At 34.9% G+C, this 123,930-nt stretch overlaps 8 protein-coding genes and 2 pseudogenes across 14 annotated transcripts in view; 8 read left to right on the top strand and 2 right to left on the bottom strand.

Moving 5' to 3' along the window:
- LOC132604582 (serine--glyoxylate aminotransferase) overlaps nucleotides 1-1,482 on the top strand; it is a 5,977-nt gene extending 4,495 nt beyond the window's left edge. The window contains exon 6 of the mRNA XM_060318145.1: nucleotides 1,187-1,482. Within this exon, the coding sequence (XP_060174128.1) occupies nucleotides 1,187-1,324 (138 nt within the window). The 3' untranslated portion in view covers nucleotides 1,325-1,482. The remainder of the gene's footprint in view (nucleotides 1-1,186) is intronic.
- A 1,521-nt stretch (nucleotides 1,483-3,003) lies between these two features.
- On the top strand, nucleotides 3,004-9,262 carry LOC132604583 (GCN5-related N-acetyltransferase 6, chloroplastic-like). Of its 2 annotated transcripts, none has more exons than XM_060318146.1 (9): nucleotides 3,004-3,337; nucleotides 5,740-5,962; nucleotides 6,077-6,129; nucleotides 6,259-6,295; nucleotides 6,831-6,902; nucleotides 7,600-7,704; nucleotides 7,868-8,024; nucleotides 8,120-8,196; nucleotides 8,887-9,262. In XM_060318146.1, the coding sequence occupies exons 1-9, from the start codon at nucleotides 3,222-3,224 to the stop codon at nucleotides 8,950-8,952; spliced, it is 906 nt and encodes a 301-aa protein (XP_060174129.1). In that variant the 5' UTR covers nucleotides 3,004-3,221; the 3' UTR covers nucleotides 8,953-9,262. The 2 variants fall into 2 exon arrangements, with proteins under 2 accessions (XP_060174129.1, XP_060174131.1); XM_060318148.1 differs by lacking the exon at nucleotides 3,004-3,337 and adding an exon at nucleotides 4,116-4,926.
- A 2,489-nt stretch (nucleotides 9,263-11,751) lies between these two features.
- LOC132604577 (uncharacterized) lies at nucleotides 11,752-14,902 on the top strand. Of its 3 annotated transcripts, none has more exons than XM_060318139.1 (2): nucleotides 11,752-11,903; nucleotides 14,196-14,902. In XM_060318139.1, the coding sequence occupies exon 2, from the start codon at nucleotides 14,251-14,253 to the stop codon at nucleotides 14,719-14,721; it is 471 nt and encodes a 156-aa protein (XP_060174122.1). In that variant the 5' UTR covers nucleotides 11,752-11,903; nucleotides 14,196-14,250; the 3' UTR covers nucleotides 14,722-14,902. The 3 variants fall into 3 exon arrangements, with proteins under 3 accessions (XP_060174122.1, XP_060174124.1, XP_060174123.1); XM_060318141.1 differs by having other exon boundaries at nucleotides 11,773-11,903; nucleotides 14,202-14,902; XM_060318140.1 differs by lacking the exon at nucleotides 11,752-11,903 and adding an exon at nucleotides 12,281-14,117.
- A 4,839-nt stretch (nucleotides 14,903-19,741) lies between these two features.
- LOC132604578 (SNF1-related protein kinase regulatory subunit beta-1) lies at nucleotides 19,742-27,644 on the top strand. Its single transcript, XM_060318142.1, has 4 exons — nucleotides 19,742-20,008; nucleotides 25,695-25,873; nucleotides 25,989-26,151; nucleotides 27,051-27,644. The coding sequence occupies exons 1-4, from the start codon at nucleotides 19,823-19,825 to the stop codon at nucleotides 27,369-27,371; spliced, it is 849 nt and encodes a 282-aa protein (XP_060174125.1). The 5' UTR covers nucleotides 19,742-19,822; the 3' UTR covers nucleotides 27,372-27,644.
- A 1,745-nt stretch (nucleotides 27,645-29,389) lies between these two features.
- Nucleotides 29,390-33,663, bottom strand: LOC132604579 (calmodulin). The gene is made up of 2 exons (XM_060318143.1): nucleotides 33,505-33,663; nucleotides 29,390-30,087 (listed from the first exon to the last, which is right to left on the bottom strand). Exons 1-2 carry the CDS (start codon nucleotides 33,578-33,580, stop codon nucleotides 29,714-29,716), a joined length of 450 nt encoding a protein of 149 aa, XP_060174126.1. The 5' UTR covers nucleotides 33,581-33,663; the 3' UTR covers nucleotides 29,390-29,713.
- A 1,506-nt stretch (nucleotides 33,664-35,169) lies between these two features.
- LOC132601988 (uncharacterized) lies at nucleotides 35,170-52,627 on the bottom strand (annotated as a pseudogene).
- On the top strand, nucleotides 47,173-59,479 carry LOC132604584 (U-box domain-containing protein 4-like). Of its 4 annotated transcripts, none has more exons than XM_060318151.1 (7): nucleotides 47,173-47,329; nucleotides 48,537-48,634; nucleotides 53,654-53,983; nucleotides 54,371-54,484; nucleotides 54,626-56,587; nucleotides 56,952-57,055; nucleotides 59,226-59,479. In XM_060318151.1, the coding sequence occupies exons 3-6, from the start codon at nucleotides 53,708-53,710 to the stop codon at nucleotides 57,009-57,011; spliced, it is 2,412 nt and encodes an 803-aa protein (XP_060174134.1). In that variant the 5' UTR covers nucleotides 47,173-47,329; nucleotides 48,537-48,634; nucleotides 53,654-53,707; the 3' UTR covers nucleotides 57,012-57,055; nucleotides 59,226-59,479. The 4 variants fall into 4 exon arrangements, with proteins under 4 accessions (XP_060174134.1, XP_060174133.1, XP_060174132.1 ...); XM_060318150.1 differs by lacking the exon at nucleotides 59,226-59,479 and adding an exon at nucleotides 57,489-57,983; XM_060318149.1 differs by lacking the exon at nucleotides 59,226-59,479 and adding an exon at nucleotides 49,156-49,241 and having other exon boundaries at nucleotides 56,952-57,281.
- A 176-nt stretch (nucleotides 59,480-59,655) lies between these two features.
- On the top strand, nucleotides 59,656-61,575 carry LOC132604586 (receptor-like protein 9DC3; annotated as a pseudogene).
- Nucleotides 61,576-67,755: 6,180 nt separating this feature from the next.
- LOC132604585 (receptor-like protein Cf-9 homolog) lies at nucleotides 67,756-71,526 on the top strand. Its single transcript, XM_060318153.1, has 2 exons — nucleotides 67,756-70,500; nucleotides 71,287-71,526. The coding sequence occupies exon 1, from the start codon at nucleotides 67,847-67,849 to the stop codon at nucleotides 70,481-70,483; it is 2,637 nt and encodes an 878-aa protein (XP_060174136.1). The 5' UTR covers nucleotides 67,756-67,846; the 3' UTR covers nucleotides 70,484-70,500; nucleotides 71,287-71,526.
- A 440-nt stretch (nucleotides 71,527-71,966) lies between these two features.
- LOC132601989 (U-box domain-containing protein 4-like) lies at nucleotides 71,967-120,656 on the top strand. Its single transcript, XM_060315028.1, has 4 exons — nucleotides 71,967-72,073; nucleotides 72,473-72,697; nucleotides 119,702-120,117; nucleotides 120,595-120,656. Exons 1-4 carry the CDS (start codon nucleotides 71,967-71,969, stop codon nucleotides 120,654-120,656), a joined length of 810 nt encoding a protein of 269 aa, XP_060171011.1.
- Nucleotides 120,657-123,930: the final 3,274 nt, after the last annotated feature.

Consider the following 123,930-nt stretch of genomic DNA (forward strand, 5'->3'; position numbering starts at 1 on the left):
TTGATCACACATTTTGTGAAGACTGACAAAATAAAGATTATACAGTGATTCCTCAAGCATGTGTCTGTCACTATGGAACAGAATTGGAATTTCCTTTTAGATTCTAAAAGGAATTCAAGAACAATTTTTTAATATTCAAGATCATTTCTCGAGTACGTGTTAGCCACTATGATAATTGGTGTGGAGATACAGTTCTAGCATACTACCATATGCATAAGTTCTGGCTTGTAGTGTATTAGCCCCAGATATTCAACATCATCAAGCTGAGGGCTATTTCAACTCTATACCAACTAAACTAAAGGCATAAAATCTTCATTTAACAGTTAATTTCTTTTCTTTCTCTTTTGAAATACTTCATAGTTCATCATTACCATTTCACTGTCTTAGAGATTCTGTTCTGATTCACTGTGTAATGACACTTCAAAGTTAAAGCACCTTACATATATATATATGTGTGTGTGTGTGTGTGTGTATATCTCATAAAACTCAGTGTCGATGGTTTTAGGCTCTTCTCTTCTTTTTTCAATTGCTGTACATATATACTCAAAACTTCTATTACCTCTCTCATTAGTCAAGCCTGTTTTTTATGTGCTTTCTTGAATTTACCACTCCATCCTTTCCAATTCACGTGGCACTTTCCATTTTGGGATATTCTGAAATGTTTGACACCATTCTATTTTTATCCTACTTTCAAGAATTTGGCCTCATTAAACAATTACTCTTTAATTTGACGTGATGTTTTCTCTCTTTCAAACTAGTACTCTACTATTCTTGACTATCTTTTCTTTTTCTGGTTTCCCACTCGGTGTCTGTAACCCGCATTGGGGTCCGACTAAATCCGGATTCTTGCATGGAAGTCCCACTTTAGAGGTAAAGCTCCTTAACAAAGGCGACTCCACACCTAAGGCTTGAACCGAAGACCTCTAGTTAAGAAAGGAGTTCTTATCGCTCCACCACAACCGTTGCTTGCTACTATACTCTACTATCATCACTGTTATGTTATACAAGTCAAATTAACAACTAAAATTCCGTATCTAGTCAAACACCGACACACCGAATGAGTACTCATGTTCTGCTAATTTCTCCTCTCCTTTTATTTTTATAGGTTTGGTATATTCCTAACTATAGCATACTTACCTCCTTTTTTTTTTTTTTTTTTTTTTTTTTTTTGTGCGTGTGTGTGTAGTTGCAACTGCTGGGATGTCTTGCTGGAGTTGAAATGGTGCTTAAGGATGTTGGTTATCCAGTGAAGTTTGGTAGTGGAGTTGCAGCTGCTAGTGCCTTTCTGCAAAATTCCACTCCACTTATTCCATCAAGGATCTAATCCAATCGTTATTAAAAGTATACAAAAGCAATGCATGTAAATTATTCTCGTCATGTTACTTTTGTTCACTGTTCAGATACTGGTTGAGAATATTTTTGTAAAATTGAACAATTTCCTTGTTCTTCTTCTGACTATATGTATTTTCTTTTTCTTTGGAATTATTGCCCCTTTTTGGATTTTAAGTTTTAGTTAATATATGAATAGATTGCATCAAATGAAGTGTAACAAAAACTTACAAAATCAAGCTAGTCTAGACAGGATTTAGTTACTTGTTAACACTAACATTTACAATTTCAGACACTATATTATCATTGTATGCTACTCTAACAACTTAAATATCACAATATTACAAAATAAGTCGAAGTATTACATGTCTAACTTGAAAAATATGTTGTGTCAAATTAATTGAAACAAAAAGAACTGTGAAGATAAAGCCAGTAAATTAAGAGTTGCTTGTTCAGAGGTCTCGTATTTGAGCTCTAAGTATGAAATCACCTTTGATAACAAGCGTTTTACTTCCTAAATTGGGACTTCTCAAAGCGAATTCAGATTAATCATAGCCCAAATCGAGTATCGATTACTGAGTGAGAACCAAAAAAAGAGAGAATTGCCCGTCCAGAATGTTAGCTTCAGTTTTCTTTTTTACTTATTATTTAAGAAAGAAAAGAGAAGCAAAAATATAAGGAAGTACCACATTGGTTACTACGAAGGCTAATAGCTTAATGGTATTAATAGTCACAATCTCGAATATTCGTAACGACGAAATTGGAAATTTAGTTATGAATTTTCAAGATTTAATTTATATTTATAAAAAGTAAATTTTGATTTATATTCACATAATTATTCATATATGCATATAATTTTTATGTTATTCAACTGACTACCTTTCCGTCTATATAGTTATGCCAAGAGGTCAATAATAAACCAAAAAAACATGAGCTGTTTTTTTAGTTATTTCGTTAAGAGAAAGAAAGGCTAATGAATAGCAAACGTATCATAAACAAATTATTTTCTTTCAAATCTCACTCTTGAAAAAACATCTTTCAAATACCGAAAACTCTCTGAATTTATTTTAGCCTAACTCTTGTGTAAGTTCAATTGTTATTTTGATCCGTCTCATCAATTCAACTTAGTCATATTCATTAGCTCGATTTTTTCAAATTCACATCATGTAGAATTCATTTAAGTGGAAGCTCTCTCTATTGAGATTTTTCGTTTTCAAGGTGCAAATTCGAGAAATCTAGTTAAAGAGAGAACCATCCATCTAAAATTTTACCCCCTCCGTCCATGTTTACGTATCCATGTTTGACTTGACACACCCCTTAAGATGCAATAAATAGAATGATAAGTTTACTATATCACCCCTAAGTGTTATAAATCGTCTTAATAATTGAAATCAATCAAATATACTTTAACAAATATGCAATCACTAATAATCTCTTGAACTTGTTAACCCAATAATTAATGATAAGGATAAAATAAGTATGAAATGATAAATTATCTCTTGATTTTTCAAACTGAACGAAATAAAAATGGACATTGAGAATAAAAAAAAATTTAAGAAAAGACTACCACTTGGCTGCATTAAAATGTCATTTTGTGGGGCCCAACAAAGATCCTACTTAAATTAGGAAAGTGGATAAAGTTGATATTTTATATTTACCCCATTTCTTCTCTCTTTCCCTATTATGTTTTTCCTATTTTTGGGAAAACAAATGGATAGTACCTACACAAAATAGTACGTTTGACCATCTTTTTTTTATTTTTTTTGCTTCACTTTTTTTCTTCCCCACCGCAATTCTTGATTTTTCCACTTATTTAGGGTCTTAAAGCTAGAAAAAAGTTTGAATTTTTCCCATGTAATTCACCCCCCCCACAAAAAAAAAAAGATAAAAAAATGGAGCTAAGAAGTATATTCTTGCCTCAATTCAAGATTCAACAACCTCAATTCACTTGGTTTTTCTCTAAACAAGACAAACATCAACCCCTTGTTGTTGTCAACATTTTTAGCAGGTAAATATGATGTTTTTGTTTGAAATATGTTCCAAATATAGATTAGATATAGAGTTTGTGATTTACTTAAATAAAGTTGGTTCTTTTATTTGTGATTCTGAATGAAATTGGTACAATGGAGTGGAATAAATATAGAAGATTTATATAGTTTAGGGTCTTAAAGTAAAAAAAGCTTGTATTTTTACCATGTGATTCACCAAGAAAAAGAAGAAAAAAAATGGAGTTGAGAAGTATATTTTTGCCTTAATTCAAGATTCAACAATCTCAATTCACTTGGTTTTTCTCTAAACAAGATAAACATCAACCCCTTGTTGTTGTCAACATTTTTAGCAGGTAAATATGATGTTTTTGTTTGAAATATGTTCCAAATATAGATTAGATATAGAGTTTGTGATTTACTTAAATAAAGTTGGTTCTTTTATTTGTAATTATGAATGAAATTGGCACAATGGAGTGGAATAAATATAAAAGATTTATATAGTTTAGGGTCTTAAGGTAAAAAAAAGTTTGTATTTTTACCATGTGATTCACCAAGAAAAAGAAGGAAAAAAAATGGAGCTGAGAAGTATATTGTTGCCTCAATTCAAGATTCAACAACCTCAATTCACTTGGGTTTTTTCTAAACAAGACAAACATCAACCCCTGTTGTTGTCAACGTTTTTAGCAGGTAATTATGATGTTTTTGTTTGAAATATGTTCCTAATATAGATTAGATATAGAGTTTGTGATTTACTTAAATAAAGTTGGTTCTTTTATTTGTGATTATGTACAATGAGTGGAATAGATACAGGAGATTATATAGCTGACCCCAATTAGTTTGTGATTTACTTAATACCCAAATCAAATTGGTGGATATATATGAGCCTAATGGTTTTTATCATACTTGTTTTTTTTTTTTTTTTTTAAACAAGGTAAACATGAACCCCTTGTTGTCGTCAACATTTTTAGCAGGTAAATATGATGTTTTATTTTGAAATGTGTTCCATATATAGATTAGATATAGATGATTTGTATAGCCATCCTAATTAGTTTGTGATTTAGTTAAATAAAGTTGGTTCTTTTATTTGTGATTATGTAAAATGAGTTGAATATATATATAGAGGATTTATATGGCTGACCCTAATTAGTTTATGATTTACTTAATACCCAAATTAAATTGGTGGATATATATGAGCCTAATGGTTTTTATCACGCTTGGTTTTTTCTAAACAAGGTAAACATGAACCCCTTGTTGTTATCAACATTTTTAGCAGGTAAATATGATGTTTTTGTTTGACATATATTCCAAATAGATTAGATATAGAGGATTTTATATTAGTCCACCCCAATTAGTTTGTGATTTAGTTAGATAAAGTTGGTTCTTTTATTTGTGATTGTGAATGAAATTGGTACAATGGAGTGGAATAAATATAGAAGTTTTATATAATTTAGGGTACTAAGGTAAAAAAAGTTTGTATTTTTCCCATGTGATTCACCAAGAAAAAGAAGAAAAAAATGGAGCTGAGAAGTATATTGTTGCCTCAATTCACTTGTTTTTTCTCTAAACAAGAGAAACATCAACCCCTTGTTGTTGTCAACATTTTTAGCAGGTAAATATGATGTTTTGTTTGACATATGTTCCAAATATAGATTAGATATAGAGGATTTGTATAGCTGACCCTTATTGGACTGGTGTATATATATGAAGCTAGTGGTGTTCTCAAATCTCAATCTTGGTATTCTTTTGAGGGGTTGCACGTAAATAAAGGTGGTTCTTTTATTTGTGATTCTGGACGAAATTGGTGAAGTGGAGTGAAAATGTGCAATAGATATAGAAGATTTATATAGCTGACCTAAACTAGTTTGGAATTTACTCAATACTTAAATTGAATTGGTTAGCTAATGGCTCAAACTTGGTATTCCGTCAAAAGTTATATGTAAAAAGTTGGTTCTTTTATTTGTGATTCTGATAAAATAAGTCCAATGGAGTTGAGTAGCTACATATTGGTATATATAATAGTAACAAACTAGTTTTTGATTTACTTACTACCTAAATCAAATTTGTGGGACATATATGAAGCTAACGGTTTTCTTGAAATTGGTATTTTCTGAAGGGTGGCTTGTGAATAAAGCTGTTCTTTTTCCTGGTTAACCAGATTACAAACAGAGTGGTAGTGAATAAGGCTGGGGCACGGACCATTTGTATGACACGTTATTGAACAATTGTGTATTGGATGTAAAAAAACTCTAAATTTTCATGGGGATAATGTTGTCATCATCAACATGCCAAGAAAAAGAGGCTTAATTTCTAAAGATATCTTTTTCTTCACCATATGAAAGGCAAAAGATCTTTTGAGTTATATTTCTTTTTGGCATCTGAATAATCATCTAACTTCTGCCGATGGTATCCAATTTGCTTCCAGGGAGGCTTTCCCCATTTCATATGATAGGTGGAAAAATATTGAAGTACATTGCAATAATGATCAAAGTATAAGGCACACACCCCTGTCGAAGCAAGACAATGCAAAGTTACCTGAGCTATCCTTTAACCGGCTTCAGCAAACTGATGATGGGCACTCTGGATTGCAAAGGCGGAACTTTGGTCGTTTCATTGCTCGTGAGGCCGTGCTTGATGAAGAATATTGGGTTTGTTTTGCTGCTTCTATGCTCTTCTAAATAAAACTTTTATTGCTCTTCTTTGTTACTTTTCCTAAGAGTATTTCAGATTTTCTTGTTCCTCTGTTTTAATGTTAATGGCAGACAGCAGCCTGGCTGCGGGCAGAAGCTCATTGGGAATCCGTGTCCTATATGAGGTTAGAGTTCGCTCTTATCACATGTCCGTTCTGTGATTAGTACTAGTTAGTTTGAATTGTTATGTGGTAAATATTTTTTGATCCATATTGTTATATGGTGAATATTAATTGTATTTTGGCAAATTTTAGGCATGTTGACGCATACAAAAGGAAGTATGCCGAACAGGTGAGTTGCAGTAAACCAATTTTTTGTTTATTTGCAATTAAAATGATATCTGGTTGAAGTTGACATATGGCCATTAAATATTTAACCCTTTTTTCCTACAACTCATTAGAATAAACATTAAGTAGTTGCTTAGTTGTTTATAAATTGCCTCATCTCATAGGCATGTCTTTGGCTTCAGCGACTTTTGTAATTTTAGAATTTAGACTTAACGAAAGAGGTTAGCAGATCTGTTCCTACTTTGATTAATGTAATATTTAATGCCAACAAACGAATTATCTTTTCTAGGATTGTTAGGATAGCAGTTGTATTTTTAATTTTGAGAAAAGATAATCGATGTGGTCAATGACCTTGCATTTAAATTAGACATGTTGACAATGAGATATATCTGGTATAAATAGTGACAACTTCGTTGTTATATTCTTCTCCCATTAAAATTAACATTAATCATCGTGTGTTGCTGGCATTCTGCTGCTAGTATTCCTTAGCACCACTAATTTTTCTTTGCCTTTCGTTTTATTCCATTATTTGTATGCAGGAGTTTTACGGTTTAAAGAGAAGATGTTCTGGTCAGGACGGAAATTGCTTGAAGTGCTTTTGTTTTGTTGCGGTAGGTACAGTGGCTTCCAGACAATGCTTCTTGTCCTTAATGTTGCTTATGCACAAGTTGCATAAGTATAGTTGCTTTATATTGCATTTTAATTTTTAGAATTGCTTTCATTTTTCCATTGATTTCAAATGCAGTGCTTTGCATCTAGTCCATCAATCTTTTGCCTATTGCCAATATCATAGTTTCTAGAGTCCTCCTTTCCATCAGTAAAAAGTTTCTAGAGTTTTTTCATTCATTTTGAATTTTGATGAGAAGATTCTTACTCCTGCGAGCAATTTCACCACGTTGTGCCAAGTGACCTGATGCTTCTTCCAAGTACTGACATCTTCTTAACAAATTCCTCTGCCCACTGTAAAGAAATGGATCTTGGGCCTAACTCAACCCCAAAAGCTAGCTTATGATGGGAGGATTGCCGTAAGGAGACCATGTATCCTTTAACCCACCGATGTCGAACTCTTAACACCCCACCTCACGCCCAGGGCTGGACATCTAGTGCGTGGCAATTTTTAATATGGTTTCTTTACACCCACAAAAGACAATGTTCAAACTGACTTATTCAAAAGAAAAGACAATGTTCAAAGTTTAATAAGCATACTTTAAAATGTCTGTGATGTACTTAAGATGGTTGTTATGTGATATTTATTCTTTTGAAATTTGATATTTGTCTTGGATATTCCTCAGCCTTCAAATGTTTCAGGTTAAAAAAGAAGAGCCAAATGTTAGAAGAACAGTACTTAAAAGTGTGGTGGGAACTTTGGACCTAAGCATCCGACAATTTGTACAGCGGGAGAGATACCCAGGGGTATCAACTCAACCAAACTCCTCCCCCTTCCCAAACCCCGAAATTCTGCAGCAGGAAAAAAAAAAAAAGACAACCTTGATTTGTATTGTGTTTCCGTTCTATTAAGGTAGACGAAAATGTGTTCTAGGGTTTGCTGAATTCCTTTTCCTCTAATTGTCTCCAGGAAATCAAAAAGTTATCGCCTGTCTTGGCACGTCAAGATCCCTTTGATTCACATAAATATGCTTACATTGCAAATGTTTGTGTTGCAAAGTTTGCTCGACGTCAGGGTATTGCTTCAAATATGATACATTTGGCTGCTGATGTGGTCAACTTAGAAGGTGCCATTTTTCAGCTCTGGTTTATGTTCAGAATTGCCATCCATCTTGATTAATTTCATTGAACTACGTCTAATATTTACTGCACGTACAAGCAGGTTTCAGGCAACTCTTTGTTCACGTTAATGCAGACAACTTACCTGGCCAAGAACTATACAAAAAAACTGGCTTTAAGGTTAGCTTTCACAATCCGTTTTTCCCATGTATTGAGCATCTTATTGCTATTGTTTATTGCATTATATCTGTGTATGTGAATGATTTTGTGATTTCCTCGTTGTCACTTCAAATAATAGATTATGGTTATACTTACTTTGAGCTTTTTTCTTTGTGAACGCATTCTTAATGTTTGAAACCTGTTTATATCCCGCCTCATAATTCTTGATCTGTGCGTTAGATAAATTCATTTGGAGGTGTATTGTGGTTATATCACTTAGCTAACAGTGTTATTCATTCAAGGAGCAAAAAGACTTTAAGTTAATTTATATGAAACGAGCACTTAATAGTGGTATCCTTTCAAGGGACAAAAGTAGTGGAAGATAATCTATATGAAATGAGCCCTTAGTCCCTTACGCTTCTGATAGTGCTACATTACAAAAACCAAGAGTTTAAGTTATGCAGACTAAAAGATATATAGATTTTCCACCGTCAAGTTAAGTTGACCTACAGCAGGAGGTAACTCTTCATAGAAAGTTTGATATCAACCCTGATGTGATAACCTGGTAAATAGAGTAATAACTTGCGATAGCCAGTTAGATTGAAATGATAGTATAACTTGATTTTGCACTGTATGCTCAAATCCTTTTGAAAATGCTTACATCGCTTATCTTAGAGCTGAGTCTTTTCCTTGCTCTGTCATTCCATGCAGATCGTGGAAGCCGCTTCATCGTCTTTATCAAAAGAACAGAGGATTCTAATGTCCTTGGATTTATAAGCTCCATTGCTACTTCACTTCCTGACTATAAAGTGGATGTGGTAGTTTGTACATTTATATGGTTTGAAGCCAATAGCTTGTTGGTTGATGAATGTATCTTTGGGTAGACAGACAACTAGTTAGTTACAGAGATTGTAATATATGTATAAAGAAGTTGTACGATTTGTTTGGACTAGGGAAGTGGATACGTATCGGATACATGTTTATTGAAGTATCCAATACGAGCATATCCGGTTAAAATTTTAGTGTATTTTGGAGAATTTGGACTATGTACTCATCATACTCAATGTCATATATTTTTGGACATGAATATGTCGAAAGACAAATGAAGAATTCAAGTAACAATAGGCTGAGAGATGATGTTTTCTCAAGGAAAAAGATTTTGTTATCCCACCAACTACACCTATTACTAAACTAACTTCTGAATATCCACTTGAACCAGCATAATCATCCGAGTTAACTAAATGAATGGAAATTAGCATGACTTTCCTTCTGTATTAAGTTGTCCTATAAACTCAAATTTCATTGTGAGGATGCCTTGATTTGAGAATTGAATCGTCAGACTAATCGCTTAGACGATAATAGCTTGAATATACTTTCATTGGTAATTGAATAAATATACACGAACTGTATATACTCTTAAATACTTCCTAGCTTTTGACCAAAATCATCCTTTGTAGTTTCACCACAACGTCCACTACATCTTTATGATATCTCACTTAATAGAAATTATCCTTTTTAAGTTTCCCAAAGTGAACCAAAACACCCCTCTGTTAAATATTTCATCTACTTCTTACCAGAATCTTTATGACTCTGGGAAGCTAGAGAAAAGGGTTTGTAATGGTTATACTCCCACCGTTCCACAATAAGTGTCATTTTAGCCAAAAAAATTTTGTTTCATAATAAGTGTCACCTTAAGAAACCAAAACATAAATTGACTAGTTTTTTCCAATTCTACCCTTAGACAATAAAGTAGCATCTAAATGATGATTGGAAAAGCTACATAGTTAATTGGTGTTGTTAGATTCCCAATGTCAAAAGGTTTACTTCTTGTGCATGCTTTAATCAAAAGATAAAAGAAATTTATTTTTATTATATAGGGGTAATTTGGTAAATTTTACATTACATTATTGATTTCTTAATATGCATGTTTTGAGCTAAGATGACACTTATTATGGAATCAGTATTACTTATTCTTGGGTGAAGCTGCTTCTTTTCATTGGAAACACAGAGATGGTGCTATTACCTATGAAGTTGGATTAGAATCATCCACTCCATCCCTCCGTTTCTATCTATTTAACATTCCCAATCTTCAATTGTAGAAATCAGTCCTGAACAAGTATTCAAGATTCAATCTTGAAACAAAAACAAAGATTACAAAATTTATAGGCCAAAAGAAACATAGTTAACCTGATAGAGATACCACGTTTCACTTCTTGAGATTCAATTTAACTAATTTAAAATTAATTTAATATTATAAAATTGAAATCTACATGTTCAAAAACTATACAATAAATTGTATTCTTCTCGGATAGAATAAATACCAGGATCACTTTAAATTTTATGTCGTGTTTTCAAATCAAATTGAATGTCGCTCTTTGACTTGCAAGACTTATAAACCTTCATAATATTTGATTTTTTTTTTGGTCATATATTTATAAAAGCAACTTTATATAAAAGGGATAAGACATCATTACCCCCCTCACCTAGTAGCGTTTTTGCTACAACACATCTTACCTAATTTTTGGTCATATCACTCCCCTAAACTATTTAAAACCGTAATATTTTACCCCCTAAACGCTGACGTGGCAAGGAGAGTGTGTTTCACTCTCTTTGAGAGAGTGAGAAACATAAAAAACGGGAAAACTTAATTTTTTTCTTAAAAATCTGTATTTTCTTAAAATATGAATATAAATCTAGTTTTCCACATTTTAAAAAAATAATTAATTTTTTCAAAATTTTATAAAAAATCAGTTTTTTTTCAAATTTTGACAAGAAAAACACATTTTCCGGATTTTATTTGAAAAATAAAAGTGTCCTAAGAAAATGAAATCATGAAAATCAAGATCTTTTAAGACATTTAAAAAAAAAATAATCAAGCTTTTCATATTTTTAACAAATCCATTTTTCCATATTTTTTAAAAAAATTCATGTTTTCAGTTTTGTTTTTTTTAAAAAAAATAAAAACATATGGGTTTTAAAAAAAATCAAATTTTCAATTTTTTTTTTTTAAAAAGGGTTTTAAATTTTTTTTTTAAAGAAAATTCAGTTTTTTAATTCGCGTTTTCAGTTTTTTTTTTTTTTAAAACGGGTTTTAAAAATAAATTTTTTAAAAGAAAAATCAGTTTTTTAATTCGCGTTTTCAGTTTTTTATTTTTAAAACGGTATTTCAAAATAAAATTTTTAAAAGAAAAATAAGTTTTTTATTCTTTTATTCTTAAAAATTGACACGTAAGCTGAATTTTTTTTTTTAAAAAGAAAATAAATAAATGCACATGTGACAAAGAGAGTGTATGTCACTCTCCCATATGAGAGTGAGCATCAGCGTTTAGGGGGTAAAATATTACGGTTTTAAATAGTTTAGGGGGGTAATAGGACCAAAAATTAGGTAAGGTGTGTCGTAGCAAAAACGCTACTAGATGAGGAGGGTAATGATGTCTTATCCCTTATATAAAATGTTAAACATCTAAACATTATCTTAAAATAAATAATTTATTTTCTAGTTTCACTCTGAAAAAAGCTCTAATTGACAATCAATTCTGGGGACCAATACACATATAACTAAAACAACTACAAGGGCTTATTGTTCCAAACTACATAAAGAAGAAACCAAAGTGCAATTTGTCCCAAATATTTTCAGTTTCCCTCTCATATAAAACCCCTTTCTCTTATCCCCTAGTTGCAGTCTTCACTACTTCTTTATATACTTTTTTCAGGCAAAAGTATTTCAGGTATGGGTTTTTAGTCTTTATACTTCATTTGAATTTTGAAGTCAGTTGGTGTGGAATATTGCTTTAATCTTTAATTTTGTTAAAGTACATATGATTTTGTATTAATTTGGACTTAGTATAAATATATATAGACTATAGAGTGCTTTTAAGTAGAGATTGAGCTTATAGGTGAACAATTTTCTCTTTGCATTTCTAAAAAGATAACTGTGTTTGAGTTCTTGAACTTAGATTTATAGTTGAACAAAGTGGCTATTCTGTGGTTGTGGCATGACTTGTCATCATTTACAGTATATATATATATATATATATATATATATATATATTTGAAATTATGTAGTTGTTCGAAGGCATTATCTGACCTTTTCTCGTCGTGTTCTCTCTTGAGCCGAGGGTCTTTCGGAAACAGCCTCCCTATCTTCCGAGGTAGGGGTAAGGTCTGCGTACACTTTACCCTCCCCAGACCCCACATTATGGGATTTCACTGGGTATGTTGTTATTGTTGTTGTAGTTGTTCGAAGGCAATGAGTGTGCCATAATTATAGGAATGTTCCTAGTTGTGAAATGTGTTGATGATGGCTCGATTTCCTTTTGAGCTTAAACATTAAATTTGATGTATGCTATTTAAGTTGTGGGATAACAGAATATTTGAAGTCAGTGGGTGCGGAATATCACTCTAATCATTTATTCTTTGAAAGTATATGATTTTGTATTAATTTGGACTTAGTATAAATATATATGTGGGATAGGTAGAGATTGAGCTTATAGGTGGATAGTGTTCTCTTTGCATTTCAAAAAAAGATGGTATTTTTACATCTTGAACCTGGGAATTTTAGGTCAACAAAGTTGTGGTTAAGACTTGTCATAGCTTATTATAAGTATACATTTGGAATGGCCTTTGGAAATTATATAGTTGAGTCGAAGACAACGAGTGAGCCATATTTATACAATGCTCCTAGTTGTGAGGTGTTGGTGATGGCTCGATTTTCGTTTGATTATTGTTAAAACATTAAATTTGATGTTGTCACTTAAGCAGGTTCTACATTGAGAATGAAATGGACCCCAATAAAGTGAAATATAGAGGATTTATATAGTCGACTCCAACTAGATTGGGATTGAGGCGTAGTTGGTTGATTGATTGATATCTCTCTGAGATTAATCTTCTGTTTTTTTTTGGGATTTGGCTCAATGTTAAGTGTATTCTTCTTAATATTTAATGAGTTGCTATGCAATTCAATGTCTTTCACTTGTTGAAAGCTCGTGTCTTTTGAGGTCTGACTAGTCTTGTTTCAATTCTAGCAATGAAAATCTTATCTCTATGTGTCCTTTTCTGTTGGCACGGATAATATATGTGTGTCCTTTTCTGTTGGCACGGATAATATATGCCAGTGCTACATTAAAGTTCTTTGCTGATTCCTTGTGACTCGAAACACATTAACTTTCCCTCTCATATTGTGACTCGATACAGATTAACTTTCTTTACTTAACTGGCCAATGAGCCTAAGTGTGCTCACCTTTAGTGGCTCAAATTTCACAGGTTCCACCTTAATTTGCAACGACGTACAAATGAAGTTTTCATCTTTCATAGGTTGAATACAACATAGGCATGTTTTGTTTTGGGGAAACAAGGCATAGTTCTATGTCCCTAGTCGGCCTAGTGGAGGAAAATGGTCCAGAGGGGGATATTGAGTAGAATAGTAATCTTAGAAATGCAGTATGTTAAATGGTTATTATCTTCAATATGGTCAGGCTAATTATATCAATTTTGTGGCCATTTTCAAAAAGGAAGCTTAAAACAGTATTATAACTATTCATGTTTTGCCTGCAAGATAACCACACAAGAAATTTTCTTTTAGCATTTATAATTGATTGAATTCATTTTCACCACCACTTCCTCTCTGCAAGTGGCCTCTTTTTTATTTATGAGTCAAGCGGAAAATAGCTTTGAGGTGTGACATCTTATGATCTCGTGACTTTATTGACTGGTTTACTGGAAGTAGCGCTTTCTGTAGTTTATTAAAATATTTTTTAGAACAACTTATTCATTTGTGTATGTACATTAGAGGGTGAAACAATGAGGCACTCTCTTGAGGTACGAGTTGTTTGAGGGAGTTAATCATATATAAATTATTAAAGATGTGCTCGAAATCTTACTTCATATTGCTGCCTACAGAGTTGTTGTCAGACGTTTGTTTTGGCTGGTTCACTAAGTTCAATGTATGCTACATTTTGCAATTCGCTCTAGCTTTTATAACTGTATCACTAGCCCCTTTCTATTAATTTTCTTTCTTCCAGTTGCAGAAACTTAATCTGAAATCAGAGAGGAATAGAGGGAAAGGATAAAAAGGTAATGGCTAAACCTCCACAACCACTTCAAAATGGGAAGGAGGAGATGAAAGAGATTGATACTGCGACCGCCAACAACGTCAATGAGAGTAGCAAAAAGAAGGCAACGAGAAAGTTGCCAAGCCCGAAAGAGCTAGTATCACACTATGAATCACAAGGCATGGACTCCCTAGAAGCTTCCTTTAAGGTTATTGACGATCTCCAGGGTGCTCTCTTCAGGGTGATCAGCTCTTCTCGAATTGACAAGAATCGTAATAATAATAGGAATATGTCATCTGATACCTCCAGAAAACTTGACGTTATCAATGCTCGCCTGCTTAGTCTTGATATGAAAGTTGACTCCAAGCCAGGCTACCCTCAAACACTTGCTATTGGGGTGGCTGCTGGTGCTTTTCTTCAAGTGCTCCCTCGTGTTGCAGATTCGGTTGGCCAAATTTGGAATACTGTTAGAAGTGCTACTAACTCAAAACAGTGATAGGTCATAAATCTTGTTGGTTAGCATGTTTGCTTGTAGTCATGGTTCTTTTACTTTTGAAGTAGAGTTTTGTTGAACTTATGATATGCCAAAAAACAGAAAATTGTTAGTGTCATGAATCTTTAGCATGTATCACATTTTTTGGCTGTTAATGCCAACTACTAGTTCCATTCTCATTCTATTCTCGGGTTATTTGAGTATACCCTTAAGGTACAGTTGCTCCAGTTTGTAGGTCTGGTAGCTCAAGATCTCTGGTCTTTATCTGGACCGATGAAAAAAAAAAAAAAAGGATCACTTTAGGAACTGAGATAGATTAGAAGGTTACCTCAACAGAGGAGAGGGAAAGCTGCTTAGATAGGGCGATAGCCCGGTTTTGATTTAATATCATTTCCTGTCTATGCATTTATCAACTGTTTTACTGAGCAAAGGGCATAGTGGTAGGTGTCTTTTTTTTTTTTTTTTTTTTTTTTTTTTTTTTTTTTGCAGATATGTGCCTTTGTAGTTACATGTTCAAATAGGTTTATCACTGCCTTTGTATAATTCAGAAGCAAGAAGAGACATTCTTGTCAAGATAGTGATGGAAAGAGCTACAGGCTGGGGCGGATGCATAGTGTAAGTTATGGGTTCATTCGAACTCAATAACTTGGCCTTTGATCTATATATGTTAAAAATTTATTAAATAAGAGATTTGATTCAGAACCCAGTAAATCAAATAAGTTGTGGTAGAATCTCGAACTCAAAACGATAAAGTTCAAATTTTAGATCAATCTGTACGGAAAGAACTACTCCCTTTTGAGGAAGTTGTTTTATTGTTAGCAAGTGTTTGTTCTTTTTTCTCAAAAATAAGTTAGTTTTAGGAAGTTTTTAATGTCCTGGATTGCGTTTGATTTTTAATGCTTAATATATGTAGAATGATGTATGGAATCTAAACGCCATCATTAAGTGCTTGATAGCCTAAATCACATTTATGATTGAGCTTCTTGACCTTAATTTTTCATTGTTGGGGCAAATTTTAAGTAGGGTTGGGCGTTTGGTTCTTTGGTTCGGCTATTTTGATTTCGGTTTTTTGAAGGTGAACACCGAACACCGAACCCAACTAGTTCGGTTTGGTTCTTTCGGTTTCAGTTTTTTGAAGTTCGGTTTAGTTTCGATTTTTTCAATTCGGTTTTTTGATATGATATTAGAAGCGATTTCATTTACATTAATTCATATTCTCAAAAGCAATAAAACATAGAACTGATAAATTGAAATCAAAATCAAACAAATAGGATACACAAGAACAGAAAATCAGGACCATGAAATAGGATTACTAGGTATTATATACATACTGTAAGAATAATTAAGAAAACACATAAAAGACATACATTAATCCTAAAGACACATCCTAGTCACCTTCCTTTGTTAAGGATATTTGATTTTCTCAATTGAAGTGGAAAATTAGGGATACAAAAGCAAAAGAGGGCTTATTACAATTGGTGTTTTTTTTTTTTTTTTTGCTTAAACTTAATGGGCCTGGACTATTTTTTTTTTGGGTAATATATTAAATTTTGGTGGGCGTTCGGTTCGGTTTTATCAAACTTCGGTTCAACTATTTTGGTTTCGATTTTTTGAAGGTGGACACCAAACACCGAACCAAACTAGTTCGGTTCGGTTCGATTTTTTGAAGTTCGGTCCAGTTTTTTGGTTTTCGGTATTTATGCCCAACCCTAATTTTAAGGGTGTGTTTTCTTCTTATAATCCTTCTCTTAATACAGTCAAATCTCTTTGTAACGGTTTCATTTGTCTGAATATTTTTTTAGCTGTAATAGCACAATGTTATTATAAAACCATTAAAATGACATACAATGAAAAACCAATACAAAAACATGACCCTTATAATAAAATTAGTATTATAGAAATTGATTGTTCTGAAAAGCGACTCTAGAATCGAAAGGCTTCAGGATAAGCAGGACTAAGACGGAGTACATAGAATGCAAGTTCAATAGCGTAACGCAAGAGACAGATGTGGAAGTAAAGATCGAGGCACAAGTTATACCCAAAAGAGAAAGTTTCAAGTATATTGGGTCCATAATACAAAGGGACGGGGAGATTGACGATGATGTCGCATATCGTATTGGAGCAGGGTGGATGAAATGGAGGCTCGCCTTTGGGGTGCTTTGCGATAAGAAGGTATCGCCGAGGCTAAAAGGTAAGTTCTACAAAGTGGTGGTTAGACCAGGTTTATTGTATGGGGCAGAATGTTGGCCTATCAAGAACGTCCACGTCCAGAAGATGAAAGTAGCGGAGATGAGAATGCTCAGATGTATGTGTGGTCATACAAGAGGGGATATGATTAGGAATAAAGATATACGGGACAAGGTCGGGGTGGCCCCCGTGGCGGATAAGATGAGAGAAGCGAGACTGAGATGGTTCGGCATGTGAAGAGGAGGTGTGAGGATGCACCAGTCAGGAGGTGCGAGAGATTGGCGGTCGCAGGAGTTAGAAGAGGTAGAGGTAGGTCGAAAAAGAACAGAGGGGAGGTGATTAGACAGGACATGGCACAACTTCAGTGGACGGAGGACATGACCTTAGATAGGAAGATTTGGAGGTCGAGGATTAGGATAGAAGGTTAGTAGGTAGTTGAGTTTCATCGCGCTGAGCGTGTGAGTGTTAATCGCGTAGATCATTAAGTCTTATGTGTGTACTACTGTGTTACTTTATTTGCTGGATATCTCCATATTTTGCTTCTTATTTCTATTACTTTTCTGCATTTGACTACGTTCTTTTTAGTCGAGGGTCTATCGGAAATAGCTATAAAGGTGGAGGTAAGATCAGCGTACATCTTACCCTTCCCCGACCCCATTATGTGGGACTACACTGGGTATTTTATTGTTGTTGTTGTTGACTGTTCTGTAAAGGTTTGATCGTATAACTAAGTCAAACAAAGTAAATATGAATATCTTTGGTAGTCAATATTCTAAGAGCACATATTTTTAAGCTAAAATAACAACAAGTCAATGTCACAAGCTAGAATTTTTAATTAATAACTTTTGGCTTATAAATCAAAAGTCATAAATCCATCCAAACAGACTCTAAGAGCGACCTAAAAATTTGAAATACATGTGGTGTTCCTTTTCCATTTTTTATTCGTCACATAAACTTTTCCTTCCCTTTTGATAATATTTAAAATTCAAAAATACCATTTTGTCGTATTTCCCACATTATTAATTGTTTGATAATACTTGGAGGGGTGTCACTATCATTGCCCTAAAATCAATGTAGGCACACAGATAAAGCGAATAATATATGCACGCCGAAAAGTACCTTTGATTTGACCAGTTTGGACACATTCATAAATTTAATGAATCTACACCTTCCATTTTTGTAGTTATCCTTTATATACGATTTTTGATCTTTCCACGTCATCAATATTTATCCTCTAAGCTTTCCTTTTTGGTTTTTCTTTATTGTTTTCCACTTTCCATATCTACCCTTTTCTACTCACCAGCTTGGTTTTTCAGCTTTTTCTAATAAGAAAATTATCTAACTTTTATACTAAATTAATATATACAGTACAATAAAGTTTTTTTTAATATTTGGTGTATGAATCTGAGTTAATTAAACATTTTTTGTGTTTAACTATTATAGTAATTGTCTACTTATGAGTTATAACAATATTCTTATATATTCGTACTTGATATTAACAATACAGTTGAAATTTATGTAGAGCTTCAAACTGTACACGTGTTGTAAGAAAAAAAAATTTATATGACTAAATTTATACTATTTGTTTTTAAACTCTCTATATATGATTACTTTATAGAAAATATTTAAATTTGCTTTGTTTTGTAGACTATAACCTAGTAGTTGAGGTTTTCACGTAATAATCTAAAGATTTTAAGTTCAAAGTCTCAAGTTCAACACTAGTGAGCGTTATTTATTTTAACTTTATAGAATATAATTATCATTATCTTGAAAATCTGTGCTCGTAGGCCGAACATATGTTTGTAATTAGTCTACGTGTTCATAATTCATAAACTGAAAATTTCAGCGAATCTTGCATATTCTATTTTGTAATTATCCTTTATAAATGATTCGATATTTCCACGTCATCCATAATTATACTCTAAACTTTCCTTTTACGTTTTTTTTTCTTTTTTTCATTTTTTTATCTCAATCATTTTCTACTCACCAGTTTATTGCTCGTAGATTAGTCGAGGTGTTCATAAACCGAAATGAAAAGAAAAAGGCATCATTTGTTTTAACTTGATAGAACATAATTACGTCAAAAACTTGTGCTCGTATGCCGAACATATATTTGTAGATTAGTCAACGTATTCATAAATAAACCAAAAATTTCAGTGAATTTGTAGCTTTCATTCCATAATTATCCTTAATAAACATTTTAATTATAAACATTTTAATCTTTCCACGTCATCCATATATATCCTTTTATGTTTTTCTTTTTTTCATCTTTCCATCTCTGCCCTTTTCTGCGCACCAGCTTGTAAGCCGAATATTTTATTCGTAGATTAGTCGGGGCTTTCATAAACTGAACTAAAAGAAAAATAAATTTTTTCTTTGTCTCAATTTATGTGATATAATTTGATTAAGCACGGAGTTTAAAAAAGAATGAAAGATTTTTAAAATTTATGATCTAAAATAAATCATAGATATCGTTTTTTTGGGATAGACTAAGGGGTGGTTTGGTATGATGAATAAATAAATATAGTGATGAGATAAAAATTTAATACCACTTTATCCTTTATTTGGTTACTAAATGTGAAATAAGTTATCCTAATATTAAAAAAAAGTGATGCGATAACTTATACCCATATAAGGATTAAATAACTATCCCGAGATTAATTATCCTGAAATAACTTGCTTTCTAACCGAAGGAGCCTTACAGGCTACAAGGAAAGTTTATCTTGGGACATAGCTCATGCAGGGCATTGTCGTAAATACTCCCAATAGTAAGCCTTATCTTATTACCCTTCTGTAATCTCACCTTCTCCATTAATAATAAATGTCTGACAGAATACTATATAAACACAACAAAACAACGTGACTCGCATATATACATACAAAAAATATACACAGATATATGTATAATATTCACTAAATGGGAAATGCTAACGGTAGAGAAGACGGCGCCGCCGTTAACGGCGGCGGAGGTGGAGGTGGTGATGAGGTGGCGGGAAGTGGAGATCACGCGCGGACGACGCGCGTGGCGTCGGTTGACTTGATGGTTAATTCTCCAGAGCAGAGTCCACATCCTGTTGCTTCACCGTTGTTGTTCGGACCTCAGGTTTTTTTTTTTTTTTTTTTTGCTGATTTTGTTGTATTTATGTGTAGTTATTGAATGATAAATGTGTTTGTATATATCTGTGTGTATATATATATGTGTGTGTGTGTGTATGTGTGAGCGCTTTTTTTGTGTGTGTGAGAGGAGCAGAAATGTGGTCTAATTTGAGCATATATGTGTGTGTGTGTGTGTGTGTTTGTATACATATAAAACAATATATGCGTTTGTGTGCACAGATATATGTATGTGCGATCGCTTTGTGTATATATGTGTGTGTGTGTGTGTGTGTGTGTGTGAGAGAGAGAGAGAGAGAGAGAGGAGGATTTAGGATTTGGTGTGGAGCAAAAATGAGGTTTAATTTGAGCATATATACTTGTGTGTGTGTGTGTGTGTAGAGAGAGATGTTATGTGTGTGTCTAGTATAGAGGTGGATTTAGGATTTGGTGCGGAGCAAAAATGAGGTTTAATTTGAGCATATATACTTGTGTGTGTGTGTGTGTGTGTAGAGAGATGTTATGTGTGTGTGTGTGAGAGAGAGAGAGAGAGAGAGGAGGATTTAGGATTTGGTGTGGAGCAAAAATGAGGTCTAATTTGAGCATATATACTTGTATATACACACATATATATATATAGAGAGAGAGGGGTGTGTGTGTAGGTGTTAGAGGAGGATTTAGGATTTGGTGTAGAGCTCAAATGAGGTCTAATTTGAGCATATATACTTGTGGTGTATATATATATATAGAGAGAGAGATGTGTGTGTGTGTGTGTGTGGGTGTTAGCGGAGGATTTAGGATATGGTACGAAGCACAAATGAGGTCTAATTTGAGCATATATACTTTTGTGTGTGTGTGTGTATATATATATATATATATATATATATATATATATATATAGAGAGAGAGAGAGAGAGAGAGAGAGAGAGATGTGTGTGTGTGTGTTTTGATGTTAGTGACAGTGGTGGATTTAGGATTTGGTGCGGGGCAAAAACGAGGTCTAATTTGGGCGCATATATATACTTTATTTGTCCAATATGTTGACTTTTCACTTTTTGGAGATTCAAACTAAGAGGATTTTGTCAAATGTCAGAAAATGTGCGTGCGAGCGCTTTATAAATATATATGTGTGTGTGTGGTGTTAGTGACCAGAGGCGGACTTAGGATTTAGTGCGGAGCATAAATGAGGTTTAAATTTTGAACATGTATATACTTCATTTGTCCAATTTGTAGCCTTTTTTTACTTTTGGAGATCCAAACTAAGAGAATTAAGTCAAACATTTTAGGACCATTTTTTCAAAGAAAGGATAGAGTTCTTATTAAATTCAGTAGCAAAAAGCACAAAAGGATTGGACTTGTCTCCATTTAAGTATTTAATTAATTTAGCAAATCCATTGTTAGATGCGCGTGCGAGGTCATTGTGTGTGTGTGTGTGTGTGTGTGTTTGTGGTGTTAGTCCAGAGGCAGATTTAGGATTTGGTGTAGAGCAAAAAGGAAGTCTAATTTGAGCATATATATATATATTTCAGTTGTTGAATATGTAGCCTTTTTCACTTTTTTGGAGATTCGAACTAAGAGAAATTTTGTCAAACATTTATACACACACATATCTGTATGTGCGAGCGCTTTATATGTGTGTGTGTGTGTTAACGAGGTCTAATTTGAGCATGTATATACTTCATTTGTCTAATATGTAGACTTTTTAACTTTTTGGAGATGCAAACTAAGAGAATTTTGTCAAACATTAGAAAATGCATTTTTTTTTTTTAAAAAAGGACAGGATTTGTGTGTTTCAACTGGGTATGTTGTTGTTGTTGTTGTTGACAGGATTTGTGTATACATATAAAACAATATATGTGGTGTTAATCGAGAGGCGGATTTAGGATTTGGTGCGGAGCACAAATGAGGTCTAATTTAAGCATATAAACTTCCAATATGTAGCTTTTTCACTTTTTGGAGATTCAAACTAAGTGAATTTAGGATTTGGTGAGGAGCAAAAGTGAGGTCTAATTTAAGCATGTATACTTCCTATATGTAGCCTTTTTCACTTTTGGGGATTCAAACTAAAGAGAATTTAGGCGGATTTAGGATTTGTTGCGGAGCAAAGTGAGGTCTAATTTGAGCATGTATACTTCCAATGTGTAGCCTTTTTCACTTTTGGAAATTCAAACTATTTGAATTAAGTCAAACATTAGAAATGCTTTTTTTTTAAAGAAAGGACAGGATCTTAATTAAAATTCAGTACCAAAAGCACAAAGGAATGGACTTGTCTCCATCTAAGTATTTTAAGTAATCTGGAGGTGGATTTAGTAGTTGGTGCGGAGCATAAATGAGGTTAATTTGAGCATGTATATACTCCATTTGTCCAATATGTAGCCTTTTCACTTTTTGGATATTCGAACTAAGAGAATTTTGTCAAACATTAGAAAATGCGTCTTTTTTTTAGAAAGGACAAGATTTTAATAAAAGTGAGTACCAAGAAGCACAAAAGCAATGGACTTGTCTCCATTTTTAGTATTTAAGTAATCTAGCAAATCCATTGTATAAGGTCTATACCACAAATAAGATTGCTAGATTTAACAAAAGGTAGATTCTTTTCCCTTGAAAGCATCTGTGTTTCTTTCTATCCAAATGCACTTCTTACTATATTGATATGATGATAACTTCAACTTATAGTACCTTTTCGTGTAGTTTCAGTATGTCTTAATTCCAAGAAATGAGTCGATCTAAAATTTAGTCAAAGTGACTCTTCATAAGGAAATATGCCAGACAAATTAGGATGGAGTAAGTATCTTTTTAAATTGTTTAATCATATAAAGATTAGCTAAGGTGGTGGATACACCAACACCCTCTGCATCTGATACTGCCTGTCTGTATGCATGTTATTTGCTGCGATATGTCTGCGTTTATAGTGGCAGAGTTGTAAATTGATTGTTGTGCTGTTTCTTAATCTAATTGACATCATTTGGTAGGGTTGAAGTGTTCTGTTTGGTAGGGTTGAAGTGTTCTGTTTGACAGTAAATTGAAACGCCTATAGGAACAACATTTACTACTTCCCAATCCCAGATCGGTAATATGAATCCTTGATATCCATTCCAATTCTATTAGGTTGCATGTTATTCCTGTATGAAGTGCCTTAGGAAAAAGCTGGATAAATTCTTTTTTCTGTTAGGTTCGATAAAGCTTGCATTATTGGACTTGCTTGAGTGTTGGCCTTTAGACCCTTTGTAAAATGGGAAAAGGGAAAGTATCTCATGGCCTGTCTTTTTTTGTTGGGTAAAACGGACAAGCTAATTTATATTAGCAAGGTACATGAAAAAAAAATTAAAAGGAACTTATTCCAGAAGAGCAAGCTATAATGTTTCTGTATTACAATGTCTTGCATTAATGATGCCTAATGCATCGGGGAGCAAGAGGCAGTGCAAAAATGTTATGCTGTAATCCTAATAGGACTGGTTAAACCGTTTTGTCAATTCATAGTCAAGTGAAATTTGGAGGTCTCTTTTTGTGTGTGAGTGTTGCTCTGAATAATTCAATCTTATTCACACTGACTGATATTATTGAGTAAGGTCTGCGTACACTCTACCCTCCCCAGACCCCACGTTGTGGGATTTCACTGGGTTGTTGTTGTTGTTGTATACTTGATGAAACTCCTTCAAGTTCTTTTACGTGAGGCTCATAGAAGATCCTGGAGAGATTTCAATGTTCCAACTCTTTGATATAACTACGTTCGCTTTCAGATTTGAAATTCTGTTTACACAGATTTTTTTTATTTTTTTTAAATGGTAACATTTACACAGAATTGCATTTCTAAATAAAGGCTCTTTTTATATTTTTTTTTAGTTTATCCTAACCATGGTGGATAGGCACTTTGTGTGTGCCACCACGAATTTGTCAGATTTACATTTTGTGCTCGTGTATTTTAATTTGGAAATCCGAAGTCAAATGGAACTCCATTTCTGCGACTGTTTGTTGGGTTATTTGGAAAGAAAGAAATGCTAGATTTTTCTTAGGACAAAGGAAATACTGTACTTGAGCTTAAATTCAAGTTATATTTTTGCTTAGTTCTTGGTGCAACATGAGCGTGGCAAATGTGTTAGAGCTCGAAGCCATGCTTGACCTTCTTAGTTCATTAGTGCATCTATTTTTGAGATCTCGATAAAGCATGTTCCCTAAGATGATTTTCCGCTACTGAACATTGATTTACTTGTGGACAAGACTACCATTTTGGAAGTATGCCTACTTTTCACGGCATTGAATGTTCACACTTTCTTTTGGATGTACATTGCCTTTGTGCTGACTCACATCAATAAATTTTACCTTATTAAGGGTACTAAAAGACTGGAATATTTAATAAATCATAAATGATAATAAACCAGTACTGAATAGTAGAATCATCAAATTATGCTTATACATGCATGTTTTGCTCAACGAGTAGGGTAATTTACGGATGCGGGGCTAGATGAGAGAGGTGTTTTAGATCTGTCCCTGGTAGCTAGTTCAGAACTATGTTAATGATCCTTTATTTGCCTTTATGTAGTCATATGGAAAAGGAGTGATGGGTACTGATACTTTTTTTGTAAAGATTCTTCAAATGCACATTTGCAAAAAGCTGCAAATACTTGCGGACACCTTTATCAGCTATATGCCGTAAATGAGTCCATGTAACATGGTCCATAATGCTATAATATGTGGTAATCATTGCTGTGTAGAATCAGATCTTCTCTAGTCGGGACATGTTATTGACTTCTTGGAAACCAATAAGCTACCAATTGCCATTTGTCGCTTATGCAGTTAAATGCGTTAACATCCCATTTAGATGGCAACTGAGATGGAGGTGGTAAGATATAATTAGATTTTGCGGAAAAGGGTTGAGATTTGAGACTTTAGAATACATGATAAAGGTTGATAAAAAAATGCAATGCTCAGATATGATATAGGGAATAGGGGATGAAGGGTTTGTTATGAGTTGCATGGATTTATTGGCTTGCAAAGTCGAATTGACACCTCTATTGCTGCCTATTGGAATTATGATAGCTACTTATGTATTTGGCTAGGAATTTGATGGAATCTGATACCCATAGACCTCTGTGGCACTGGCCACTAAACATTGGATAGTTAGAGAAAATAAATCTATGGGATGATATGGATAGGTGATCTCGATATGCTGATGAACATAGAACACCTCGTGTGCATAAGCGATGTTCTCTTCTGGAGGTTTGATGGGGTGAGGCAGCCATCTGGAGTGCTGTCCAGAACAAAAAAAAAAACTCTTCTTAGAGAGGCTTTTCTTCCATAGCCTGTTCCAAGGACAAAACTCTGTTGCATTCCTTTCCTGCTGTTAGATAGTGAGAGCAGGACTCCACTGTGAAGTTAACGTCTTTTCTTGCTTTCCATCTCAAAAAGCTTGGTTCTGTGGCTGATGAGTTCCATGTCTTGTTTCCTTATGTGGTATTATCAGCGTTTACACTGATACAATCAACATTATCACTCAAAGTTTAGGTTTTTCTAAATGGACAAGAAGGGAATAATGTCCCTTTGAGGTTGGCCAATTACCAAAAGCAAGAACCTCTTATTTGTAGTTAACTTGGAGATAGACCAGGAGCAGTTGATTGCTTCTGGTTGCCCCAACGTACCCCATAAATACTTATGACTGTCTAGTTCGAGACTAAACTCCTCTTTATCCTACTTTTCAGGTCCCAATAGTTCCTTTACTAGGAGCAGATGCTAACCCTGTTACCAATGAAATGCGGGGCAATGAATCTGAGGATGACTCTGATCATTCTCCAGAGAGTGGCATACCTACTTTAATAACATGGAGTTTTGGTGGTAATAACGTTGCTATCCAGGGATCTTGGGACAACTGGAGATCAAGGTAAACTCTGGCCTCCTGTTCAGGAGTTGAACTAGATTCGACCAAGTACTAGCTACTAAAGTGATTCCTGTTAATGGAGTTTCTGAATGTATCCACTAATGATATTTGCTTGCAGGAAAGTTCTCCAAAGATCAGGCAAGGACTATGCCATTCTCTTGGTCCTTCCGTCGGGTATATATCATTACAAATTCATTGTGGATGGAGAAGTTAGATATATTCCAGAACTTCCATCTGTAGCAGATGAGACAGGCATCGTCTTTAATCTTCTTGATGTTAATGTAAGTGAATATTCTGCCTACTGATTATTTGGTTTTGGGGGGAGCGCAAGCTGATTTACATTTGCCTAGTGAATTGATAATTTCATTAGCACATTTAGCAGTCTTCACTAATGTAATTAGGGAAAGACTGACAACTTTGCAGTGGAAGGGTAGGCAGAGTTTGCAGTGTTGCAGCTGCCCTTTGTCCGGGTTTATTTTTGTTGTCATTTTATTTTGTGCTGTTTTTTCTTGTCCTAAACAAAGAGGAAATGTGATTCTTTAGTATTTTTAGGGGTAAAAGTGAAAATGTTTCTTCAGATACTAAACTAAGGTAAACATGGGCTGGGTAATGTGTAAGTGAGCAAATTAAAGAAAATGGATGCCTATGTTCACTCTTCGAACCTTAGGTAATGCCAATGGTATTAGTGAGACTATCCTGATTAATGTTTTTGTGTCATAAATGGATAAGCTTTCAGCAAGATTGCGAAAGAGGGAAAATATCTCAAGGGTTTATTCACATATACCTCCCTTAACTGTATACGCAGCGATACGGGTTCGCTTGGTAGAGATTGGGGAATCAAGAGTTTAAAAAGTGAAAAAGCTACGTAAGAACATGGTAAGTTACTCTATACACATATGCAGTTAATGATACTCAGACTTGGAAGGGGTAAGGCGAAGATTTGTCTAAAAGGAAAATGAATCTCATTGAAAAAATGCACTGATGGCTGATGAATGCATAAAAATGTGACTTGAAGGGCTGCAAGGTTACCTAGAAAGACCGTTCACCATGTCAACATTGTGGCTGTGATACTTTTGGGAGGCAAAAGAATATAGTGCTCTATAGTCTATAAACCTGCTGTTACCTAAGAAATTGTTTGGCTCATAACACATGGATAATAAAATTTGTGTCCTTCCTATAGGACAATGTGCCAGAGAACCTCGAAAGTGTTGCAGAGTTTGAGGCCCCACCATCACCTGACTCTAGCTATGCGCAAGCTTTGTTGGGAGATGAGGATTTTGCAAAGGAGCCAGTGGCAGATCCACCCCAACTTCATCTAACTGTTCTTGGTTCTGAAAACTCGGAAGAAACACCTTCTTCTCCAAAACCCCAGCACGTAGTGCTTAATCACCTCTTTATAGAGAAAGGATGGGCTTCACAATCTGTCGTTGCTCTTGGTCTGACGCATAGGTTCCAGTCCAAATATGTCACCGTTGTCCTCTACAAGCCTCTGAAGAGGTGACCCTGGGTTTACATTCTAATCTTTCTGGAGCTTTCCCAGTGTGGTTGCTTTAAGATTTCCGCTGTTAATAGACCTTCTCGATGTCCAACTTCCTTTAATCTTTCTGCTCTGTTGTACAATAGTTTCAAGTTTTATGCAAGTAAACATCTCTAGGCATGGTAACTGCTACTGCACTCATCTTTTCTTCACCTTTTTTGGTGATTTTCTGTTCATAAAGTTTTTCTTACAGAAGGATTAATGTGCAGAATGAGAAAAGAAATTATAGTTAGCTAAGATTACGTGTTATATTCCCGTGATTTTTGAGAGAAACAGTTGGGGTTTTAACACGAACTCTAGCTGGTTGATTCTTTCCTGCCATCTCCCTATGACCGTCACATAGGCATGTAATAGCAACTACACTATCATCCATTTCATTGGAATGCAGATCTCTTTTCTGTATTCCATGTATTGACGATTGTTACAAGTATGACAGATTCGAAATTATCGTTGCATTGCTAGTCAAGGGAGATGATTTATTCAAACACTAGGATAACGAGCTAAACGGTAGCTACAGGGCGATTAAGTGTAGTCTGAATTTGCTGTTAAAATACAGGGTTGTGCATTTTTCTCTCTTACAAAATTCCCTTCCACTGTTCTTCGAGTTAAAGTGTCATCGTTTGGCTTTGTTCCATCATCCTTTGACGCATTACCAGCTTATGTGAAGACTTTCCTTTTTTGATTTAGAATCAAGTGAAGCCAAATTTTAGTTTCGTAAATTATATGAAAAGAAACTTTTTACTAGTTTGCATCTTCTATAGCAAACAAGTAAATTTACATACATTGATTTGACGTAAACATACGATGCGGGTAATTATTTACCTTATTTTTAAGATTTCAATTAAAAGATACTCCTGGACATGGATGATTTGATCGATTAGCGTAAAAAAGACGCGACACAAATTCCTTCAGATTGATATTAAACGAATTTACGCTATTTAAAATCATAGGGAAGTTAATGTTATCGTTCTTGTAAAGGATCAACGTGTTCACTGAGGTTCGTACGTCCTCCTTTGAAGCAGTACACGGTGTGACACTGATAATAAATACAACTTAAATCACTAGACATTAGTTCAAAGCTACACTTGTTCTCTCGAGTATTCACAAATTCTAAAAGTGATATTTAACTAAGCAAAATAATATTTTTCAGAGATTGTTATAAATTATAAATAAAAGCCCTTTGAAAAACATATAAATTACGCCCTGCAAGTAGAACAAAATGAAAAACTATTTTGTGGTGGCATCTTCACGGCCATAAAGAATAACAGTTTGTTCAATGACAAAACATCTACCTTGCATTCTTTGCATTTCGTCAATAATTACTGGCATCATAAAATAATGTGATCTGTTTTTTTTTTTTTTAAAAAAAAAGGAAGTGAGTAAAAACAAGAAACAATGGAGAAAACATTTCTTCTTTTTTTACTAAAACCAAAACAATGGTGAGACTGATAGAGTTAACTATGGTCCATATTACCAAATGCACAGACTGAAAAACTAACTCCAAACATTCATTATAGAAAACCAAAGGGCATTGTGAATATAGTTATACAAGCTACGAAATGCCCAAACTCCGTTATAGGTGCCAAAGAAGAACAAGAAGGAATTTGGAAAAGATCAAAAAAAGAACATAACCTCCAATAGGATAGACATAATAGAACTATATCAAAATCCCAATAGAACGACTTTTGGTAAAAGTACATCGAACATGGAGGTGACAAAGGCCCCGTCGAATGTAACCTACATTCCACTTTCGTCCGGCACTCCTACTTGATTTACTATTTGCTTTCATCCCCCCTCTACGAAAACCAATTATACGTCGTTGAAGAGGTAAGTGTCACTAATAGTACTACTATCAGCTATTTTCGGAAAAAGGTTATTCTACCACAATTAGCATGGAAGCCAAATGTATCAACACAAGACAAAGACTAACTGTATTTCCACATGATGATCTTGCAGGCTTAGAAAATTTGAACACTCTCAGAGAAAATTGAAAGGCAATCAACGTAAATTAGAAGTCAGAACAAAGAGCAAGAATACATAAGAATCTGGAATATCAACAAAATTAGTCACTTGAAAAAAAAAACATAAACTCTTACCAAATTTAAGAAGAAAAAAACAGGACCATACTAACAAACAGAGCAGACAAGCATATACTGACAAGTAGCACTACAAAACAAACCTAATAACGTCAAAAGAACGTATTCTAACCAAATATAGAAAAGCTCATCCAATTTATCTGCCCTGTTTCCATTTTTAAAAAAAATAATTTTTCACTTCTAAATATTTAAGTTGAGTTTGATCGGTTCTCACTTGGCCATCATGACCTTGACAAACTCATCGTAGTTGATCTGTCCATCACCGTCCACGTCAGCTTCACGAATCATCTCGTCAACCTCTTCATCTGTAAGCTTCTCGCCTAGATTTGTCATGACATGGCGCAACTCAGCTGCAGAAATAAATCCGTTCTGATCCTTATCGAACACTCTGAAAGCTTCCTTGAGTTCCTCCTCGGAATCTGTGTCTTTCATCTTACGAGCCATTAGGTTCAGGAACTCGGGGAAGTCAATGGTTCCGTTTCCATCAGCATCAACTTCATTGATCATGTCTTGAAGCTCAGCCTCAGTTGGATTTTGTCCCAATGACCGCATCACAGTACCAAGCTCCTTAGTGGTGATGCAACCTGTAGCATATTTGGATATAATTACTAAAAATGTATAGACATCATATTAAAATCGTACAATACGTAAAAATGGCTTTTCTTATTCATTCTACCAACAGTGGTCCAGATCAAACTAGAAACTTTAAGACAAGTAAAACAATGAGAACAACCAAACATAGAATTCATCATAAAGACTGAAAAAGATGAAAAGAAGTAAAAAAGCACACACAACACATCATTAACTGCTTCCATGGCTCCAAATTATTTATAAAATAAAAGGAAGAAAAAATGGACACTCGCTTCAAAAAGACGACAGAGCAAGTTTTATTTGGTGTGCAATCTGTTTCAACCAAAAAATGCAGCAAGGCCAACTGAAAACAGCTATCACTGCTTAGGACTAAATTAGCTTATGTAATTTTGCTAAATCTGAAAGCTTTTTTCATGGCATATATATATCGGCTTGTCGGAAAGGAAAAGCAAACACAAATTCGTATCTATTAGAAAAGGATGTTTTATAGTAGATACTCAATATATTGTCAAACAGGGACAATTTTTACAAGGAGAGGACAGAGCAAGTTTCATTTGGTCTGCAATCTGTTTCAACCAAAAGATGTAGTACGTCCAACCGAAAGCAGCTACTCAGGTTTAGGAGTTACTGACTAAATTAGCTTATGTAATATTGCTAAATCTGAAAGCTTTCATGATGTCATATTTATCAGCTTGTCAGAAAGAAAAAGCAAACACAAACAAAATTGCCTAAAAGACTAGCACAAACTTCCTCACGTGTTAAAGCATTGTACCGATACTTATATAATCCCATTATGACCAAGTTATCACATTGAACAGAATGATTATATCCATCATTAAACAAAACAAAGAAAAAATCAAGAATCAACAGGAGGAATCCTAGTCAGGAATCACATAAGAGAGGTTCAACCTTTCTAAGAAGTGTCAACTGATTTGAGCCAAATACAATTTCAACACAGACAAAAGCATAGTATTTAAGTGGGGAAGGATAGACGTGCGAGCCTATTATCCACCAAGCTTCGAAGCGTGCACCAGCTGGTTCTGGGATTTCTTGGATATCAAAAAAATCAAATAACAAAGAAAGACCATCTCTAAGCACCTAGAAGGGTAAAATTTTCCACATAGCGACACAAATTAACCACAATCCTCACCACGGAACCCACTGCTTCCGTTCTAACTACTCCCTCAATTTTAATTTATTTATCTTACTTTCCTTTTTAGTTTGTTTCCAAAAGAATGCCTCTTTTCTAATTTGACAACTTTTAAATTTCAACATCCCACGTGGCATGTTTAAGACCAGAAGATTAAAGGGCATTTTGGTACATTATATACATCTTTAATATACTTACTTAAATCAAGCTAAGACAAACAATTTTTTTTTTTTGAACTGCTTAGGGAGTATATAATATTGAATGGAACTAATCTTCCTGAATGTCTCTGTGTGTCTCCATATGATAAGTTTGCACTCATTTACACAAAGGATAATGCTTTCAAAGATATTCCACACTCATTCACCTAACAATATAGGATCCACTTATCCTCACTCAACATCCAACCAATCATAAATCACAAATTAGTCAACAAAAGGCAACACCAGACTTGGATCTAACCCTTCGAATCACGCTAAACCAAATCCATTCCTTTTAGCTCGAACCATATATAGATATATACAAACAATTTAACTACATATATACCTGTTGACTCTCAAGTCTTGGATCAATTTTAGGCAAGATCCATAAAAAATAAACACATCAACAACAACAACAACCCAGTGAAATCCCACAACGTGGGGTCTGGGATAAAAAATAAACACATATATATGATTAAAAAAGAAACAGCATATTCCAGAATTATGGATCTGATTATAATTCAGAATGATTAAAGATTCATTTTGTCTTCAAAAAAATTAATTTTGGTGTATGGAAATGAATGTTAAGAATAGTGAAGAGCTAAGTAGCTAACCATCTTCATATATATATACACACACAATTTAACTACATTTATGTGGAAAAAAACAGCAAATTCAAGAATTATGGATCTGGGGTATATTCAAAGTGATTAAAGATTCAATTTTTATTCCAAAAAAAAAAATGTGTATAAAAAATAATGTAAGGAACAGTGAGAGCTGACCAGCTAGATATATTCACAGTGATTAAAAATAAACACATATATATGATTAAAAAAAGAAACAACATATTCAAGAATTATGGATCTGAGTATAATTCAGAGTGATTAAAGATTCATTTTTTCTTCAAAAATAATAATTTTGGTGTATGGAAATGAATGTTAGGAATAGTGAAGAGCTAACCATCTCCATCTATACAAACAATTTAACTACATTTATGTTAACAAAAAGAAAAAACATATTCAAGAATTATGGATCTGGAGTATATTCAAAGTGATTAAAGATTCAATTTTTCTTCAAAAAAAAATGGTGTATAGAAAAGAATGTTTGGAATAGAGAAGAGCTAACCATCTCCATATATACATACACAAACAATTTAACTACAGTTATGTGGAAGAAAAAAAACAACAAATTCAAGAATTATGGATCTGGGGTATATTCAAAGTGATTAAAGATTCAATTTTTATTCAAAATAAAATAAAATTGGTGTATGGAAATGAATGTTAGGAATAGTGAAGAGCTGACCATCTCCATATATACATACACAAACAATTTAACTACATTTAGGTGAAAAAAACAACAAATTCAAGAATTATGGATCTGGGGTATATTCAAAGTGATTAAAGATTCAATTTTTATTCAAAAATAAAAATTTTGTATGAAAAAAAATGTAAGGAATAGTGAGAACTGACCATCTAGGTATATTCACAGTGATTTAAGATAAACACATAAATATGATTAAAAAAAAACCAACATATTGAAGAATTATGGATCTGGGGTATATTCAAAGTAATTAAAGTTTCAATTTTTCCTCAAAAATAAAAATAAAATTTGGTGTGTGTTAGGAATAGTGAAGAGCTGGCCATCTCCATATATATATACATATACAAACAATTTAATTACATACTAAAGTCTTGGATCAATAAATAAACACATAAATATGAGAAAAAAACAACATATTCAAGAATTATGGATCTGGGGTATATTCAAAGTTATTAAAGATTCAATTTTTCTTCCAAAAAAAACAATAATTGGTGTATGAAAATGAATGTTAAGAATAGTGAAGAGCTAACCATTTCCATATATACATACACAAACAATTTAACTACATACTAAAGTCTTGGATCAATAAAATACACACACATAAATATGAGGAAAAAACAACATATTCAATAATTATGGATCTTGGGGTATATTCAAAGTGATTAAAGATTCAATTTTTCTTCAAAAAAAAAAAATTAATTTTGGTGTATGGAAATGAATGTAAGGAATAGTGAAGAGCTAACCATCTCCATCTTTGTCAAATAGGCTGAAAGCTTCTTTGAATTCAGAGATCTGATCATCTGTGAGTTGATCTGCCATTTCTTCTTTTAGAAAGTTGAAAATGAGAGAAAAGTGAGAAGCAAAAAAATGATGGAGTGAGTGTCAGCTTGGAAATATGGGGTGGCAATTATAAAAAAGTAGTAATGGTCAAAAGAGTTTGGTGGGAGTGGGCGACGGGGGTTGGGTTGGGTGGGTATATGATGTTTTTTTTTTTTTTTAATCCGGTTCTGTGTACCGAAACAACTTGTGTGCAACTCGATTAATTTTACGTGCGGACGTGATTAACTTTATCAGTTTGAGCGCAACTCGACTAATTTCACGAGGTGTCTGCTATCTTCCCCTAATACAAATAATTTTTACTTATCTGTTTCTTGAGATAATAAGGATAAACAAGTTATCATGATAAATCGCAACTCAACTATTTTCTAGAAAATCTGATAAGTTCCACCAATTTAAATGTAAAATAATTTTGGCTAATACTCTTTACGTTTCAATTTATATGTTGTACTTTCTTTTTTTAGCTTATTTCAAAAATAAGTAATACGTATTTAAAAATATTTTTTTATTTTTTATTTTATTTTAGTGAACTAATTATAATTACAAAAACATTCATGATTTGTTTAAGAGTTATTCTTAGTGTTTCTCGAACCTTTGAGTTAGAATTGAAGACCTTATGCTCAAACTCATTATGGCTTGTCTTTTTCTAGAAAACCTGTCAAAGAGGGAACAAGAATTTACTTTATTAGATTGCTTATATGACTCGATGCAAATTTGTAGTCAAAATATTACATTTCTCTCTGATTATTGCTACTTTCTTCTCAATCTAATTGGCTATTACTTTCTATATTTAGAAAAAAATTATTCTCACTTTTCCAATGACATGACTTGTTGTACGATCCATTTGATAAGGCATCTTTGTATTCTACTTACATTTAGCTTGTACATAAATATTCTTTTCTTTTTTAAAATCCTATATACGATTAAACAATAAGTATAAGTATCAAATAAATTAGGGCGACGAGAGTATAAAAAGGCCACATTATTAACATTTTTTCTATGGCTGGCTTTAAAGATATCTAGTTGGCAAATGAACCTACTAATAATTTATTAATTTGGAAAAGATTACAATGTAATCAATTGACAAAACCAGTCTTTCATATTGAATTACATATTGGCTGTCTAGTTCTTCTAGTGATGGATATAACATCATAAAAAGTAGCGTTATCTTTTCATTAGGAAGTGTGTATATATATTATCAGGAGAAAGCAACATCAAACATATATTTCATATTTATCCATTTGGCCATGAGAATTTTTCACTTTTTTTCGGAAATTATTTTCACTCTATTTAAAAATTAACGTTTGGCCATGAAAATCTCAAATACAACTTGAAGTTATATTTAAAATTTGAAAAACACCTTAAACCTTGTTTTCACTTTTTTTCCCACTTTTTCACTTTCAGTACACTCAAACAACCAAATATTCTTTGCGAAAACTATAACCAAACACAACTCTAACTCCATCTCCAACTTTAAAATTCCAAATAAAGTGAAAAATATTTGACTTTCATGGCCGCCAAAATGCAGTACGAGCAAAAATGTAATAGGGGACTCATCCATGTCTCCATTATCCAAACCTTATAGTTCAGCCAAGCAGAATTCTCTGACAGAGGCCTTTTTAACGACTAACTATTCGGATCAGATGGAGTTGTGAAAAGCAGACTCGCACTAGACTCTAAAGGCACCATAAAAATATGCCTTATAAGCCCGAAAACCTCAACCAAGAAATGAAGGTGATTCTCTGATTACTTCCGAGATTTCTTTCTTGATTTCGATGAAGGCTTGGATTGTACGGTGCTTGCATTCTGAGAGGTTCTCTTGGAATTGGCTGGCTGGTTTGATTTTGTATCATGACTAACCGCTGCTTCCTTAGCGACTGCTCCCTGAGAACCTCTAATTTGAGCTGCTTTCATATCCTTTCTCTTTGGTCTGTAACTAGACCTTTCCCTTTTCGGAAGCCACCTCTCTGGATCAGGTGTAGGCCCTGGGTTGGCTGGGTCAAAGCCTTTCGGGTATTTGAGCTTTCTCTTCCTCTTTTTCTTTGCCTTATCTTTACTCTTGGCTTCAGTGGCACCAACATTAAGAACAGTCTCAACATGCTTTGCACCTGAAGTTTTCTCCAAACTATCAACGTCAATAGATTTTAAACCGGGTAGTGGTTTTAGTTGCTTGTCATAAGCTTCTGCTTTCTCTACATCTCCATGGGCAGCACTTTGGATCAACCCGACCAAAGCCTCAATACTTCCATGGCTTTTTACAAGCTCCTCATAAAGGCGTACTGCCTCTTCCTTTCTTCCATGCCTCAACTTAAAAGCAGCAGCCTCCTGCATGATGATATTGAGCTTATTGTTTTCAGTCATCGCATTTGACCACCATCTTATTGCGGAATCATATACAGCATCGGCACCATCAATGTCTCCAGCCCTTTCCTTGAGAGAAACAATGGTGGCAACAGTTGCAGGTTTGTGCTGAATGTCAGGAATTTCTACTAGGGATTCAGCTGCAATCCGAGGTGGCCAACAGCTGCAGCAACCTGTGCCCTTGCAAGCAGGATTACCTTGCACTTGTCAGGAAACTTATCTGCAAACTGTCCTAGTATTTCTTCAGCTTTACCAGCTTTGTTCTCTCGCACATGTACAGCAGCTTGAAGAAGTATTGGCATCAAGCTACCAGGGAATAACTCCGGTAGAACTGCAACAAGTTCTCGACCCTATAATAATCCATGAACTAAAATTAAACACCTAAAGGGGAACATGGAATAACAGCTGTAGCTTGTTGTCTTCTTTCTCTCTTGTTCTACATTTCCATTTAATCCTGAAAGAACAAAACCAGAAACAAAACAAAATGTTAAGGTTTCAGATTGATTACCTGATCCAGCTTATTAAAATGAAGTAGCAGTAGCACCCTATTGGTGTATATAGCTTCCCTTTGCTTTTGAGAGAGCTTCAAGTCCAATCCACGAGCAAGCTGGAACTTTTGTGCTCCATCACTTTTCTCTATTAGCTTATCAAGTTTCCTTAGGCCATCTGAAACATCTTTAGGACCTTTTAGAGCGATGAGGTTATTTACTGGCGCAGCAAGTGACGACTCATCAGCCAAATTTCTTTTCACAAGGTTGGTATAAGATGCAACAGCTTCTTGTGTGTTTCCTAGAATCTGGAGTAACAGATCGATTCATGTAATCTTTTTTATGAAGTAATTGATTTCATTGATGGCATCAAGTAGACGAAGAAAATGAAGAGTACAAAGTGCTAAGAAATATAAATAAGCTCCCTACAGAGAATAAGACAGATAGATTCATGTATTCCCAACACATCAAGGCAAAAGGAAAAGCCGAAGTCATGTTATACAATAATTTTACCTGTTCATCATATGCCAGTTGAACAGCAATGGGTGCCAATTCAATTTCAACTTCATCATCAGCTAAATTCTCCTCCACTAGAGTTTCCTGACCAATTCTGTAATTTCATCGGCAACTATTAGCAAGTTCTCTCATTTGTGTCCTCAAGCACATAAAAAATTGGAAGTTCCAGAGTGTACAGTAAATACACCACAGACAAGCACCACATGGTAAAAGAATAGGCTATATCTCATCATGTTTGTTAATATTCATTTGCAGACTTGAGGTACTGGGCATACAGTGTAGGTACCTGATTCAAGGTACATTCATTGCCCTTTAGCACATTGTGTAGCTTAACTAGCTTGCTTATATTTATCAGCTTAAAGTAACAAGTTATCTGCTGGTTCCACACAACTTAATGTTGGAGTACTGTTTGTCACATGGGATTCATCAAAGAGAAGTTAATTAGGATTCTGGTACTAAATACGAGACCTAACAAATGCACTTCCTTAAAAACTTTGTAGGTAAATACAATACCATGTATGACTAAACTACATGATTAGCTTCAAAAAATTCTTGGAGTTCACAATGAAATGGAAACATCAGTAGAAAAAAGAGTAATGCTTTGTATCCAACTTAACCCTTTCCTTTAAATATTTCCCAATGATAGTGCTTTGATTCCTATAGGGGTATCAAGCTGTTGAGCCATACGATGAAAGTTTGGGAGACAGTGGTGGAAGCAAGGATGAGGAAGATAGTGTCTATTTCGGAGAACCAATTCGGATTCATGCCGGGGCATTCGATTACAGAAGCCATTCACCTTGTGAGGAGGTTGGTGGAGCAGTATAGGGAGAAGAAGAAAGACTTGCACATAGCGTTTGTTGACCTAGAAAAGGCTTACGATAAAGTCTCAAAAAAGGTGCTGGAGATGTCTGGAAGCTAGAGATGTTCCTGTAGCATACATTAGAGCCGTTAAGGACATGTATGATGGAGCCAAGACTCGGGTGAGGACAGTTGGAGGTGACTCAGAACTCTTCCCAGTCACGATGGGTCTGCATCAGGAGTCCGCTCTTAGCGCGTATTTGTTTGCTTTGGCGATGGACGCACTGACGCGACACATTCAAGGAGAGGTGTCGTGATGCATGTTGCTTGCAGATGACATTGTGCTTATTGACGAGTCGCGGAGCGGTGTTAACTGGAGGTGTGGAGATAGACCCTGGAGTCGAAAGGTTTCGAGTTGAGCAGGACTAAGACAGACTACTTAGAGTGCAAGTTCAGTGATGTGATACAGGTAGAGGACGAGGACGTGCAGCTTGATACTCAGGTCATCCCCAAGAAAGAAAGTTTCAAGTATCTGGGGTCAATCTTCCAAGGGAATGGTGAGATTGATGACGATGTCACACATCGTATTGGAGCGGGATGGATGAAATGGAAGCTCGCATCAAGTGTATTGTGCGATAAGAAGGTGCCGCCTAAACTAAAGGGAAAGTTCGTGCTGGCCAGTTAAGAAAGCTCATGCTCGAAAGATGAACGTAGCAGAGATGCGGATGCTGACATGGATGTGCGGGCATACTAGGAGAGATATAATTCTGAATGAAGTAATTCGGGACAAGGTGGGTGTGGCCCCAGTGGTGGACAAAATGGGGGAAGGAAGGTTGAGATGGTTCGGCCATGTGCAGTGGAGATGCATTGATGCACCAGTGAGGAGGTGTGAGAGGCTGGCAGTGGTGGGCCTGAAGAGAGGGAGGGGTAGGTCAAAGAAGGCCTGGGGAGAGGTGATTTGGCAGGATATGACGCTGCTTCAGCTTACCGAGGACATGACCCGTGATAGGAGGGTGTGGAGGTCGAGTATCAGGGTAGAGGGCTAGTAGGGGGCCGCGAGGATTTCTTTTCCATATTAGGAGTATTATTATCTTTGTTCACTCGCTTATTTTTTTTAGATCTCTAATATAGCTTGCTTGTTTCTCTCTTTCTTTCTTTAGCTTCACTTATCTTATTATATGTTGCTATTACTGTCTATTATTATTATTATTATTGTCTTGGCATCTTCTCTTGAGCCGAGAGTCTATCGGAAACAGCCTCCCTACCTCCCAAGGACCCACCTTATGGGATTATACTGGGTATGTTGTTGTTGTTTGTTGATAGTGCTTTGATTCATTAGCTTTCAAGTTGTGATTCACCCTGAAATGAGTGAAATTATCACACCTATCAAACATTTCATGACCTATTTAAAGCCTAATAGGTCTCCTACCTTCGAGCTGATAATAGCAGTTGCTCTGCATCCTTGTACTTCTGCTTCTCAATTAAAGAGCATGCGGTGTTATACGCCAATTCAAAACTGTCCAGAGTTCCCTGCACATCAGAAGCTCTTCCAGCAGAAACCAAACCAGCAACAAGATTAATTTCTAAGGAGTCTATCTTGGACTTTTGGAGCTTTTGATATATATATCCACAGAAGCTTCCATCTTGACCTTTTTGAGTGTGAACATTTAGTAATGCAAGTGAAATTAAAATTACTTAGATAATTTGACGGCTTGCTCATATGAAAAAATTGAACTTTCAGAAAGTGTTACAAATTATCGTTATACACAATCAAACACACAATTAAATAGCAGAATGAAGAACTGAAAAATGTGTAAATGCAAGTAAAATTGATTTTTTTAAGTGAAAAATGTGTAAATGCAAGTAAAATAGAATTTTTACTTTGATCGTTGTATGTATCGATTGAGTGACGTGAAGAAATCTTCGATGCTGATGTGTCACAAATTCAAGTGACACGTCATGATTTCCGTGTGCAATGCATGTGAAATTGAACTGATTTAACTTTCACGGTAATTCATCAATCGAACTTCATAAAAATATCATAAATTCATACAGATACCGAAGGAAAATATTTTATTAATAGAAACTATGAATATCTAGCAACATTCTAATTTATAATAGTATAAAATCTATTTTAACTCAAAACAAGAAAATTTATTCTTATATTAATTTGATTATAAATTCTAAATAGACATACATTAAAATATCAAATCCTAATCAATTTTAATTTCCTATAATTATAATCATTATTTCCAACAGATACATTGTTAAATTAAGAAGTGAAACATATGTAAATGCAAGTAAAATTGAACTGACTGACTTTGATCTGAAACTTTGACGGCAAAAATAATTAAATTTCATCAAAGGAACATGAAAATGTCAAATTGAACTGAATTTGATCGGAAACATCAAAATTCATCAAAACGTAACAGATGTACGTGTGATGCATGTGAAATTGAACTGATTTTGAATTAAAAAAAAAAAAACTTTGAGTGTAAAATTCATTAAATTTCATCAAACAAACTTCATGAAAATGACACAAATTCATCAAATTTACACGTTATACGCAATCAAAATAATTATGAAGGAGTGAAAAATGTGTAAATGCAAGTAAAATTGAATTGTGAATGTGACGATTGAGTGACGTGAATATATATTCAATGCTGACATCATGTTTTGCCGTTTGAACCTCCAGGGCTTGTTTGGTACAAGGAATAAGATTAAAATAATTCCGAAATTATATTTGAGATGAATTTATGTCACGTTTGATTGGGATAAAATGATATTATAACCAATTTCGAAATTAGTTATTCCAAAATTATAGTGTTATTTTATGTCTGTGAGATGATGGAATAACTTATCCTTAGCTTCCAACCAAACTACCCCTTAAGCTTCTCTTTAGGTGTTGGAGCCATTTGGATAAGCAAAAGCTACAATTTTCGATTTTTTTTCCTATGTTTTTTCAGCTGTTTTGGAAATTGAAATTTGAAATTAATAAGGCTTGGTTAATATGTATATTTAGGCTTTACTCGGAAAACATTGGGCTCACACATTTGGGCCCAAGGTAATCCAAATTGGGCAATTTGCAGGATTGGCCTTCACTGGGCAGGTCTTTAATTTTAGGTCCTCCAATTGGTGGGTCTTTAACGCTAAAAATTCCTTGGTTTCGGGTACAAACCCCTCACTTAGTCAACAATTAAAAAAATTCACAAGGTAGAGTTTGGATTCGCAAGGCAGAGTCTGTGAATCCAAACATCTGTCTTGCGATTTTTTTATTTTTATTTACTGAGCTAGGGTTCGAACTCAGAACCTCGGGGTATTAAGCAAAGGCCAAAAATTGAAGATCACCAATTTGAAGAGCAAAAATTAAAGACCACCCCAAATGAAGGACAATCCATGCAAAAAAAGATCCAAATTTGACAAAGAACCTAGCCACCAATATTGAGTGAAGTGCACAAATAACTTAGAGAGTGTTTGGATTGACTTTTTAAAAAATAGCTTATAAGCAAAAAGCTAAAAGCCATAAATTGGGAATACTCAACTTTTGACTTTTAGCTTATTTTTGTACTTCCTTCGTCCATTCTTACTTGTCATGTATTGATTTGGCATATCTATTAAGGAACTGAAAATGGAATGACACTTTTACTATATCTGTTTACACAGAAAATCGTTACAGTTGAATTTTATGTACGGGGTCAAGGACACGTGGACCACTGTAATCAAAATTATAAAATAGCAAGTAATAATTAACAAGACAAATGAAAGTAAAGCATAGCTAGTTGTGTAGCCTGGGCCTTGAGAGGCTTTGAGCTGGAGTCTCCGGGTGGTGAATCATTATAAACACCACGAATTAAGCAAGAAAGAGCAAATGCTAAGAATAATATGAACACTCAGTATTGTTGTATAATGCTTCAAATGTCTTACAATAGAGTGAGTACCTCTATTTATACTAGAGCTATGAGGTACATATTCCATGAATCGTGCCTCCTCAATTACCAATGTTATAGCCCGTATCTGGTACGTTTGGAAATAAGTCGTCGTGGGAAGTTAAGGACGAGACCATTTTCAAAAATCATATTAATGTACGAGATGTCACAAATACTATTTATGATTATTATTAGTACGGAAATATTAAGAGAGGTTGAGGTCGAAAAAGGAAATTCGTAAAATGGCTTATGGAAATATTGCGGAAAGAATAGGGGCAAAATGGTAATTTTACAAAGTCCAAGAAAAATTCATGAAGGGGCTATGTTGGCCGTGCACTATATGCCCTTATTTTAATTAATGGGGGCTAATTGTAAATTATAAAAATTATGGACCAAAGCTTGCTTAAGAAGACATTAGTCTTCTTTTAATTTCAAGAAAATTCTAGAGGAAAAAGGAAGAATTCTCTAGAGGAGGGATCATGTGGCTATATTCTTATTTTGAGGGGCCAAACTATAAATAAGGAAAATTGGTGGAAGACATGTATATATAGGAAGTCATCATTTTAATTCAAGAAAACAAGATCAAAAAAAAAAAAAGAATGAAGAGAGCGGGAGCATGAGGGTTTCGGCCATGGCTCTCAAAATTGAGCCATGGGAAATTGACCAAGGAAAATTATTTTCTCCTAGCTTTTCTACTAAGTGGAAGGTCCTTAACAACATGGAATGATTGTTGGAGGAGGTAGAACACTTGTGGTGCAAGATGGGAACCCTATGCCAAGAGAAAAGTTGAAGGAAAAAGGTAAGGTTTCATCTCTTTTGTGTGTTGTGGATGGTTCCTATATGTTGTAGGTTGAAGAAATGAATGAAATAAATGAAAAATATGTGTGTTGCATGTTGGCCGAATATATGTGTGGTGTTGGATTAAAATGATGAATTAATTTTATTTAGCAATTTGATTGTTGTTGTTGTGTGGGCTCTATGATGAAAATGAAGGTTTAATGATTTAAATTGAAGTGGGAATTGTTTGTAGGTTGTTGGAGAAGATAATGTAATTTCCATATAGTTCTTGTGATATTGTGGTTAATGTTATCAATGTGTGGGATGTTGATGTAGTTCATAAATTTGGAAGAAAGAAATGTGTTTCCATTGTTTTTGTTGAGTTTGGAAGATTGCAAGTTGGGTTGTTGTGATTAAATTTGAAAGAAGGAATTAAGTTGTTATTGTTTTTGTTGGAATTTGGAAGGTGTTGGATGGAGTAGTATGTTGATTGAATCGTTTTGAAAGTTATTGAATTGAATTGATTATTGAAGTGTTGCTGGAATAATTGCTAGTATTGTTGTTGGTTTGGCCGAGTTGAATTCTCGGGTTTGTTGTTGTTGATTTGGGGTCGAGCCGTATTCTCGGGGTTGGTATATTTACAGGGGAGATGCTGCCGAAATTTCGACAGAAAATAAATGAGTTTATTTGAGAAGTTGAGGCAAGTGAATGCTAATGGGTTTAATGATTATATGAATTCTTTTGTATGTAGATTAACGAGTTTGGACAAATAAGCATAACTAGTTGGTCGTGGCACAGGTATGTGAGGCTTACCCTTTCTTTCTTTTGGCATGTCCTAGAGCCAAGTAAGGTATGATATTGATATGTACATTGGGGTTATTCCATTCTGTGATTCCGAGTCTTTTTATGATTCGTATGTCCTCCCTAATTTAAGTATCTAATAATTCTGATAGGCGAATTCTGATTTAAGTATTCTGATATACGTATTCTGATATAAGCATTCTGGTCTAGGTATTCTGATATAAATATTCTGATGTAAGTATTGGACACAAGCGTTCTGATATGAGAAATTCTGATACAAGTATTTTGGACTATGTATTCTAATTTGAGTATTCCGATACAAGTACTCTGATACGAGTAATCTGATATGAGTATTCCTAACTTTGATATAAGTATTCTGACAAAAGTGTTCCGATATAAGTACTCTGATAGAAATATTCTGATAAAAGTATTCTGACATAAGTATTCTGTTATGAGTTATATGTTACAGATATTCTGATAGTACGTTCGATTAATCCATTGAGTCTTGGTTATGTGCATTTAGTTTCTCACTACTCTGCTCGTGCATATGTCATGACTTCCTTCGCCGAGTCCCGGGCCGGTTTATATCGTGCGCACGGTTCCCGAGTTCCTCGCCTGAGGGCCGGGCGCCGTAAATGAATTCCGAAGTATGATGTGTTACGAAGTATGATGTGTTTGGTTCGCTGAACCGCCTATATGTATATGTACATTCGGATATTATGATGTGTGTCGGAGACAGGAGCAAATCTTCTGGAGTATGATGTGTGTGGCGCCTAAGGCTGGGAGGCGACCACGTTTTCCCCGGGTTCCGTAAGGGACTGGATACCGTTCTGGGCATGCATGGTCTGTATTTCCAGTAAGTTGTTTCTATCATTTTGCATATCGTACATGTGTTATGTACATCTGTATCTGATTATGATTTCGTCTGTTATACTTCTGTACTTTTGATTCTGATTATGATTCTGTTTACTGTGTCTCTTGCCTTACATACTCAGTACATATTCCGTACTGACCCCTTTTTCTTCGGGGGCTGCGTTTCATGCCACGCAGGTACACCCAGATGATCAGAAGACTTGGCTAGGAGGTTTCAGCGGAACTGGCGAGCTCCACCTTTCTCCGGAGTGTCGCCGAGTCTGAGTATACATATGTTGCGCTTTCTGATTTGTGTTAGAGACTTTGTAGACAGAGTCGTGGGTACAGAGAGTCAGTCCGTAAGCAGCCTCATATGTCTACAGATTCTGTTCTGTCTGGTCTGAGATCTGTGTCCTAAGCGGCCCTGTTTGCTATGATGGCCTAAACGGCCTATATGTTCGTATATGTGTATATGTTCAGGCGATGTACATTCCGCCTGCCTACTGGATTTGATACGATATGTCTGATATGTTTGATACATGTGGCCGCTTAAGACAATGTTTGTTCTCTGTTTCTATTGGAAGTCTTACTATATGCTTCCAGTGATTTGATCTGTAAATTGAAAAGAGTATGTATGAAATCAGAGTCTGCGGGTTCGCTCGGCTCCGTATGTGGGGTCGGGTGCCCATCACAACCTAATAAGGTTAGGGTGTGACAACCAATATTACTGCTGCAGTAAAAGGCAATAAAGAGTAATAAAGGCTGGAGGAAACTTGGGGGTCTTCTGTAATGGCTGTGCACTGAATGACGTTTGATTAGTGAGTTGGCACGCTCCTCCCAACCCTTTGTAGTTTCTGCCTCCGGAAGCGGGTTACCAAATTACTTATCTGGAGCTTCGTATGCTTTCCCGGAACCCTTTATTCTCAGACTCGGATCTGACCTGTCACCACCGCCACATGTCACCTTTTAATACGTACATTTGCTATCTACGAATTTTCCCCTATACAATATCTCCCCTATTATTGCTAAGTGACGTAATGATTGAAATCAATCAAAATACTTTAAAATTGTGCAGCCGCTAATAAGTTCTTGAAGTTTTCAACTCAACAATTAATAATAACGGTAAAATAGGAATGAAATGGTAAAATATCTCTTTAATTTCTAAACTGAATAAGTAAAAGTAGACATTTATTTTTATTATATATCACAAGTAAAACTGGATAGAAGGAGTATTTTTTTGACTTAATAGTAAGTGATTAAGAGCACTTTTTATCTTTCTCAAACATCACAAAAGTTTTAAAAAAAGAGCTTAAAAGCCAAAAAAGCATTTAAAATAAGCCATTACAAAAACCTTCTTAGCTTATAATAGGAGTATAAGTTATAAGTTTTGCTATGCTGAAAATTGAGAAGAAACTGATATTTGGAATTGAGAAGAGTCTGGTTAATTGTGGATTTGGGCTTTACCTGAGGAAAGATTGGGCCCACGCATTTGAGTCCAGGGTAATTGTATTTGGGCGATTTATAAGAAGGGAGAATGACGTATATATATAGAATAGGGTGTATTTATAAAATATGACGATATTTTTCAGTTTACAAAACATAACGATAGATTTCTTATAAAACATATACGAAAATTTTCGCTCAAAATTTTGTGTATGAAAACTGTATGGAATGTGTATATCTTGCTCAAGGCTTAAAAATTTTGCTCAATATTTTGTGTATGAAATATCTATATCTCACCCAAGGCTTAGAGTTCTCACATTTTTCGTGTATGAAAATTATATGGAAACGGTATGAAATATGTATATAACTGTATAAAATTTCTAAAAAATTCATTTTAGGTTTTTGAAAATTTAATACAACTACAATAACATTGTATACATCTTTCATATAATATGCATACAAAATTAATGCAATTTCGAATATCGCTTCGAAATTCGAACGAAATTTAATACAACTACTACAATATTGTATTCAACTTTCATACAATAAATCTCTTCATTTTCTAACAAATCAGAAAAATTAGATTTTCTTTTGTTATCTATGAGGTAAAACAGAAAATTGCAATAAGGGCAATGGGAAAGACTTTGTCATCGCCTTCGTCGTTGCAGCTGTCATCATCGTTGCAACACACCGTCAAGTGGAAATTCAATCTTCAATTTTTCTGATTTTTCAATAAAGCTTTGTTTCATTCAAATTCCAAACTTCTCAATCAAAATAAATGGAGAATACAACTTATATATCCATTCTTATATATAAAATGAAACATAAGAAGCCAATTGAGAAAAGGATTCCACAGACCCATGAATGATGCTAGGTGTCGAAAACAAGAGATATAATATTAAATCTCACCATAAACACAGATTCACAACTATTGTTTTGTAAAAAAATGGAATAAAAACTGAGTAAAGGGGAAGGGAAGGGTGGCGGCTGGGAAAAGGGGAAAGGAAGGGTGGTCTTTTAATTACTCCAAATTTGATATGTTTTGTAATTAAGTTATTATATTTTGTAAACAAGGAAAAATATTCTTATATTTTGTATATAGTGTCTAAAATAGTATTATTAGGTCATTTTCCACCGAGTTTTGCTAATATGTCATCATTGGTATAGATTGTTCGATATCTAATTTTACTGGATATTGTCTGTTCGTTAAATGAAAACAACTCAACAACATGATAGAAAAAAAGAAAAAGAAAAAGAAAATGAAAAAGAAACACTACTCGAATTAATTAGCACAAATATGCTAGAGCAAATACTTGTAATTTTTATATTTATTATTTAGAAAATGTCTAACAACATTGTTACTTATAAATATTTGACTTCTCATATATACAATATCTTTGTTTTTGGAAGGAAAGGAGTACTATCTCATTCCAAGATTATTGACTTTTTTATTTAATTAATTATAATTACTTTTAACTAATACTACTAGCAATTCAGAAATTAATATATCCAAGTTCATAATAAAAATAAATAGTTTAGTATACTACTCCTTTTAGCATGTCTGTCAGCATTTTCAAAATTCCTGCACCCCATGATCAGAACCTATCCCCACCCCACACCCCCACACCCCCACCTCACCCCACCCCACGCACCCCACCCCATCTTAGCTTTCTTCTTTGTTTTGCTGAAATATGGATCTAAGTCATACAAATTAGTAACATAGTCAAAAACAAAGAATCTCAGGTTTTGTAAAATCTTTTTTTTTTAAGGTATGTAAGGTGAATTTAATTGCTTATAGTTTATCAATATCTTATTTAATTTGTGGGTTTTGTTCATTTCTTTTTTTTTTTGCCCCTAAGATCATGGCATGGTAAAAAAAAAAAAAAAAAAAAAAGGGAATTAGAAAAAAAAAAAAAGATTGTATTTTTTTAGCTTAGTAGGAAAAATGTGAGCATAGTTGATTGATGGTATATAATGGTTATGTGTAATATAGTTGCAGTTCCCTTTTTTAGCTTAGTAGGAAAAATGTGTTCTTGATTTTTTATTTTTTTTGGGTATGTAAGGTGAATTTTATTGCTATGGTTGACATTATCTTTATTTAATTTGTGGGTTTTTTTCATTTCCTTTTGTTTTTGTATCCACACTTATCTCTAAGGTCATGGCATGGTAAAAAAAGAAAAAATTAGAAAAAAAGATTGTATATTTGAATGTTTTGATAGGTGAGTTTAATTTTTGTATGTTTAGAATATTTTCAATTGAAATTTCTACCAGTATTGAAATGAAATAAGCTCAATTAGAGCATAGTTGATTGATTGGTGTATAATGGTTATGTATAATTTAGTTGCAGTTCTATTTTTTAGCTTAGTAGGAAAAATGTGTTCTTGATTTTTTTTTTTTTTTTTGATATAAAAATGTGTTCTTGAATTCTTTGTCTTGATATAAAAATGTGTTCTTGAATTTTCGCCGAAAGCGTTGATTTTTTGGGTATGTAAGGTGAATTTTATTGCTATAGTTGATCAATATCTTATTAGGTTTGTGGGTTTTGTTCATTTCCTTTTGTTTTTGTATCCACAACTTAGCTCTAAGGCCATGGCATGGTAAAAAAAGAAAAAAATTAGAAAAAAAAGATTGTATTTTTGAATATTTTGATAGGTGAGTTTACGTTTTGTATGTTTAGAATTATTATTTTAAATTGAAATTGTTACCAGTATTGACATGGAATAAGCTCAATTAGAGCATAGTTGATTGATTGGTGTATAATGGGTATGTATAATTTAGTCGCAGTTCTCTTTTTTAGCTTAGTAGGAAAAATGTGTTCTTGATTTTTTTTTTTTTTAATATAAAATTGTGTTCTTGAATTTTCGACGAAGCGCGTTGATTTTTTGGGTATGTAAGGTGAATTTTATTGCTATAGTTGATCAATATCTTATTAGGTTTGTGTGTTTTGTTCATTTCCTTTTGTTTTTGTATCCACAGCTTAGCCCTAAGACCAGGGGATGGTGAAATAGAGCCTCATTTGCGGTGGTCAGAAAGGAAGAAATTAGAAAAAGATCGTCTTTGGAATGTTTTGATAGGTGAGTTTACTTTTCATTTATTTAGAATTATTTTGTTTGAATCGAAATCGTTGCCAGCATTGGAATGAAATAAGCTCAATTAGAGCAGAATGAATATAGACGATTGATGTATAATGGTTATGTGTAATTTAGTTGTAGTTCTCTTTTCTAGCTTAGTAAGAAAAATGTGTTCGTAGATTTACCTGTAGCTGGATTGATGGTTGTTTGCCATGTTGATGCCGTTTGTTTTGGTGCTATCTCAATTAGAAAAATGCGAATGCTACTTGCTTTCTTTTCTTTTCTCTTTGGAGATTTTTTTTAAGGTACCCTCCAGGAGACGAGAAAAGGAAGAGGGTTGTGACAGCTAGTGTTAAAATGGTCCCACTATGATTAATCCTCTTGATATTAAAGAAATAGGTTTGAATGGGGTGGAATGGATGCATATGATTTATTTGAAATTGAGTCACACACAATTATAGAGTAGTATTTATTGATAACGACTATTAAAGTCGCACTTATCCTATTGGGTTTCCAAATTTCAGATCTCATTTACTCTAGCTGCTTTTGAGGTTTGAGTTTTCTTCTAACGCATTGAAGCAGCAGTTCAACAATAATTGTGGAAGATAAGGTAAAGGAAAGTTTTAACCAGAAAGATCCTGGAAATTCAGTTGAAGTAGAAAGATATAAGCTTGTTATGAAAGATTCTAGGGGCTTTATAAGTGAATTCAAATGTTGGTTGATACTTATGGTAAGTTGGTCAGCGTCAGGGACATTTGCTAATTAAATTAGTTGTTCTAACTTGAGTAAATTAATGAGTTAAATGCTCCATATCAATACAAATTTGTTCAAGAGGAAGTTATTGCTACAGGACAAAGTAGGACTGGTTACTCCTCGTTTCGGGATAGGGTTTTCTTTAATAATGTCGAACTTGAAGTCTTAATTATTGGATTCTAAAAAATGTCAAGTATCCTTCTTCCTTGATTATGCAGTAGTAACAATATTGACTTAATCGCCCAATTCCTTGAGAGCCGAAAACCCTTGCTTGAGATTTATTGCTTAGAGGCCTAGGCATAGACCAATTGGTCTTCGCGCATAAAACCTTTTTGATGGATGGGACTTGAAACTTGGTGCTCTTTTTGCATCAAATTCAGTCTCTAATTCATGTTCTATCATTGAGCCAGTAATCACTGTAGGAGCAATATTCAAATGCTGTATATCAAGAAGCATTATGTCATTTATGTGTCGTGAATTTAGGGTTTATAGGTGCTAGAAATTTCAAGGCCTTTTTTTGACCGACGGAAATCCTAATGGCTTTTGAGTCCACATTATTCACCATCGATTTTGGTTTGCAAAAGTCATAATCGAGTTGACAAACACGTTTGGAGAAAAAATATTTTTTTGATTAAGCACCGGGTGTCCGAGGCTCTTCGAGCCCCGACTAATCCCGGGGATGCACAGGCCCTCGGCAAGGAGTTTCCCGCAAGTGCACCACGGGTAATTCAGGTTTTACCCCGTCCGATGGCCCTCAGAAATTGTTTGCACCCAGTGGGTTTCGAACTTGAGACCTTGAAAGGGAGCACCCCAAGGCTCAAGCCAATTGCCACCAGGCCAACCCCTGAGGCTCAAGACAAACACGTTTGGAGAAAAAATATTAATATCATGTATTTTTATCACTGTGAAATTGTGAATCTTGTGATGCTACTGCCAGAATTCTAAATCTGGTGCAGATTTCATAAGCTGTTGTAACAACCTTCGGCCTAACTCTTAACACAAAAGCTAGCTATTACGGTGGGAGAGCCCAAGGCTATTTAATCCCATATAAGCACACTATGCCCACCGATATAGGACATAGCAAACCACCATGCTCCGCATCCGTCATCCTCGAAGCCCCGGGCGAACACTGCCACACCGGCGTCACCATCCAAGGCACGACAGGCACGAAGGGCGGTGGGTGGCTCTGATACCTTGAATAACAACCTTGGGCTTAACTCACACCCCAAAAGCTTGCTATTAAGGTGGGAGAGCCCAAAGCTATTTAAACCCATTAACCCACATAAGCACACTATGCCCACCGATGTGGGACATAACATCTTTTGGGGGTTTGCTGTAAGACAAATGTTCTTAGACATGTTTAACACAAATAGGTGTCTTTCTTTTTAACTTCTAATGCTGATTTGGGTAGGTGTATTAACTGTTTCAAACATGCTAATGGCGAGAGTGTATTTAGATCAAATACTTTGGAAATGTTGCGCTAAAATCATCTTGCTTGCGGTAATGGGCAAAGAGAACGAGAAAGGGAAATTATAAGTTCATTATAGAAAGGAATCTGAGGTAAGGAGAAATAGATATTCAAGAAGAGATGCTAAATATATACAGCCAAAAATTACAGAATTCTCTTCAATAGAGAAAGTTTATGAAGTCCAAAAACAGTTGTTATTTAAAGCAAAAAATTCAAAATCTGCAAATATATTAAGTTTAAAGCAATAAATAGTTGTCGTTTTGTCTTAAAAAATTCTGCTCCTCTTGTTCCAGATTATCCAAAAAATGCAAGCTGCTCTTGTCTTCCAAAAGATTCCTTTCCTACTTTCAACATTCTGTCCCCGCTAGCTACCCGAACCTGCTTCAACCGATTCTATCATAGTCCATCTCTGCCATACAAAATCCCGTTTTTGCTTGGGACCATTTTGAGGCTTTCATCAGCTTTAGCTTCTCAACTGCAAAGTAACTGTGACATTCCGTCAACTTCCCAGTCAAATAAATTCCTCCTGAAATTGAGATTCCATCCCATCCCAGTCCTATATTCCGATATTGCAGCAAACTGTTCCACTGCAATGTTGTATAGGTCTGGAAAAGTTTCCCCTAAGGGTTCCACCCATGTCTGACTTTCCTGCCATCTTGTTTGTCTCCTCTTAGTAAAATCACCCGAGTTGTTCCTTATGTTTCTCCACGGGATGACCCCATGTGGGAAAGCTATTGTTCTCATTCTTCATGGGCCCTCCATTCCATATTTTGTTTTGATTACATCCCTTCAAAGGCTCATCTTCAAAAAAAATTACATCCCTCCAAAGGCTTGCTTTTCATCACCAAATTTTTATAGCCATTTAAAGTGCAGGCTTCTGTTATGTAACTATATATTCTCGCTCTGCTTCATTTTATTTTGGCGGTGTTTGACTGGACACGAAGTTTAAAAAGAAAGATAGACTTTCAGGACATACAAAAAGTACCCTTAGAATATAAAGCTCACCAATCAATCAAAAAAAATAAAAAATCGCTCCCTTAGAACTTGTGGTTTTAAACATGCCATGACATTGCTACGGCGATAAGATTATGTCATTATGGATAAAATGGGGAAGTTTTTACTTATAAAAAAAATGTGGATGTTTAAAATTAAGGAGTTTCAAAATATTGAAATATGTCATTCTTTTTTAAACAAACTAAAAAGAAAAGAGTGTCATATAAAATGGAATAGATGAATTATTTTTTATCCTAGAGCCTCATTTTTCTGAGAGTTGTAACAGTGGACAGGTGAAATTTCCTTATTTCTGGATTTTCTTCACCCAAGAAATCTCTTCTCAAATTATCTGGCTTTTTCATGTCACTAGTAGGGATCACATTTAAGGGCAATCTAGAACACTATTAAATAGTGCTAATAAAGGTGAGTCTTTCGCATGGATAAGTATTGTTCTTCCAAGTGGCATCCTTTACTTACATTTTTCTTCACTCCACCATACTGTAACTCTTTGACAAAGTTACAATTTTACGCCCATACACTGACTCAAAAAGCTAACAATACTGCTTGAGTGTTCCAGTTGATCTTCCTCAGCCTCATACATGAATAGAGTATCGTTGTAAAGCCATAATTTGGGAAATTTGGGGACACCCCTTTGCACCAGTGGTTGGGCTAACCTCTGTGTCCACCTTTATAGTTGGGTTATTCCTCTTCATTAAACCCTCTATATCTTTCAGATGATAGGTTGACAAGCATGGTTTAGTTGCACTTATTCTGGTTGACATTTCGTGGAACTTTCATTCTTTTCTTTACCATTTGAGAAATATGTTGACATATAATGGTAGCACCATTTCTGATCGGATGACAAGCTCGACTAGTTTATGAGCTTGGTCAATCCACTAATAATTCTTTTTCTAATCTAGTTTTAACGTGCATCCATCTAAGTCTGGTATGACCTCATGTTCCAACCAGTGTTATCAAAATCGAAAAGAGCAAAAAGCTCTAAGGTCCTTTGGGGCTTAAGTGCAAAGCGCAAATAAAGCGTGGGCTTTAATAGAAAACGGCGCAAATGGAGAAAAAATACAAATATGTATGTGTAGTCCAAGATTAATAATCATAAGCATGAATAACAAATATATATGAACAAAGAAATAGAATTTTTTTTACGATAAAGTGAGATGTCAAATGTTTAGTGTCGCATGTTCAATATTACACTCATTGGCAGGACGAGTATGCCTTGAAGCCTCTCTTCACGGCTTAAAGCGCGGCTTTGACAACATTGGTTCCAACTAGAGTAACCTTTCCCTGCATTTTTTGTTTTTTCTATGTATTGAAGTGGTGTATTTAAATGCGGACACCACCGTCATTAAAAAAGGAAAGAAACAGACATGGTATATTTGAATAAGACAGCTATATCATTAAATTCTCATTTTTCTACACTTACCCGGATAGGATCTCACCTTCCAGGCTATTTTGCTTCTAAGTTTGTCATCTATTTTGTACTGTTTTTTGTTAATACCGTCCATCTTAATTTTGCTCAGAAAAAATTCTAAACCTTACCCTATCCCAAAAAAAAAAAGAGAGAGAGAGAAAAAAAAAACTGTCCATCTTAATTTAGACTGGAAGAATGTAAACTTGATATAATGTGCTTACTAGTAGTTTAGCTAAGTCATGTTTGTGTGTGCGCACGCAGACACAAATACATATCACTGACGTCATTTCTGTGAATTTTCAGCATTATTATTTATACAATATATTGACCATATACCGTATGCATTTATCTTTTGTCATTTATGTGTCTTCTGGAACAGGTTTTGCGCTCAGTTCAATTAACCGAGGATTACTTTTGGATTTGACCAGCTGCAATGGAGATATCATTGTTAAAACATCTTCTCAACAACATCTCCCAATTTTTCCATTTATCATCAATCGAAAGCATAAGCGATGAACTAGTTCAGAGGTATTATTGCAAGACTGAGGATCTATTGAAGATTTTAAAGCCGATTCTTGAGGCCATTATTGATGTTGAAGCAGCTTCCAGTGAGCTGCTTCAGAAAGCATTTGCCGGACTAGCTCAATTTGTTGATGAACTGAGGGAGCTGTGTGAAACCTTGCAACCGCTGGGTAGTAAAGTTTATTTTGTATGTTCCCAGATCTATGCTCTTTATTTATTGGATAAACAGATCGTCCATTTATTCTTTTTCATAACCAGCAAACTGAACGATAATGGGATGTTGTGCACTTACAGAATTTAACAACAGCAATAACAACATACCCAGTGTGGTCCCACAAGTGGGGTCTGGGGAGGGTGTAGTGTAGAGCGTAGACAGATCTTACCCCTATCTTTGTGGAGTAGAGAGGCTGTTTCAGATAGACCCACCACTCAAGAAAAACGTTTTTCAGAAGCAAGAGAAAAAAAGCTATGATGAAAATATTGCAAACCACTTATAGAATTTATGGTTTACATTGAAGGCATTTTAATACTTTGAGCAGATATATTATATCGTTGATGTGTTGATGATCTATAGGTCCTGCAAGCTGAATCACTGATTGCAAAAATTCGAACATTTAGTCTTGAAATTCTCGAGCTACTTAAATCTTCTCATCAAATTCCTGCTGATACAACTTTGACATCTCTTGAGGTAGGAGCCAAAAACAGGTCATTCCTGATCTTCTTTTCCCTTCTATTTGCCCTATTCCCACCCCAGCTGTAATGTTCCTCTCTGCTCTTTTTGCCAGTTAGAATTTGTCATCCTTAAATTTGTCGTATATTTGGATTGCAGCACTGTATACTGAAAATTAAGTATGTGGATTATGAACTGATATCCATGACTATCACAAAGGCTATTAAGGCTCAAATGGAAGGCTTGGGAGCAAACTCAGACAGCTTTGCAAAAATTGCCGATTGCGTAAGATTGAAGTCAAACCAAGAGCTTTTAATTGAGCTTGTGGCCCTTGAAAAATTGAAGGAGAACGCTGAACAAGCTGAAAAGACTGAGGAAGTTGAATATATTGAGCAAATTATAGCTCTTGTTTCCCATATGCACGACTGCTTCGTCACAATGAAACAGTCTCAGACCTTAACGCCTGTACCGATACCTCCTGATTTTTGTTGCCCCCTCTCACTTGAGTTAATGACGGACCCCGTAATTGTTGCTTCTGGACAAACTTACGAGCGAGCTTTTATAAGGAAATGGATTGATCTTGGTCTTACTGTTTGTGCTAAGACCAGGCAAATTCTGGGGCACACAAATCTCATTCCTAATTACACTGTTAAGGCACTTATTGCACATTGGTGTGAATCAAACAATGTAAAGCTGCCTGATCCGATGAAATCTTCACTCCTAGCACATGCAGATTCTGGTGTGCCCAGGGATACCCAGGGTTTTCCCCTTCCAAGGGGCAATCACTCTTCGTCACCCGATTCTGCTCGCCTTTTAAGTTCTCCAAGGAAGAGTTTGATTTCATCAAGTGTAAACCAAAGAGAAGGTTCATCTCCGGAAGGTTCTTTACCTGGAGTTGCTAGTAATATGCTTGCTCTGGATGTTGAAAGGATATCTATTAAGAGTTCTGAAGAACGAATGGCCCACTCTGGAGAGATAAACTCACATGGTCATAGTATGTTAGCAGCCGATGAACACTTCCTTGTAGGTCATAATAGAACCACCTCGGCACCCAGCACACTATCCGATTCAAACTTTTCACCTGCAATTTCTGGTGATGGAAATGATGTTTTCTCAAGATCAGCAGCGGCTGCGACTGACACTTCTGGGGATGTGTCAGAATCCCAGCCTGCTGTGCCGTTACGAAGGGAACCGGAATTCCCATCCATGCTGGAGACAAGAGCTCGAACTCAATCCATCTGGCGTAGACCTTCTGAGAGGTTTCCTAGATTAGTTTCTTCTGCTACGGTTGAAAGAAGGGCTGATCTTTTGGAAGTTGAGAAGCAAGTTAGGAAGCTGGTTCAGGACTTGAATAGCAATTCCATTGATGTGCAGAGAGATGCCACAGCTGAACTCCGGTTACTTGCCAAGCACAATATGGATAATCGTATTGTAATTGCAAACTGCAGTGTCATCAACTTGTTGGTCAACTTACTTCATTCAGAAGACATGAAAGTACAGGAAAATGCTGTTACTGCACTTCTAAACTTATCAATTAATGACAACAACAAGTGTTCGATTGCAAACGCTGATGCAATTGAACCTCTAATTCATGTCCTCCACACTGGAACTGCTGAGGCTAAAGAAAACTCTGCTGCTACGCTTTTTAGCCTTTCTGTAATTGAGGATAACAAGATGAAGATTGGGAGGTCTGGGGCTATCAAACCTCTTGTGGATTTATTGGGAAATGGATCTCCAAGGGGCAAGAAGGACGCAGCAACAGCTCTATTTAACTTGTCAATACTTCATGAAAACAAAGCTCGCATTGTGCAGGCTGGTGCTGTAAAGTTTCTCGTAGAGTTGATGGACCCCGCTGCTGGGATGGTTGACAAGGCTGTTGCTGTTTTATCAAATCTTGCAACTATTCAGGAGGGAAGAGCAGCAATCGGTCAGGAAGGAGGGATTCCCGTTCTGGTTGAGGTTGTTGAGCTGGGCTCTGCGAGAGGGAAGGAAAATGCAGCAGCTGCTTTGTTGCAATTATGCACCAATAGTAGCAGGTTCTGCAATATGGTTCTCCAGGAAGGAGCTGTACCTCCGTTAGTAGCATTGTCACAGGCTGGCACCCCAAGAGCCAGAGAAAAGGTACGATTTTGCATAAACCTTGCACTAGGGGGTGTCAAATGGGCGGGTTGGGCTGAATTTGGGCGGGTCAAAATGGGCTGAGTTAACAAATGACCCGCCCAAAAGTTACTTGGGCTGAAATGGGATGGGCAAAAAAGCAGATCATAACCCAACCCGCTCAATTCTTATTAAGTTTTTTTTTTCCCCTCCCATTTTAGGAGGATTTATAGTGTTTTCACACTTCCCCTCCAGTGTGACTCGAACCCAGGACCTACCGGTCGTGGGTGGAGGTGCTTAACCACTGAGCCATCCCTCACTTGTCATGTGGAGGCGTACATGCCTAGTTCAAGTATTCTAAAATATACATGTGGGGGCGTACATGCAGGCTCAGGGACTTCTTAGCTACTTCAGAAACCAACGGCATGGTAATGCAGCGAGGGGCTGATTGCTGATTTATACGTTGGACAGTGAAAATATATTTTTCTCAAGGTAACTGATTAAATGATGAGTGTAAAGTTGATATTGAGAGTTATTTATATAGAGATTCTGCCTATTGAAATATTCTAATATTTGTGATCTAAGAAGGAAGAATGATTTGTGGAGGCTTTTATGAGTCCATCCTCTGATAACTTCGTATGTGAATGCGGAAGAAAAACCTTTATACCAGTAACAAGTGTCTGATGGCATCAGTTATAAACTTTGTATGTGAATGCGGTGAGCTTGTGATGAGCTATTTTTATTCGTAAGTAGTTGGTAGCGATATATTTTGCTTGCTGAAACAATAGCCAACTGGACCTTCCCCTAATTGTTAGTACCAAAAGCAAAACAAACTGGCTTTACTTGAATGATAATGGAACTCAAGCGACAAGTTGGTCATTTCTTCACCTATTTATGTTGGTTTTCATTTGATATTGCATTGCAGAGATGGTTGTGTTTTCGAGGGAGTATTTGATTGGTAATCTGTATATCACAGTGAACTTAATTACTGCCTGAAACGCCACCTATCCATTATATTGGACAGATCTGTATCAGAATCCCATGCAGACTGCACTTGTATTTTTTTCTTTTCTTATTATGGATAACGGTGGTGTCCAAGCAAGCTTGACGAAGAAGTAGTAGAACAGGCCAAGTAATATTCATATGAGTGGCAGCTTCGGAAATTAGACGTTGTGAGTTCTGAAATGTGTATGTAACTCTATTTATACTTGATTCTTGCACGTGTACGCTTGCACACATATACTTGCATATAGCATTTGGCACCAAAGTATTGGGTTACCTTGAATTTGCAAACCCATTGTTGGATTTGCTACTAGTTCGTATGATGACTAGGAATTTACGCGGGGTGGCCTTTTGAAAGGCGTGTTTAATATTTGACCCATTAAGAAAAGTTGTGTAAATATATGCATTTGCCAAGATATCTCCTTCTCTTCCCTGTGCATTTTCTTCACGTGTGCAGTAAAAAATCGAAGACACATTCCTTATCCTTTGATTATTTTGGATTGGTTTAGGTTGCACAAATTCAAAGAACATCATTGTTGAGTTTTATTGAGTTTGTTAGTAGAAGAAAACAAAGTGAGTCTACTGATTTTTGAAGGTTTGAGTTGAATCTAACAATTGGAAATTGTTGAGTTTGGCATTACAAGACCGGATATCAAATGTGGAATCATTTTGAAGCAAAAATGTGTTGCTGAAAACAAGTTATACTGATCGTGGATTTTTGGTTAAATCTTGACGATCAATATAACTTGTTGAGGCAAGTCTTGTAACTGAAATCCTGACAATTTGTCAGGATTTGTGGCCAAGATCCCTACGATCACCATAACTTGTTGTATATGCAGTCTTGCCCAATATTAGATAAGAAATCCCGTTGACCCGTCAGTATTTTGCATCCGCTTATGGCTAAATAATTATTTTCACACTATCTTTTTTAACGCGGTTAAATTTTAAATAATGGTACCGAAAGATCCTACTTGTGAAAATCACCCTATGATGGTCAGCCAATGGACATTGTTTTATCTTCTTTGATGTGGTTGCCTCTTGAATGGTCTCGTTAACTACAAGTCTTTTTAGTATTTCACCGTTAGCAGCAAGTTGAGGGAATCTATTTCATGTTTTGATTATTTTGTTTTTTCAAATGTAGATGTGTTTGGACAAGAAAAAAAGAAGCCAAAGAGGAAAAAAACAAAAAATTCTTAGACAAATGGTTCCAATAATTTGACATTTCCCTTGCAAAACTTGTACATTGACTTAAGAATGACAACATGCTTTTTCTCCTCTTAGCTCCTATAATTCTAAGTATAGACTCAATAATTAGTCTGAATGATTTGTGTTTCAATAAACTAATTTGAGATAATCAATCACACTTGTAAAAACTTTACTTTTTTTTTTCCTTTGGGGAGCAACAAAACAGGATTTTTTTTATACTTAAATGCAATAGAAGAAGACTTAAATGGATAAGCAACTCACGATCCTTGGGAATTTAGAGTAAAGAGTACGTTCACTTAATGAGTAGTCACGTCAAAAGTGATAGGGATTTGTGTGTCAAGTAGCTTTCATTTGAAATTTCCACGGCAAGACTTGAAAAAATACAGCACATTTCCATTCATAAATCACTATTTTCTTGACATAATTTCTCACGCTCTTTATTTTTTTTGTTTAGGCGGATGCAGCCCATAAACAGCGGGTTCAACTGAACTCATTATCTTCGAACACGAATCATAGATATATGAAGAATCCTCATATCCTAGGCAATGTAAAAGTTGGTTTGGGAGATTCTTCTTTTCTTTCTTGAGTTCTGAAAATGTAACTCTATTTATACGTGAATTTTGTATGTGTGCACTTGTACACATATACTCACATTTATCATTTGATATCGAACTATCGGGTTCTGTTGAACTCGAACCAATTATTCGATCCGCTTTTGATTCATAGGATGATGACACCAATAGACATGGTTCTATCTTGTTTGAATACCATGCCCTTTAATAAGCTTGATGTGATTGCCTCTTGAATAGTCTCGTTAACTAAATATCTCTACTTAAATGGATAAGTAACTCATGATCCTTGGAAATTTAAAGTAAAGTATACTTTCACTTAATGAGTACATAAATGAAAAATCACAGTGAAAGGGATTTGTGTGTTAAGTAGCTTTCATCTGAAATTTCCACGACAAGACTTAGAAAATTGCAACACGTTTCCATTCACTATTCAGTATATTTCTTGACTTAATTTCCCATGATCTTTAAATTTTTTAGAGGTGGTTACAACACATAAACAACGAGGGAACTCATTATTTTCAGACATGAAACATAGATATATGATGAATCCTCGCATTCCAGATGTGAGATGATTTGAATGGAATAACGTGTGTTACCTCTAAGGATTTATATGGCTCAAGAAATTGGTTATCTAGGGTCTCTTACTAAGCTATCTTTGGGTACTAACTCTCTTAGTGGTTCTATTCCTGTTTCATTAGGGAATTTGACCAATTTATCTATTATGTATCTTTATAGCAATCAACTTTCTGGATCCACTCCTGAAGAATTAGGTTGCTTAAGGTCTCTTACTACGCTAGCTTTAAATTTTAACTTTCTTAATAGTTCTATTAATTCCTGCTTCCCTTGGCAATTTGAGAAATTTGCAAAATATACTTCTCAAAATATACTTCTCAATGTTAACAATCTTACTGAGGAAATACCTTCATCTATGTGCAATTTGACATCATTGAAAGTGTTATACCTAGAGAGAAACAACTTGAACGGAGAAATCCTGCAATGTTTTGGTAATATTAGTGGTCTTCTGGTTATGAAGATAGCACGAAATAATCTTAGTGGAGAGATCCCTTCATCTATTTGCAATTTAGCATCACTGCAAATTCTAGATTTGGGTAGAAACAGTGTGAAGGGACCAATTCCGCTATGTTTCGGCAACATGAGTGGTAATCTTGAGGTTTTTGATATGCAGCGCAACAATATTTCTGGGACACTTCCAACGACTTTTAGAATTGGAAGTTCACTTAGAACCCTCAACTTGCATGATAATGAATTGGAGGGGGAAATTCCCCGATCTTTGGCCAATTGCAAAGAGTTCCAAGTTCTTGATTTAGGAGACAATCACCTCAACGACACATTCCCCATGTGGTTGGGAACTCTGCCAGAGCTGCAAGTTTTAAGTCTCAGATCAAATAAATTGCATGGATCCATTAGGAGTTCAACGATTGAGAATATGTTTCCCGAGCTTCGGATCATAGATCTCTCTTACAATGCATTCTCGGGTTACTTACCAACGAGTCTGTTTCAACATTTGAAAGCCATGAGGACAATTGATCGAACAATGAAGGCACCAAGATATCTTGGGGATGCAAATTACGATGATTTTGTAACAGTTGCAACCAAAGGATTGGAGCTTGAACTTGTTAGAATTTTGATTGTTTATACAACTGTTGATCTTTCAAGCAATAGATTTGAAGGACAAATTCCCATTATTATGGGAGATCTTTTTGCACTCTGAGTGCTGAATTTTTCTCATAATGGATTGCAAGGTCATATACCACTACTACTTGGAAATTTATCTGTACTCGAGTCATTGGACCTTTCATTTAACCATCTTTCGGGAGAGATATCACAATAACTTGCTGCCCTTACGTTTCTTGCATTCTTAAATCTCTCCCACAATCATCTCCAAGGATGCATACCTCAAGGAGCTCAATTTGCTACATTTCAGAATAATTCATAAGAAGGCAATGATAGATTACGTGGATTCCCACTTTCAAAATGTTGTGGCAATGATCATGTGGCAGAGAGAAATTATACTGTATCTGCACTAGACGATGAAGAAAACAATTCTGAATTTCTCAATGACTTTTGGAAAGCTGCTCTTATGGGCTATGGAAGTGGACTATGCATTGGATTATCCATAATATATTTCATGATCTCGACTTGAAATTTCAAACGGCTTGCAAGAATCATTGAAGAGCTGGAACACAAAATTATTATGCGGCACAGAAAGAAGCAGCGATGTCAAAGGCACTACAGAAGAAGAAATAATTGCATCTAGAAGAGTTAAACATTCAGGTATATATGGTTAAGTTCTGGTTTGATCTTCACTTTATCGCAACCGTCTATGTCTTAGTTTTTATATTAGTTATATCAGCAACTAATCAAATGCTCTACCAAGCCTTTTTTTTTCTTTCAAAAATTAATTAGCAGCAGCAATTAAAATGGATTAGCTTTATCAAAATTTGTTTTAAGCAAGTAAAAGTTCAAATATGATATGCGACTTAGGAGGAATCATGTAAAAAAGTTCAAATCTATGCAAATTTAGATGGAAGCGGTAATTACAACAGCTAAGTTCAATAGTGATCCAATAATCTGGTAGAGGCTGGTTTAACTGGTGTTTCAAGTGTAAACCAACTGATAATTAATTTTATTGTAACATAAACGTCAGATTTAACTCTTTTTGTGTAGGATTAAAGTCTGACTGTAATTGATGATAGTGTAAGTAAAAGTAAGACTTAACCTTTTTTGTGTAAGAATAAAAATCAGAGAGTAAATAAACAAATTCGAACATGCAGGTGCTTAATTGGAGGAGAATTTGGTGGAATGCTCATTGGAGATCCATAATATCATATGCTGTAGCTTATGATGCTAGATTTGATTTTTTTTAGTTTCTTTTTAGGTTTTTAAGTAAGCTTTTTTCTTCATCCTTTTATGTAAGATTTTAATATATTCAATGAATGTTGTGTGTTCTGAATGAAATGTATGAATTTCTTGGATCGCTAGCAAATTAGGCAATATTCAATAACCTAAAAGGGCTAGCTAGCTATATCAGAGTCTATGTTGGGGTTGAGTCGGATAGCTTCTCATTTGTTATGGCTCGTTACAGTGTTTTATAAACCAATAAGACTAACTTCAAAGAATCTAGGAGGGACTTAATAATGAATAAATCTTTGAACAAGCTGAAGAATGCGTTATGTGTTGTCCCTAATTGAGCTCGAGAAAGAAATGAAGCCAATGTTGGATGTCGTTGGATTTCTCGCTGCTGCTTCAACGTGTGCTCAGGTTTTGCAGCAGTTTAAAACGAGAGCACTGAAAAGAGATGAATTGACGGAGGAAGATATTTTACTTGCAATAGAGGATAGAGCCACTAATGAGTTTGGTACAAGTGATCAGATTAGAGGCTTTGTGTAAGATCATCTGGACCATATTTTCCCCTCTTGCTGCCAATTCCACCGATGAGTAATTTTTATTTTTGGATAAGGTGACTTCTCCTGTTAATGAATTTGATGATCATAACTAATCTGTGTTTAAAATTTCGGCAGATGATTAATACTCGCATTAGGCATTATTGATTGAGAAAAATAGAAAATCCTCACATAGAACTGCAAAAATATTTATAAAGGCTCGCATGAGTCCATCCCGATAACTTTGTATGTGAACGTAGAAAAGTCTTTATACCTGTAACAAGTTTCTTATCTCTAAAATAGACGATTTCCAACAGTTTTTAGTAATATCTCTAGTACATTGTCTTCTGTATTTCTCCCAATCAGAGGGGAGTTGTAAAAGCGAGTCTTATTTAAAAAAGAATAACATCTTACTGATCTAGTCAAGTCTATTTAAGTAAACAAACGCCATTCTCAAGAAATTAGACACGACTAATGACAGTGTTATTAGTTGTATAATTATGAGATATTGAAGAACCTGAATAAGGAATAGACATGATATTTAGAATAAATTCTAACAGCCGGTATTTCATCTTCATCAATGAAGAGAGACTTACTTAACTTTTAAATTAGGCAAAGTGATTTGTCTCCATTATTGTTATACCATATATGAAGATGATTTATTTATATCACCATAAAATGGAAACGATTAGTAATAGCTCTTTAGAAGAAAGTTCAAGTCCATGTCCCTAAATTTAAAGAAGCATGCGTATGGAGATAACTAATTCCCTAATTTTTCCGCCTTGATTGCCTTTTTTTTCTTTTTCGCAGCGATGTTCTGGCTAACTTGGGCGGAACTCGATTATTCCATCAGATGCTTGCTACCTATTACCAGCAAATGTACATCGAATAACTCTGCCGCTAAGGCTTAGGCATATCGAAAAATTACCTTACATTTTTTTTTTCTCTGGTGAGATCTAAGGCTTATACTCTCAGAGAAACAACTATACCTCCTTTTGTTATTCATAGTCTTTCTTCAATTTAATTTTCTCCGCTCTCCGTTCTTTTGGGACCAAATAAATGTGTTTAATTATTCTCAGTTTACTATGTATTCGAAGTTTGAATTAGTCGCTTAAAAGTTGGAAGTCAACCCATCTTTATCTCCTCATGAATTGGTTTTAGTTCAGAAATTACATAGAGACTTAAATAGTGCACAGCCACTCCATGACCCACTGCAATAGAGTAGGGTGTACCTTCACTGAAAGAGGTAACATCAAATTGAATGAGTTTGGTTGTTGTAGCTAACAGTAACAATTAATAGTCTTCCTTGACTCTAATTTCCCCAAATAAGATTAAAAAAAAAAGTGAAAAAGAGGTTAATTACTTCTAATGATTATTTATAGAACTAGACGTACCAAATAAACTAATTTCACCTCATAATATATAAACCTCACTACCACCATCAGATATACAAAATACACACTAACATATACAAAACATGTTTTTCTCTTTAAGTTCCACTTGCTCTTAAAATTTTGATATTTTGTTAATTGAAAAAATAGGAAAAATAATTGCAATACTCTTTACTTTCTGTTACATTTCGAAGCACTCCAGTGTATTTTTCTTGCATCTGAAGGTATAAACACGTCTCCATAGAAAGAAAAAGAAAGAGGAAATTAAAGTCAAGAAAGACTATGCATAACGAATGGAGTGAACGAGTCTTTCAATTTTATGTTAATTAATCTTTCAGAGAACGCATTCTCTACTCTAATCGCAGTGGAGTCCGGAGCCTAAAGGGTATAAAAATATACGGTATTTACCAAAAGGGAATGATGAAAAATTTATATACCAAAAGGGGCATATCGTGGGCTGACCCACGATATACCCCAAAAAAATTTTCGGCTGTCAGAGCCAAATCAACGAAAAATTAAAAAAAAAAAATTAAACGTATAACGTGGACTGATCCACGTTTTACCTCTAATTTTTTTTTTTTGCGAGCTCTAAAAAAATTTGGCACTTTTTTTTTTATTGCAACACTTAGTGTGTTTTTTCATACTTTGACCAATGATTAATCGTGTGTGAAGACTCCGAAACGTCAATATTTTATATAGAACCTGATATTTTTTTCTGCGTACAATAATGTAGGATCAATACATCAAGGATACGGAGACGTTCGGATCGTCATTTTAGGGGTTGAAAAGGTGCCCGAAGTAAGTTTTGTTTGAAAAAACTTAGTGTTTTTTCATACTTTGACCAATGATTAGTCGTGTGTGAAGACTTCGAAACGTCAATATTTTATATAGAACTTGATATTTTTTCTGCGTACTTAATGTAGGCTCAATACATCAAGGATATGTAGACATTCGGATAGTCATTTTAGGGGTTGAAAAGGTACCTGAAGTAAGTTTTGTTTAAAGTTTAAGTGTTTTATTTTTTAAGGTTTTGATTTAAGCGTGTTATTTTTTAATCACGACATAACTTTATTTTGAATATAAATATAATTCTAAAAAATATAGGGAGAAAAACTAGTTGTAAAGTGGTCAAACTTTAGATGGTCATAACTTTGCGCTTGGACGTCCGTTTTACGCGTTTTTTTTGAACCTGCGTGTTTTTTCGAGATCTACGCAGGCAAACAGCCGCCGAGCCGATTTTTAAAAAAACACCTTTTATCCCATTCATTTCAATTTTCCCCTAAATTGGCCTGAAATTTTCAGTTTTATGTACTTATAAGATGATGATACGCAATAGATTTCAACGTAAAAATCCCGGGGTAATGTAGCTGTGAATGTCAATTTCACTTCTGTGGTTTCAGTTTTTGAAAATAAAGCTGACTAATTTTCTCGACATATAAAGTTGACAAAATAACCTTACAGTCAAACACTAAGTTTTTTTAAACAAAACTTATACTGAACGTCTACGTATCCTTGATGTATTGAGCCTACATTATTGTACGCAGAAAAAATATCAAGTTCTATAAAAAATATTGACGTTTCGAAGTCTTCACACACGACTAATCATTGGTCAAAGTATGAAAAAACACTAAGTTTTTTCAAACAAAACTTACTTCGGGCACCTTTTCAACCCCTAAAATGACGATCCGAACATCTACGTATCCTTGATGTATTGAGCCTACATTATTGTACGCAGAAAAAAATATCAGGTTCTATATAAAATATTGACGTTTCGGAGTCTTCACACACGATTAATCATTAGTCAAAGTATAAAAAAACACACTAAGTGTTGCAATAAAAAAAAGTGCCAATTTTTTTTTAGAGCTCTCAACAAAAAAAAAAACCTTTAGAGGTAAAACGTGGATCAGTCCACGTTATACGTTCAATTTTTTTTTTAAATTTTTTGTTGATTTGGCTCTGACAGCCGAATTTTTTTTTAGGGTATATCGTGGATCAGCCCACGATATACCCCTTTTGGTATATAAATTTTTCATCATTCCCTTTTGGTAAATACCGTGTATTTTTATACCTTTTAGGCTCCGGACTCCACTGCTATTAGAGTAGAGAATGCGTTCTCTGAAAGATTAATTAACATAAAATTGAAAGACTCGTTCACTCCATTCGTTATGCATAGTCTTTCTTGACTTTAATTTCCTCTTTCTTTTTCTTTCTATGGAGACGTGTTTATACCTTCAGATGCAAGAAAAATACACTGGAGTGCTTCGAAATGTAACAGAAAGTAAAGAGTATTGCAATTATTTTTCCTATTTTTTCAATTAACAAAATATCAAAATTTTAAGAGCAAGTGGAACTTAAAGAGAAAAACATGTTTTTTACTCTCGTCTTGTTATTTCATTTGCACACTACTAGAAAAAGGGGTTTTTTTCATTGAGATTCGGTGGGAAATTTGTGCTACAAAACATGATTTTCTCACTTTATTTCTATCGAACCAGCTCACTGGAAAAACACATAATAGAAAATAGGTACCCATTGAAACACTGGAAAATTTCATATTTTTTCTGTTAAAAACACCACTATTTAGGTTTTTCCCACCGACATTCAGTGGGATATAACCACTAAACATTTTTCAGTGAGAAATCAGTGAAAAAATAGAGATTTTTTTGTAGTGGCGTGTCGTGCGGATATTTTGATCTCAATATTTCTTTTCTGATTAAATATAACTTTCTTAATTACTGTAGCAATTGCAACAGCTCTGTAATATCCGAAGCGAGAAACTAAAGTATTATACCATTTTTAAAACTGTTGGGCACATTATTTGTTAATGTAGACAACTTAACCGTATCCAGTTGCACTATTAATAAAAATTTACCTTTTTTTTGGGGGGGGGGGGGGGGGGGGGAATCACAAAAGAGATAGTTATTTTTTATATTTTAAAAAAGTGGAAGAAGACTTGAATGGCAAACTAACTACACTTGAAAACAATTAGAGTAAAGAATATGTTCAGTTAATAAGTAGTAACATCACAATGAGAATTCAAAGAGAAAGGGAATTATGTGTTGTAGCTTTCATCTTAAATTTTCACAGCAAGACTCGTACAAGGACTTTCCAAGTCTTCCTTCCCTTTATTTGTTCTTTTTTCATTTTGGGACCATGGAACTGTGTTTATTCTCAGTTTCTTATGGATTCAAAGTCTGATTTAATCATTTGAAAGCTTAATCTTTATGTCCTCAATGTGGTTAGTTTAACTTCAAAAGTTGGTACAAGAGATTTTATCATTAATTCTTCAAAGGATATGTTGCTATAATTTTATCTCCATTACTGCTATCCCTTTTATATATGACCAAAGTTTTGCTCATAAGTTTTTGAGATAGATTAATTCATAAGACTAAACATAATGACATCATTAGCAGAGCTAAGACGATTAACAACAGAGCCTTTTTTTTAATGGTTATTTAACAGTTTAAAGAGAATTGGTAAGCGAACAATGTATGCATATACAACAACACTTAGCCACTTGGATAGGTCCTTGTCTGAATTAAAGGCTACCTTGTCCTGATATTTTGCTACTTAATTTAATTGGAAGTCGTTCTGATTCTACGCCGTATTTTACACGCAAGTCTTGTACTGGTTTCCTACAATATAAAAAGTGTGCCCTGCACCAATTTCATCCATCAAAAACCAAATAAACTCAAAATCGTTTAGCAATATATGATAATGGTTTCCAAAAATTTTTCTTTGTTTCAGCTTTTCCCCCTCTTGTATCTCTTTACAGTTACTTTTGCTTCCACTGAGGAAGCAACTGCCCTCCTGAAATGGAAAGCAACTTTCCATAACCATAGTAATTCCTTATTGGCTTCATGGAGACCAAGATCTAATGAATGCAGTGATTGGTATGGAGTTACATGCTTTAATGGTAGGGTAAACAGCCTGAATATTACAAATTATAGTGTCATCGGTACACTCTATGATTTTCCATTTTCATCTCTCCCTTTTCTTGAGTATCTTGATCTTAGCACGAACAATATCTCTGGCACTATCCCACCTGAAATTGGTAATCTCACAAATCTTGTCTGTCTTGACTTGCATATCAATCATATTTCAGGCACAATTCCACCACAAATTGGCTCACTAGCCAAGCTTCAGACCCTCCGCCTATTTGACAATCATTTAAGTGGTACTATTCCAGGAGAAATAGGTAACCTAAGGTCTCTTACTAAGCTATCTTTGGGTACTAACTTTCTTAGTGGTTCTATTCCTATTTCATTGGGGAACTTGACCAACTTGTCTTTTCTGTTTCTTTATGAAAATCAGCTTTCTGGATCCATTCCTGAAGAAATAGGTTACCTAAGGTCTCTTACTAAGCTATCTTTGAAGAATAACTCTCTTAATGGTTCTATTCCTGCTTCATTGGGGAACTTGACCAGCTTGTCTGGTTTGTGGCTTTATCGGAATCAACTTTCTAGCTCTATTCCCGAAGAAATAGGTTACCTAAGGTCTCTTACTGTGCTAGATTTGTCAAATAACTGTCTAAATGGTTCTATTCCTAATTCATTAGGGAACTTGACCAGCTTGTCCTTATTGTATCTTAATGAGAATCAACTTTCTGGATCCATTCCTGAAGAAATAGGTTACCTAAGGTCTCTTACTGAGCTATCTTTGAAGAAAAACTCTCTTAATGGTTCTATTCCTGCTTCATTGGGGAACTTGACCAGCTTGTCTGGTTTGTGGATTTATCAGAATCAACTTTCTAGCTCTATTCCCGAAGAAATAGGTTACCTAAGGTCTCTTACTGTACTAGATTTGTCGAATAACTATCTAAATGGTTCTATTCCTGCTTCATTGGGAAATTTGAACAACTTGTCTATTTTGGGTCTTTATAGAAATGACCTTTCCGGATCCATTCCTACTTCCTTTGGAAATTTGAGAAATATGCAAGTTTTGTCTCTCGAGATTAACAATCTCGCCAAGGAAATTCCTTCGTCTTTGTGCAATTTGACATCATTAGAACTGTTGAATCTCTCAGACAACAAATTTAAGGGAAAAATTACGCAATGTTTGGGTAATATCAATGGCCTCCAACTTTTAGCGATGTCAGTGAATAATCTTAGTGGAGATATTCCTTCATCTATTTGCAATTTAACGTCACTACGGATTTTAGATTTGGGCAGAAACAATCTTAAGGGAGCAATTCTGCAATGTTTTGGAAACATGAGTGCTCATCTTGAGGTTTTGGATATACACCAAAATAATCTTTCCGGGACTCTTCCAACACCTTTTAGCATTGGAAGTGTACTCAGAAGCATCAACTTGCAAGAGAATGAACTAGAGGGAAAAATCTCTGTATCTTTGGCGAATTGCAAAGAGTTGCAAGTTCTTAATTTAGGAGATAATTACCTCGTTGACACATTCCCGATGTGGTTGAAAACTCTTCCAAAGCTGCAAGTTTTAAGCTTGAGATCGAATAAATTGCATGGCCCCATTAGAACTTCAGGGAATGAAACCATGTTTTATGAGCTTCGAATCCTTGATCTCTCATACAATGCCTTCACAGGAAACTTACCAATGAGTTTGTTTCAACATTTGAAAGTCATGAGGAAAATTGATCAAACAATGAAGGCGCCAACATATCTTACTATAACTGTTGGAGTGGGATATTACCACGATCTTTTGACAATTGCAACCAAGGGACTAGAGCTTGAACTTATTGGAATTTTGATTGTTTACACTGCTATCGATCTTTCAAGCAACAAATTTGAAGGACAAATTCCAAGTATTATGGGAGATCTTATTGCGCTTCGGGTGCTGAACTTGTCTCATAATGTACTGCAAGGTCATATACCACCATCACTTGGAAGTTTATCTGTAATCGAATCATTGGATCTTTCATTTAACCAGCTTTCGGGAGAGATACCACAACAACTAGCTGCTCTTACATCTCTTGAATTCTTAAGTCTCTCTCACAATCATCTACAGGGATGCATCCCTCAAGGACGTCAATTTGCTACATTTGAGAACAATTCATATGATGGTAATGATGGATTACGTGGATTCCCTGTTTCAAAAGTTTGTGGAAGTATTTTGATACCGGAGACAAATTATACCGATTATGCGGTAGATGATGAAGAAAGCACTTCTGAATTTCTGAATGAATTTTGGAAAGCTGCTCTTATGGGTTATGGAAGTGGACTATGTATTGGATTATGCATAGTATATTTCATGATTTCGACTGGAAATCTAAAATGGCTTTCAAGAATCATCGAAGAGTTGGAAAACAAAATTATTATGCGACGGAGAAAGAAGCAGCAACGTCAAAGGCACTACAAAAGAAGAAATAATCGCATCTAGAAGAGTTAAAAATTCAGGTATATAGTTAAGTTCTAGTTTGATCTTTAGTTTATCGCAATTATCTGTGTCTCAGTTTTCATATTAGTTATATCAATAGCTAATCAAATGCTCTACAATGCATTTTTTTCCTTTCAATATAAGCAATTAAAAAATGGATTAGCTTTTTCAAATATGTTTTAAGCTAGAAAAAGTTTAAATATAATATGCGACGGAGGAGGAATTATGTTAAAAAAAAAATCAAACATATGCAAAATTAGTTGGAACTAGTGTTTGTGCAAACCAACACGTAATTTAACTTTAGTGTAAAATAAACGTCAGACTTAATTTTCTTTCTGTAAGATAAAAGTCCGAATATAATTTTATTATTTAGTGTAAAATAAAAAGACTTAGAGCCCGTTTGGATTAGCTGGAAAAAAGTAGCCTTTAAGCATAAGTGCTGAAAGTTATTTTATAAATAAACAGTTACGTGTTTGGAAAAAGGTGCTTAAAGGGTTTTTTAGAAGGAAGGGTAGTATTGGAATTAACAGAAAATATAAGGTATAAAGGCTAACGTTGTTGGTCAAACCAAAGTGGTTTTTAAGCCAAAAAAATAAGTTGGGGTTGAGCAAGTTCTTGATTTTGGCTTATTTTAAGCATTTATAAACTTAATTTAAGCTGTTTTCTATTTTTGTCAAACACGCAAACAAGTTAAAAATGGCTTATAAGCTGGTTTGACCAACTTATAAGCCGATCCAAATGGGCTCTAAACTTTCTATGTGTAAATATAAAAATCAGACTGTAAATAAACAAATTGGGACATGCAGGTGTTTGGAGGAGCATTTGGTGGAATGCTCATTGGAGATGCAATATCAGATGTTGCAGTTTATGATGCTAAATTTGAGTTTTATAGTTTCTTTTAGTTTTATATGTAAGTTTTTTTTTTTTTTTAACTTCCTTTTATTAACTTAGGAAAATGTAATATCATGAATTTTGAAGATATATCAAGTTTATGTAAGATTCAATGAATGTTGTGTGTATTGAATGAAGTGTAGGCAGTTCTTGGATTCCTAGCTACTTGCTGTAAATATAACTTACAAATTAATACAGTGCTTGATACTACAAGAGAACATAAAATTAGCAACGAAATTTGTCGGTAATCCCTAGTTAATCTGTCGCTAAATAACTCTTCGCTAATTAGATTTTCTTATAATCTGTTGCTAATCTGTGGCTAAATTAGATTAGCATGGGATTTTGTTGTTTAGCTAGGAATATTTGTCCGTCGTTAATTCCTTGTTTTCTAGTAATTTGTGCTAGCGTTTTGGCACTCGCCTTATGGTTCTCAGTCCTCTTTTGCTGAGATGCCTTTAAAAAGATTTTTTCCCTCATCGGAACAAGACCTATAATACTCACTTCAAAGAATCTAAGAGGGACTTAATTATGAATAAACCTTTGAACAAGCTGAAGAATGTGATATCTGTTGTCCCTATTTGAGCTAGAGAAAGAAATGAAGGCAATGTTGGATGTCCTTGGATTTCTCGCTGCTGCTTCAACGTATGCTCAGGTTTTGCAACAGTTTAAAGAGAGAGCATTGAAAAGAGCTGAATTGGCAGAGTAAGATATTTAGCGTGCAATAGCGTACAAGTTTGGTAACAAGTGATTAGATTAGAGTCTTTATGTAAGATCTGAACCATAATTTTCCCTCTCCTGTTAGTGCATTTGATGATCATAACTTAATCTGTGATTAATATTCCAGCAGATGATGATTAATACTGCATTATGCATTATTGATTGAAAAAAATAAATAGAAAATCCTCACATAGAAGTGCAAAAATATTTTCATCAACATCTGATTCTAAAGATGCTATGTACGGGCTGAATTTAGGCACCACCAAAGCCATATTTCTTTCCATAAACTATCATTTGAAGCTTATTATATTGAAGTCGAAAAGTCTCTTGATTGGAAACACGATATATGTGATTGCAAACTTGTTGGTCAACTTAATTACTTCATTCAGAAGACATGAAAGTACAGGAAAATGCAGTTATCGCGCTACTCAACTTATCAATTACTGACATCAACAAGTGGTCGATAGCAAATGCTGATGCAATCGAATCTCTGATTCATGTCCTCCACACGGGGAGTTCTGAGGCTAAAGAAAACTCTACCGCTACACTTTTTAGCCTTTATGTGATCAAGGATGATAAGATGAAGATTGGGAGGTCTGGGGCTATAATATATAAAATTCTCTCTCTCTCTCTATATATATATTATACTAAAAGTGTGAAACTCCTATCTTTAAAGTTAGATTACAATTTTGTCCTTGCTCTAATTAAAATGTAATAAAACATAAAACATCTTATATAGTACCTATTAAATAGTGATATTATATTAAAAGTTGAGTGAATTCTATTCTTAAGAAAAAAAAAACTTTCATCAATAAAATCAAATGCATTGAACCAGATAAATGATGGATGAATTGATTCATCTCCCAATAATTAATATAGGCTATGCATATCCATATTTTCTTGATGGCATTTTAGAAAACTTTTTCACGTTCCAATTTTTATTGGTTTGGTCCACTAAGCTTCTTCTCGGTTGTAAATGTGCAATTTATGTCAAGCCTAAATAATAAAATTGAACGGTTATTAATTCCTTTAAAGACTCCAGCCAAGTTTCTCTTCGTTAATAATCATATCATGGATAAGTCAAAGAGTCAAATAGGAATCATAAATTGTATTGTGTTGTACAATATCCAATCGGTTAAAAACAAGCCAAGAGTCATTACTCTTAAATGAAAAAGAGAAGTCTAGAGGCATTACTCTTGAATTAATATCTGTTTTTTTACCAAAACAATTCAATGGCCACATTAGTAATTACCATTTAATTGATAATCAATTCTTGCCTAAGAGAACTTAATAGCCGCATTTTAATGTATATATTAACGTTGTTGTTAGTCATTAGGTATTGTTGGGAAAAGTGAGTTTATTTTGAGAAAATATTGTGGTTCTCATTTTTTCTTTGCAATTGAGTTTTAGAGTACTTTTTAGCTTCATTATATTGTTTACTTTTTCGATATTCAAACTGAATGATGTTATATTTTTATGATAGTGTAAAGCTGGAGATGAAGATTGAAATTTGATGTACCAATTACATATGGGTGAAAATATTACACCCTTTATTGTCGCATTATTGGATTTCACAGAATCGGTAAGCTAGAATCTGTAAGCTTTCCCTTCTTTCATATTTTTATTTGTGTTTTAGGATTATTGTCCTTCTTTATTCTCCATTTTCCCTTGTTTGGTGGTGGGAATGTTTAAGTCCCCCATCATTTGAACAGTATAAAACTAATTAGTTTTCCCGATTATTTATACTTCAATAACATAATGAAAATTTTCATGATTTGTTGTATTTTATCTCTTTAGATACAAATTTCATTTTGAGTTATGTCAATTTTTGGACTTTTAATTTTTGCTTTTTGTGTGTGGAAGATGTGATGAACGCATTTGATCTTTATTTCTGATTTAATAATGATAAAAAAAAATTCTTTCCTTTGAGTTTTAATCTTTCAGCAATTGCTATTTTCATTTTAGATTTACCCATCTTCTTTTTTGATGGAAACGTTTAGGTTGCACAGTTCTTCAAAAAAGATTTGGCATGAATTGTTTCATCATAAATAGTAAAAATAAAATAAGAAACTTGACTGAAAATTTTGTGTTAACAATAATGATTGTAAATTTAAGGTTTACCTACATAGAAAGAACTTTGCAACAAGGAATACTATCTGTGAATCAATAACATGACTTTCTACTTTGCGGTTATTAACATTTTTTGGGCTTTAAATTTTTGCATATTGTGTATGGGAAGTATACTGAGCACATTGTATGATTTTGTTTTAAATTTATTGGTGATAAATGATTCCTTTTCTATTAATTTCAATTCCATGAATTGCACTATAATTAATCAAATATAGAATATATTGTTCAAGAAAAAATCAAAAAGAAAAAGAAGATCGAACTAAAGAAAGGACTCAACAAGTACTTTAGTTTGAGTATGTTTGTAATGAGATAATTTTAACAGAACATGCTATACTCCTCCCTTGCCTTATCCAAAATCTTTTCTTTATTGTTAAATTGTTTGCTATATTAATCATCTAAATTTGAATAGTGTTTTAAGCCACGATGAAACAACAAGAAGATTTTAGATGTAGTCATACTGAAAATATAAATATAATGTTCATCAATAGGAGTCATAGTCACGATTGAACAAGTAAAATGTCGAAGTGAAACATGCACCAAGGATGTCGTCTATAAGGAAGTATTATTAGGTTAGGTACACACATAGCATATGTTAGCACTTAATTGCGTCAAAACTTATCTCATTAAACATCATTGTGTGAAATTATAAAGTAGGTTTTTTGGAACTACAAAATGTAGCGTCCTGTGCATGGGGACGTCAGTACGGATAAAAGTACTGAGTATGTAAGGTGGGATGCAATAGCATGAGTAAGGCGGAAGTACAAAGAAAATAAAAGTAACACACACACACACACACACACACACACACACATATATATATTGTTAGGATGGCAGGGTACTAGTGGAGGACGCTCTTATTAGACGGAGATGACAATCATACTTCCACAAATTCTTGAACGATGGTGGGGACAAAGATATTGTGTTGGGAGATTTGGAGTACTCTGAGAGGTGTCGTGATTTTGGGTATTGTAGGAGTATAAAGGTTGAGGAAGTTAAGGGTGTTGTCCGTAGGATAAGTAGGGGTCGAGCGACCGGGCCTGATGAGATTCCTGGGGAATTTTGGAAGACTACAGGAAGGGCAGGTTTAGAGTGGTTGACCCGACTCTTTAATGTCATCTTTAAGACGGCTAAGATGCCCGAAGAATGGCGATGTAGTACAATGATTCCATTATACAAGAACAAGGGTGACATTCAAAGTTGCAACAAATACAGAGGGATCAAGCTGCTAAGCCACACTATAAAAGTGTGGGAAAGGGTGGTGGAGATGAGGGTGAGGAGAGGCATGTTTATCTCAGAAAACCAGTTCGGATTCATGCCGGGGCGCTCAACTACAGAATCTATTCTTCTTGTACGGAGACTGGTGGAGCAGTATAGGGAGAGGAAGAGGGACCTACACATGGTATTCATCGACCTAGAAAAAGTATATGACAAAGTGCCGAGAGAGGTTCTATGGAGATGCTTGGAGGCTAGAGGTGTACCTGTGGCGTACATTAGGGCGATCAAGGACATGTATGATGGGGACAAAACCAGGGTAAGAACTATGGGAGGAGACTCAGAGCACTTCCCAGTGATGATGGGGTTACACCAGGGATCAACTCTTAGCCCATTTTTATTCTCCTTAGTGATGGATGGATTGACGCGACAAATTCAAGGTGAGGTGCCATGGTGTATGCTATTTGCGGATGACATAGTCCTGATTGACGAGTCTTGCAGCGGGGTTAACGCTAAGTTGGAAGTTTGGAGACAAACTCTGGAGTCTAAAGGGTTCAAGTTGAGTAGGACCAAGACAGAGTACTTGGAGTGCAAATTCAGTGAGATAGTGCATAAGGATGATGTGGAAGTGAAGCTTGGCACCCAAGTCATACAGAAGAAAGATAGTTTCAAGTATCTTGAGTCTATTATACAAGTAAATGGGGATATTGATGATGACATCACACACCGTATTGGTGAAGGGTGGATGAAATGGAGGCTTGCCTCTGGAGTGTTAAAAGATTAAGGTCATATAAGGGCATGTTTAAAATCCAATTGCTGAGGTACTTTTGAGTTAACCCCGAAGAGGACAAAACCTTGTGGTCTCAAAAACTGGACCAAAACAGATAATATCTTACAGTTGTATTTGACCGTTACAAGGAAAGAAGGATAACATTAATATTGAATTTCTTTCGCTGAAATCTTATGTTGTATATAAAAATTCTTTTATTGTATATATGTAACTTGTATTTAAATATAATTTTTTAGCGTAATTTTTTTTAATCAACATATTAGAATTTTTGGCTCCATCGCTAAGATTTTGATGTTTTTGCTTTCATCTCAAATTATACTTAACTAATACCATATTCGTCAAGCCACCACTTAAGGGATCCTTTATTCCAATGTTTGCCCTTGACTTGAACCTATATGGCGAGAAGTACATCTTTAATCATACTTTCATCATACTTCCCATTAACTCACTTGTACTAGTTATCAAATACTAGTTTGGGTTATGAAAATTTGGATAACATCTCTCCTATATTATCTACTTCCTCCAAATACCAAAACAACTCCCAAACAATACCAACAACATTAACAACAATATTATCAAGATTCTAAGAGATAAATATGTACAATTACATCCAAACTATCTTCAAATCTCAATCCGTACGCCAACAACGCCAACACAACAATCTATAACCCTTATTCTCGTAATTATTCCTAAAATAATAAATAAAGAGAGATTCATACCTTGTCCTTGATAGAATAAAAGGATCTTCAATATTTACTTTGTTTCCAATCCAACTATAACACAAAACAAAACTATAATCGCGACTACACGTTGTCCGAACCTCGATTAATACTCCGTAACTTGAAATTTACTCAAAATCCTCACTTTTATGTGATATATGAGCTCTCATATGCTTGCTGAACTTTCTAGAGCTTTTTAGGGAATTATTATGGATAAAATAGGGGTTTTAACCCTTATATAGTAGGTTGAAGTCGGTGGCACTGTGGCACTGTAGCAGCACGCGACACTGTGCATCCGCGCAGTGCAGTCCCCTGCTTTGCCCGCCTAACTTGTAACGTTCATAATTCTCTACTCCGATGTCTATCGACGAGCGGTTTGTTGCGTTGGAAACTAGACTTCCTGAAATTTAATTTAGGCTCTTTCTTTGCTTCAAAACTCCTCATATACTAAAAGATATTCTTCCTCCAAGTTGGGCCAAAATTGCCCTTCATATTTTCTTCAAAGTTCCAATGAATTTAATTTCCTTGATTCTCTTGCCCTTCAATCCTTCCATAGTTTATTATATGAACTTAAACCTTCATAATCATAAGATTGGAGCATATAATATCATATATTCTTAAAGGTAACTCCAGCGTCTATACTTAAAACAATCAACACTCATAAATCTCAACGTACAAAATTACGGGGTGTAACACTTGGGCTAGCAGAAGGTTTCTCCGATTTATTTTTCTTTTGATATATTTCTCTATATGGCATCAGAGCCATAGCCATATGTGGCTTATGGATATATTTTCAAGATCAGGTTAGTGGTTGATTCAATTATTTTTACTAAATGGATGTTTGTGGTCGTGCAAATAGATTGGGGATGGAATTATTGATCTAGTCCAACTACAAGGTATAGAAGACCTATTTGGAGTCCTACCTTGTTGGCGAGGATTTGTGGGAAGTTATCAATGGGATCAACACAAATACTCCCGCCGATGCACCGAAAAATAACGACGCACGTAAGAAGTGAAAGCAGATTAATGCCAAGGCGGAGTTCATCTTGAAAAGGTCCATCTCTCCCAGTTTATTTGATCATATTATAAGGTGTAAATCAGTTCATGAAATATGGAAGATCCTTGATCATTTGTTTAACAAGACAGATAAAGCTCAGCTACAGATTTTGGAGAACGAATTGGCCAACACTATTCAAGGTAATCTTTCTATCACCAAGTACTTCTTGAAGATTAAAAACTTATGTTCTGAAATCTCTATTAAATCCGAGCGAGGCTATTTCTGAAGTACGAATGAGAAGAATTATCATTCGTGGTTTGAAATCAGAATATATTTCTTTTGTTACATCAATTTAAGGGTGGGCTCAACAACCATCCTTGGAGGAATTTGAGAATTTATTATCGTCATTGGAGTTATTATCCAAACAGTTGGCTGAGGTATCTGTTTAAGTAGGTGAAGGAAATGCTCTTGTAGTTGATAAGAGGAATTTTAAAAGAAAAGCAAGAGATAGGCTACACTCTCGATCCTCAAGTGGCTCAAGCTCGCTAGGAAAGAAGGAAGAGTCTTATGACAATCACGGTAAGAAGCCTCCCAAATGCTATCGGTGCGGTAAAATAAGACATATAAAAAGATATTGCCGAGTCAGGGAGAGTAATATGGCTCAAACCGAGAAAGTTGCTGAAGAATAAGAAGATTGGTGGAGGTGCTTTATAGCTGAGACTCGAGAAATAGATGCCATGGCTACTATCAATTTTGAAAAAGACCGGATTGTGGATTCAAGATGTGGGCACCATCTCATCGAAGATGAATCTGAATTTTCCAACTTTCGAAAATACAATGGTCGTGATGTCATTATAACAGCAGATAAATCAGTTCATCGTGTGGAGAAGGAAGGCTTTGTTGTCATCAACGAGAAGCAGGATGACTCTATCACTCTCAACAGTGTCTTTCATGTTCCAGGTATGAGGAAAAATCTATTTTCAGTTGCAAATGCCATAGATGTTGGAAGTTATCTAATATTTGGACCACATGACGTGAAGTTCCTTCAAAATACCAAACAACTCAAGGCAGATATCATTCATACCGGTAAGAGAGTTAATGATTTATGTCATATATGCCTCTAATTCATATATTGAGAATATGAGTAGCAATGATAATACATATCTGAGGCATGATAGACTTGGGCATCTTAGCATGGATAAATTAAAAGCTATGGTGAAATTCAATCTAGTAAAAGGATTACTAAACTTAAGCAACTTTGGTAGAGGAAAGATTTGTGAAGGATGTCAATACGGAAAGGCACATCAGATGCAATGCTCCTCTAGAACTAATTCATAGTGATTTGATGGGGCCAACAAGAACTCCTTCATTCTTCGGCTATTCTTATATGTTAATTCTCATTGATGATTTTACTATATTCACCTGGGTTTAATTTGTGAGGCATAAGTTAGAAGTTTTTAGCAAGTTTATAGAGTTCAAAGAAATGGTAGAAGGCGAGCTCAGTTCCAGAATAAGGCGGTTGCGGACTGATAATGGTGGTGAGTTCACTTCTGAAAAATTTCTCTCTTTTTGTTGGCAGTATGGTGTTAAAAGAGAACTCACCTGTGCTGATACACCACAATAAAATGGAGTGGCAGAAAGAAAGATTCGACACTTAACCGAGACATGTAAAAGTTACCTAGAGCCTTATAGGCTGAAGGTATGAAATGTGCAACATATGTGATCAACAGGATGCCACTTTCTCCAAACAACATGAAGTCACCTTATGAATTAATGTTTGGATAAAAGCCTAACATCAAACACCTAAGAGTTTTTGGCTCTATCTGTTGTGTTCATATCCCATACTCTCAACGAAGCAAGTTAGATGCCAAGGCAAGGAAATGCATCTTTCTTGGATATGAAGAAAGGAAAAAGAGTTGGAAGTGCATGGACCCGAAAACTCATCGCTTCATTGTTTCTCGTGATGCCGTATTTGATGAAGTCTCATCGTATTATGGAGTATCTTCAGAAGGAGGGGTTCTAAAATCTTGAATCCTCGAGTTCCAAACTTACCCATCACAGGTGTTTCGTCAGATAATACAGCTGCAAAGGAGCTAAGAGAAAGGGGGAGCTCGGGAACTCAACAATATGAAGCTCAACAAGAATATAATTCACGTGATTCACAAATTCCAAGAAGAACTATTGTTAAGCCAGTCCACTTTAGAGATGAATATTTTGCTAGACATATTCTTGCTTTTTTGCAGGACCAATTGACGATGAAGAACCTTCCTCCTTTGAAGAATCTAAACGAGTCAAAGAGTGGGAGCTCGCTATGAATGACGAAATAGAGGCTTTAATGAAAAATCAAACTTGGAGCCTTGTGCCAAAGCCCAAAGATGTACGGCCCATATCTTGCAAATGGGTTTACAAAATTAAAAGAAGAGAGCAGATGGCAGCATAGACAGATATAAAGCACGGCTGGTTGCTCGAGGATTTTCTCAAAAGTATGGTGAAGACTACGACGAAACCTTCAGTCCGGCGGCTAAGATGATCTCAGTTCGAGTTGTACTAGCCATGACAGCCTCGTACGATTGGAAATTATGTCAACCTGACGTGAAGAATGCCTTCTTGTACTGGGAACTTGACAGAGTTATCTATATGGTTCAACCACCCAGGTATGTCTCTAACTTACATCCTGATTATGTCTGCAAGCTTAAGAAAGCACTTTATGGACTCAAGCAGGCTCTACGAGCATGGGATAGTGCTCAATATCTACATTTTTGTGGATATGCTGCATCACATTCATATCCTAGCTTATTTGTTAAGAAACATAGAGAACTACATGTTGTTGTTCTGTTATATGTGGATGACATGATAATAAAATGATACAATGCTGATGAAGTTGCGAGGCTTCAAGAGGAGCTTGACATAAGATTTGATATCAAGAAACTGGGAGAGCTATATCATTTTCTTGGCTTAGAGGTGACAAACACAAGTAAAGGAATCTTTATTACCCAAGAAGGGTATGCCAAGAAGCTTGTTGACAAGTTTGGGGTAAAACAAAGCAAAAAGTACTCTACTTCTCTTGAGACTAGCACGAGGTTAAGGCGTGAAGAAGGCTCACTTCTTGCAGATCCCAAGCCTTTTCTAGCTCCTTTTGGAAGTCTTTTGTATTTAACTATTACAAGGCCAGATATTGCATTTTTCTGTTGGATATGTCAGTAGATTTATGCAATCACCAAGAAAGCCTCATTTGGAAGCTGCAAAGAGGATTCTGAAATATATCAACTCAACATCAAATATGGGCCTACTCTTCCAAAAGAAGAATGATTTGGTATTTAATTGGATATACTGACGCCGATTTTGGTGGTGATCTGGATGATTGAATATATACTTCAGGATATATTTTTCTTTGTGGTGGAACAAGTGTTTATTGGTGCAGGAAGAAGCAAGACTCGGTTTCTTTATCAACTATAGAGGCGGAATATAAAGCAACAGCTCTTACTGCTCAAGAATGTGTATGGCTCCAAAGACTTGCTAAAGATTTCCATCTGTCTATATCAAAGCCAACTACTATTTTTGGAGACAATCAAAGTGCCATCAAGCTCGCAAACAATCCAGTATTCCATGCAAGAACTAAGCACATTGAGGTGGAATATCATTTCATCAGAGAAAAAGTTCTTGATGGAACTATAAATACTTTGGAAGTGCGAAGTCAGGAGAATATTGTTGATATCTTCACCAAGTCACTTCCTAAAGCTTCGTTCGAGTTCTTTCGCGACAAGCTTGGGCTAGTTCCAAAAATTCACTTTAAGGGGGAGTGTGAAATTATAAAGTAGGCTTTTTGGAACTACAAAAAATTCTAGATATTTAGTAATGATTCTAGAAATTCCTAGTATAGTATCTTAGATAAATATCTTGAAGAGATTTCTAGATAGTCTAGAGTATTGCTAGAAGATAAGGTTTGCTAGATTTTTCTTATAAATGTATCTAGAAGAATTTCTAGAATCATCTTTAGACAATTATAAATAGGGGTGGCCTCGACTATTTGTAACCAAGTAATACAAGCAAATTCAAGAAAGTTTTTCTTCCATAACCAAGTTCTCCTATATAAAATTTTCCTTCTCCGTTCCAAAGTTTCCTCTACTTTAGTTGAATCTTCCGATCTTAATAACGATCTTGGGCTAGCAGAAGGTTTCTCCGATTTACTTTTCTTCTGCTATATTCCTCTACACATTGTTCATCAAATTCAACTTTGTATTTTCTTTCTTCGAATTTTCAATTACTTTTTTTCATGTTTTAATGGATCCATCTATATCGTTTAAAAAATCTATGTTAATTGAATTGGGACACGTCCAAGAACTAGTATAATGCTAAAAGTGGAAAGATCCCATCTTTAAAGTTGAATTATTATTTTGCCCCTGCAGTAAATCAAAATATAATAAATCATATAGTTATTAGTAATATCTTAATTACATAAAGATTGAATCACAAGTTCAGCAACTAAATAATTAAATAATTATTTCTTTATATTAGTATATAAAATGTTTCACACCCCCAAAATTCATTGAATCCAAATACATAATTTAACATATTTTAATTATATCAATGTAAATTTTTGTACCTATAGTTACTTTATATATTGAAAGACCAATTTACCCATTAAAAAATGAACCACCATTTTACCCTTCTTTTGAACTCTACTTCTAAAATGATATTTCAGCCAGAAAATAAAATATAATCTTCTAATAAATCATTAGTAAATAATTATTTTCTACTATAATTAACCAGCTGGTAAATGAAAAGTCAATTACCGCAAGATATTATAATGTCCTAAGTTAATGATAAAGTTGCATGGATTCACTGCATCCTTTCAACTCCTTAACCTTTCAACTGCTTCATAAAGTTATATTACTGGAACCTTTCAATTCATAACTTTCATCTTCTCTTCAGATCATTGTAATGGCAATAATCTTTCGTTCCCATAAATTAAGAGTTAATATCTCATATGGTCATATGGTCATTTAACTATGGACACGAGCGGAATATCTCATATCGTACGTCACTTAACTATGATCATGGGCGGACTCACCTTGAATGGTGGGGGGACACGTGCCCCTGTGACTTCGGAAAACCCCCTATATACATATATTTATATATCTCAAAAAACTATTATATATTTTAAAAGGACCCTTCAAACATAATTGGTAAAGTAGTTCAGTTGGTAGGAGTGCCCCTGAGCTGATGCTCACACAGTCGCGACCGAATTAGAATCTCGGCTCCTACAATTATTTTTTAGAAAAAATTTGTGCAGTAAACTGCTGTACAAACATGCGTTTAATGCAGATTTTTAATTTTTTAAATCTTTTTATTGTTTAGTCCCCCTCCCATTTTACTTTTTCATTAAATCCCTCCCCCCAAAAGCCCCAAATATCAAAAGATCTTTTCCCACTTTCCACTCATCTTTTCCCAAGCAAAAGGAAACTCATTTGGCTCTCTCCATTCTCAAACCCATCTTCCATTCTTCCATTATCAAGTTTCTCACAAATCACTAAGTTAGGAACGTCACTCATAGTCGAATCTATTGTCGATATTCATTAATTTCTCCGACAATCAAATTCGAGCCAACGACCAGACTTCTCTTACGGTAAATCTTTCCCTTCTTTTTTAATGATCAATATAGATTACTTGTTATATAACTATATAATATATTTAATTACTAGGGATTGAGTAATACATAACTTTATAGATTTAATTTAATTAGATGAATTACGTAGTACTATTAGAGATTTTTTTTAAAAAAATAATTGTTTAGTTTGTTACTCTGAGAAGGAAGTATTTGCAACTGTAAGCAATGATGCTATTATTGACCATTTTCAAAAAATGAAAACGCGTCGAGTTCGAGTATGAATTGATGATGTACTTTTGTTATATTAGTATCAAATTAATTATATTTGATAATATTGGAGTTTGTACTTTGCTATTGTAATTAATAAGTTTTTTAAGAGTCGCACGCCTAACTTTGTCACTAGTAATTGACGCACTAAAGATAATGGTGCCCCAGTTGCGGTAAAAACTTGGATCCGCCTCTGACTATGGGTGTGTCATTCAGAAAGTCACTCAACTTTGTTTTCTAACCAGAGAGTCACTCAACTATAGGTGTTTTAATCAGAAAGTCACTCAACTTTATTTTCTAACCAGAGAGTCACTTAACTATTAGTGTTTCACCTATAAAGTCACTCAACCCATTTAAGTGATTTTCTAATTGTGTTTTGTTGATTTTTATTTAAAGCCAAAATTATAGTAAATAAACAAGTACCTATTAACCATTTATTGACCCACCCACTTGACCCGACCCACTAAAAATATATTTAATCATTTAATCCATTTGAAGTGATTTTTAACGTTGGTTTCAAAATTCAAATTGCTTTTTGGGTAGTGAGCATAGGAAGAGGCAAAGAGCAACTAACGTGAGTGAACTAGGACAGTAGAGCACAAACGACCTTATAGCTGTGCACGTCTGTTCAGTATAATCCAATGGCTAGGCTATGAAGCCTAATATTCTCGGTATATAAGACCAACGTAAATATCGAGTAGTTAGAAAAGTGCAGTAGTTTGATCCATATTTGTAACTATAAAATATAATTAAAGACAGATTATTGAGTTAATATTATGGTAAGTTTGAAAGTTATATCACGCAAAATCCTGACAATCCATATTTTTAATTAATTTGAAGTCCTAAACATTAGAAAACTTATTAAATGACAATTATATTCAATGCATAATTAGAGTTTTAAAAGACATTTAGAACTTTAAATGTATAAAATATTTCCTTTATATTTGGGATTTTCCTCTTTTTTTTTTTTTTGTAGTATAATAACTAACGATTATTATTAGAGTTTTAAATAAAAACAGGATTATAACCTATATTTAGGACTTCAATTAAATATGTCATAACTCAGAGGTTTTTCTTTGCATTTGTAAATTTTGGTAAGATATCTCAGCACATGAACAAAAATTTCTTAACCGCATTATATGTTTACAAACTTAAACTAGTTTTAGTGGAATTAAAATAAAAGGTCTTGGTCAATATATTTTTAGTGAGTCGGTTCAAGTGGGCGGGTGAATAAAATGGGTACTTATTTATTTTTTATAATTTTGGCTTTAAATAAAAATCAACAAAACATAATTAAAAAATCACTTAAATAGGTTGAGTGACTTTGTAAATGAAATATCATTAGTTAAGTGACTTTCTGTATGAAAATAAAGTTGAATGATTTTCAGTGAAACACCCACATTTGAGTGACTTTCTGAGTGAAACGCCTATAGTTGATTGAAACACTCATAGATGAGTGACGTTCTATGATATTAACTCCATAAATTAACATTCTTTACGGAGGTCGTCAATGATGAAACCAACCTTATTGTCTTTAGAATAACCTCTTCGAACGCGCAGCTACCAAGAATATTTTATAGAAAAAAGAATTTACGGTTGCAGAATGTCCAGAGAAGATGAAAACAAACTTTTCCTTCTTTGTTGCACTACTTTTAACTAATTGTTGTACTGGCAAGGGATGAAAACAAACTTTTCCTTCTTTGTTGCACTACTTTTAACTAATTGTTGTACTGGCAAGCATTAAGACAAATATGTTGTTGCAAATTATCATTCTAAGCATATATATTAATTGTGTGTTCCTTGATTAGCATGTTCATAATTTTTTTTTTTTTTTGTAATAATTCATCCCTCTACAGGATCCATGGCTGCTTAATAGGCACAGAAGCTTACTAAGAAGAGGTCGACATCAAAGAGTCATCTCAGGAGAAGCAGAGAGACATCTTCATGAAATATTTCTCAACAGAGAAGACGCCCAAGGCGAAGGTGAAAGAAGATTTGCTTCATTAGTTGCTTTAATTTGGGCTAGGAAATATAATTGGTTAATTCGTCAGAGCATGAAGTACCATAATTAGTGGGTTACCACAAGCATTTGATAGATAAGGGACCCCAAGCATTCATGCTATGGTAATATTATATATGATTTGGTTTGGATGAATCAAATTCTAATAAGTGGAGATAATTAATCACACACTGAAGAACAATGATGACATGCTCTTTCTTCGGGCATGTTTCATTTCTCTCATTCTTTCACTATCTTCTCAAATAACTTTGTGCATTTATACTAGGGGTACAAAGTAAATCGACAAATTGTATCAAACCGATAAACCGAATCAAATCGAGAAAAAAAACTCGATTAGTGATTTGGTTTGACTTGGTTTGGTGTTGAAAAAAAAAACCCGACCATAATTGGTTTGGTTTGATTTTAGCTAAAAAAAGTCAAACCGAACCAAACCAACCCGACATTACATGTATTCAATTTTTAAAATATTTTATACATAAAAATATTTATTTGTAATGTAATTTATAAATATTTCTTAATTTTTTTTGTAGTTTTTTTTTATCTATTATCATATTATTCAAGCTTGAAATTAGAATTTTGAATGTGAATAGGTTTTATATCCTATGGATGTTATTAACTCATATAAAGTCCAAACCAAAACCAACTCAACACTAATACTAACAAAAGAAATTCAATTTACCACTAGGATTGACAATAATGTAGGATATATCTCCTTTAGTTTTGCATAATTGGTTTAGAGAGTGAAAATACATTACTTAAGTTTTTTTTTTCTTGTCATGTAATTAATACTTATTAGCCGTACTTATTTTAGGATGACTTAATATTTTTAAATTATGGTCAGCTTATTAATTAGCAATATTTATTTTAACCTATTTTATTATCTTTTGTTGAATATTTTAATACAATGTCATCACTCTTCTCACATTTTGTGTTATTTTCTTATGAAACACTTTAATTACATAGTTGTATCTTACTGGGGCTAAAGAAATATTTGAAGTAAACGTTATATATTTTGTATCAAGACTATTTCGAAAACAACCCGAGAAAACCCGAGGTTGAAAAACTCGAATTTTATTGGTTTGACTTGGTATATAAATTTAAAAACCCGACGCAATTGATTTGATTTGGTGTTTAAGAAATCCGAACCAACCCGGTCCATGTACACCCCTAATTTATACATTGATGGGCTTGGAAGAAAATGAATATGGCAAGTTTCATTTACTTCATTTTAGCAGCTCAGGACGCTTCTTTTTTTTAAAAAAAAAAAATTGCATTATTTTTCGCTTGGATTGCATGCTTAGTCTACATATTTTTACTTATAAAATCATCTTAGATGACGCTGATGGGTTGGACCTGCTGTTTTCATTTCTTTTGCTCTTAAACTCTTTTAAGTGACAAAATTGCTATTTAGTCTACGATGACTATAGGTCTATATCTCAAGGTCCAAATCAATTCGTATATAGAGAATTTTCTCTCTCTAAAAAAACACTCTCCGTACAAACGGTAACTTCTTAACGATCTAGTCCCTTCTAAGGCGCTTGGCACCGACGTGCCTCATCATGGCCACTCCGGACGGCCAGCTAACGGCGCGTCTGGAACAGATTTTACCACCGCCAACTGAAGCTACTCCATCTACAGAAACAATTCCACCAAAACTTACTTATGCTACTGCTGTAACACCTAGTTTGAGCCCTAGCTCTGATGGAGCTCCGGAAGTCATAGCCCGAGTCTCCACTCACAATGGAGTACCAACGGTCACTTTCAAAGCCAAGCAATTTTATGGTGTTATGGCCAATCACTGCAAATGGACTATAGTAGGTAAGTTCCTCAAAACTGGTCCTTAGATAGAGAAAATTCGAAGCGATTTCGCTGAAAAAATGACTGTCAAAGGAAAAGTTCAAATTGGGGCTTTCGATTTTCGGACTGTTTTCTTAATATTTAGCTTGGAAGAAGATTGTAAAAATGCTTTCTTTAGAAGAATGTTTGAGATCGATGGCCAACAGATGTGGATAGAGCAATGGACTCCGGATTTCAAACCAGATGAAGATTCTCCATTTGCTTCTGTGTGGGTTTTGTTACCAGGCCTTCCTCTTAATTGTCATCATTGGGATTACCTCAAACAAATCCTTAGTCCAATTGGTATCCCTGAGACTCTTGATAATGCCACTTTGACTAAAATTAGACCTGGGCTAGCCAAAGCGAGAGTTATCATGGATCTAACGAAACGTCGTCTTGATAAGATTTGGATTGGCTTAGAGGATGAAACTTCTCCGTTGAAAGGCTTTTATCAGAAGATTGATTATGAGCAAATGCCAAAATACTGCACTCATTGTAAAAGGATTGGTCACTCCCTAGATGTGTGTAAATGGGCTGAAAAAAAGAAATTTCAACAAATGAGGTTGGAGAACCAAAGAAAAGAGGAGAAGGATGGGGGAAAAGAAAAAAAAAAACAACAATAAGGAATCTGCCAGAGGCAATGTTGGCAACAAGTTTCAGAAACAGCTTCCTCAGGGCGAAAAAGATGAAGAATACAAAGGGAAAGATCCTGCACAACAAACAAACTCATCAGGCAAGGAGGAAAATCAGAACATGAACAAGAAAACCAATAAATCCACCAAACAGGATAAGGTGGATCAAAAAAAAAAAAAAAAAGGAAGGTAGAAGTGACAAGAACACTCAGCAAGAGATGGCAATAGAGGATGGTGTTGAGCTAACTAACTCTAATGATCCAGAAATTCCCAAAGTTGATCAAAGCAAGGATAAGGCAACTGATCATGTGGAAAAAACTGAAATTGCCAACCATACTGAAGAACAAGAATCTACTAACTCTATGGATAATACTGTGGTTGATACCACTAATCAAAATGGTGGAGACAACAACACTAATAAGCAGGTTAACATCAAGAGTGAAAAAGAAAAAGCCAAAGAACTGATAAGGAAAAGAAGAAGAAATCAGAAAAGAAGGGAAGCTAGAAGGCTAAAACCTGTGAGGTTGAATAAGATGCAGTACCTGGAAAGAGCTGAAGTGATGCATCAGAAGAGTAAGGCTAAGGAAAAAAGCAAAGATGACTTGGTTTGCAACAAAAATAGAATTAATGGTGATAATGCTAATGATACTGTTATAACTCATGAGTCCCCTGATCCCATCTATTACACCCCACACTTTCAGTGTTACCCCCCGTACCTCGGAGAAGCACTGGTTAAATTTGAATGTAAGTATGTCGAGCTATGGCTAGGTAAAACAACTTTGGAGTGTGACTAACAAAGCATTATTAAGCATATTGTTTAAGTAAAAGATAGAATTATGATCTTGTAAGTCGTAACCGGGAAGGACAACCTTGGAACCAAAGGACATGACCATTATCAAGTATGATTAGTGATAAATATCATGTATGGAGAGTTTTGGAAGATTTCAAGATCAAGCAAATCGAAGAAAATAAGTTTGACGAAAATTTAGAAAAAGTTGGCAGGATTTTGGGAAGATTTTTAGTCAATTTTGGAGGGGTATATGTCCTAGTATATTAGGAGTTTTAAGGTATTTCAGAAGCCTAAAATGAAGTTCGTCGAGTCTAGTTTTCAATGCAACAAACCGCTCATCGATACGATGTCAGAGTAGAGAATTATGAACGTTACAAGTTAGGCGGGCAAAGCAGGGCGCGCTGCTACAGTGTTGTCGACTTTGACACCCTATATAAGGGTTAAAACCCTATTTTTTCTCCATAATAGTTCCCCCAAATGTTCTAGAGAGATCAGACACCATATGAGAGCACGCACACAACATAAAAGTGAGGATTTTGAGTAATTTCAAGTGACGGAGTATTAATAGAGGTTCGGGTAACGTGTAGTCGTGATTATAATTTTGTCTTGCGTTGGAATTGACTTGGATTCAAAGTAAATATTGAAGATATTGCTTCTCTAGCAAGAATAAGGGTATGAACCTCTCCTTATTAATATTAATTTCAGTTTATTTACGGAGATAAAGTTATTAAATAATCGTATAACAAGTTGGATAGTTGAGAAACTTGGAAAACATCGTGTGGGATGTTTTATGGAGCCTATTGGTGTTGATAATGTTGTTGTGATGTTGGTATTGTTGTTGTTGTTGTTGTTGGTCATTGGATTGTGATTTCGGGCTAAGCATATAAACAAGGAAGATACTGCCCGAATTTCGGCAGATTCTAAATGGATTTAAATCGAAGGCTTAAGATAAACATGTGACAATGAGCCTAACAATAGTATGAATGATTTACATGTAGATTTACGAGCTTGGAAGGATAAACGTTGAATAGTTAAGGAGACCAAAAGGTATGTCAAGACTATTCCTCTTTCTTTTAAAGGCATGATTCGTTTCCTACCGACCCATGCATGAATTCCATAAAAAGAAAATCCTCATTTCCAAGAACGTTAGAGATTCATGACTTTTAAAGTTTTTATGGTGCTAAAGATGAATAATTTTTATTTTTTATGATAACCATGACGATGATTATGAGGAATTTATTTATCAAAGCTCCAAGGCATACAGATTTCATGATATTATGAGATGATTTTATTCATAGAGATTTCCAAGTACATGAGCTTTATATTATTATGAGGTGATTAAGCTTACTTTGCAATTTCTTAATTTCCTTCATTGTTGGTAATCTCACCTTATGACCCTTGTTCCTTCAAGGTGGGATAAATGATGATGATTGATCCATAATATAATCGGAGGCTACCGACCTTACGTCACTCCGATATAGTTGTGGCTTTTGATTGGGCTCTCACGCATGCTTTATACATACACACATACATACATATATATATATATATATATATATATATATATATATACACATATATATGTATGTATGTATCTATTTTCTCACACCGCGCCGCGCTATAGTCGGCCGGGCATGACACGTAGATGTGCATACCACTGCAGTGGGCATGTCATGATATTGCCCCGGACGCGGGCTAATGATGATAAGACCGAGCCTTAATGGCCTGGCATGATACTATATATATATATATGACACCGAGCCTTAATGGCCGGGCATGATACTATAGATATATGACACCGAGCCTTAATGGCCGGGCATGGTACTATATATGTGTATAAAAATATTTTTTTATTATAAGGCTAAGCATGCATGACACTGCCTTATGAGGCATTCAGATGTACAGGTTCTCTCTCATATTTCATGTTACCTTTCATATTTGTATTATGTTGTTATTCATGCCTTACATACTCAGTACATTATTCATACTGACGTCCTTTCTTGTGGACGCTGCGCTCATGACCGCAGGTAGGCAGGGAGACGGATCAAACCCGTTGGTGTTCTATCAGTGAATTCTCAGGAGCACTCCACTTATTTCGGAGCTGCAGTTTATTTGGTATTGTCTTTATGATCATTTGTATTCTATGTAGAAGCTCGTAGACGTGTGTGTACAGTTAGATGTTTTATAGCTCCACCGGTTCATATTGTTGTATAATATATTGGTGGCCTTGTCAACCTTATTTTGAGCTCTTGATACTTTACTGTTAGCTTTGCCGGGTTTATGATATACGTTATGTTGTGGCGACCTTGTTGGTCCGCATATGAGTATATGTGCTGAATGATCGGATATTCCTATGTTGGGCCTTTTCTGCGTGCATGTGTTCTTTGAGTTATGGTTTATAATGTTCAAAGTAACGGATAAGTCAGGTGGTTCCCGACCTACGTGTCGGAGCCCATCATACTCCTGGTAGGGGTGTGACACCATCAAATACAAACCTCCTGACAGTGCAAATGAAGAGGGTGGTAAAGGTGGAACCATATCGATTCACCTTAACTTCCCTAGAGAAGAGGAAAAAAATGAAGAGCATTGTGACATAGAGGAATCAGGGGATGACTCAGATACAGCAGATAAGCTCATTGAGGCTTTTGCCCCTGTTACTAGAGTTGATGTGCAAGCTATAGGCAAGGTTTTTTATGCTATAACTCAGAAACACAGCTTATCCCCTAGAGGAAGATCAAGAACTAGAAGACTAAAGAGTGCTGATGGACAGAAATCCAGAAATAGAATAAGGCAGAGAAGTAGCATTGCTTGACCCCCCAATCGAATGTTTTTTTTATGATTAATAAAATTTCGTGGAACATTAGGGGGGTTAAATCCAAAAAAGCTTTTATAAGGCTTATAAGAATTGTAAAGATGCATAAGGTGCAATTTTTAACTGTGCAAGAACCTTTTCTAGGTGACTCTCATCTTGAAAATATAGAAAGAAAAGTGGCTTTCAAAATGCAATGGTCAACAGGAATGGCAAGATTTGGTGTTTTTGGGATGATTCATTGGACTGCACAGTGGTCTCCAACAGCAACCAACAGTTTACCTTAAAGATCAAGCAGCTGACAACTAGCAGAACTTTTTGGTATACTAGTGTCTATGCCAAGACCACTGCAAGAAAAAGAAAGAAGTTATGGTATAAGCTGAGACACAACATGGGTATAATTGATGGTCCATGGGTTGTTTTAGGGGATTTTAATGTAATCCTATCTCCAAGTGAGAAAAGACGTGGCAGACCCCATAGAATCAATCAAAGTATGGACTTCATAACATGTATGGATGGTTGTGGTTTGGTAGATGCTGGTTATAGTGGCAATACTTTCACTTGGACTAATGGAAGGAAAAGAGAAAACATAATTTACAAAAGATTGGATAGAGTCCTGTACAATGATAAATGGAACAATAACATGGGCTCTACACTGGTGAAACACAAAGCCAGAACAGGATCTGATCATAATTTAATTATTCTTACTTGTAAGGAACCTTCTAACAATTTTATTAAATATTTCAAGTTTCTAAATTTTTGGACTTTGCAGCCAGGTTTTTTACAGGTGATACAAAGCTCTTGGGAGGAGGGAGTGCAAGGAAACCCCATGTGGATCCTTCAAGAAAAGCTTAAGAGACTTGCCAAAAACCTTAGTCAATGGTCTAAAAAAAATCATCAGAGATGTATTCCAACATGTTAAAAACCATGAGGAGCTGATCCTAGATATGGAACAAAAGATGGATGATGATGACTCAGAGGTGAATAGACAAGAACTCAATAGAGTAAATGCTGAATACATCAAATGGACTGGCATTCAAGATAACCTCTTGCAACAAAAGGCTAATATCCAGTGGGCTGAAGAGGGGGATTCCTGCACCAAGTATTTCTTCAGTTCTATAAAACACAAGAGAAGGAAAGCTATTATTCGTAGAATTAAAAACACTGAAGGAAACTGGATTGAAGACAATGATGCTATTGGGGAAGCTGTTATACATCATTTTCAAGAGCTTTTTTACAGATTCTAATCAGATCCCAGACTTTGGAGTTCTGCATCACATTAACAAGCTCATTACTGAGGAAGAAAATGTTAAATTGGATGCCTACCCTGAAGAAGAAAAGATCAAACAAGCTATCATGGAATTGAGCCCTAATAGTGCAGCTGGACCAGATGGTTCCAATGGCTTCTTCTTCCAGAAATGCTGGCATATCATCAAAGCTGATCTGGTAAATTTGTTCATAGTTTCTACTGTGGTAAGAGGTTGACTAAGTTTTTTACAAATACTTGTTTAATCTTAATTCCTAAAGTGGAAGAACCCTCCACCTTTTCACAATTTAGATCTATTAGTTTAACTAATTTCTCAAATAAGATCATTTTTAAAATTATGGCTTCTAGGCTGGATCTTCTATTGCCTAAGTTAATATCAGAAAATCAGTCTGGTTTCATAAGTGGAAGACTCATTACTGAAAATATTCTGCTAACTCAGGAAATAGTACATGGCATAAATAGGGGTGATAATCCTAATTTGATCTTTAAATTAGATATGGAAAAAGATTATGATAGGGTCTCTTGGCTATGCATTGTATTCATATTGAGGAGATTTGGTTTTTCTGAATTTTTCATTGATCTAGTTTGGAGACTGTTATCAGATGTGTGGTACTCAATAATTATTAATGGGGAGAGAAAAGGATTCTCTCATTCAACAAGGGGTCTTAAACGGGGAGACCCCCTTTCTCCCTCTCTTTTTATTTTAACTGCTGAGTTACTCTCTAAACTTCTTAACAAGCTCCATAATAAGAACAAGTATATTGGCTACAGCGGTAATGTGAATTTCCTAAGAATCAGTCACTTAGCATATGCTGATGATGTGATTCTTTTCACATCTTGAGACAAGTATTCTATTAAAACCTTACTGAGGTAGCTGAAGAGGTATGAAGAAGTCTCAGGGCAAAAGATCAACAATGGTAAGAGTATGTTCTTAACTGCTTCTCATGCACTAGAGGAACTATAAGAAGAATTTCCAGAAAGATAGGCTTCAATCTAGGTAGTTTCCCTTTCACTTACCTTGGGTGTCCTATTCACACAGGAAGGAAGAAAATTCAATACTTTGCTGATATCACTTTTAAAATTCTTTAGAGAATTGGTGGTTGGCAAAGTAACTTGTTGTCACATGGTGGTAAATCTATCATAATTCAACAAGTTCTTCAATCACAGACTTTACATCTTTTGGCTGCTATATCTCCACCTAAAACTATTCTAAAACAAATTGAAACAAGTATCGTTGGAGCGCTTGGCACAACCTTTGTTATCCTAAAGATGAAGAAGGACTGGGTTTCAAAGCTCTAAAAGTAATTCAAAGCTCCTTTATTTTAAAAAGATGGTGGAGATTTAGAACCCAAAATAGTCTATGGGCTGATTTTTTGAAATCTAAATATTGCATAAGGACTAACTCGGTTGCTAGGTGCTGGAGTTCTAGGCAATCTCAGAGCTAGAAAGAACTGCTTGACTGCAGGACTACTGTTGTACCTTATATGCTATGGAAAATCAATTCTGGATCATCTGTGTTTTGGTGGGACAATTGTACTGGCCTTGGTCCTCTTTCAAAGCTTCTAGAACCTGGCCCCAAACCAGGCAACATTCTAGTAAATGAGTTCATCACTGATAAGAGTTGGGACATTAGTAAACTTGAGAATACAGTCCCTCATGATCTACAAAATCATATTGGAAAATTCCAGCTTGCTGATCATAACCTTCCTGATACTTGTATCTGGTCCATCACCAATGATGGAAAGTTCACCACTGCTTCTGCTAGGGATATTACAAGAAATAGGAAAAACAAGAATGATACTTTCAAGAACCTCTGGCAGAAGGGAATTCCTTTTAAGATTTCATTCCTTAACCGGAGAATGATTAAAAGGAAACTACCTCTAGATGACATGATGTCCAGGTTTGGGCATCAGATGGTATCAAGGTGCAATTGTTGCAATAGCCCTCAAAATGAGACAATTGATCATGTCTTCATGGAAGGCGAAGTGGCTGAAAAAATATGGAACTTCTTTGCTAACCCAATGGCTATAAAGATGCAGGAAGGTTCAATAAAGCAATTAATGTGGAGCTGGTGGCCAACTACTATGTCCAATGCATTACAAAGAACTATCTGCAACATCATTCCTATGTATATTAACTGGGAATTATGGAAAAGGAGGGGGGCCAGTAGGTATGGACAAAAAGCCTACTCTGTTAATAATATTATCTATCATGTGAATTTCCACGTGAAAGTGTTACTTTATAAACAGTTTACACAAATTAACCTTCAATTGGCTTGGAGAGATATTTGTGCTATTTTAGATAATTTCTCAGAACTAGTTAGGTGTTTTCCAGTCTATTGGAGCAAACCACAAGGACAACAATTCAAGCTCAACACTGATGGGAGCTCTGTGAGAGAAAGGAAGAAGACTGGAGCAGGCGGTATAATTAGAGATCATGATGGAAAGATGATATTAGCTTTTTCAGAATCCATTGAATACTGCAGCAACAATGAGGCAGAAATCAGGGCTGCTCAGATTGGACTTCATCACTGCTCAAGTTTGGGGCTGAAAAACATCTTGTTAGAGATGGATTCAAAGCTGATAGTTGACATGATCATGAGGAACAGCAGGCCATCATGGAAATTTCAACACAAGATAGAAGACATCCAAGGAAGACTGAAGAAGATAGATGGATCAGCTCAACACTGCTATAGAGAGGCAAACTTAGTAGCAGACATCCTTTCTAAAGAAGGCTCTATTAAGGGACTGAACAGTGTCTTGCGAGATCCTCAACATTTACCTAAGACTGCTATTGGTGCCTATAGATTGGATAGAAATGGCATGTCCAATTTTAGAATTAGGAAAAACAAAGTAGGCATTGGCTAAAGTGTATAGAACAAACAGTGAATCTCTCAAAGGTGAAGATTCAACATTTGTTCTAAATATTTTTGTAAACTAACAGGATAGAGAGGAAACCCCTCATCTGATGCAAGAATGCCATGTCATTCATTGCAGGATTGTTACACTGTAACTATCCCCTTTTGCCGTCCAGGGATCAATAAAATAAATTTCTGATTAAAAAAAAAAAGGTCTATATCTCGCTCAGGATATATATTATAATTCAAGAGATAATTTTTGGAGACTTTACATATGAATTTTGAGGCCTTCCAATATCATTTGAAAATGAAATCTATCAACTTAAAATTAGTTGATTCTTGTTTAATTAATACTTTTGTAAATTTTTCTCTTAAATTTTGTACTTTAATTATAGGGAACACACGCAACGCGGCCCAGAAACTAGTTACACATATGCGTGCACACATCAAAGTTGTGTAGTTAGATCAAAGCTAATTAATGCAAAATGTGACTTCTATATAATAGGAACCATATTAGCAAAAGTATCAAGAGATGCAACTGTGCAAAAATTGGTCCTAGAACGATTGAAATTTAATTGCATCAAAGGATTCGAGTATGAGAATTTGCAATCTCTGGAAAGAAGCTCATCAATATCTAATTCTAAAGGATGTTGTGTGTGGCCTGATATAGGCACCATCAGAGGCGTATTTCTTTCCAAAAGTTAATCTGTTTGAAACATTAAAATTTCTCAATGACTATCATGAGTTCTTTTTGTAGGTCATTCAGTAACTGACCTATTATGAATTTGAACAGCAAAATACTAGCTATTGTTTTAACGGAAAGCACAAGCTTTAAGAGAAAAACATAATTCATCTGAATTTGAAATCTTACAGTTGGCGGCTTGTGCAAAATGAGGCCGAGACTGATTAGAATTTAATTTTCTCAAAAATTCAAGTACGAGAATGTGTAACCTCTAGAAGGTATATAATTAGGGACGATGATGGTGTTGGGATATATATATATTATTAACCATGTGTTTGTATATAGTATTTATTATAGAACAATTATTTATTTCATTTTAATAAAGAGTTAAATAGATCATGTACCAGTATGTGTGTCCTTTACTTATATAGTATATGATTTAGTGTGCAGAGTTTAGCTTATACTCGCGGAAGATTAAATCATCAGTTCTTATAAGTATAAAGCTTTATGTTCACAATCTAAGATAGAAATTGGACAAAGCTATCGGTATGATTGTAGCACAAGATTAAATATAACTATCTTCATTATGGGAACGGTATAGTTACGACTTCTTGTGCTAATACATTTTGCGTGTATTGAACGAACCAAGTAGAGATAAATGTTTTTGTGCTGAATATATAAAACAACCTCTCTAGCTCATTGAAATTAGTGGGCTATAGGGAAAAGTGGGCTAGGTCCAAAAGGTGTTTTATATTAAGGGAAAACATCACTAATTGCCCCCAAAATACAAAATATTAACCTGCCCATGCCCCCTCCCAAACTATTTTCGCTTCTACCCCCACCGGCTAAAAGTATTTACCCGGCATACCCCTTGGCCCAACCCTTCCTTTTCGTGATACCATTGCAGTATATTTATATATCACGATGATATCATGGAGGACTAAGAGATGTACTGAAACAGTCCTCCATGATACCATTTCAATATATTTATATACCAAGATGGTATCATGGTCCTGAAGAGTGTGGACTGAAGCAGTCCTTCATGATACCATCACTGTATATGTATATAAAACGATGGTATCATAGAGGAGTGTATCATTGAAGGACTGAAGCAGTTCTTCATGATACCACATCACGTATACAAACATGATTATCCATAATACCATCTCAGTATATTTATATACCATGATGGTATCATGGAGGACTAAAAGAAGGACTGAAGCATCTTCCATGATACCATCTCATTATATTTATCTACCATTTTAGTATCATAACTGGGGGTAATTGGGGGCATCTCGGATAAATATTTTTAATTTTTTTTTGGGGGTATGGGCAGGTAATTTTTTTTTTTTGGGGGTATGGGCAAGTAATTTTTTTTTTTGTTTGAGGGGGCATCCGTGATCTTCCCCCTTTTATTAATCCACAAGGGAAAAAACCCAAAAACTCAACATGTTGATTAGAAACAAGATATATATAGACCATTAATACTCACTTCAAATAATTATCTAAAAAGGGACTTCCGATCCATAGAGATGCAAATGTGCAAAATGCATGGGACAGAGACTGAGCAGAATTTAATCTTATCAAAAGATTCTAGTGTCGTAATATGTAACCTCTTGCAGGTATATATAAAGGCCCCATAAAAATAAAAACCAAAATAATCAACTCAAAATCATTTAGGGATGCTTCCCAAAATATTTCGTTGTTCGCTCTCGTATATACATCTCTTTTCACTTCTGCAGTAATGGAGCCTTGTAGTGAGCTTGGAAAGTGTAGAAAGGGAATAAAAAGATACGGCAATTGCAGTTCCTGGTTAAATCTTACAATTTTAAAATTTTAGATGTCAATGATTAGAAGACGCTGGCGTAATGGATTTGGTTACTCCTATGTTCACCTTTAAGATTTATTTTGTGAAATGCTCTCATCTGCGTTTATATTTGTTTTTCTTCTTATCCTGATTAGTACTCAAAGTTTGTATTAATTAATCTACCTGAGCTTCATTATCCTCTTATTGTTTTCAAGTTTATATTTTGAAATAAACCTGGGATGTGTCTTTACATAAGTCAAAAAGGAAGACATCAGCTCCAAGCTATTTAACTCAAAAGAAATTAATCACATGAGCAAAAGTATATATAAAGAAATGCAGCTGTGCAACACTGGTCTAAGAGTGATTGATATTGAAAGATCGCGTATGAGTATAACTTAAAGGTCCCAAAAAAGAGTACCCTTAAACTGGGGAAATAAGTGTGGGAACTTCCTCTTCAGGTTCTTAGGGAACTTCCTTCACTATACATGAGGTTAATTACTCGATTTTACCCTCCCCTTGTATTGAGGTACTTAATATCACACATAGAATTAAATTGCTTCAGAATTTGTGTTCTACATATATCAAGCCTTATATGACAGTGAAGAAGCCGTATCGTCGTCATCAAAAGTACTAAATTGACGTGCAATAGAATAAAGAGCACTAACAAGGAAAAATAATGAGTCTGCAAATTGAATTGCTTTAATGGATATAGGAACACAAGCAGTGTGGAGGTCTCGTATAATATCTGGACAATAAAATTTTCCCTACCACTCTGCCAATTACACCGATGAGTAATTTTTTTTTTTTTTTTTGGATAACGTGACTTCTCCTGTTAATGAATTTGATGATCATAACTTAGCCGTGTTTAAAATTCCCGCAGATAATCAATATTCTCATTATGCATTATTGATTTAAAAAAAAAAGAAAAAAGAAAAAAAAAAGGAATCCTCACATAGAAATGCAAAAATATTTTTATCAACATCTGATTATAAAGGATGCTGTTTGTGGTCCAATTTAGGCACCAACAGAGCCGTATTTCTTCCGGAAAATGATCATCTAAAGTTATTATTCTGAAGTGGAAGAGTTTCTTGATTGTAAACAAGATATATAGACCAATACTCACTTCAACAAAATCTACGAGGGTTATTCCGTTCTATGGGAAAGAACATAGTGTTTGCCAAACTAAATCATATTAGCACAAGTATACAGAGATGCAACTGTGCGAGATGGGTTGAGTTAAGTGATGACCACCCAAAAGTTACTTGGGCTGAAATGAGATGGGCTGAAGCACCCCAACCCGCTCAATTCTTACTAAGTTTTAATTTCTTTGTTTGGTCTTTTATAATTTTTTAGTACCTAATAAAACTAGTTTTTTTCTTTATTACGGCTATATATATATATTTACTGTCTTGAAATATTTTGATAAAATTTCTCATGGGTCAATTTGTTGATGGGCTAATCTAATAAATGGGTGGCTCAATGAACAAACCAAACTTAGGTGTGTTATGTTTTCATGGGCTAAGCTCTACCTCACACTTTGTTTCTATTCTAGTTCAAGTAGTCTATAATATACATGTGGGGGTACATGCAGGCTCAAGGATTCCTTAGCTACTTCGGAAACCAACGGCATGGTAATGCAGCGAGGGGCCAACTGAACCTTCCTTAGTCGTTAGTACCAAAAGCAAAACAAACTGGCTTTACTTGAACGATAATGGAACTCAAGCGATAAGCTGGTCATTTCTTCACCTATTTATGTTGGTTTTCATTTGATATTGCATTGCAGAGATGGTTGTTTTCAAGGGAGTGTTTGACTGGTTAATTGTATATCACATTGGGCTTAGTTACTGCCTGAAACAGCACCTATCCATTATATTGGACAGACCTGTATAAGAATCCCATGCAGGCTGCACTTGTATTTTTTTCTTTTCTTATTATGGATAACGGTGGTGTCCAAGCAAGCTTGACGAAAAAGTAGTAGAACAGGCCAAGTAATATTCATATGAGTGGCAGCTTCGGGAATTAGACGTTGTGAGTTTTGAAATGTGTATGTAACTCTATTTATACTTGATTCTTGCACGTGTACGCTTGCACACATACACTTGCATATAGCATTTGGCACCAAAGTATTGGGTTACCTTGAATTTGCAAACCCATTGTTGGATCTGCTACTAGTTCGTATGATGACTAGGAATTTACGCGGGGTGGCCTTTTGAAAGGCGTGTTTAATATTTGACTCATTAAGAAAAGTTGTGTAAATATATAAATTTGCCAAGATATCTCCTTCTCTTCCTTGTGCATTTTCTTCACGTGTGCAATAAAAAATCGAAGACACATTCCTTATCCTTCAATTATTTTGGATTGGTTTTGGCGGGTGTACAAAGCAAACCGACAAATCGCACCAAATTGATAATCCGAACCAAACCGAGAAAAAAACTCGATTAGTGGTTTGATTTGACTTGGTTTGGTTTTAAAAAGAAAAACCCGAACACTATTGGTTTGGTTTGGTTTTAACTAAAAAAAATCAAGCCGAATCAAACCAACCCGACATTATATTTATAAAATTTCAAACATATTTTATACATTAAAATATTTATTTATAATGTAATTTATAAATGTTTCTTTAACTTTTTCATAGTTTTTTATCTTTTAACATATTATTTTAAGCTTGAAATTAGAATTTTGAATGGTCCAACAAATTTTATAGCCCAATGATATTAGTAACTCAAATAAAACTCAACAAAATCAAATCAATACTAACGCTAACAAAAGTAATTTATATCTAACACTAGAATGACAATAATGTTGATATCTATTATTTAGTTTTATGTTAGTTTAGAAAGTGAAAATATATAACTTAATTTTATTTTTTTCTTTAATATCTAGTCATGTAATTAATACATATTACCGTACTTATTTTAGCATGAATTAGTACTTTTATATTATGTTTATTTTCTACATGTCTTATAAATTAGCCGTATTTATTGTAGCATGACTTAGTACTTTTAGATTATGATCATTTTATTTTATGCAATTTCACTAAAAAAATTTCGTTGAATATTTTAGTACAATTTCATTTCTCATCTTACGTTTTGTGTTATTTTCTTAATAAATATCTTAATTAGATAGTCGTATGTTACTAGGACTAAAGAAATATTTGAAGTACAAGTTATATGTTTTGTATGAAGACTTTATCGGAAAAAAACTCGAAAAACCCGACCAACCCGAAAAAACAGAGAAAACCCGAGGTTGAAAAACCCGAATTTTATTGGTTTGGTTTGGTTTATAAATTTAAAAACCCGATGCGTTTGGTTTGGTTTGGTCTTTAAAAAACCCGAACCAACTCGGTCCATGTACACTCCTAGTTTTGGCTGCACAAATTCGAAGGAACATCATTGTTGAGTTTTATTGAGTTTGTTAGCAGAAGAAAACAAAGTGAGTCTATTGATTTTGAAGGTTTGAGTTCAATCTAACAATTGGAAATTGTTAGAGTTTGGCATTACAAGACCGGATATCAAATGTGGAGTCATTTTGAAGCAAAAATGTGTTGCTAAAAACAAGTTATACTAATCGTGATTTTTTTGTTAAATCCTGACGATCAGCATAACTTCTTGTTGACGCAAGTCTTGTGACTGAAATCCTGGCAATTTGTCAGGATTTGTGGCCAAGATCCCTACGATCATCACAACTTGTTGTATAGGCAGTCTTGCCCAATATTAGATAAGAAATCCCGTTGACTCATTAGAATTTTGCATCTACTTATGGCGAAACAATTATTTTTCACCCTATCTTTTTTAACGCGATTAAATTTTAGATAATGGTACCGAAAGATCCTATTTGTGAAAATCACCCTATGATGGTCAGCCAATGCGACGTTGCTTTATCTTCTTTGATGTGGTTGCTTCTTGAATGGTCTCTTTAACTAGAAGTCTTTTTAGTATTTCACCCGTTCCCAACAAGTTGAGGGAATCTATTTCATGTTTTGATTATTTTGTTTTTTCAAATGTAGATCTGTTTGGACAAGAAAAAAGAAGCAAAAGAAAAAAAAAATATTTTCTTAGACAAATGGACCCAATAATTTGACATTTCCCTTTCAAGACTTGTGCATTAACTTTGAGAACGACAACATGCTTTTTCTCCTCTCAGCTCCTATAATTCCAAGTTTAGACTCAATAATTAGTCTGGATGATTTGTGTTTCAATAAACTAATTTGAGATAATCAATCACGCTTGTAAAAACTTTACTTTGTTTTTTCTTTGGGGAGCAACAAAAGAGGATTTTTTAATACTTAAAAGTAGTAGAAGAAGACTTAAATGGATAAGCAACTCGGAACATTAAGGTGGCAGGTCCCCCCAAAGTTTTTTTTTTTTTAGGTGGCAGGGCCCCTATTTTCTTTTTCATTTATTTTTAGTTCAGAAATTACTAATCACTTGATAGCAAACACATGAGGACTTCTTGTATTTTTAAAAACTTTGGGGTTAAATTTTAAACTTTTCAAAAAAAAAAAAAACTTTTTCTCTTTCTCTTTTTTCTCTCTTTCTTCTTCCCCAAAAATTATTCCTTTACTCCCAAATTCTTTCATTCCTTCATCTTCTATGTGTGTAATCGTTATTGGAAGCTAAACTTGAAGTATATATACATTTTAGTTGCTGAAAAACGTGAAGGAGCTGGAAGCCAGTGACAACCATTAATAAAACTTTGAAGCTTTAATTAAAAAATGAGGTTACTGCAAATGAGCTTCGTTTTGAGTGAGTGATACCTCAAAAAAATCGGAACATCGAGAAGAATTCATAACTGAAATTTGAAGATATTTCGTTGCAATTTGACATGATTTTGGATCGATTTTTTAGCAGCTCCCAAGGTTGAAGAAGATGATTGCTCAAATTTTGGATTACCGCAATCTACTTCTATTTCACATGATTGATATCTCAAAAGAATCGGAACGTGGAGGGGAGCTCATATATGAAATTTGAAGCGGTTTGGTTAAGATTTGATATAATTTCGGATCAAATTAAATTACAGCAATTGTTTGTCCAAAAGGAAGAAGAAGACACTATTTGAAACATTCTAGTAGAACATTTACTCAGGTCTATAGTTTCTACATTGGCCATTATAGAATTGAGTAAAGATCCTACTAGACTTTTTCCGACAGTGTCGTCTTCTTCCTTTTGAACGAACAACTGCTGCAATTTGATTTGAAACCATCTCAAATCTTATATATATATATATAATGCATATATACAACAGTTGTTACATGGAATGTAGCAGCTGTGAGTGATACCTCAAAAAAAATCAAAATATCGAGGAGAATTCATATATGAAATTTGAAGCAATTTCGTTGAGATTTGACATGATTTTGGATCAATTTTTAGCAACTCTCAAGGTTGAAGAAGTTGATTATTCAAATTTTGGATTTCATTTAAATACTATTAATGCAACAATTATAATAACCTATGCTTTGGGTGATAAATCTAGTGATTAAATACTATTAACACACCAATTATGATAACTTACGCTTTGGGTAGTAAGTCTACTTATTAAACAAAATTTCATTTAAATACAATTAACGCACCAGTTATGGTAACCTATGCTTTGGGTAGTAAGTCTAGTTATTAAACAAATTTTCATTTAAATACTATTAATGCACCAGTTATGATAACCTATGCTTTGGATAGTAAGTCTAGTGATTAAACAAAGTCTCATTTAAATACTATTAACGCACCAGTTATGATAAACTGTGCTTTGGGTAGTAAGTCTAGTGATTGGTTTTATCAGAAGAGCTTTCATAAGTGTGTCTTCTAATAGACTGCATTGAGATTCTATTAATTTACAAGGGGGTGTTATATGGAATGTAGCAGCTACAAAAGTGTCTTATTTGTGTAAATTTCAGATTTGAGCAAAGATTCTGCTAGAAGCGACTACAGTTATCAGAAGCGACTATGATTTTTGTAAGCAACAAACGGTTTAGATGAAATTATCTTAAAAATTGATGAATTAATTCTTGAAACTTATCATTGTTGGCATTTAAATGAATATTTAACAAAAATGATAACGTCATTATTGATATAAATACTAATATCATTGAAATAATACAAGTCATTCGCTACTAATCTAAACATTACAAGTTGGTCGCATAATTATTTCACCTATTGCAATAAAAACAAGAACATTTCACTTTGATCGCATATAATTATGTTATCAATTTCAATATAGATCATATGTAGTATAGCAACCATTTGCAACGTGGCTAAAAAAACTATGTAATGTTCACAACTTCACATATAGTTATGTCACCAATTCCAAATTGTTACATATAGCCATGATCCCCGTAACTTTTTCTTCAACACATTACTAACATTACTCATTAATTATCATTATTTTGGATTATTATAGTGTTGTTTCACTAATTTCATGGTGATAATATATTGTTTAGTTACACATATAAGTTTTACAATCTAAAATTAGTTCACTTCTTATTAAATTTTTTTTTTTTTTGGTTACAAAAGATGAAATTATACAAGTCATTCGCTATTAATCTAAACATTACAAGTTGGTCGCATAATTATTCCACCTAGTGCAATAAAGACAAGAACATTTCACATTGATCACATGTAATTATGTCATCAATTTTAATATAGATCACATGTAGTATAATAACCATTTGCAATATGGCTAAAATATATATATAATGTTCACATATAGTTATGTGAGGACCCACAGCTGGGCGCTAACCATACTGTGAACCCCTGGGTACAGCTGGGCGCTAACCATACTGACCCCATGAACATGCGTACATACATACATACATGACATGCATACTCAGGTATTGTATGGGCAGATGCCAACAGACAATTCGATATACGCTGCAGCGGCTGGTATCGAACCCGTGACCTCCCCCCTTTTGTTCTCCCAAAGGAGACGACTCTCACCAATTCAATTGGTGAGAGTCGTCTCCTTCGGGAGGACAAAAGGGGAGAGGTCACGGGTTCGATACCAGCCGCTGCAGCGTATATCGAATTGTCTGTGTCTCTTGCCCATACAATACCTGAGTATGTCATGTCATGCAGATCATGTTCATGGGGTCAGATACCCAGGGGGTTCACAGTTGTATGAATGGGTAACAGTGAGAGTCGTCTCCTTTGGGAGAACAAAAGGGGGGAGGTCACGGGTTCGACACCAGCCGCTGCAGCGTATATCGAATTGTCTGTGTCTCTTGCCCATACAATACCTGAGTATGTCATGTCATGCAGATCATGTTCATGGGGTCAAATACCCAGGGGGTTCACAGTTGTATGAATGGGTAACACCTTCTGTGGGTCTTCACAAGTTATGTCATCAATTCTAAGTTGTTACATATAGCTATGATCATCATAACTTTTTCCTCAACACATTATTAACATTACTCATTAATTATCATTATTTTAGATTAGTATAGTGTTGTTTCACTAATTTCATGGTGATAACATATTGTATGGTTACAAATATAAGTTTTATAATCTAAAATTAGTTCACTTATTAAAAAAAAACTTTTTTGGTTACAAAAGCAAGTTTTAGGTTGTATATTCTGATAACTAGTAACTGGCGTATTAGAAGAGTATGCAAGTGTGATAACATAGCTCTTTTGAGTACCCATTTTTCCTGTCCCAAAGTACCTCATTAACTAATTTTAACTACTGCCAATCTCTAATTCATGAGAAGGCCAAAATGTATTACTAGGATTTGATTGGTAATGGCCTCTTTATGGTAAAGACATGAGGCAGACTAAGCGGTACAAGACATTCGTGAAGTCATAATCAGCAATGAATGAATTTATGTTGTTGGTCTATTTATAAACGTTGTCTCGTCTAATGGAATAACTATAAATCTGAAATGTTTATCTTCAACCTCAAGCTCAAATCTGATATTGTACTCAAAACCACCTTAAATCTTCTCAAAACTCCCTTAAATTTGGGATTTAGACTCCTCAAAAGATCCCTAACAAAATCCAATAACACCCACTTGAAATAAATCACTCCTTCATAAAGTCCATTTTTCAAGTTTGAAGCTCAAGTTTCAACAATGGCTATCTTCAAGCTCAAATCTGAAATTTAATCCAAAACCACCTTAAATCTTCTCTAATCTCTCTAAAATTTGACATTTAAATTCATCAAAAGATCCCCAACAAAATCCAATAACACCCACTTGAATGAATCACTCTTTCGAAAACTCATTTTTTCAACCTTGAAGTTCAAGCTCCAACAATGACTGTTAATGGAGTAATTTCAGATGCCAGAGGAAAAAAACGTGGAAATGAATTGACAGAGAGGAATATAATTTTATATTATTTTTTATAAGATAAAAAATATATTTTAAGATTTTTATTTTGATTTATTTTATTATTTCTTACTTAGGATCAAAAGGGTATTTTTAAAACTTGGGGACTGGCTTGAAAGATTGGAATAGTTTTTATTTTATTATTTTTATTTTTTAAATTCTTGAACGAAAATGTATTTTTTAAACTTGGGGGCTTATTTTGATACACCAATAACTTATCTCTACTTAATTAGTACTAATCCTAAAAAGAGTCCAAATACCTAATAATTAAAACTTGAGGTCTAGATCCAAATAAAAACTTGCTTGGGGCCCTGTGACCACACTGCCCCAAGCAACTCATGATCCTTGGGGATTTAGAGTAAAGAGTACATTCACTTAATGAGTAGTCACGTCAAAAGTAATAGGGATTTGTGCGTCAAGTAGCTTTCGTTTGAAATTTCCACAACAAGACTTGAAAATATACAACACATTTCCATTCATAATTCACTATTTTATTGACATAATTTCCTACGCTCTTGATTTTTTTTTTGTTTGAGGCGGATGCAGCCCATAAACAACGAGGTCAACTGAACTCATTATCTTCGAACACGAATCATAGATACATGAAGAATCCTCATATTCTAGGCAATGTAAAAGTTGGTTTGGGAGATTCTTCTTTTCTTTTTTGAGTTCTGAAAATGTAACTCTATTTATACGTGAATTTTGTATGTGTGCACTCGTAGTCTCGTACACATATACTCACATTTATCATTTGATACCGAAATATCGGGTTCTGCTGAACTCGAACCAATTGTTGGATCCGCTTTTGATTCATAAGATGATGACACCAATGGATGGTTCTATCTTCTTTGAATACCATGCCCTTTAATAAGCTTGATGTGATTGCCTCTTCAATAGTCTCGTTAACTAAATATCTCTACTTAAATGGATAAGTAACTCATAATCCTTGGAAATTTAAAGTAAAGAATACGTTCACTTAATGAGTACAGAAATGAAAAATCACAGTGAAAGGGATTTATGTGTTAAGTAGCTTTCATCTGAAATTTCCATGACAAGACTTGGAAAATTGCAACACATTTCCATTCACTATTCAATATATTTCTTAACTGAATTTCCTCTGATCTTTAAATTTTTTAGAGGTGGTTGCAGCACATAAAGAATAGGGAACTCATTATTTTCAGACATGAAACATAGATATATGATGAATCCTCGCATTCCAGGTGTGAAATGATTTGAATGGAATAATGTGCGTTATTTATATGGCTAATTTCAACTACTGTGGGACTAAGGCATAATTATTATTGGATCCGCTACCTGTTTGTATGATGACGCAAATGGACAATGTTCTATCTTCTTTGAGTGTCATGCCCTTTAATAAGCTTGACGAAGTTGGCTTTTTTTTTTTTTTTTTTTTTTTTTTTGGGTTTGCCATCTCGTTTCTGGTATCCACTTTAGGGGTAAAACACTCCTTATCAAATATCGATGACTCTTATCTTAGGAACGTGATTGCTTCTTGAATGGTTGTTACACCCCGTACCTTCAGAGCATCAGCAGGACACGTACATCACCGTAGTAATGGAGTGTCGAAGACGTCCCATGACGCTTTGGAAGGTACAAGCCATGGGAAGTATGTAACAACGAAGTAAAAAGACGAATTACGATCTCGTACGTCGTAATCGGGAAAGACTATTTTGAAACACAAGAACATGGCCATTATTAAGTATAATAAGTGATAAACATCATGTGCGGAGAGTTTCGGAAGATTTCGAGATCAAGCAAATTGAAGAAAATAAGTTTGACGAAAATTAAGAAATGTTGGGCAGATTTTTAGTCAACTTTGGAGGGGTATATTTTCATGTATATTTGGAGTTTTAAGGTGTTTCAAAATCCTAAAATGAAGTTCGGCGAGTCTAGTTTCTAATGCAACAAACCTCTCATCGATAGGACTGCTACAGTGACGCCGACTTTGCTCACTATAAAAGGGCTAAAATCCCATTTTTTCTTCATCCAAAAGCTCTGAAAATTTCCAGAAAATTCAGCCATCAAAGGGCTCTTAAATCCCACTTAAAATTGAGGAATTTGAGCGAATTTCAAGCTACGGAATACCAATCGAAGTTCGGACGATTTGTAGTCGCGATTATCATTCCGTTTTGTGTTGGAGTAGCTTGGGAACAAGTGGATGTTGAAGATCTTGTTACTTTGGTATATACAAGGTATGAATCATTGAATTTCTTTCTTTATCAATATGGATTGAGGAGTAATTGCAAGAATAAAGGTTATATTTTGTTGTGTTGATGTTGTTGAATTATGGATTAAGGTTTGAAGAGAATTTTTGGATAATATATATATATATATATATTTATCTTGTAGGATGTTGAGGATGTTTTTATTAATGTTGTTGATGTTAATTTCGGCTTCTTTAAGGAAATAAAGTTATTAAATAGTCGTATCACAAGTTGATTAGTTGAGAAATTTAGAAAACATCGTGTGGGATGTTTTAGGAGATATATTGGCATGGATAATGGTATTGATGATGTTGGTATTGTTTTTGTTATTGGTTGTTAATATTATGATTTCGGGCTAGGTATATAAACAGGGGAGATGCTGCCCGAATTTCGACAGCATTTAGAAGGATTTTAATTAAAGTCTTGAGACAAGTGCCTGATGACGAGCCTAACAATATTATGAATGGTTCTATATGTAGATTACGAGGCTATCAATGATCTTAAGTGAATTGCAAAACTGGAAGTAAGTTGGAAGTCGAGAAATTATCTTCCAGGTATGTTAAGGCTCGTCCCTTTCTTTCAAGGCATGATTCCTATGATTATAATTCCATAAATGTGTTCATAGCCTCCTTATTTCCAAAAGTTAGATGTTCATGATTCCAAGGCATAACCCCTTCCTAATAATTCATGAATGTTTTCTAAAATGTTTGTATTTCCTAAACCAGAAGCTTATGACTCCGTAAGCTTTTATGACAACAACGATGGATATGTTTTACAATGACAACGACGATGTCAAGGGTGAGAATATTTTTATGGTGACTATGATGAGAATGATTTCATGTTTAAAGGTTCCACGTTTATGATTTCAATGATGATATAAGAATGTTGAACTATTTCTTGATGTCTCAATTTTATTCATGGATGATGACTATTCTTTTTAAGATTCCAAAAGAATATGAATTGATGCCTTATGAGATTTATGATCTTTTCTATGTTTTCTCGTAATGCTATTCTTCATTGATAGTCTCACCTTATAATAATTGTTCCTTCAAGGTGAGACAAAGCGACGATGATTATTCCATAATATAATCGGAGGTTACCGACCTTACGTCACTCCGATGTACTTATGGCTTTTACTTGGCTCTCATGCATGCTTTATATATATATATATATGTATGTATTTTCTCACACCGCGCCGCGCTATAGTCGGCCGGGCATGGCACGTAGATGTGCACACCACTGCAGTGGGCATGTTATGATATTGCCCCGGACGCGGACTTATGACGATAACACCGAGCCTTGATGGTCGGGCATGATATTATATATGACACCGCGCCTTAATGGCCGGGCATGATACTATATATATGACACCGAGCCTTAATGGCCGGGCATGGTACTATGTATATGTATAAAAATGTTTTTTTTTAAAAGGCTAAGCATGCATGACATCCGCCTTATGAGGCATTCAGATATACAGGTTATCTCTCTTATTCCTTGTTACTTTTCATATCTATGTTATATTGTTACTTATGCCTTACATACTCAGTACATTATTCGTACTGACGCCCCTTCTTGTGGGCGCTGTGTTTCATGCCACGCAGGTGTATACAGATGAGTAGAGGATATTGCTAGAAGATGTTCCAGCGGGATTGGCGAGCTCCATTTCTTTCCGGAGTGTTGCCGAGTCAGAGTATGTGTGTTATGGTATATTGATTTATGTTAGAGACTTTGCAGACAGAGTCATGTATACAGTGTGCCAGTCTTGTAAGCGGCTATGTAAGCCGATGTATCATTATGCATTGCTTTACAGATTCATATGATTACAAATTTTATTTGATTCGAGAAAGACGAAAAGAATGTTTTCGAAAAGCTTTATTATGCATTTCATTTCATGATTTAAGAATTCTGTGAGATTATGAGTATAACGAGAACCAGCGGGTTCGTTCGGCTCTAAGTAAGGGTCGGGTGTCCATCATGCCCTATAGGATTGGGGTGTGACAATGGTCTCATTAACTAGAGGTCTCTGCTTAAGTATTTTACAAGTGGGTTGATTTGATTGAGTGAGATTTTATTATATGTATATGAAATAAATTATGGTAAATGTGATATACATATAATATACTTTTGTGTTATTGTTAACAAAATACTATCGTTCTCATTAATGCAAATTTTCAATAAGAAATATGTTACGTTATAATGTTATGCTATGGTGTTCAGACACTAAAAACTGTTTTGTTTTTTTATTTAAAACTGTTTTGCCTTTGTGAGTACGATTTGGTTTTGGATACATGAAAATTATTTTTGTTTTGATTGTTTTATTTTATTTTAAAAAATAAATGTAGATGTACCCGGACAAAAAAAATAAAATTAAAAATCAAAAACAGAACAATTTATTTTCTTAGACAAAATAAAACCAACTGGCATTTCCCTAGCAAGACTAAAGACTTGTGCATTGACTTGAGCATGATGATATTTTCTAAACTTGGAATTTATTGTTATGAAGAAAGTTCAAAATCCATGTTCCTAAAATTAAAGAAGCATTTGAAGATAATTCTTTCCTTAATAATTTCTCCATGTTGATCGCTCTTTTTTTTCAATGGCAGTGGTACTGTTCAGGCTAACTTGTGATAAATTAATAAATAGTCACTGGGTCCACTTGCCTTAAACAAAAAGAAAAAAGAAAGAAAAATAAACTAAATTGTGCGAAACTTTATTACTCCATTGAATACCTGTTACCTTTCACCAGCAAATATATTTCGGATAACTTAGTGAAAAATTCACTTAACAATTTTGTCTTTGATGAGATTTATACCACTTATTAATCATTAAACCATACTTACTTCTCGGCACTCCTAGCCATACTTACTTCTCGGCACTCGTAGGTTTCAGTAGACTCAGTAAACTGTGAATAATTTGTGTTTCAATAAAATAAATTGAGATCATCATTTGCACTATCATCTATTAATAAAAAATTTACACTTTTTTTTTCTTTAGGGAGAATCACAAAAAAGAGAGGTATTTTTTATAGTTCAAAATAGCGGAAGAAGAACTTGAATGGAAAACTAACTACACTTCAAAACAATTACAGTAAAGAATACATTCAGTTAATGACTAGTAACATCACAATGAAAATTCAAAATTGAAAGGGAATTATGTATTGTAGCTTTCATCTGAAATTTCCACAACGAGACTCGTACAAGGGCTTTCAAAGCAACAATGTATGCATATACAACAAGATTTAGCCACTTGGATAGGTCCTTGTCTGAATTAAATGCTACCTTGCCCTGATCTTTTGCTACTTAATTTAATTGGAAGCCATTTTGATTCTACGCCGCATTTTACACGCAAGTCTTGTACTGGTTTACTAAAATATAAAAAGTGTGCCCTGCACCAAGTTCATCCATCAAAAACCAAAATAATCAACTCATTCGGTAAATCAAAAGTAAGACTTAGCTATCTGTGTAAAAATAAAAATCATAAAGTAACTAAACGAATTTGAACATGCAGATGCTTTGGAGGAGCATTTGGTGGAATTGTCATCGGGGATGCAATAATATCAGATGCCAGCCTATGATGCTGGATTTGATTTTTAGTTTCTTTTTAGTTTTATAAGTAAGCTTTTTCTTCTTCCTTTTATTAACTTGGGAAAATGTATTATTATGAATTTTGATGATATATCAAGTTTATGTAAGATTTTAATATATTCAATGAATGTTGTGTGTATTGAATTCCCTAGCTACTTACTGTATAAATATAACTTACAAATAAACAGTGTATTATAGACCAATAATACTCACTTCAAAGAATCTAAGAGGGACTTAATTATGAATAAATCATTGAACAAGCTGAAGAATGCAGATGATTAATACTCGCGTTATGCATTATTGATTGGAAAAAATAGAAAATCCTCATATAGAACTGCAAAAATATTTTCATCAATATCTGATTCTAAAGGATGCTATGTGCGGTCTGATTTAGGCACCACCAGAGGTGTATTTCTTTCCATAAACTATCATTTGAAGCTTATTATATTGAAGTTGAAGAGTCTCTTGATTGGAAACAAGATATACATTGACCAATAATACTCACCTGAAAGAATATAGTTGGAAAGAAAATGGTTTTGACGAAAGAAATCAGATCAAGAAAAGTATAAAGAGAGGCAGCTTTTGAAAGAGGGATAATCTTTCGGAAGTTGAGGAGCAAGTTAGGAAGGAAGGATTCCTGTTCTGCTCTTTACTTTTTTTCCCTTTGGGACCAAAGAAATGTGTTTAGTTATTCTCAGTTTACTATGGATTCAAAGTAAACTGAGAATCGGCTTGAAGGAATAATTCTCAGTTTACGGGATATTTACTTCGAAATATTCGAAGTAAATATCTCGAATATTACTTTGAGCTACTAATACCAAATATTAGTTTATACTCTTTTTGGTTCAAGATAAGTCTCCACTTAGCTTGTTCATTTTAATTCAAAATAAGTGTCCACTTATGTAATCAAGAAGGAATTAATTATTTTCTTACAAATTTACCCCTATTTGGATAAGTGAGTTTTTATGTAATTAATAAACTATACTAACTAGTAGGTGTTATGAAATTATGAATGTCCATTTCTCAAATATAATGCTCCTTTCACCATGTTAATGGCTCTCCCATTTTCTTCCACCATTTCATATATTAAATACATATGTATCACTATAAATAGAGGCATAAATTTTCATATGAGATACACTTGTAAAAACATTTTGGAAGAATAGTAAAAATCTCTCCTCTTTTGTCATTCTATTTCTATGGTTTTCATCCATTAATATTGTGACTCTTTTAGCTTCATTTTATAACACGTTATCAGCACGAGACTCTGCCGTTCCGAGAAAATACTTTAAAGCCTCGAAGGTATTGATTTTCTATTTTTCTTTACTAATGGCAAATCTTACCAAACGTGAATTTGTAGCTTTAGATATATCCGGCAATACCTATATGTCTTGGATTCTTGACGCCGAAATTCACCTTAATGCGATGGGTCTGGCAGACACCATCAAAGATAAAAATGAGGCATCAAACCAAGACCGTGCCAAGACAATGATATTCCTTCGCCATCACCTTGATGAGGACTTGAAAATGGAATATCTCACTGTTAAAGATCCTCTTACTCTGTGGAATAATTTAAAAGATAGATATGACCACCTGAAGATGGTCATACTTCCACAAGCACGTTTTGATTGGCTCCATTTAAGGCTACAAGATTTTAAATCTATTAAAGCATATAATTCTGCCATGTTTAAAATTATTTCTCAGTTGAAATTATGTGGTGAAAATATCACTGATCATGATATGCTGGAGAAAACATTCTCCACTTTTCCTGCCTCGAGTATGCTCCTGCAGCAGCAATACCGAGAAATGAAGTTCAAGAAATATTCTGATCTAATCGCACATCTTCTAGTGGCTGAACAACATAATGAATTATTAATGAAAAATCATGAAAGCCGACCCATTGCTACTGCCCCATTCCCTGAAGTGAATGAGGCAAATTTTCGCCATTCTAGGCGTGGAAGAGATTGTGGCCCCAGTCGTGGTCATGGTCGTGGTCGAGGAAGAAATTTTAATCATGATTCTCGTTTTGCACCAAATAATATCTTTCACCACCAGCAGTGTAAAAAGAAAGATGAAAAGCATAAAGCTGTGCAAAAGAAAAACTCAAAAAATAAATGCTACCGATGTGGAGGAAAGGGGCACTGGTCACGTACCTGTCGTACGCCAAAGCACCTAGTTGATCTGTATCAAGCCTCTCTCAAAAAGGCAGAAAAAGATGCTGAAGCAAATTTTATTTCTGAAGATAATATTGAGCCCATGCATCTAGATGTGGCAGATTTCTTTGAACTCCCTGAAGGGAAAATAGATCATTTGATCGGTGATGGATCTGTGAAAACTTAGATATTTTATAAGTGTCATTTGTATGTGGTTATGTTTTCATATTTATATAATAAAATGTGTTTAATACTTTGTCTAATCATAATATCTACTTCGATGTTCACTTTATTTATTATTTCATTTTTTGAAGAATCTATGGAAATTCCTCAAATTTTATTTGGATCAATGACCAATCATGAAGATATTTGTGTGATTGATAGTGGAACAACGCATGCCATATTCAAAGATGAGAAATACTTTTCTAACTTGCGTAGAAAAAGGGGAAATATTAATACAATTTCTGGCAATTCGAAATTAATTGAAGGCTCCGGAAGAGCTACTATATTTCTGCCTAAGGGGACGAAACTTGTTATAGAAGATGCATTATTCTCTTCTAAATTCCCAAGAAACTTGTTAAGTTTCAAAGATATCCGCCGTAATGGGTATCACGCTGAGACATTAAACGAAATAAATGATGAATATATTGCTATTACAAAGAATGTCTCCGGCCAGAAATATGTTTTGGAGAAATTGCCAACTTTATCTTCTGGACTGTATTATGCAAAAATTAGTACAATTGAAGCACACTCGATCGTAAACCAGAAGTTTAAGGATTCAAGTATTTTTTTGCTTTGGCATGACCGAATAGGTCACCCTGGATCAATAATGATGAGACGAATTATTGAAAATTCAAATGGGCATCCACTTAAGAACCTGAAGATTCTTGAAAGTGGTGAATTTTCATGTGCTGCTTGTTATCAGGGTAAATTGATAGCTAAGCCATCACAAATGAAAGTTGACATTGAATCTCTTGCTTTTCTAGAACGTATACATGGGGATATATGTGGACCTATTCATCCACCTTGTGGGTCATTTAGATATTTTATGGTCCTAATAGACGCATCTTCAAGATGGTCTCATGTGTGCCTCCTATCTTCTCGCAACCTGGCGTTTGCGAAATTATTAGCACAGATAATACGCTTAAGGGCACAGTGTCCAGACCATCCCATTAAGTCTATACGCCTCGATAATGCCGGAGAATTTACGTCTCAATCTTTTGATGATTATTGTTTATCAGTTGGGATAAAAGTTGAACATCCTGTAGCACATGTTCATACCCAAAATGGCCTTGCTGAGTCATTTATTAAAAGACTACAATTGATAGCAAGACCACTGCTTATGAAAACACGGTTGCCCACTACCGTCTGGGGACATGCTATCTTACATGCAGCATCTCTTATTCGTCTCAGACCGACTCATTATAATAAATACTCCCCATCACAATTAATATTTGGTCATGAACCAAATATTGCTCATCTCCGAATCTTTGGTTGTGCTGTATATGTGCCTGTAGCACCACCACATCGTACTAAGATGGGCCCCCAAATAAGGTTAGGTATATATGTTGGGTTTGAATCACCCTCTATTATTCGCTATCTTGAGCCATTGACGGGAGATTTATTTACTGCCCGATTTGCAGATTGTCGATTTGATGAAACAAATTTCCCACAATTAGGGGGAGAGAAAAAAGAAATTAAAAGAGAAATTGCGTGGAAAGTTCCATCACTATCTCATTTTGATCCACGTGCCCCCATATATGAACAGGAGATCCAGAAGATCATTCATTTGCAAAAAATAGCAAATCAAATGCCAGACGCATTTACTGATTTGAAAAGGATAACTAAGTCACATATCCCTGCAGAGAATGTGCCTATCCGAATTGATATCCCAAAGGGACAATCTACTAGTGTCATAGCCTCTGAATCTCATACGCGCCTGAAGCGTGGTAGGCCATTGGGCTCTAAGGATAAAAATCCTAGAAAAAGAAACACGAAAAATAATCAAAATGACACTACGAAAGAATATCATGAAGATATTCAAGATCTGACTAATCCCGATACTCCTGAAGATATTAGGGAACCCGAGACTCAAGTAAATAAAGAACTATCATTGAGTTCTTCTAGTGATGGGATAAATTTGAATCGATCGAAGATTATGGTGGATAATGTTTTTGCATATAATGTTGCACTAAATATTATGAAAGACATTGATGATCAGGAACCCCAATCTATCGAAGAATGTCGACGAAGATATGATTGGCCAAAATGGCAAGAAGCAGTTCAATCAGAATTGAATTCACTTGCCAAACGTGAGGTTTTTGGACCTGTAGTCCAAACGCCTAATGGTGTAAAACCAATTGGCCATAAATGGGGTTTTGTGCGAAAAAGGAATGAGAGAAATGAAATTGTGAGATACAAGGCACGCCTTGTTGCACAAGGATTCTCTCAACGACCCGATATCGAATATGAAGAAACATATTCACCCGTTATGGATGGCATAACATTTCGATATCTCCTCAGTTTAGCTGTACATGAAAACCTTGAAATACATCTGATGGATGTGGTTACAACTTACCTTTATGGATCACTTGATAATGAAATCTATATGAAAATTCCTGAAGGATTTAAAATGCCTGAAGCAATTAACTCAAAGTCTCGGGAGATGTATTCAATCAGATTACAAAGATCATTGTATGGTCTAAAACAATCAGGGCGCATGTGGTACAATCGCCTCAGTGAGTACTTGGTAAAAGAAGGTTATATAAATGATGTCATTTGTCCATGTGTTTTTATTAACAAAGCAAAATCAGAGTTCGTTATAATCGCTGTTTATGTTGATGACATAAACCTAATTGGAACTCCAGAAGAGCTCCAAAAGGCGATTGAATATTTAAAGAAAGAATTTGAGATGAAAGATCTGGGAAAAGCAAAACTTTGTCTTGGTTTGCAGATTGAACATTTGACAGATGGGGTCCTTATCCATCAATCTGCTTATACCGAAAAGGTTTTAAAACGATTTTACATGGACAATGCGCATCCTTTAAGTACTCCAATGGTTGTTCGATCACTTGAAGTGAGCAAAGATCCGTTCCGACCTCAAGAAGAAAATGAAGAGCTTCTTGGTCCTGAAGTACCATATCTTAGTGCAATTGGTGCACTTATGTATCTTGCTAACGCTACAAGACCTGACATAGCGTTCTCTGTTAATTTGCTAGCAAGATATAGCTCTTCTCCTGCACGAAGACATTGGAACGGAGTTAAGCATATATTGCGATATCTGAAGGGAACTAGCGATATGGGTCTGTTTTATACTAACAAAGGTAGTACAGATCTTGTTGGTTATGCAGATGCAGGTTATTTATCTGATCCACATAAAGCTCGATCTCAAACAGGCTATTTGTTTATATGCGGGGGTACTGCTATATCATGGCGATCCACAAAGCAGTCCATTGTTGCTACTTCTTCAAATCATGCTGAGATAATAGCTATTCATGAAGCAAGTAGAGAATGTGTGTGGTTGAGATCAGTGATACATTTCATCAGAGAACGATGTGGCTTGAAGTATGATACAAAAATACCCACAGTATTATATGAAGATAATGCTGCATGCATAGCTCAATTAAAGGGAGGATTTATAAAAGGAGATAGAATGAAGCACATTTCACCAAAGTTATTTTTCACACATGATCTCCAGAAGAATGGTGATATTGATGTACAACAGATTCGTTCAAGTGACAATCCCGCAGATTTGTTTACCAAATCTTTGCCAACTTCAACTCTTGAGAAGATGATATTTAAGATTGGAATGCGAAGACTCCGACATCTGAATCTTGGTCTTCGTCAGGGGGAGTGAAAATACGCGTTGTACTCTTTTTCCCTTAATCAAGTTTTGTCCCATTGGGTTTTCTTGGTAAGGTTTTTAATGAGGCAACTCTCAAAGCGTATTACTAGATATGTGTACTCTATTTCCTTCATTGAGGCTTTTTCCCACAGAGTTTTTCCCAATAAGGGTTTTAACGATGCACATCATCTATGGACATCCAAGGGGGAGTGTTATGAAATTATGAATGTCCATTTCTCAAATATAATGCTCCTTCCACCATGTTAATGGCTCTCCCATTTTCTTCCACCATTTCATATATTAAATACATATGTATCACTATAAATAGAGGCATAAATTTTCATATGAGATACACTTGTAAAAACATTTTGGAAGAATAGTAAAAATCTCTCCTCTTTTGTCATTCTATTTCTATGGTTTTCATCCATTAATATTGTGACTCTTTTAGCTTCATTTTATAACAGTAGGTAGTTTTTAATTAAGGATAGTTCAATCAAATACCTATTGTTTTTCTAGGACTAGTATTTTCTTAAGGACCGTGATAAAGGCTAAGTGGACAATTATTTTGAACCGAAGGGAGTATCACTTAAGTCCTAATAGACATTTTTTTTTTTTGGAATAGTCTCTAACGCGATTAACTTAACAAGAAAATGTAAAGGTTATCAGCTTGGAATATCCCCAATTCTTGTTGTTTCTAATTTCTAATTCTTTGTATGTTTTTCTGTTCAATATCCAAGAGCTCGATGGATATATCAAGAAACACATAAAGAAAGCAATTAGAAAATGATATTCTTTAATTTTATGTTTCCCAAAGTTTCAATGTGCCCATACAAACTACATGGAAAATTTCCCAATATCAGTGACTACTCAAAATAAAGAAAAAGAATTTAATTTTGTGTAATACATAAATGCAATAAGAACTTGCTATTTATCAACAACTTACTTCTCAACTTATCAATTAATGACAACAACAAGTGTTCGATTGCAAACGCTGATGCGATCGAACCTCTGATTCATGTCCTCCACACGGGGAGTGCCAAGGCTAAGGAAAACTCAGCTACTACACTTTTTAACCAATCTTGTGGATTTACTGGGAAACAGAACTCCAAGGGGCAAGAAGGACGCCGCAACAGCTTTGTTTAACTTGTCAATACTTCATGAAAACAAGGTTCGCATTGTGCAGGCTGGTGCTGTAAAGTTTCTCGTAGAGTTGATGGACCCCGCTGATGGGATGATTGACAAGGCTGTTGTTGTTTTATCAAATCTCGTAACTATTCACGAAGGAAGAGCAGCGATTGGTCAGGAAGGAGGGATTCCTGTTCTGGTTGAGGTTGTCGAGCTGGGATCCACAAGAGGGAAGGAGAATGCAGCTGCTGCTGTGTTGCAATTATGCACTAACAGTAGCAGGTTCTGCAACATGGTTCTCCAGGAAGAAGCCGTACCTCCGTTAGTAGCATTGTCACAGTCTGGCACCCCAAGAGCCAGAGAAAGCTACGATTTTGCATAAACCTCGCGGTGTCAAATGGGTGGGTTGGGTTGAATTTGGGTGGGTCAAAATGTGCTGAGTTAACAAATGACCCGCCCAAAAGTTACTTGGACTGAAAGAGGCTAAAATGAGCTAAAAAGCTCATAACCAACCCGCCCCATTTTTACTAAGTTTTAATTAATTTCTTTGTTTGTTCTTTTATAAGTTTTTCGTTCTTAATAGAACCAATTTTTTTCCTTATTATGACTATATATAACATATCAAATAAAAAAACCGACTATTAGACAAGATTTCTCATGGGTCAAGTTGGCCTACGTATCAGCCCAATTATTGATGAGTTGAGCTAATAAATGGGCCGGCCGGTCAATGACCAGCTCAAACTTGGGCGGGTTATGTTTTCATGGGCTAATCTGTCCACCTCTGGCTCACACTTCGTTTCTATTCTAGTTCAAGTATTCTAAAATATACATTGGGTGCATGCAGGCTCAGGGACTTCTTAGCTACTTGAGAAACCAACGGCATGGTAATTCGGGGAGGGGCTGATTTATACACTAGACATTGAACATATGTTTTTCTCAAGGTGACTGATTAAATGATGCGTGTAAATTTGATTTTGAGAGTTATTGGTGTAGAGATTCTGCCTATTGAAATATTCTAATATTTGTGATCTGAGAAAGAAGAATGATTTATGGAGGCTCTTATGGGTCCATCCCCGGATAACTTTGTATGTGAATTATGGAAAAGCCTTTATACATGTAACAAGTGTCTTGATTGCATCAGCTATAAACTTTGTATGTGAATGTGGCGAGATTGGTGATGAGCTATTTTTTTTCTCGTAAGTAGTTGGTAGCGATATATTTTGATTGCTGAAACAAATAGCCAACTGAACCTTCCCCTAATCATTAATACCAACAGCAGAACAATATTGGAACTCAAACGATGAGTTGGTCATTTCTTCATCTATTTACCTTGGTTTTCATTTGAGATTGCGTTCCAGATGTCTGAGATGGTTGTGTTTTTAAGGGAGTATCTGATTGGTATTCTGTATAGCACAACAGGTGCACCACAGTGAACTTAATTATTGCCTGAAACACCATCTATCAGTTGTATTGGACAAAGCTATTTCAGAATCCCATGTAGTCTGCACTTTGTAACTTTTTTTGGCTGGGTAATGGTGTTGCCCATGCCATCAGCTTGTATGCACCTCTACCATTTTATGGTACCTACACCCCAAGGCTTAGGCAGATGAGAAGAAATTGCATAGTGTTGTTTTATCTTTGTTAGGATTTGAAGCGGCCACACTCTGTATTTGCAATTTGCAGATTATATTTTTAGATTTGTACTGTAGTTTTAGTAATAGTGAGACAATCATTATGAAAATATCAGGAAACTGGGGATTTTGAGTGTGATAAAGTCAAGGGACATAACTGGTCTATCTTACTGTCACGCCCCGAACCATGGCCTGGCAAAACACGACAATCTTGCTGAATCATCATGAGGCATACATGAGCGGAATATAACATGAAAACATGATGAGCATCAATAAAACATGATAAGTCATAATATTTAATAAGTTGCTTGTTTAAAAGAGAGTGCGGAAGTATCATGACTGAGCCAAAAGCTGGCTATTCTACTCTGAGTATCTGACATGACATAATTGACTGACTAGTCTATGAAACCTCTAATCATGAGTCTGAACTGCTAAAACATACTTGTTGGGACAAGGACCTTGGTATACCTTTAATGCATAGATGATATAAAGTAAATAACTGACTAAACCCCGAAGGAGATAGGGCTCACCAATGAGCTGGTAAGTGTTAATCCTACTGAGAAGATGCGTCGTCCTGTAAATCTGCACCTGCATCGTGAAATGTAGGTTCCCGGGCAAATAAAAGTGGACGTCAGCACCTTGAATGTACTGGTATGTAAAGCAACTGAATGAAATAACATGGCACATGAATTAACATAATGAGAGCTGAAATTGAAACCTGGTTGTGAGCATGAATGGATATATATATATATAAATAACATGAGTAAAATATCTATGGGAGAGCACTAGTATGACCGAGAAATAGCCACCACGTTAGTACATGCTGTCTGATCTCTTCCCGATCAGCTAAGCCATCTTGTACCTTGTCGGGGTACAAGACATGAACATGACATGAATGGATCTAAATCCCTCAAAGGGTAAAATATGAAGGAATCGTCCTACTGGGCAGAGCGACCCTTATCCTATGTTGGCATACGTAGTTTCAGGTATGAAACCTTTTCGGTAATCTGTGAAACTCCCATATACATGAACATAAATATAGTTGGCTTAGTAACCCATGAGTTATATAAATTGCTTGTAAACATGATTCTTGCTTTGTATTATAACATGAACGTGATATACAATATAACTTGTATGAAAACATGGAGACATGTAGGATTTTCAAGAATTTAAGCATGATAATTCATATCTTGCATGTAAGGACCTATGGGATTCAAAGTATGAGATTTCATGGATTATGGACAGATTCTCAATAACCAAAAGGGACTATTAAGAATATAATAACGAATAATCATACAAACATAGTATGTCATGGTACATGTACTTAGGGTTATCATGAACATGGCTAAAACCCTCATTTTGGTGTAACTTGTATAATCACGGAAGAACGTGGCGTGGGGAAGAACAAAGATGTTCCCACACGTGGATAGAAACTCTACATAGCTGGTACGCTCCAACTTGTAGTAAAAATCTGAATTTTGAAGAGAATCCCAAAGCTTGGTCTTGAATTCCCTTTAATTGGGTTTTCTTGAAAACCATAGGTTAAGAACAATGGATTCTTGCTTAATGTTGATAGATATATGTTAGAATCCTTTTGGAATAGATTAGGGTTGCTTACCTTAGTGTTCTTGGTGATGGAGAATGAGAGCAAGTCGTTCTAGGGTTTAGAACTAGAAAAATAATGAAATAAAACTGAATCTGTGTATTTATACTATTCACTGAAGCGGACGAAGTAAGGACGCCAAGTACGTCCCGAACTTTGAAGTACAGGCCGTATTTACAGCCCGTACTTGGATACCAAATTCCAGTGGCTTCTGTAATTTCCCATCGAGGTACACCCTACCATGTACGTCCGTACCTTAAAGTGCGGGCCGTACTTGGGTCATAAAAATGCAATTTCACCGTGATGAAGAAATTTTTGAGTTCCAACACTTCCATCTTGGTTTCTAAGTCCCGAATCATGAACATAGCCTAGTTTAAGGTACGAGGTGTTACACTTACTCTTGAATTCTGCAGTTTCTTTTGATGTAAATGTTAAGAATTAAACGAGCGATGCAGCGGAACCAATTAGGATGCACCAACACAAGAGCAATAATGCAAGAAAACAATAAATGTAATGAATACAACATTTACGTGGAAACTTAAGACGGGAAAAATCACGGGGCGCGAAACGCATAGAAATCAACTAGAAGATGAGGAGTACAAAACGATCTCAATAGGGTGCCGAAGCACAACGAGATCAAAGGAAACGAAAGATTACAATCTCTCAATGAAAACTCTCTCTAACCTAAGTGTGGAGAATAGTCTTGTGTGTAGTCTTGATAGTTGTTCTCTTTCTCTTGATGTTCTGGCCGAAAATATCCTTTAAATACAAGTTGAAGACGTTCAAAATCCCAGTTGGAATGGGACAAGCCAGTCAAATCCCAGTTGGAATGGGACAATTATCAAATACCAATTGGAATGGGACAATTTCAATAAACCCTTTTGGGACATATTCTAACAATCTCCACCTTAGATCAAAATACATCAACATCAACACTCGTCACC

Source organism: Lycium barbarum, chromosome 7, assembly GCF_019175385.1.
Source record: "Lycium barbarum isolate Lr01 chromosome 7, ASM1917538v2, whole genome shotgun sequence".
NCBI lineage: Eukaryota > Viridiplantae > Streptophyta > Magnoliopsida > Solanales > Solanaceae > Lycium > Lycium barbarum.

Coding starts and splice junctions, on each gene's coding strand:
- LOC132604583 (XM_060318146.1), top strand. CDS start 3,222: ATGGAGCTAAGAAGTATATTCTTGCCTCAATTCAAGATTCAACAACCT. Junction 6,130..6,258: donor GAATCCGTGTCCTATATGAG/GTTAGAGTTCGC, acceptor GGCAAATTTTAG/GCATGTTGACGCATACAAAA. Junction 7,705..7,867: donor AGCGGGAGAGATACCCAGGG/GTATCAACTCAA, acceptor AATTGTCTCCAG/GAAATCAAAAAGTTATCGCC.
- LOC132604584 (XM_060318151.1), top strand. CDS start 53,708: ATGGAGATATCATTGTTAAAACATCTTCTCAACAACATCTCCCAATTT. Junction 54,485..54,625: donor CAACTTTGACATCTCTTGAG/GTAGGAGCCAAA, acceptor TTTGGATTGCAG/CACTGTATACTGAAAATTAA. Junction 56,588..56,951: donor CCCCAAGAGCCAGAGAAAAG/GTACGATTTTGC, acceptor GCGTACATGCAG/GCTCAGGGACTTCTTAGCTA.
- LOC132604579 (XM_060318143.1), bottom strand. CDS start 33,580: ATGGCAGATCAACTCACAGATGATCAGATCTCTGAATTCAAAGAAGCT. Junction 30,088..33,504: donor ATTTGACAAAGATGGAGATG/GTTAGCTCTTCA, acceptor AATATGCTACAG/GTTGCATCACCACTAAGGAG.
- LOC132601989 (XM_060315028.1), top strand. CDS start 71,967: ATGAAGGCAATGTTGGATGTCCTTGGATTTCTCGCTGCTGCTTCAACG. Junction 72,074..72,472: donor AAAAGAGCTGAATTGGCAGA/GTAAGATATTTA, acceptor TTAATTACTTCA/TTCAGAAGACATGAAAGTAC. Junction 120,118..120,594: donor CACCCCAAGAGCCAGAGAAA/GCTACGATTTTG, acceptor TTGGGTGCATGC/AGGCTCAGGGACTTCTTAGC.
- LOC132604578 (XM_060318142.1), top strand. CDS start 19,823: ATGGGAAATGCTAACGGTAGAGAAGACGGCGCCGCCGTTAACGGCGGC. Junction 20,009..25,694: donor CGTTGTTGTTCGGACCTCAG/GTTTTTTTTTTT, acceptor CCTACTTTTCAG/GTCCCAATAGTTCCTTTACT. Junction 26,152..27,050: donor TTAATCTTCTTGATGTTAAT/GTAAGTGAATAT, acceptor TCCTTCCTATAG/GACAATGTGCCAGAGAACCT.
- LOC132604577 (XM_060318139.1), top strand. CDS start 14,251: ATGGCTAAACCTCCACAACCACTTCAAAATGGGAAGGAGGAGATGAAA.
- LOC132604585 (XM_060318153.1), top strand. CDS start 67,847: ATGATAATGGTTTCCAAAAATTTTTCTTTGTTTCAGCTTTTCCCCCTC.